This window comes from Microtus oregoni, unplaced genomic scaffold (assembly GCF_018167655.1).
Source record: "Microtus oregoni isolate MIOR12 unplaced genomic scaffold, Mior012 000011F_ref0000422, whole genome shotgun sequence".
Lineage (NCBI taxonomy): Eukaryota > Metazoa > Chordata > Mammalia > Rodentia > Cricetidae > Microtus > Microtus oregoni.
This window is the reverse complement of record NW_024543070.1, coordinates 12,155,304-12,289,867: the sequence shown is the minus strand read 5'-3', so window position 1 is coordinate 12,289,867 and position 134,564 is coordinate 12,155,304. Positions and strand designations below refer to the sequence as shown.

Sequence of the window (134,564 nt, the reverse complement as noted above, 5' to 3'; positions counted from 1 at the left end):
CACTATGTCTGGGTTAAATGTCTCCTATATATTCCCTGGAGTGTCTTGTTCTTTCTCTCCCTTTAAATACATACATGTATGTATGTATGTATGTATGTATGTATGTAATTGCCTGTTTATCACCAGACTTCAAGCTTCATGGTAATAGGACTTTGTCTAGCAGTATCTCTAGCACATGGTAGGTGTGAATAGGTAGCACATGAATAAGTGAGAGAATCTCATACTCCACAGCTTTTTAGAACTGGTTATGCTTTCCTGTAACAATTGTGACCTAACCTGAACTATTTGTCCTCCCAAATCGCATTGGTAACTGAAATCTTTCATGCAGCAAATACTTACTAAGCACTTGACATGACCCTGACATAGAACGAGAGTAGAGCAGAGAACCACAAAACACATAGATGCTGTCTTCTAGCACCTATCATTAATAAGCATGAGACATGAAAGCAGAAAGTAAACAAATGATTTAGTGAATGCAAACTGTGCAAAACCACCTACATGCCTCCACATTTATTTGTATTTCCTATTCAAATGCCTAAAAATCTATCTTTCTAAAGAGGAACTAGAGTTAAGTGCTTACCTAGCATGTGCGCAGTCCCAGTTTGACCCCTAGCTCCACCAAAGAGGACAACAGTCATTTGGATTCATTTCATTCCACTCCATTCATCTAGCATCCTTTATGTACATGATGCTCTCATGCTGGAGAGACACTTAAACAAGATAGAGATAGCTGTGTCTTTCATGGAGAGTAAAGACTAAAAGGAAAAGGCAGGCATCAAACCAGCAGGGGCAATGAGAGCCCACTCAGGTCTTAAGCAGGGAAGGTACATGGTCCTATTTGTGTGTTACAAAAGAGAAAAACAGAAAAGAAAATAGTGAAGCTGCTACTGTTGTCCAGAAGAGATGGTGTCTTTGACTATGGAAGCGTCTGTTAAGAAGAAGGAAGAAATTAAGAAATAAAGTGTGGAGAGTGGTAGAAGCCCTGAGTGGATGAAGTCCTGAAGTGAATGTGTGTTGTTAGCATGGACGTGATCACATCAAGGACTTCAACGTCTTAGCCCCACGGAAAAATGTCAGAGCCTCCCCTCCTCCAAACATGAGGCTTAAAGAGATGATAAAGCTTCCTGTGATGCCTGTGCAGAAAGCATCCATCGACACTTTCTGCCATAGGTATTTACGATCTGAAGACAGCTTCCCTGCAGAACCTGTACCTACCAAGATTAGCTAAATCTGCCTCCTTGTTCAGCTGTGTATAATGATTCTGCCTCCTTGTTCGTCTATATGTAGTGAACATGGTGGGCTACCAGCGTGCTTCAGTCTTTCTAACACAGGAGTCCAGTCCACTCAATCCCCGCGTTTCCATAAATGTGTGTCTATGTGTTTATTTTTATTTCTTCTTTCCCTGGGTACCCCCAGTCAAGCCAAGTCCCCAGGAGCCAAGCAAGGACTTCAAGAGAGGGGGGGGGCTCAATGATTAAGAATATTTGCTACTCTTTATTTATTTTTGTTTTTGTTTATTTGTTTTCTTAAGACAGGGTTCCTCTGTGTAGCCTTGGCTGTCCTGGAACTTTTTCTGTCTACAGACCAGGCTGGTCTCAATCTCATAGAGCTCCTCCTACCTCTACCTTTTGAGCACTGGGATTAAAAGGATGTGCCACCACCACCTGACTTAATTTTTGAGTTTTTTGAGACCTGTTCTTGCTAGTTAGACCTGGCTGTCCTGGAGCTCAGTATACAGACCAGGTTGGCCTCAAACGTAGAGATCATCCTGTCTATGACTCTGGAGTGCTTGGATTAAAGTATTTACTACAACACTGAGGCTTTGGGGGGGCTCACAGAACACCAGGAGTCAGTTCCTAGCACTCATATGATTGCTCACAACTCTCTGTGACTCCAATTCCAGGGGATCTAACACCCTTTTCTGGTGTCTGAGGGCACCAGGCATGCACATGGTACATAGGCTTACATACAGGCAAACATCTATGCACATCAAATTTAAGAAAAACAAAACAAAGAAAGTTAAAATGTTAGTGAGTAGTAACATGACTTTTTGATTGGGAATTATTGATTCCATGCTAGACCATGTGGTCTACCCTCTATCAGTTAATGCAGTTAGAAAGGTAGAACCGTGGATAAGAGCTACAGCTACAAATCAAACAGATCAACGTCATCATTTCCTGAATGACCTCAGGAAATTCAACTAACTACTCTTTAAAGATAATAATAGCATGTATCTCATCAGATTGCTAAGAAGATGAAAGGAGTGATGTTTGTATGGACCCTGTTTCTGTATGCACATGTGTCTGTAAGCATTTTTAAATGCTAGCTATTTATGGCATTAAGAACACGAGTCTAAAAACATTAGTCCTATTTAATAGGGAAAAGCTTTACCTGTGCTCCTAAGAATCTTTCCCCCAGCTTAATTGAGCTGGTTATGATCATATAATTGCGTGGTATACTTTTTTCTGATTGGCAAACCATATACTGCTCATACTTCAAAACTCTGAATAGAACTCAGTTTCTCCCTGTCTTTCCCTCCTAAACTTACCCCGCTGGTTATTTCATTCAATTTAGTCCACTTTCTAAATTTAGATCCGTAAGGCTATAATTAATTTTGGCTTGTCTTTGAGTCCTTCTGTGTTGTTTTTTAATGTCTATTTTACCTAACTTCTCTATCTTGAAATGACAAGGGATTGTGAGGGAAAGATTGCATGCAGTTCTCTCAGGATAGCTGCCCAGGTACATGGTACTCAGTGAGTATTTCACAATTAGACAGCTTTAGTTTTTAAATGGTTTTCTTCTCTTAGATTCATGTTCTACCTTTATCTTTCGACTTCTCCAGTTATTGTACACTGGCCTCACAAGGCAACCCAGGCTGGCCTCCGGATCACTTTGTAGCCAAGGCTTGCAAAGAAGACATGGTTCTCTTGCTTTGACCATCCAGGGACTAGGATCACAAGTGTGAATCATCACACACAGCTGAACATTTTTTTTTTCATGATCCAGGCAATAAGAAGAAAAATAGAAGGAAGAATAATCCTTTTAGGACTCACAAGTTTAGTTGATGACAGCATTATTTTGTGTGCAACTTCCAACACAGCTCATGAGTCAGCTGAGTTTTGGGGGTGTGTACAGTGGTTACATTTATGGGCTTTGGAATCGGGTGCCAAGGTCTGAATTGAGGCTTGTCTATCTCTGTGACTTTAGGCAAGTTCCTTCAACCCAGGACCTCTGAGTCCTCAATGTAAATTGGAGATAATGATCATACTTACTTCCTCAGACTGCTGAAAAAATACGAGCTCATACCACACGAGTAATATTTACCAATGCCTGGTACGTAGTTAAGTGCTCAAGAAATATGGAGGAGGCAAGCCAGCAAGAACAATAAGTACTACGGAAAGCCGGTTTCATCAGTTATGGAAAACTCTAGACCTGATTGCCACAAGCTGGGGACAGTCATTAGGTTAATGGAGAGTGCTTTCTATTTAGACAAATGCAGCTAAGTTAGGGAAATGATCATTCCCAGGCAGAAAAGCTTGTCTACATTTCTTTTGACGTCTAGGAACTAGGAACTAGTCACTTACGCAGTGATTGCAGACTCAGCATCTGCAAGGTGCGGCTGCCATCTTCAGCATTCTACAGAGCACCGAGAGCTGTGCCACGGGCTCCTCTGGGCCATGTGACACCTGAGTCATTAAACATTGCTTTCCCATCAGATGCAGTGGTCCAGTGTGGCTGTCATCTAGCAAGAAGACTGGAGGAGGAAATGGAGAGTCCTAGGCCAGTCACGGCTACAATGCTAAGTAAGACTCAGTGTTAAGATAAAGATAAATCAGTGCATGGTGACACAGGTTTAAAAGTTCAACTACTCAGGAGGACAAGGAAGGAGAATCGCAAACCCAAGGCCTGCCTGGGCTACACAGCAAGTTCAGGACAGTCTTGGCAACTTAGTAAGAACTTGACTTAATATCTAAACGTTTAAAATGGGTTCAGATATATCTCGTAAGTAGCGAGTCCCTAGTTCTGTCTCCAAGACTGGGAAGAAAGGGAAAAAAATCACCTTTTGCCACCTAACAAATTACTCTAAACCTTAATGGTAACAAACCATTTATTATCTCCCAGAGTTCCTGTGGGTCGGGAATTTGGAGCACCTTGTTAGTGTAGGTGCTGTCATGAGTGCACTGTCAGACGGTGATGAGAAATACAGCTGGGGCAGGAAAGCAGTGGGTTTGCTGTTGTTTGGTTTATGTTTTTAGACAAAATCTTTGTATATAGCTCAGGTTAGCCCAGAGCTTTCATTCCTCCTCCATCAACCTCCAGAATTCCGGAACGGGCATTTGCCACCACGCCAGCCCTACAAACCACTCCTTAAACTCATTTTTCCCCATCCCAGGCTGGGTGTGTAGGCCAACACTTTGGTGTCAATCTTGACTTACATATGTCTTCTTCTTTTTTCCCCCTTTTTTTTTTTTTGAGACAAGGTTTCTCTCTGTCTCTTTGGAGCCTGTCCTGCTCTGTAGACCTAGCTGACCTTGAACTCACAGAGATCTGCCTACCTCTGGCTCCCGAGAGCTGGGATTAAAGGCATGCACCACCACTGCCTGGCTCATAGGTGTCTTTTATACCCAAATGAATCTGTCTTTGAAACAAATTGACTTGATCTTCAAAATACATCCATAGTCCAACTGCTCACCGTTCACCTAGTACAAACTTCCATTCTCTTTTCTTGCTGACTTCCCTACCCCCACTTCTGCCTTCTCTAGTCTGACAGACATGAAGCAGTCATAGCGGCCCTATTATTTTTATTGATTTCTATTGAGCTCTACATTTTTCTTTGCTCCCCTCCCTGCCTCTCCCCTCCCCTTCCACCCTCCCCCAAGGTCCCTATGCTCCCAATTTACTCAGGAGATCTTGTCTTTTTCTACTTCCCATGTAGATTAGATCTATGTAAGTCTCTCTTAGGGTCCTCATTGTTGTCTAGGTTCTCTGGGATTGTGATTTGTGGGGTGGTTTTCTTTGATTTATGTTTAAAAACCACCTATGAGTGAGTACATGTGATAACTGTCTTTCTGTGTCTGGGTTACCTCACTCAAAATAATGTTTTCTAGCTCCATCCATTTTCCTGCAAAATTTAAGATGTTGATATTTTTCTCTGCTGTGTAGTGCTCCATTGTGTAAATGTACCACATTTTTCTTATCCATTCTTCAGTCAAGGGACATTTAGGTTGTTTACAGGTTCTGGCTATGACAAACAAAGCTGCTATGAACATAGTTGAGCACATGTCCTTGTGGCACGATTGAGCATCCTTTGGATATATACCCAAAAGTGGTATTGCTGGGTCTTAAAGAAGGTTGTTTCCTAATTTTCTGAGAAATCATCACACTGACATCCAGAGGGGCTGTACCAGCTTGCACTCCCACCAGCAATGCAGAAGTTTTCCCCACAACCTCTCCAGCATAAGTTGTCATCAGTGTTTTTGATCTTGGCCATTCCTATAGGTGTAAGATGGAATCTCAGAGTTGATTTGATTTGCATTTCTCTGATGACTAAGGATGTTGAACATTTCCTTAAGTGTCTTTCAGCCATTTTAGAGTCCTCTGTTGTGTTGAGAGTTATCTGTTTAGGTCTATAGTCCAGATTATGTGATCTTTTGGTGTCCAGTTTCTTGAGTTCTTTGTATATTTTGGAGATCAGACCTCTGTCTGATGTGGGGTTAGTGAAGATCTTTTCCTATTCTGTAGGCTGTTGTTTTGTCTTGTTGACCATGTCCTTTGCTTTACAGAAGCTTTTTAGTTTCAGGAGGTCCCATTTATTAATTGTTTCTCACAGTATCTGTGCTGCTGGGGTTATATTTATATTTAGGAAGTGGTCGCCTGTGCCAATTCATTCAAGTGTACTTCCCACTTTCTCTTCTATAAGGTTCAGTGTGGCTGGTTTTCTGTTGAGGTCTTTGATCCATTTGGACTTGAGTTTTGTGCACGGTGATAGATATGGGTCTATTTTTATCTACATGTTAATATCCAGTTATGCCACCATTTGTTAAATATGCTTTCTTTTTTCCATTTGATGTTTTTTGCTTCTTTGTCAAAGATCAGGTGTTCGAAGATATGTGGATTGATATCCGGGTCTTCAATTCAGTGACCCTATTTTTTTTTAATATTTATTTATTTATTTATGTATACAATAGTCTGTCTGTGTGTATGTCTGCAGACCAGAAGAGGGCAGCAGCTCTCGTTACAGATGGTTGTGAGCCACCATGTGGTTGCCGGGAATTGAACTCATGACCTTTGGAAGAGCAGGCAATGCTCTTAACCACTGAGCCATCTCTCCAGCCCCCAGTGACCCTATTTTTTAAAAAGATTTCATTCATATATTTTGATTGTGATATGTGTGTATATAAGAGTCTTTACTGGCTGAAACATCTGAACAGCCCATGATTCCTTTTCAGTTTGGTTGTTTGTTCACTTGTTTAAGATTAAATAGTGTTAGCCGGGCAGTGGTGGCTCATGCCTTTAATCCCAGCACTCGGGAGGCAGAGGCAGGCAGATCTCTGTGAGTTCGAGGCCAGCCTGGTCTAGTTCCAGCTAGTTCCAGGACAAGAACCAAAAGCTATAGAGAAACCCTGTCTCGAAAATAAGAAAAAAAAAAGATTAAATAGTGTTTATTTATTTGTGTGTGTGTGTAAGTCTGTGTTCTCGTGTGTGTGTGTGTGTGTGTGTGTGTGTGTGTGTGTGTATCCATGGAGGCCAGAAGAGGCAAGTCTGGTCCCCTGATGCCAGCTTTATAAACAGCTATGAGCTGCTCACTGTAGGTGCTGGGTACAGAGCCTGGGTCCTCTGGAAGAGCAGCAAAAGCATTTAGCTACTGAGTCACCTCGCCAATCCATCTTTCTATTCTTATCTACCACCCCGGGGAGTCAAGCTTCAAGAAGGTTGCACTGCCTAATGGTTGCACCTCCGAGCTTGGTCTCCACTTTTAAAACCGTGTTCTTTTCGAATATTACACAAATAGAAACAGAAAGTATGTAAATTTTGGAGACCAAGTTTCTCTCCACAACAGGCCTGGCTGTCCTGGAACTGTTGTGTAGACCAGGCTGGTCTTAGACTCACAGAGCTCTGACTGCCTCTGCCTCCTGAGTGCTGGGATCAAAGTCGTTTGCCAGCATTGCCTGGCGATAGTTTTTAAGAAAGCATCACACTGCTTTTCAGAAATGCTGTGCCACTTCACATCACCATCAGCAAGGTGTGAATGGTCCGATTCCTTGCTGTATTTAGTATATCATTAGTATTATACACACACACACACACACACACACACACACATACACACACATAGATGTATATATATAAACATTTTTTTAAAAAAAAATTGAACCCCTTAATCCAGAGTTCTTTCCGAGGAACAAATCTATGTTTTCAGAATAAAGACACTATTCGAGTTGACTCATAATCTGTCTACCAAGTGACCTTGTGTTTACACAACTAAGATTCTAGCTATTCTTAACAAAATGGCTTTTTTTTCTAAGTCACATGAGTTGATCCATGTGACCCATATTTAGGATAAACTGATACTTTTTAGATTTTTTAGAGAATTTCATAGATGAGCTCTGTATTTATATCATTTTTCCTTTCCTTTCCTGCCTTCAACACCCCCCCCATGCTTCCCCTCGCTCAAATTCATGGCCTCTTTTTTCTTTCTTTTGTTTTTGTTTTGTTTTGTTTTTGAGACAAGGTTTCTCTGTGTAGGTCTGGCTGTCCTGCAACTCTTTCTATAGACCGGGCTGGCCTTGAACTCACAGAGATCCGCTTGCCTCCTGATGCTGGCATTAAAGACGTGCACCACCACACCAGCTCCAATCTTACTGTCTTTACTCAGAATAGTGGCTCATGGAAGGTAGTGTGTGCAATTCAAAATGTTGACTGAATTTTGAACTAAGCAGGGAGCTCATATTTTAATGTTTTAATTAAACATTAAATTTGTTATCAGGATAATTTAGTGACAGCTAAAGGCATGAGCGCTGGAGTAAAGGGACATAGTCGAGGATGGATCCTTACTATTCGTTATTTTGTCGACTTTCTGGGTTGCAGTTTTCTTGTCTGTGACGAATGCCTATATATTTAGGGGTAGTGTGAGAATGAGCGAATATAACGGTGTGCTGAAGCAATGTGCTTATCACAGGGAAGGGGTAGCCTCTGGGACTTGCCTCTAAAAGTCTCCCTCTGGTTTTTTTTTTTTTTTTTTTTTTCGAGACAGGGTTTCTCTGTGGCTTTGGAGCCTGTCCTGGAAAAAGTCTCCCTCTGTCACTGTCTCTTCCTCTCAGGTTCTGGGGATTGAACCCATGGCCTTATGGATGCGCAAGTGTTCTACTACTGAGCTACACTGCCTACCCACAAATACAAAACTGAATGTAACTTCAAAAATATTTTTTTTTGTCTCTGGCATGTGGTAAGCATCACTAATTATGTATCCACATGTTGCATGAACACATGAATATACCACAGTCAGGGTAGCCCAGTAACTCGTGCCTGGAGTAAGTGCACATTCATTCATGGATTGCAGGTGAGTCAGTTCTTTATACGCAATGCAAGCTACCAAATAAAATCAATGGAGAAGTTCTGGCTCGTAGCTCCTGAATTTATCTGAACCATCTGGCAAATTCAGTGAGCCAAGCATGGAGGTGGAATTGACTACATTGGACAGACTTACTTCTGGGAAAGCAACTGTTCTTTTTTTAAAAAACAAAAAACAACCCCCCCCACACACACCATTTATTTATCTACTTACGTGTGTGTGTGTGTGTGTGTGTGTGTGTGTGTGTGTGTGTGCATGAACATGCTCTGTGAAATGCAATGGGGGATCAGAAGACAACATGCAGGAGTTGGTTTTCTTCTCGTGGATCCCAGGGATTGAACTCAGGTTGTCGGGCTTAGCAGCAAGCACCTTTACCCGCTGAGTCATCTGCCTGACCAAACCAATTTTGTTATACATGGTGCTTATTCAAGAGACAGTTTGGAATGCTATGTTCAAGAAGTGGTACTAAGGTTTATAAATCTACACACACACACCAAATATATATATACATGTATCAAATGCCTAAATCACCAAAGTAATTATGATAATACACACACACCAAATATATATACATGTATCAAATGCCTAAATCACCAAAGTAATTATGATAACACTGAAGTAGAGAAAGGGGGGGAAGTTACTAAGGGGGTCTCCTACCATGATAATCATGACTGTTCTTGTAGTTATCTTACTCAAGTGAAGACATTGATCACCATGAAGTTAGTAACTCAATACTTACCTTGGAATTAGGCCTGCAACAGAGGCAAGTGGATCTCGGTGAGTTCGAGGCCAGCCTAATCTAAATAAATAAATGGCTTGAAGGTTTTGTTTTTTTTTTTTAAAAAAAAAAAAGATGTTAAACCGGGCAGTGGTGGCACACGCCTTTAATCCCAGCACTCGGGAGGCAGAGGCAGGCGGATCTCTGTGAGTTCGAGACCAGCCTGGTCTACAGAGCTAGTTCCAGGACAGGCTCCAAAGCCACAGAGAAACCCTGTCTCAAAAAAAGAAAAAAACAAAAAAAAATCCCCAAAAAAAGACGTTAGCTTGTATATTTGTTAAATAAATACATTAAACATTTTGTTGTTGTTGTTGTTTTTCAAAACAGGGTTTCCCTATGCAGCTCTGGCTGTCCTAGAACTCACTCTGTAGACCAGGCTGGCCTCGAGTTCACAGAGATCTTCTTGCCTCTTTCTCTCAAGTGCTGGGATTAAAGACATCTGCCACCACATCCAGCTTTTGTGTTTGGCTTTAAAAAAGAGACTGGTTTATCCTCATTTTATGTGTATGTATACATGTCTGAATCTCTGTATGTACATCAGAAAGCGATGTCAGATCACCTGGAACTGGAGTTACAGGCTGCTGTGAGCCACCAGTATGGGTGCTAGGAGCTGTCCCTTGGTCCTGCGGAAGAGCAGCGAGTTCCCTTGCATGCTTAGCTTAACTGCTGTACACTGCTAACTCCCTATGTATACTAGGCTGGCTTCAAACTAACAGAGATCCGCCTGCTTCTGCTTCCCAAGTGCTGGGGTTAAAAGTATGTGTCACACAGCTTGCTTGGTTCTGAGACACAGTGTTGTTATGTAGCCCAAGGTTGGAACTGGGCTGAAATTCATCCCTATTCCGCTTCTCCCTCCAAGTGGTGGGATTACAGACGTGAACCGTCATATCTCACTTATACTGTTAAGTCAGAATTAGGCCTGACCAAATCACTATTTAAATATTATTTATTGGCTTATTTATTTTCTTTCTTTCCTTTTTTTTTTTTTTTTGTTTGTTTTTGTTTTTCGAGACAGGGTTTCTCTGTAGCTTTTTTTTTTTTTTTTTTTTTTTTTTGGTTTTTTCGAGACAGGGTTTCTCTGTGGTTTTGGAGCCTGTCCTGGAACTAGCTCTTGTAGACCAGGCTGGTCTCGAACTCACAGAGATCTGCCTGCCTCTGCCTCCCGAGTGCTGGGATTAAAGGCGTGCGCCACCACCGCCCAGCATGGCTTATTTATTTTTTTGGGGGGGGGGGCATTGAGGCAAGGTTTCAGGTAGCCCATATTGGTCACCAATTCACTATTGTACTGACACTGGCCTTGAACTTCTAATCCCTCCTCCTCTACCCCACAAGTGAGACTGTAAGTGTGAGTGACTACCTTAGGATTTCTTTTTTATTTTTATTTTATTTTATTTTATTTTGGCTCCCCATCGGGGAATCGAACCCCGGTCTCCCGCGTGACAGGTGGGGATACTCACCTCTATACAAACAAGGAGGGGTTTCTTTTTTAGAACTTGTATAATTTCTGAGGGTAACACTGTAATCACTGAAGTGAAAGAAAGACATAGAAACTGTTAAAGGGGAGGAAGAGAGAGGGAAGAGGAAGCAGTGGATGCGGGAGAACTCTGGGCTGCAGTCAGACTGGGGCTAGCTCCAGCTCCACCTAGAGGGGTGTGACACCAGACAACCAATGTACCTCTCCAGGCTTGCCCTCTCCTTTGTAAATTTTGCCTCCCGTTTTGTTTCTTATAGAAGGGGTATGCAAACCCAGGCCAGGGAGCCAAGCTCTGCTAAGCTCCGCTGGCACCTGCCCTCTGCACCTGTGAGATTACAGTGCCAGTTACAGTTTTTCAAGTGATTGAAACAAATGAAGAGTAATATTTTACGAAAGGAAATAACCTAGAAGTCCACAAACAGGCGAATGGATAATGAAAATGTGCTCACAATGGGAGTTTTATCAGCTGTAAAGACAAATCAAATTGTGAAATTTGCAGCAAAGTGGATGGGTCTGTGCATTGTCATATTAAGTGAGGCAAGCAAGTTCTGAAAAAATAAATACTGCATATTTTCTCTCATATTCAGATCCCAGCTTTTAGAGTTCACATACATGGATCTGTCTGGGTGTGAGTGAGGTCCTGACACCAGAAAGGAGGGCGGCGGTCACGACATGGAGGAAAGGGGCGAGGGTAACAGAACCCTGGTGAAACGCCTGTGACATGCGGCTTACTAGGGATAGAAGGTAGAAGGGTAAAGGGACAGGCTGGGGAATGGGAGACAAGAGGCAGCAAAGTGGAGTAACAAAACCAAATTGTGTTTCAAAATGACATAATGATACCTAATAACATTAGGTACAATTTATTTATTTATTTATTTATTTAGGCAGAGCCTGGAGATGAGTCTTAGGCCAGTTCCATGTTGGGCTACATAACAAGACCCCGTCTCAAAAGTCAAGAAAAATAATACGTATGATGCAAAAATTTACATGGTATTGGCATTTTTATTCAATAAAACTTTCCTGCTCCTGGAGCACAGCCATGATCACTTGTTTACATGCGCTCATCTACGGCCTGGCTCAGGCCATGTAGAGTATTTGCCACAATGACCTCAAAGTTCACATACCCAGAAATGTTGACTATCATCTGGCCCCCTTACAGAGAACAGGCTAGCCAGTACCTGTTCTATATACGGTCTATTTAGTGCAATGGAATATTTTGTGTTGATCCACCTCTTTTCGGTGAAATATGTGCTCGTTAGGTATTTTCCAAAATGTTATTGTACTGCACAACTCTACAAACTGTTCAGGTATCTAGAAGAGGGATTTCCCCTTCATTGGACGCTAATGGTTTACTGTAAGTACATAACAGGGTCTCCATGTTTGTTACTGAATAAACTATCTATCTATCTATCTATCTATCTATCTATCTATCTATCTATCTATCTATCAAGTATACAGTGGTTTGCCTGCCTGTGGGCCAGAAGAGGGCACCAGATCTCATTACAGATGGTTGTGAGCCACCATGTGGTTGCTGGTAATTGAACTCTGGACCTTAGGAAGAGCAAACAGTGCTCTTAACCTCTGAGCCATCTCTCCAGCCCTGAATAGGGCCTTTTAATACCAGTGACAAGCTACTAACTTAAGAACACCAACAGGAATTTCCCATTTAATAAAAACTCAAAAAGTAGCCTACTCTTGGCAATTTCAACTTTCCTTCGCAATTATTTGTTTGCTGAAGACAGTTTCTCAAATCCCTGCTCTGCCATTATTGTTATTATTATTATTATTTGATTTTTCGAGTCAGGGTTTCTCTGTAGCTTTTTGGTTCCTGTCCTGGAACTAGCTGGAACTAGACCAGGCTGGCCTCGAACTCACAGAGATTCGCCTGCCTCTGCCTCCCGAGTACTGGGATTAAAGACGTGCGCCACCACCGCCCGGCTTGCCATTATTTTTTTAAACTTTGTTTGTTAACCAAAATTCTCCCTGAAAAAACAGAGAGGGAGAGGGAGAGAGAAGGAGAGTTTTTTTTTTTTTTTTGGTTTTTTTTAGCGCTGGTGTAGTAGTGCATGCTTTTAGCCCCATTACTCAGGAGGCAGAGGCAGGCAGGTATCTTAGTTAGTGGCCAGCCTGCTTTACAGAAAGAGTTCCAGGACAGCCAGAGCTATACAGAAAAATCCCGTCTCAAAACAAACAACAGAGGGGGGGAGAGGGAGAAAGACGGGGAGAGGGAGGAAAAGAGAGAGAGAGAGAGAGAGAGAGAGAGAGAGAGAGATTCTGTGTAACTGAAACTTAGCAGAAAAAAAAAACCCACAAACCAAAAAAACAAAACAAAAACCAAAACACACAACAACAACAACAAAAACAGAAGCATGAGCACCGGTTATCAAAATGAGTGTGAAAGGGAGAAAAAAATTAGCAAGATCTTGCTTCTTTGCAATGTGTCCAACGTGAAAGCATTGCACATTGTGCTGCAGATTTACTACAGCTGAGTCATTTCGGGACACCGGAGTGAGTTTCCAGGAAAAAAAAAAAAAACGAGCGGAAGGAAGCTGGAAAAGGGGCTCTCCGGGTTCCCCCAGGCACTGCTAGCAGCATACACCGGTATTCCGGGCGTGGATGGCGGCATGGTTAAAAAAGGCGTCGCGGACCCTTTAAGAGGCACAGCACCTTCTCCAAGATACCATCTTGCACCGGGAGTTCACTGAACTCTCCACCTACCTTGCTAGGTCCCTCCGCCCTCACTGGATACGGCCGGCGGGCGGGGCGGGAGAGTCTTACGATTGGCCTGCCGCGCGCGGCCCTCTCTCGCCTATTGGTGCGTGCGCCCGTCACTTCACATTATCTCCCGCCCACTGGAGCCTCTGGGCTAGGTTGACTGGGGCTCTTGGGTTAGTTCCTGTTAGGCCCCGGCCCAGGGAGTAGGTGAAGTCTCTAAGATGCCCGGTGGGTCAGGGCACCCGGAGCTGTGAGGGAACGTGAGGCGGCGGCGAGCGGAGACCCGCGGCGGGCCTTAGGAGGAGCGGCGGCCCGAGCCCGCCTTCCCTGCACCATGCTCATAGAGGATGTGGATGCCCTCAAGTCCTGGCTGGCCAAGTTACTGGAGCCGATGTGAGTGCGCCGGGCCGCGCCGGACCGGCGGCATGGGCGTTGGGGACCCGCGGGGGCGTGGGGGAGGGGAGGCGGGAGTCGGGGCCGCCCGCCTGGTACTCGTCCACGGTGTAGTGAGGTGAGGAGGGAAGGGGCCGGGCACGGGCGGCGGGGGTTCCCCGAGTACCCGGGGAGCCGGCCCGGGCTGCAGGCCGGCGGGAGACTGAAGGACGCCGACCTGGGAGCAGGGGCGGGTGGCGCGGCTGTCGAGGGATTTTTAAATGTGTGAGCTGAGGTGCGGGACGGCGGAGCGGGTTGCAGGACTTTGCAAACAGTCCCCGGGAGCCCGGTGTCGACGGCCTTCTCGGGGTGCCGGGGGTCCTGAAGCTTAGCCGTCGTTGGGGGTGAGCGCCTAGGGGTGAGAACAGGGAAGAGGGCTGAAGTGAATGTGCGGGCATGGAAGGGTTTTGTTAAATTACGGGGAAGCTCGTGAGGATAAGAGCAAGGATACTGAGGGATTTTAAGGTGTTCCTGAGGAGTTGATGGCAGAATTGATTATTTTTTAGATACCGCAGGATGTTGGGGGAAGAGTCGAGATTTTTATGTCTGATTGAGGGTTGAAGGACTGATTAGTTAATAGTATGGATGATGAAGTTGAAGTGGGTAAAGTTGAAGCTTCTTTTTCTTCTTTTTTTTTTTCCCCCAGGTATTAGGAAAATAAAAGGGGCCCAAGAATAAATAAGGATCTTGTAAACATTTCGGAAAGATGACAGGGCAGCTGTAATTGGGGCGTAGGGTGACTGCTGAGGGACCAGGGGAACGAGAGACCTGTCCTCTCAAGACGTTTTGGGGAGTGTCAGTTGTGGACATACCACTGAGAGGCTTGACAGGGACAGCAGGGGCATCATCAACTTCTCGTTTTTAACTTTTAAGAAAGTAAAGGTTGTGTGGAGAGTTTGGGGATCCTCGGGGGTAGCTAGTCTCTGCCTGTGGGGAGGAAAGGATGGAAGGCAGGAGAGAGTCTTTGAAGAGAGCATGGGAAACCGAATGGGAGGGAACAAGAGCATTTCCTGCTCTCTCTCTCTCTCTCTCTCTCTCTCTCTCTCTCCCTCCCTCCTCTCCCCCATTACTGTTTTTGCCTACTCCTCCCCCTCCCCCCATGGTTCGAGGAGGAAAAAGGCGGGCCTTGAATCATGAAATCAGATTACCCTAGTAAGAAAGAAAGAAAGAGAGGAAGAGAGGAAGGAAGAAAAAAGGTTTTCAGGGGCTGGAACTGGGAAGTAGCCCCACAGGTATGGAGGAACTGTAAAGTTGAGGCTGTTGGGGGACATTGTCAGCTTGTTCTCATCATCTGTTATTTCCTCACCATCACCCTCTTCCCCCCCAAGAAACTTGGTTAACTAACTTTTTGTTTTTGTTTTGCTACTTTGTTTTTGGGGGCGGGGTGGGGGTGGGAAGGTACCTCAGGAGGAGGGTCATCCGTGGAGGATGGTAAAGGAGGCTGCGGACGGGGTGTTTGGATGTCTAGTTTGTTATTTGCCTTCTGGGAGTGAATGAATAGAGCATAGGGACAAATGAATGAGTAAATAATCGTGCAGTAAGGGCTTCTCAGGTTTAGATGAGTGGTCGTCCAGTTAGAATGAAAATGACTTCTGGGCATACTCGAAAGTTTGGTGGAATGTTTGCATCCCTTTTCTACAGTGGAAAGTTTTAGGGCACTAAGATGGAAATGGATTGTGATGTGCAATTTGGGAATAAGATAGAACTAGTCAGTTTTACTGTTGTGAAAAGAACTAAAAAAGGCGGGAAAGTCTATATGTTTTTAAAAATTAGTTATATTTTTCTTTTTTGGTTTTTCAAGACAGTATTTCTCCGTGGAGCCTGTCCTGAAACTAGCTCCGGAGATCAGGCTGGCCTTGAACTCACAGAGATCCACCTGCCTCTGCCCCTGAGTGCTGAGTAAAGGCTTGTGGTGCTACCACCTGTTTATTTTTCTTACCAACTCTTGAAAGGTCTGTTTTGAATGTCTGTTGTGTAGTAGCATTTCATTTGTGGGTTTTTTTTTTTTTTTTGGGTTTTTTTCAAGACAGGGTTTCTCTGTAGCTTTTTGGTGCCTGTCCCGGAACTAGCTCTTGTAGACCAGGCTGGCCTCGAACTCCCAGAGATCCGCCTGCCTCTGCCTCCTGAGTGCTGGTATTAAAGGCGTGCGCCACCACCGCCCGGCTCATTTGTATTTTAATAAATAAAGCTTTCTTGAAGATCAGAAAAGTAAGCCACACTGACCAGCCTTACTGACCAGGCAGCAATGACACACACCTTTAATCCCAACAGCCACACTAGTTTGCCATAGAAACCAGGTGGTAGTGCTGCATGCCCTTAATCCCAGAACTGGAGAGGATTATAAAGCAGGAGAGACAGCTCTCAGTCTCATTCTGAGATTCCTGGAGGCAGCATTTCCATTTCAGATTGAGGTAGAGCTAGTGACTGGCTGTTTTGCTTTTCTGACCTTCAGGTTGAACCCCAATTTCTGTCACTTGAGTTTTTATTAATTGTGCTTCAATGTTGTCTTTTCTTGCATTGTAGAACATTGAACCCAGGGCCAGACCAGCCCATCTTTTATTTTCTCCTCAATTTTCCCTGATAAGCTCTCATTCTCTTTGTTAGTAGAGATCTTGTGTACTGTCTTTTTAAAATTTGAAAGTATTAAATGTATGTTTTATGTCTCAGGTAGATAGTAACAACATTTAGCATTATAGCTTCTTTTTAGTTTTTTTTTTGTTGTTGTTTGTTTGTTTTTGTTTTTCGAGGCGGTTTTGCTGTAGCTCTCAAGCTCTTGTAGACCAGACTGGCCTTGAACTCACAAAGATCCACCTGTCTCTACCTCTGGTGTGCAGGGATTAAAGGCATACACCACCACAGCCAGGCTTAATTTAGTTTTTCTTTTTTTAAGTACCCTAAAAATGTATTACTGGGTAGTAATAGCACTAGCTAGTACTTTTTTTTTTTTCTTCTTCAAGATAGGGTTTCTCTTCACAGCCCGTGCTGTCTTTGAACTCTGTAGACCAGGCTGGTCTCCAATTTACAGGGATCTGCCTGCTTCTGCCTCTTGAGTGCTTGGATTAAAGACTTGCACAATCACTGACCAGTTCTTTTTTTTTTTTAAATATTTATTTATTTATTTATTTATTTATTATGTATACAATATTCTGTCTATGTGTATGCCTGAAGGCCAGAAGAGGGCACCAGACTTCATTGCAGATGGTTGTGAGCCACCATGTGGTTGCTGGGAATTGAACTCAGGACCTTTGGAAGAGCAGGCAATGCTCTTAACCACTGAGCCATCTCTCCAGCCCCTGACCAGTTCTTTTCTTTTTATTAAGGTAAACTTTAGTGTAAGAATGTCATCTTTCTTGCTAGTGATGTTTTTGTTAGGGTGTTTTTTTTCTTTTATCAACTGACAATTTTAATTATTCTGTGATCTTGATCGAAAATTATACTTTAAAATGAATGAGAGCTTGAGAGATGGCTCAGTGCTTAAGAGTATTTACTGCTCTTCCAAAGGACCTGAGTTTGTTTTCCAGAACCCTTGTAAAGTAGTTCAGTCTGTAACTTGGGCTCCAGAGGATTTAACATCTCTGGCATCTGAAGGTATCTGCGCTCAGATGTACATAACAAAATACAGACATACCCTACAAATAATTAAAAATATAATAAGGATAAATCTTCAAAAAACAAACGAATACTTGAAAGCTGGGCATGGCATTGTGCACTTGTAAGAGGCTGAGGCAAGAGATTGCCATGATTTCCAGGCTAGCTAGGACTGTGTAACAGAGACCTTGTTTCAAAAGAAGAACACCAACCAAACAAAAGATTACTTGAACTTAGTGTTAAAACTTGTTTTGTGTTGTTTTTTTCTTTTTCTTTTTTTTATTTATTTGTTATGTATACAATATTCTGTCTGTGTGTATGTCTGCAGGTCAGAAGAGGGCACCAGACCTCATTACAGAGCCACCATGTGGTTGCCGGGAATTGAACTCAGGACCTTTGGAAGAGCAGGCAATGCTCTTAACCTCTGAGCCATCTCTCCAGCCCTTGTGTTGTTTTTTTCAAGTCAAATTGAAACACACATCATTCTTTTTTTTTTTTTTTTTTTTTTTTTGGTTTTTCGAGACAGGGTTTCTCTGTGGTTTTGGAGCCTGTCCTGGAACTAGCTCTGTAGACCAGGCTGGTCTCGAACTCACAGAGATCCACCTGCCTCTGCCTCCCGAGTGCTGGGATTAAAGGCGTGCGCCACCACTGCCCGGCTACATCATTCTTTTTTTAAGATTTGTTTATTTATTAAGTATACAACATTCTGCCTCCCTGTATGCCTGCACACCAGAGGAGGGTGCCAGATCTCATTACAGATGGTTGTGAGCCACCATGTGGTTGCTGGGAATTGAACTCAGGACCTCTAGAAGAGCAGCCAGTGTTCTTAACTACTGAGCCAGCTTTCCAGCCTCTGTTTTGTGTTTTGAGATAGTATTTTTCTGTGTAGCTTGTAGCTCTGACTGGCCTGGCTTTTGTAGCCCACACTGGCCTCAAACTCCTGAAAATCCTATTGCCTTGGCCTCCTTGGTATTGGGATTAAAGTTACTCATTGAAGATTAGAAAAGAAAGACTTAGGCTGGTATTATATGTTAAACTTTGCAGCATATACTTTTTATTTATTTATTTATTTATTTATTTATTTTGGTGTTCTCTTCCCATATTTTTTTTTTAATTTATTTATTTATTAAGGATTTCTGCCTCGTCCCCACAACCGCTTCCCATTTCCCTCCCCCTCCCCCGATCAAGTCCCCCCCCCTCATCTGCTCGAAGAGCAATCAGGGTTCCCTGACCTGTGGGAAGCCCAAGGACTGCCCACCTCTATCCAGGTCTCGTAAGGTGAGCATTCAAACTGCCTAGGCTCCCACAAAGCCAGTACGTGCAGTAGGATCAAAAACCCACTGCAATTGTTCTTGAATTCTCAGTATTCCTCATTGTCCGCTATGTTCAGCTAGTCCGGATTTATCCCATGCTTTTTCAGACCTAGGCCAGCTGGCCTTGGTGAGATCCCAATAGAACATCCCCATTGTCTTAGTGTGTGGGTGCACCCCTCGTGGTCCTGAGTTCCTTGCTCGTGCTCCGTCTCCTTCTGCTCCTTATTTGGACCTTGAGATTTCTGTCCGGTGCTCCCGTGTGGGTCTCTGTCTCTGTCTCCTTTCATCGCCTGATGAAGGTTAATATTCCTGAGGATGCCTATGTGTTTGTCTTTGGATTCACCTTATCTAGCTTCTCTAGGAACATGAATTATAGGCTCAATGTCCTTTATTTATGGCTAGAAACCAAATATGAGTGAGTACATCCCATGTTCCTCTTTTTGGGTCTGGCTTACCTCACTCAGGATAGTGTTTTCTATTTCCATCCATTTGTATGCAAAATTCAAGAAGTCCTTGTTTTTTACTGCTGAGTAATACTCTAATATGTATATATTCCATACTTTCTTCATCCATTCTTCTGTTGAAGGGCATCTAGGTTGTTTCCAGGTTCTGGCTATTACAAACAATGCTGCCATGAACATAGTTGAGCATATACTTTTGTTGTATGATAGGGCCTCTCTTGGGTATATTCCCAAGAGTGGTATTGCTGGATCCAGGGGTAGGTTGATCCCGAATTTCCTGAGAAACCGAAACACTGCTTTCCAGAGTGGTTGCACAAGTTTGCATTCCCACCAGCAATGGGTGAGTGTACCCCTTTCTCCACAACCTCTCCAGCAAAGGCTATCATTGGTGTTTTTTATTTTAGCCATTCTGACAGGTGTAAGGTGGTATCTTAAAGTTGTCTTGATTTGCATTTCCCTGATCGCTAAGGAAGTTGAGCATGACCTTAAGTGTCTTTTGGCCATTTGAGCATATACTTTTTAATGTATGTTAAGCCCTGAGTTTGGTCTCCATCATATAAACATAAGCTAAATAAGAAAAAAAGACTAGCATCACTAATTAGACTTTAAGAATGTATCTCTCCTATGAAAGTTTTATTTTTAACTTATAGTATTGTTTTTAGAAAGAGCTGTTGATTAAAAAATAGTAAGTGCAAATGCCATATAGATTTTCATTCTTGGTACACTGTCATGGCTGACTACTTTTTGTCTAGAAAGTCTAAAAACATAATAAGTGATATGCTAATGTGGGTTGTGTTTGTAAATTTACTTATTTCACATTCTAGATTCAAGAGCACTTTTCATAGCAGATTGACATGTTATTACAACATAGCATTTCAGAGCAGTTAGTTGTCAGGCTTTGAGATAATGTACTTGCAGGTTGGAATCAGGCTATGGCTGAGTACATGAATTCTGTTGTACTTTTTTTTAAAAAGATTTTTATTTTATTTTATTTTATGGGTGTTTTGCCTACATGCATATCTGTGCACTCTGTGTCTTGTGCAGAGTGTGTTTGTCAGAGAGGTATTAGGTATTTTGGAATTGGAGTAGAGATGCTTGTGAGCCATCTAGGGTCCAGGAGAAGAGCAGCCAGTGTTCTTACCTGCTGAGCTATCTTTCCCACCCTGGAAGGAATAACCCTTTACCTCCCTTAGCTTGCTGGAGAAAGACCATTGCCACCATTTTTGATGGCAGTACACTAAAAGGGGAGGAAATCAGGTCAAAAAGTCACAGACAGACTATACTAACCGATCTTATATGGGATCCTTATTTTTCTTCACTTACAAAGAATTGTAGGGTCTGGAGAGATGGCTCAGCAGTTAAGAGCACTGGCTGCTTTTCCAGAGGTCCTGAGTTCAATTCCCAGCAACCACATGGTGGCTCACAACAATTTGTAATGAGGTCTGGTGCCCTTTTCTGGCCTGCAGGTATACATGCAGCCAGACACTGTATACATAGTAAATCTTAAAAAAAATCGCAGACATCCTTGTCAGACATATCATGTAGGCATTATGCATAAATTGTGATATTGTGCATCATTTGATCAGAAATTACTACTCATTTTAAGAAATTAATTTGTGTGTGTATGCATGTGTGTTTCTACATGTAGAATCCGAGTACAACTTGTAGGAGTCCATTTTCTTCCTCCTTGTCAGTTCCAGGGATCCAGTTCAGGTTATCATGTCTTGTTTGATGGGTGTCTTTCCCTGTTGACCCAAGTCTCTGGGGCCAAGTATTTTTATTATAGTGACAGACCTGCATTTCTACCTAAATAAATAAGATTTTGTCTTTCTTTTATAATACTGAGATTTGAAATCAGTTCCTTGTTCATTCAAGGTAAGCCCTCTATCACAGAGTTCTCAAATGGGAATTTTTAAGTATGTGTTGTTTCTTGTTTGGCTTATTGTAAAAATTTGACTTGATGTGTTTTTCTTTTTTCTTACCCCCCCCCCCCACCACCACTTCTTTTTCTTTTTGACAAATCTTACTATATAGCACATGCTGGCCTGTTTTTCACTGTTGCCCAGAGTGGCCTTCAATTTACTCACAATCCTGTCTTAGAATAAGTGCTTTGATTACAGGTTGTATGACATTGGTGTATGGTTTTGTTTGTTTGTTTGTTTGTTTTGGTTTTGCTTTGATTTTTTTGAGACTGGGTTTCTCTGAATAGCTTTAGAGCCTGTCCTAGAACTCACGTTGTAGACCAGGCTGGCCTCCAACTCACAGAGATTGACCTGCCTCTGTCTCCCAAGTGCTAGAATTAAAAGGCGTGTACCACTACATCCAGCGACTGGTGGGGTTTGTAAACTTCTTGGATATGTCTGTGTATTATAATAGAACATTGTTGTGTGAATCAGGGCAGTTAGCTTCTACTTACGTATATCTGTCTAATTTTGATTTTTCAGATATTATCTTTCTTCTCTTAAATATTAGCCTTTTCCCCTACTTTGCAAACATAGTATGGTAATAGTGCAGACTGTCAAAAGTGCTTTGTGTTCTTCAGGCACTCTGTACCATACAGTTTGTGTTTTTGAAATATGAAGCTACACTAAGCTTTGCAGATATTTTGCTTATTAATGTTGGGTGCCACTGCCATCTTTAATAAATATTCATTTGTCATGTGTATAACATAGTCTTTGCCTCATTGCGATCTTATAAGTAAGAATAGGAGTTGTGGGGCTGGAGAGATGGCTCAGAGGTTAAGAGCACTGGCTTTTCCAGAGGTCCTGAGTTCAATTCCCAGCAATCACATGGTGGCTCACAACCATCTATAATGAGATCTGGTGCCTTCTTCTGGTGTGCAGGCGTACATGCAGGCAGAACACTGTATGCATAATAAATAAATAAATCCTTAAAAGTAAAGAATAGGAGTTGCTAGTGAAAGTCATGGACTTGGCGTGTAGTTCCTGTGAGTTTGGGCAATTTCAGAGTCTTCAAACTATAATAGGAAATATGTTATTTTAGTGTATGATGGAAAGGGTAGCAAAAGCTGCAAGAGTAGGATTATTTCATTAGTTCCTATTTATTGATTCAGTAGTCATGGCAGGCATGGTTTACATCCTGGAGTAGACTGGCAATTCTTAGGACATTAAACTCTGACTAGTTATCACTGTAGTTCCTCAAGTGGGAAGAAACATGAGCTATTGGTCACTAGGCCTGATCTTCTGGTAAATAAACTAGTAGGGTGTAATGAGTATTTGGGACACTATTCTTGGGATGGAGAAGTATTCCTAATTTTTTAAGGTACTCTAGTGGCTTCACAGAATTCTTGTGCCTATAGCATGGCATGAGACTTGTTTAAGGTGATGTTCACCGGCTTAGAGAACGGGTTATTTTCCAGAGGACTTGTTGACATATTTTGGTGTACCAAGTAAGAGCATACTTGATCTTATATTCTTGTTCTGCTTCCTGAATATCTCGGACTTCATTCTTCCCGGCTTAATAACTACAGGCTAGAAGCCAGAAGTTGCCTTTATAGCCCTGAGTTTCCTCTCACTGTGTTCTCTCATTCTTTTGCAGTGTTGTTGCTTTCATAGTTATTGCATGTCTTTTTGTACCATATGTGATTCTGTTCTGTAATTCTTTTTCATAGTCATGTGACTTGAAGAGCAAGGTCTGTTTTACTCAGAGTAATCAAAGTCATCAAACAAGAGACTTGGGTGGTACTAAGTGGTGATGGTGTATGCCTTTAATCCCAACATTTGGGAGGCAGAGGCAGGCAAATCTCTGATTTCGAGGCCAGTTTGGTCAGCAGAGCAAGATCCAGGACAGCCAGGGTTACACAGAGAAACCCTGTCTTAAAAAATCAAAAAATAGTTGATATTTAATTAATAGTAAATGTTGAAGCGAATGAACAGCCTTATGTGTATATTTCGATTGCTTAACAATTAGAAAATTAAGTTTGGACTGGGAGTGCAGCTTAGTGATAAAGTAATGCAGAGGGCCTTGGGTTTGAGTCCCAGCATTAAAAAGATTTGTTTTTTGCTAATTTAACTTTGTGGATATATTTAACTAGTGGTACCTAGGATCTACGTTTCAGATATCAAAATTGCATTTGGAACTGACGGATGTGTATGGTCATGCATATTATCACAAACATAAACAAAACAAATCTGGAGGGTATCTCTTCCATATATACTTTCGTGAAAACTCCTAATTAAGAGTAAGATAAGAAAGAAAGAAAGGGTAAGTTGAAGCCAGGCATAGTGGTGCCTTTAGTCCCACCATTTAGGAGACGCAGGCAGGGTCATCTCTTGTAAGTTCCAGGACAGTCTGTTCTTCATAGTGAGTTCCAGGACAGTCAGGGTTACATAGTGAAACCTGTCTCAAAAACAAAAACAAAAAACAACCAACAAAGACTAGGATGAGTGAGGTGTTGTGCACTCTTTTAATCCCAGCACTTGGGAGTTCAAGGCCAGCATGATGGCTGTGTGGCGAAACCCTGTCTCAAAAAAGGGGTGTGGGTAAAGTGAGAGGAAAGTATTACAGTCTTGATGTTTTAATGCCACCCAGAGTTCATGTGTTGAAACTTAATCCCCAATGTGAGGGTAGTAAGAGCTGAAACCTTTATTAGTGCGCTATAGAAAATAAAATTATCAGTGTTTATTTTCAGTTTCTCCTTTATGAAGGAACTTTGTAGCTGTAAGCACTCACTGTGAAATTTTCTAGCTTAATTTCTAATTGACATTACATCGGGAAAGCATTTTCATATTTGTGCATTACTTTTATAGCCATCACTGTGCATGCCTAATATTTCCTATATCTGATAGTCAGAGTGGTTTCCCTGACTGTTATTACTATTTGGTTAGAAATAATGTTGTCTCTATAATAAACAGATTTTTTTTTAGTGTTTAAGTCTTTTCAGTGTTTACCTTTGTTTCTTCTGTCTAGTTTTTAGTAAATATGATTATTGGTGACTGTTAATACACATTAGGAGTAAGCGGCCTTTTCCCTATGATTCATTAACACTTTATTTATTAGTGGTCTTATCTCTGAAACAGAGATCACACTAAGAAGCTAAAATCAGGCCCATGTTAACAAAAATGTAGATTTTGTCCAAGTGGAAGGAGGTTACTAGACTTTGTCTTCTTCCTGAAGCAAAAAATGTAATGACTTTTTAGTAGTATCAAAGGTAGGACCTTTACTTTTTCATCTGGGATTAGCATATGTCTGAAATCTGAAGCTGGTGCCTTAGCTGTACAGATAGTAATGTCTACAAATAGAGAATTCATCAAAAGAGAAAAGAATTGAAATTTGAGGGCTTTGTAGATGTTTGTAGGTCAGTATTTTTGTTAGCCTTTTCTAGTGAAAATTCTGATTTATTTTTTTCTCTCTTTTCTTTTATAATACTGGGGATTTGAACTTAGGTAATCACCACTGAGCTATAGCCCCAACTTTTTAGTTTTATTTTGAGATAGGGGTTCACTAAGTTGCCTAGGCTGTTAGTTCACTCTGTATTCCAGGAAGGCCTTGAAATTATAATCCCTATGCCTCAGCATCTCAGATAGCTGGGACTTCAGGACTGAATCAACAGGTCTGTTGTGTAACTGATCTTGTTTTCTAAGATGACTTAAAGTTTATTAAAAATGTCTTATATTGTATAGGATATGAATTTTAATGAGTCCTCATATTGGTAACACAGTTTTTGAAATTTTCTTTTGTTGATTGTTATTGCAGTTAAAGGTTGAGACTTGTAACATTAATTTGTCTTGCAGATATATGTTAGAAAAGTATATGTGATATGAAATATATTTTACTTGCATGGAGTTACAGCCTAGTTTTACTTCCCAAGGAGGGTTCTCTGCCTAATCTTTTAAAACGTTTTAAAAATTAATCTTATTCGTGTGTGTACATTGTATGTATGTGTGTTATATGGGCATTGAACTCAGCTCATCAAACTTGGCAGCAAAGGCTGTCACCCACTGAGCCATCTCACTTAGCCCTTCTCTTGAGTGGAACATTTAGTTGCCTTGCAGATTTACAATTTCAGTGTTAGTTTTTTTTTTTAAATCAATTTATTTGTTTGTTGTTTTTAGGCAAGTTCTTCTGTGTAACCTTAATTGGCCTGGAACTCACTATGTAGACTAGGCTGGCCTGTAACTCAGCGATCCACCTGTTTCTGCCTCTAGGCCCCTCTTATTTCTTTCTGCCTCTCCTCTGCTTCTCCATCTCTCCCTCTCTTCTCTGCCTCTCCCTCTCTCCCCACTTCTCTTTCTCCTCTGCCCCACCTCACTTTCCATTGCCTTTCCCTTTTTCCTCTGCTTCTCCTCTCCTCTGCCTCTTCATCTTTCTGTCTCTTCTGCTTCTGGAATGATGGTTGTTTGTTTTTTGAAACAATGTTTCTTATAGCTAAACTGAATTTGACCTCTGATCTTGTACTCCTGTCCTGCCTCCACCTACAGAGCCCTGGAGCATGTGCCACCATTTCCAGTCCAATGTAATAATCTAAGATATATATTAGTAACTTTTGTAACCTTTTTAACAGAAACCCATCTTTTTCTGGGAAATATACATGTTTAATATAGTTATAGATGCAAAAAAATTTAAAATTTCTTTCTAAGCTGTGCTGTATCAGTGGTCAAGCAGAATATATGAACTTGGTTCTGTAAAAGTGCTAAAGGCTTTGTGTACTGTTGTTGCATACTACTCATGGATCAGGAAGGGAAAATCATTTTAGTAGGAAAAGGATGACTTAGGGTAGGAAAAAGGGTCTTAGGTTGTTTCTGTGATACAGTTCTGGAAATTCTCTTGGGCTACTACTAGCTTAAGTATCGTACCATGCTATTGTGTTATTGTGAATCTTTGAAAATTATGTAGTAGGAGTTGCTGTGTTGAAGGGATGAGTAAGACTTCAGAAAGGTCTGAATAGTTTCAGCACAAGACCCCCAAATGTCTTTGTTTCTTTCATCTTTCACATAGTGTGACTTAGTGTTTCAGACTGATGATTTCCTTGATAGCCCACTTTATTGGCACATATTGGGAGATAATAGATTTGAATGCTCTTCTTATCCCTTTGAATGTAGTATGTATTTGTATTCAGTGTATGAGTCTACCCTACACTGTTATTTATTTATATTAAACAATTATTTAAACTGTGATTACCTTTCCTAGAGTATTCTACTTTTTAAACTATTCACCCTAATTTTTAGCATTATTACATTGAAATGTGTTTTCTGAGATCTAGAAGGAAGTATGTGGTACATGCCTATAAATCTAGTAGTGAAACAGGAGGACAGATACAAGTTTGAGGCCAGCTTGGGCTGCATTGTGAGATCCAGGCTAGCATGGGCTAGATATTGATAACTTGTTTTAATCTCCCTAAAATGTGTTTCATCAAAAACTGCTCAATTCTGTATTTGTCTTTTAGTCTGAATACTAAATTATGTCAAAGGTACTTGGGTTTGTTTAACCCAGTAACTGGATGTTTTACCTGTTTCTGACTATAAACTTCATATTCTTTTTTGATTTGTTTTGTCTTTTGAGCAGGGTCTCTAAATAGCCCTGGCTGTCCTAGAACTCACTCTGTAGACCAGGCTGGTGTTGAACTCACAGACATCTGCTGGCCCCTAAATTAAAGGTGTAAGCCACCAAACTGGGCTTCGTAGTCTCTTACTCAGAATTATGCTTGTCAAGTATTGAGACTAAAGATGTTTTGATAATACCAGAAAAAAAATAACGTTGCCATTTTCTGCCACATTTATTTGTTTACTTAAATATTTTATGCTTATGAGTTTTGCGTGTACGTGTGTGTGTGTGTATGTGTGTGCACATCTTGTGGTACCTGCAGAGACCAGAAATAGGAGTTGAATACCCTGGAACTAGAGTTGCAGTGGTGACTACCATGTGGGTGTTGGGAATCAGACCCAGGTCTTCTAAAAGAGAAGTACATATTCTTTTGTTTTGTTTTGTCTTTCTTTTTTGAGACACGGTTTCTCTGTGCAACAGCCCTAGCTGTCCTGGAACTAGCTCTGTAGAACAGGCTGACCTCAAACTCACAGAGATCTGCCTGCCTCTGCTGGGGTTAAAGGGTGTACCATCACCACCCAGCTTGAGAAATACATATTCTTAACCACTTAACCATTTCTTCAATCCCTTATTTATGTTTTTGTATCCTTTTTATCTGTGTTAGAGACGATCCTTATCCATGACTGGTAAGATGGCTTAGCAGGTAAAGATGCTGGCCACCAAACACCAAGCCTCTTAACCTGAGTTCATTGAGTCCCTAGAGCCTATGTGTTGGGAGGGGCGTGTTGGGAGGGAGAGAACCGATTTCCACATGTTGTCCTCTGATCCCCACAGGTATGTATGTACACACACACGCGCGCGCACACACACACACACACACACGTAAATATTTAAACAAGAAGAGTATCTGTGTTGGCTGATTTGTGTCAACTTGTTACAAACTGGAATCATCAGAGGGGAAGAAGCCTCTGTTGAGAAATCCTCCATGATTTCCAGCAGTAAGGCATTTTCTCAATTAGTGATCAATGGTGGAGGGCCCAGCCCATGGTCGGTGGTCCCATCTCTGGGCTGGTGGTCCTACTAGGTTCTATAAGAAAACAGGCTGAGCAAGCCACAGGGAACAAGCCAGTAAGAGCTGCTCCTCATGACTTCTGCATCATCTGCTTCCAGGGTCTTGTCCTGTTTGAGTTCCTGTTCTGACTTTATTCAATAATGAACAGAGCAATATGGAAGTGTAAACCAAATAAACCCTTCTCCACAACTTGCTTTTTGGATATGGTGTTTCATCACAGCAATAGAAACCCTGAGTTTACCTTCCTTCCTTTCATTTTTTTTTGAGACAGGGTTTCTCTGTGTACCCCTGGCTGTCCTGGAACTAGCTCTGTAGACCAGGTTGACCTCTGCTTTTGAAGTACTGGGATTAAAGCTTTGCACCACCACTGCCCAGCTGACTTTCTTTTTAAATTTTGTATTATTGTAATATGCAAATAATAATACATATTCATTCTTAGTACACTTTGACCTTTGCTTCTGATTTTGTAAATAGCTCTGTGTTTTATAAAATTGATATTGACTATATTTTTTCTTTTTTAGAGTTAGGTGCATAGTCTGTTGTCTCTGTCTCTCTCTAGAATTAGGTACATGGTCTCTCTCTCTCTGAATATGTGTATGTGGAAGCCAGAGGTCAACATCAGGTGTTCTTCCTCTTTCCTGCTCTACCTCATCTCTTACTGAAATTTGCTGATTGGCATGCTCGGATTACAGACACACTGTTACCTCCAACTTAGGTGTGTGCTAGGGATCCGAAGTCAGGTCCTCGTTCTGTGCTGTAAGGACTTTCCCAGTCTCTAGGTGTGTGGCTTTAAAGAATCACCCTTCCTTAAGACAATGTTGGCAATGAAGAAAAGTTTTGCTCTTTTACTAATATGTAGGCTTTTGTTTAGTTGCTTATTTGTTTTAAGATAGTTTGCTTGGCCCAGTGTGTCCCTGAATTCAATGTGATCTTTCTGCCCTGGTCTCCCAAATTCTGGAATTATAGGTTTGAACCATCATTTCTGAAGTAGAGGTACTAGTTTTTCTTTTGTTGGGAAATGTGATTGACAGTCATAAGTTGAAATGTCTTAAGCTTTCTGTTTGACAAAGGAAGCCTAAGAATTGTCAAACAAGATTATATTGAATAGCATTTATACAAATTGGATCACTTTGCTTACACAATGACTACTATCCTCCTGAATGTTCATTTTACTTTAGTAAGAACAAGGCATGGTAGCACACACCTTCATTTCTAGCAGGCAGAAGCAGGAGGAGTTGAGGCCATACATAACATCCAGATGAGTGAAATCCAGTCTCAGAAATAAAACAAACAAAAAACGCTTTGAGGCCACATTAGGTATGTGTTACTTAAATATGCATGTATTAGGAGATCTAGTCTATTTTTAAAATACATACATATGTAATTGATTTTATGTACATATATATATCAACATGTAAACTTCTAGTTTGATATGACATAGATCAAATATTATGTCTGACAGATTGGTGAGGAATCAGCAAGCCAGAATCATGTGATCTCTGGCATAGGAGGTGTTTTGAGTATCAAAACAAATGAAGGTTCTTTCTACCACCTTTCAAGCACTTGTATACATGTTTTTAGCTCTTGGAGCTTTCTTTTGCTTGCAGCTGTGAAGTAAACTAACCAGTAATGACTAAAGAACAGGCTGTGAGGTTAATAGTAGGTTGAAAAGCTGATTTGGGATGTTGGTCCCTGTGGCTCTAGGGTAAGATACTCTGAGAAGAGGAATAATCTGTCCATCACTTTCCCTTCCTTGTTTTTTTTTTTCCCACTGGTCACATGAAACTGGGGGTGTTATTGGTGCCAGCAGTTTAGGGGTTACCCTTTCCCTGTTGCTTCCGAGAAAGCAAATAAAAATGTCCTGATTCAATGTTCTTATTCTTACTAGAACCTTGGAAACAGTAGGCAAAGTAATTATTAAGTAAACAGAAAAGGAAAATCTCACTTGGAGAACATAAATGCTGCTTGTTACAATAGCTGCCTGTGTTTGAAGTCACTTTAAATCTTTGATTTTCTAAAATGGGTAATTTCATTAATAACATCACTGTTTACAACCAGTGTTTTACAATTTTAATTTTCTCTTTGTCTAACTAGATGTGATGCTGACCCTTCAGCCCTAGCCAACTATGTTGTAGCACTGGTCAAGAAGGACAAACCTGAGAAGGAATTGAAAGCCTTTTGTGCTGATCAACTTGACGTCTTTTTACAAAAAGGTAATTTTTGTGGGCCTATAAGTATTTTAGGCAAATATTTCTAATTTAAAACTTCCTAAAAGCAGCCAGGACTGCTGACACATGGCTGTAATCCCAACAGTTGGGAGACTGAGGCAGGAGAATTGTGGGTTTGAGGCCAACCTGGGCTTATCTACAGAATTTCAGGTCACTTGTACAGAGCAAGACCCTGTCTTAACAAAACAGAAGCAACACAACCAAACTTCATGAAGGCATGAGCTTAGGGGGGAAAACATTTGGGAATTTGTGTGTAGTCCTTCCTTGCATACTGCCATGTTAATCTCTGTATCATTCTAATTTTACTGTATGTGTCTATGAAGTGAGACACTTTTCAGTAAAGTAGTAAGGGTCCTTTCAGTACTTTAATATGCCCATTCAGAATGCTTACTTATTTGTTATGTGTTTAGGAAGGACAGGTTCTTCCCGTCCTTCTTTGTTTCTTTCCTATATTGAGACAGTGGCTCTAATACTTGTTAGATTCCTTGCAGCTTTTGGTAATATTTAGTTGATGATTGAGGGCTATTTAATGCTACTTGAAGTTGCTTTCTAGTGCTTTTGTATGTGTGTGTGCACACGCCCATGTATATATATATATAATATATATATATATATTATATTTATAATCACACATGTGCAGTGGGTACACATAAGTACTTTTGGTGAAAAAGAGGTCAACTCTGGTGTCATTTCTCAGGAACCTTCCATCTTGTTTTTTTGAGTTTGTATCATTGGTCTAAAACTTGCAAAGTAGGCTAGGTTGGCTGACCAGCAAGCCCCCAGAAATCTTCCTTCTCCAGTACTGTGGCTGCAAATAAGTGTCACTATGGCATGGATTCTGGGTTCAAATTCAGGTTTTTACACTTGTATAAGAACTATCTCCCCCAGGGCTGGAGAGATGGCTCAGAGGTTAAGAGTACTGGCTGCTCTTTCAGAGGTCCTGAGTTGAATTCCCAGCAATCACATGGTGGCTTACAACCATCCATAATGAGATCTGGTGCCCTCTTCTGGCCTGAAGGCATGCCGGCAGAACACTGTATACATAATAAATAAATAAAAAAAAAATCTTTTTTTTTTTTGAGACATTTCTCTTTTTAATATTTACTCACATAAATCTATAAATCTCCATCTTAGAATTTGCTAAGATGTGTTCACAATTTTGGCATGTTATTTTTTTTTTTTTTTATTGAGAAAAGGAAAAAGAAAGTATCCGCCTCCTCCCAGCCTCCCATTTCCCTCCCCCTCCTCCCACCCTTCTCCCCTCCCCCAAACTCCTCTCCCCCTCCCTCTCCAGTCCAAAGAGCAGTCAGGGTTCCCTGCCCTGTGGAAAGTCCAAGGTCCAACCCCCTCCGTCCATGTCTAGGAAGGTGAACATCCAAACTGGCTAGGCTCCCACAAAGCCAGAACATGAAGTAGGGTCAAAACCCCGTGCCATTGTCCTTGGCGTCTCATCAGCCCTCATTGTTCGCCATGTTCAGAGAGTCCAGTTTTATCCCATGCTTTTTCAGTCACAATCCAGCTGGCCTGGGTGAGCTCCCAATAGATCAGCCCCATTGTCTCAGTGGGTGGGTGCACCCCTCGTGGTCCTGACTTCCTTGCTCATGTTCTCCCTCCTTCCGCTCCTCATTGGGACCTTGGGAACTCAGTCCAGTGCTCCAGTGTGGGTCTCTGTCTCTATCTCCATCCATCACCAGATGAAGGTTCTATGGTGATATGCAAGATATTCGTCAGTATTGCTATAGGATAGGGTCATTTCAGGTTCCCTATCCTCCGCTGCCCAAGAGACTAACTGGGGACATCACCATGGGCTCCTGGGAGCCACTCTAGGTTCAAGTCTCTTGCCAACCCTAAGGTGGATCCCTTAACTAAGAATTCTGCTTCTGTGCTCCCCTGTCCAACCTTCCTTTATCCCAATCCTCCTGTTTCCCCAAGTTCCCCCCATCCTTCCCTTCTCACTTTTCTCTCCCCATCTCCCCTTACCCCCATCCCACCCCACCCCCAAGATCCCAATTTTCTCCCAGGCAATTTTGTCTACTTCCCTTAGCCAAGAGGATAACTATATGTTTTTCCTTGGGTTCACCTTCTTATTTAGCTTCTTTAGGTTCACCAATTGTAGTCTCCGTGACCCTTATTTATGGCTAGAAACCAATTATGAGTGAGTACATCCCATGTTCATCTTTTTGGGTCTGGGATTCCTCACTCAGGATAGTGTTTTCTATTTCCATCCATTTGCATGCAAAATTCGAGAAGTCATTGTTTTTTACCGCAGCGTAGTACTCTGGTGTGTATATATTCCATACTTTCTTCATCCATTCTTCCATTGAAGGGCATCTAGGTTGTTTCCAGGTTCTGGCTATTGCAAATAATGCTGCTATGAACATAGTTGAACAAATGCTCTTGTCATATGATAGGGCATCTCTTCGCTATATTCCCAAGAGTGGTATTGCTGGGTCCAGGGGTAGGTTGATCCCGAATTTCCTGAGAGACCGAAACACTGATTTCCACAGTGGCTGCACAAGATAGCATTCCCACCAGCAATGGATGAGGGTACCCCTTCCTCCACAGCCTCTCCAGCAAAGGCTATCCTTGGTGTTTTTGACTTTAGCCATTCTGATAGGTGTAAGATGATATCTCAAAGTTGTTTTGATTTGCATTTCCCTGATTGCTAAGGAGGTTGAGCATGACCTTAAGTGTCTTTTGGCCATTTGAACTTCTTCTGTTGAGAATTCTCTGTTCAGTTCAGTGCCCCATTTTTTAATTGGGTTACTTAGCATTTTAAAGTCTAGTTTCTTGAGTTCTCTATATATTTTGGAGATCAGACCTTTGTCTGTTGCGGGGTTGGTGAAGATCTTCTCCCAGTCAGTAGGTTGCCTTTGTGTCTTAGTGACAGTGTCCTTTGCTTTACAGAAGCTTCTCAGTTTTAGTAGGTCCCATTTATTCAATGTTGCCCTTAATGTCTGTGCTGCTGGGGTTACACCTAGGAAGCGATCTCCTGTGCCCATCTGTTGTAGGGTACTTCCCACTTTCTCTTCTATCAGGTTCAGTGTGTTCGGGCTGATATTGAGGTCTTTAATCCATTTGGACTTGAGTTTTGTGCATGGTGATAGATATAGGTCTATTTTAATTCTTTTACAGGTTGACATCCAGTTGTGCCAGCACCATTTGTTGAAGATGCTTTCTTTCTTCCATTGTATACTTTTAGCTCCTTTATCGAAAATGAGGTGTTCATAGGTTTGTGGGTTAAAATCCGGGTCTTCTATACGATTCCATTGGTCGACTTCTCTGTTTTTATGCCAGTACCACACTGTTTTCATTACTGTAGCTCTGTAATAGAGTTTGAAGTCAGGGATGGTAATGCCTCCAGAAGATCCTTTATTGTATAGGATTGTTTTGGCTATCCTGGGTTTTTTGTTTTTCCATATAAAGTTGATTATTGTCCTCTCCAGATCTGTGAAGAATTTTGATGGGATCTTGATGGGGATTGCATTGAATCTATAAATTGCCTTTGGTAGAATTGCCATTTTTACTATGTTGATCCTCCCAATCCAAGAGCAAGGGAGGTCCTTCCATTTTCTGGTATCCTCTTCAATTTCTTTCTTCAATGTCTTATAGTTCTTGTCAAATAGATCTTTCACTTCCTTGGTTAGATTTACCCCAAGATATTTTATGCTGTTTGTGGCTATCATGAAAGGTGATGCTTCTCTGATTTCCCTCTCTGCTTCCATATCCTTTGTGTATAAGAGGGCGACTGATATTTTGGAGTTGATCTTGCATCCTGCCACATTACTAAAGGTGTTTATCAGATGTAGGAGTTCTTTGGTGGAGTTTTGGGGGTCGCTTATGTGCACTATCATATCATCTGCAAATAACGAAAGCTTAACTTCTTCCTTTCCAATTCGAATCCCCTTGATCCCATTATGTTGTCTTATTGCTATTGCTAGAACTTCAAGGACTATATTGAAGAGGTATGGCGAGAGTGGACAGCCTTGTCGTGTTCCTGAGTTTAGCGGGATGGCTTTGAGTTTCTCTCCGTTTAATTTGATGTTAGCTGTCGGTTTGCTGTATATAGCTTTTATTATATTTAGGTATGACCCTTGTATCCCTAATCGCTCCAATACTTTTATCATATACAGAACACTGTATACATAATAAATAAATAAATAAAATCTTAAAAAAAAAAGAACTATCTCCCCATCCCGGAAACTATGTACTCTTGCTGTTAATATAATACAGAGAACCTAATGTTCTTGCTCTCTTGGCTGCGGTATCTTGAGGTCCAAGAAGAATGAGTATGATTCTCTTCTTTTTGTACCTTTAACTTCCCATTTTCAGTTGGACATGAGGTGCTTGCCTATGACTCAACACTTGGGAGTTGGAAGCAGGAGGATCAGAAGATCAGTTGCCCTTTACTTCATAGCCTGGGCTGTCTTTTTACCAACATCCTCCAACCAAACAGAAATTGCAGGAAGTTTTTCTTGCTGTTTCCTTGATAGTTCCTGCCCTATCCCACCCTTACCCAGTCTTCCTCTACACCACACTGCCCACCTCTCTGTCTTTGAACGTCAGTGAGCGTGTCCTTACTCAGAGCCCTTGGCTGTGTTTTTTGTTTGCCTGGAAGATTCTTTCTCATGTCCTTTTGATTTCTTCAAATGTCGTCTTGACAGCTTTCCCCAGTGTAGTTTGTATAATGTGGTTGTCCCATATTCCAGTTACCCTTTCCTCCTCTCAGTGATGCTCTATTCCCTTTTTTTTTTTTAGCTTTTATTTATTATATATAGTATTCTGTCTGCATGTACACCTGCATGCCAAAAGAGAGTAGCAGATCTCATAATGGTTATGAGCCACTGTGTGGTTGCTGGAAATTGAACTCAGGACCTCTGGAAGAGCAGCCAGTGTTCTTAACATCTGAGCCATCTGTCCATCTCCAGCCTGCTTTATTCCCCTTTTAAGAAAGACTCTCACTATATATCCCTGGCTGACTTTAAACTCATAACATCTGCTTGCCTTGTGTCTCCCGAGTACTGGGATTAAAGGCAGGTACCACCATGCCCAAGTGCCTTATTTTTTTCATGGCACTTGTTACACCCTATATATTTGCCAGTTTATCTGCTTTTTCTTTGTTTGCTTTTCCTTTTCTTGAAACCAACAGCATTTGTTATATAGATTTTGAAAAATTGCATTCATTTATTTATTTTGTATGTGTATATGTGCCATAGCATGCATTTGGAGGTCAGAGGACAACTTTCAGGAGTGGTTTCTTTCCTACAATGTGGGTCATGGAGATTGGAGTTAGGTCAGCAGCTTTGTGGTAATGGCCTTTACTCATTAAACCCACTCATTAGCCCTATTTTTTGTTTTCATCCATCCATCCATCCATCCATCTATCCATCCATCCATCCGTATTGAACTGTCTTTCAAATTACAAAAGAGGTATGTGTGAAAATACAAGAGTATGAAGAAAGTTGTTTATAAAATGTTTTGAAGAGTCTTAATTTATTACCTTAAAGTTATATGTTACAGTCAACAAGTTAACAGTTTTATTTTTTTCTTATGTGTTTCATTGTTGATAGGGACTCATATAGCACAGGGTATTCTTGAACTTGTCATGTATTAGAAGATGACCTTAGACTTTTGTGAACTCCTGTTCTTGCCTCTACCTCTGTAATACTGGGATTGCAGGCATGACTCACTAAGCTTGGCTTACTGTTGATTAAACCCGGGATTTTCTACATAGTGAACACTCAACTACATCTCCAACTATATTTTTAGTTTTTTAAAAGTTATTTTATACAAATGAGTGTTTTGCTTGCACATATGTCAGTGTGTTGTGTGCCTGCCTGGTGCCTGTAGAGGCCACTACAGGTTTCCAGCTCCCTTGGAACTCAGTTATGGGTGGTTATGAGCAGCTATGGGGTTTCTGGAACCAAACCTGACTCTTCTGTAAGAGCAGCAAACAAGCTCCCTTAATTGCTGAACCATCTGTCTAGCCCCTGGGTTGTGTTATTTATTTTTTTATTTTATTTATTTATTTATCCTTTTGTGGGGATATCACTCTAGTACAGGCTGCCCTGGAACTCATTAAGTAGTCTAGGCAGGTGATTCTTCCACCCACCCTCCTGATTATAGTATTAAAAGTATGAACCATGTTCTACTTCAGCTAAAAGTTTTGCCATTTTGAAAAAAAAGTTTAGTTATAAAGTTAGTATTGTAAAGGAGTTTGTCTGAAGATGCTTTTCTGAGATAAAAGTAGTTGGCATTTTAGAAATGTAAAATACATCATAATTGTGGTATCAGCAGATCCCACGTGATGCCTTCGAAATACCCAACACTCCCTTGAGTTGGGAATTGAACCATCAGGGCAAGCCCTCTGCCACTGAGCAATACCCCTTTAGGTGTTCCTTAGGGGAACCTAAGGGGAACCAATGAAAGTTACATTTAATTAGAGTAAAGCTAGAAATATTTTTACATTTGTGTTTTCAGCAAAACTACCTGTTTCTCTTATTTTGTTTGTCAGAGGAAGTTTCAAATAGTCCAAAACATGGAGTTGAGTCAAATACAGATACTGATTTCAACCCATTCAAACCTACCTAATTCGGTCTTTGCAGTCTATCCAACACATAAGGTTATACTATGAGATTACTTCTTCCTATTCTACATAGGCTTCTTTTTCACCTACAGTACACAGTTTGTCATTTTGGTTTCTTTGAACAGATAAACACACTAAGTATTAGTTTATATCTTTAGATCTGATATTCTTAATAGGTCAAGAGAAATTTTGTAATCTCTTATTTGATAATTTGTTAATCTCTTGCTTATAGAAACTTTGTTTCTAATCTTTGTTCTTAAGCAACAAAATCTTACACTTATTTCATTTGAACACATGCAATTATGTTTGAAGGATTTAAAAAGAAACAAAACCTCTTCAAGTGGGGATGTCTGTTCCTTTAAGGTAAGTCTTGGTTTTAAAAGCCTGACAGCAGCTTTGAAGATACCTTGTTCATCTAAAAGCATTGGCAACAATGTTTAAACTTTGCATTTTTGTTTGTATAACATTTAAATATTTTTTTTTTTCTCTTTAGAGACTTCAGGTTTTGTGGACAAGCTATTTGAAAGTCTTTATACTAAAAACTACCTTCCACCATTGGAACCAGTTAAACCTGAGCCAAAACCACTAGTCCAAGAAAAAGAAGAAATTAAAGAAGAGGTAATACACACACTTCTTAGATTTTGTTACCAGGATTCTCAAGTTTAAATTATTTTTATTTTTGTTTCTTTGTGTTGTGGTTTTTTGTTTGTTTTGTTTTTTTTTAGACAGGGTCTGGTCTTACTGTGTAGCCTGGCTGACCTTGAACTTATCGACCGTGCCCATCCAGAAATTTTTTTTTCAGGCATGGTTTCTCCCTACACCTAGAGGTGGATTTTCTTAGCTAGGCTACAAACCAGCAAGCCCTAATAATTTGCTTTTCAGTGTTGGGTTTCAGATGTGAACAGGATGCCACATTCATGTGGGTGCCGGCATCTGATCTCAGGTCCTTGTGATCAAACAGCAAGTAACTGTAGAGCTATTTCTTCAGCCTTCAGAGAAACCCAGTGGTTTCTAAAAGAGGAAAATTTGGTTACATACAGAGGCTTAAATGAAAGTATTCATGAAACTTCCAAGATAAATCATTAGATAATATACTGACACATATACAGAGAAATGATTTACTCTTTTAACTACACTGTCAACATTAGAAAAATAAACAGAAATATTGTTAAAGTATACAAACATGATTAAAGATACCGAGCTAATGGGCTAGAAAGATGGCTCAGTAGTTAAGAAGTTGACAGAGCATATTGCTCTTGCAGAGGTCGTGAGTTTGGTTCCAAGCACGTTCATCTGGTGGTGGCTTATAACCATGTAACTCCAGCCCCAGGGCACGTAATGCCTTTGGCCTCTGTGGGCACCTGCACGCATATGCACGTACCCACTCCCACAACATAATTTTAAAAAGATACCAACCTAATTGCTTGCTTGAACCAATAAAGAAACATCATAGCTTTCATTTATAGTTCCTTTTCTATATAAAGCAAACAATATTTGATAAGAATGTGGAAAAGAGGTTTGTTAGTTTAATTTTTGAGACAGGGTTTTTCTGTGTAGTTCTGTTTATCCTGGAACTTGCTATGGAGACCAGACTGGCCTCGACCTCAGAGATCCAGTGTTGGGACTAAGGGTGTGTGCCACTACCACCTGGTTGTAGGATAAGTTTAAAAAAATATTTTATTTTATTTTTTGAGATAGGGTCTCATATATCCCAGGCCTAGGATAACTTTGAGCTTTGCTCTTTCTGCATCCACCTCCAGAGTGGTATCATTACATATGTTACCATACCCTGTGCTGGGAACTGAACTAGGGCCTTAGATATGCCAGGAAAACGCACTCTGAACTACACTCCCAGCACATACATCTTTATTTAAACTAAAATTTTAGTCGTCTGTGTTGAAGGTGACCTCAGAGATCCTCTTGCCTTTTACCTCTAGAGTGCTGGGATTAAAAGCATGCATTACTACCACCCAACTGGAAAAGAGATTTTTATGTACAAATATAGGTAGTCTTTAGTCCTGTACCAGGAACAGAAATATCTTCCAACTTATTAAAGAAATATTTTTTATTTTTATCAGCTATAAAGTTGGCTTAGTGGTTAAAAGCACTTTCTTGTAGAGAACCTGGATTTGATTCCCACCACAAACAGCAGTTCACAATCATCTAGAACTCCAGTTTCAGGACATACATGATACACAGATATATATGCAATCAAAACATTCGTACATATAAAATAAATCTAAAAAATGATTTATTTTTATTTTATGTATCTGTCTGCACCGTGTGCATGATTGGTGACTACAAAAGCTAACAGGGGATGTTGGATTCTGAGCTAGCTAGTTTATTGTCAGCCTTACACAGGCTAGAGTCCCTGGTGAAATGGGAACCTCAATTGAAAAATGGCTCTATGCTAGTTCCAGGACAGGCACCAAAAACCACAGAGAACCCCTGCCTTGAAAATCAAAAACAAACAAATAAACATAAAACAAAATAAAAAATAAATAAAAGAAATAAGGCTCTATAAAATTTAGTTGTAGATGCACCACTGAGTGGGATTTGGTGGTACACACCTCTAATCCTAGCATTTGGCAGATAGATCTCTGTGAGTCTGAGGCCAGACTGGTCTACAGAGCAAGTGCCAGAACAGGCTCCAAAGCTGCACAGAGAGAACCCCTGTCTTGAAAAAAAAAATAATAATCCAGCTGTAGACAAGCCTGTAGGACATTTTCATAATTAGCGATGGTTGGGGAGGACCCAGCCCATTGTGGGTTGGTACCACCCCTGGGATGGTGGTCCTAAGTTCTATAAGAAAGCAGACTGAGCAATCCATGTTGAACAAGATAGTAAACAGCACTCCACCATAGCCTCTGCATCCATTTTTATCTCTAGGTTCCTACCCTGTCTTTCTTCATTGATATATTATGATGTAGAAGTGTAAGCCAAGTAAACCTTTTCCTTCCCCAAATTGCTTTTGGTCATGGTGTTTCATTACAGCATAGTAACCCTAACTAAGATGGATCTCCTGGAACTAGAATTATAGTAGTTATAAGCTGCCATATGAGTTCGGGGAACTGAACCTGGGTCCTATGCAAGAGTAGCTCTTAATTGCTGTCTATCTCTCTCTGACTCCTGTTTTTCAACTTTTAAATTTTACTTTATTCTACAAACGGAATGACTTAAAAATCTTTTATTTATAAATAATTGTAAATTTACATCAGAATTATCCAGGTAGCACCCACAGCATTCATGATGCCTGCCTAAATGTGTTATTGAGGATTTGCCCCATATACTTTCATTATATGCTCACACCACATTTTTTTTTTTAAAGTCATTGCTCTCATAAACCATAGCCCTTTATCTCTTTGCAATTTCTAGGAATAAGAATTTTTTTAAGGAGCTGGAGATTAAGCTTAGTTTATAGAGTGCTGGTCAAACACCTGTAAACAGAGACTATTCATTTGTTTCCTGGTTGCCCAGACCCGAATAATCACACAAAAACTTTATTAATTACAACACTAGGCATGTTCCTAGCTAACTCTTATATCTTGAATTAACCCATTTCTATTCATTTGTGTATCGCCACAAGGTGGCCTACTGGTAACATTCTAGTGTCTGTCTCAGCAAGCTACGGGAGCATCTCCTTGACTTTGCCTACTCTATATATCTGTTTGGATTTCCCGCCTGGCTTTACTCTGCTAAGCTATTGGCTGAAACAGCTTCTTACCTGCCTCAAATAACTACAAAGATTTGTGTCTGAACACTAGTAACATATTAAATCATATTTGATGGTGTACATGCTTGTAATCCCAGCATTTGCGTGGCAGGGTTAGAGGAATCAGAAGTTTATTTGTCATCCTTGGCTATATAGTGAATTCAAGGACAATAAATAGGATGAAACAAGGGATACATGACATCTTGTCTCAATAAAAAGCTGGAGAGATTGTTCAGTTGGTAAAGTGCTTGCTCTGTAAACATGGGGGCCATTTAGATTCTGTCCCCCCCCCCCCCCCGAACCCTTATACAAAACCCTAGCTGCTATGCCTATAACACTAGTAACCTGGAGGATGCCTGGAGCTTGCTGGATACCAGTCTGGTGGTACCAGTGAGCTCCAGGTTTAGAGAGAGCCTGTATCAAAGAATAAGGTGGGGAGTCATAGAGGAATATACCAGACATAGACTTTTAGCCTCTACATTTATACACTCATGTGGTATCCCCACCTGTGTACACACACACATACACACACATGCTTTAGGATAACTATAGCACCATTATCAGTTTCAATATATTTAATTTTGATGTCATGTACTATTTCAGTTTTATTAGTTTACCCAGCAGTGTTCCTTATTTATAGTCTGTTCTTTTCCTTTTGTATGGAATCATTCTGGGATTTGTGTGTTGTTTAGTTGTCATTTCTGATTCACTTTAAATATTTTTTGAGATTTATTTTTGTTTTGCGTATGGGTGTTTTGCCTCCATGTATGTCTGTACCATGTGTATGTGGTGCCTGAAGAGAGTATTGGAGCCCTTGAAACTTGAGTTAAAGACAGTTAGCCATCATGTGGGTACTGAGAATCAAACTCAGGTCCTCTGGAAGAGCAGCCAGTGCTATTAATCAAATACTATATAACTGAACTGATCTGACAAAATGTGACTTTTAAATTAAGATCAGCTTAGACTATATCACTTACTTTGTTCTTACATGGTGCTCCATAATTTTTTTATGTATACTTTTTAAAATTATTATTTTATGTGTTTGGGTATTCTGCCTACATGTGTGTCTGTACACCATGTGAATATAGTGAATATATTCCCTCAGAGGCAAGAAGAGGGTGTTGGGTCCTCTGGGACTGGAGTTACAGGCGGTTTGAGTTGCCTTGTGGGTGCTCTGAATTGAACCCAAGTTCTCTGGAAGAATAACCAGTGCTTTTAACCACTGAGCAATCTCTCCAGTCCCCAACGTACATTTTTTTGAGGCAGGGTTTCATGCAGGCCTTGAACTCCTGATTTGTCTGCCTCCACTTTCCAAATGCTAGGCTTCAAGGTGTATACTGCTGAGCCTGGCTCAAAAAGTCTTTAAAAAGTAGGCTAGTGAGGTTTTTGGTGTCTTTTCAAGCAGGAAAAATGGAGATCTTCCTTGCATATAGTACAAAAATTTTTCTTTCGTGCTTTATGGTATATAATTTATGATATTTGGTATAGGTTAAATGTTTTATAACATTTTTTTAATGACAGCCTTTTTCTATAATCAGAGCAGGTATTCACTGACTTAGGAGAATCTGTTTCAATGACAATTGATTTGAATATTAACAAAAGTGATACTCACTTGGAGTTGAAGAGATGAGGGCTCAGTTGATAGAGCATTGCCATTCTTCGTAAGCTTCCCAACTCCCACATTAGATGGTACACCTGCAACTCCAGCTCTAGGGAACCTTCTAGCCTCTCCAGGTACCATCCACTCATATGGGACATATTCATATATGCAGGAACTCACACAAAAATAAATCTTCTTTAAAAATTCTATTTTGTCTTAAAAGAAGAGTTAAAAAAATCATTACTAAGTTCCATTTGGAGTATCTTTGTAATAAATCCTAATTTTGAAAACTGAAAAGTGGCTAATATGATTGGCAGTTGTCTGGTACTTCTTGTCCCTAAGATTTGTGATTACTGGTATAAACACTAGCTCATACAGCTACACGTAAATGTAAAGGTTGAATTCCTCATCCGCTCAGTTGCTGCTTTTACAGTGAATGACTTGGTCAGAAACAAATCTCAGGATTAGTCATCTTAACTTCTTGAGCCTCAGCTGCATTGTACTGCCAGTTGTATTTATAATTAGATTATTGGCCACAGGGGAAACAGGCAAGAGAATTTGGACCATTGACACAGCTCATCCTGGTGCTGAAAAACAATAGAAGATGTGTGCTGTAGTTTATGCTGCATACAGCATTTGTTCCTTTTTACCAAACTTCCCAAGATTTTAATTTGTGAAGAAACCCTATTTGTTCTTTGGGGTTTTTATTATCTAGATTCAGCTTGTTGCTTCTTGGTGGATTAATGTATCATTATGTTCCTTGTAAATTGCTAGAGGAAATGGACTTTTGGATCCAGCTGGATGAGTGTGTATAGTCTCTGCTGTCATATTGTGGCTGCCATTACTATGCTGTCTGCATTTTCTTAAATTGTTTCCTTCTGGTCCATTCACTCATTTTCTGATTTTGATATTAATAAGTAAGAAGCTTATGCATTATCTGGAAATTAGTTTAGTTCTTAAAAATTTGATTCATTTGTATGTGGTGCTGAGAATCACAAACCCAAAGCCTTGTGCTTGCTATGCAGGCATTCTGCTACTGAGCTAGGCCCCGGGCTCCCCCCCCCCCTTTTTTTGTTTTGTTTGTTTGTTTTAATTTTGAGGGTCTTATGATATCCAAGGTTGCCTTGAATTCATGATTCTTCTGTCTTAGTCTCCAAAGTGCTCAATAGGATTGCTTTTGCATGTTTACCATACCTGGCCCAAACTAACTTACTTATTCTGATTTGAGACAGGCTCTTGCTAAATAGACTGGGCTGGGTTTCAGGCTTGCACAGCCACCACAGCCCAAACTTTATTAATTAAGTTTTGTTTATTTTATATTTTTGGTTTTTTGAGGCAGGGTCTCTTTTATTCCTGGCTGTTCTGAATCTTGATATGTAAACCAGGCCAGCCTCAAATCACAGAGATCCGCCTGCCTTTCTCTCTCCAGTGCTGGGATTAAAGGGTGTGCAACACAATTCCCAGTTTTATTGTTGTTTGAAATTAAGAAGATATAAACTATTGTATTGTATTGTCCTTAATGATTGCTAGTTATCCTGTCTTGGTTTAGAGAATGACATGCTTATTTTCTTCTTATAATACAGTTATCTATTCTAAGTCAACATCAAAGTTGGCATGCTGCTTTTAAAAAAATACATATTACTATTTTTTTTAAAAAAATTAAAATATAAAAGCCTTGTTGTTTAGCTCTGGGGGGCAGGAACTCATTATATTGATAGGCTAGCTTTAACATTATTGGCAGTCCTTCTGCCTCAGCCCTTTCAAATGTAGAGGTGACAAGTATGAGCTACCAGACCTGACTTTTTTTTTTTTTTTTAAAGACAGGGCTTTAAACATAATAATAAAGACAGGTTGGCCTTAAACATAATAATCTTTTTGTCTCAATCATGTGATTGTACCACCAAAGCCAGGCAACATACCCTGTTTTGAATTAATGTGAGCCTGCTTTTTATTTTTTTTTTTTTTGTTTTGGAAATGGCTTAAAACAGAATGTTAAGTACATATCTAATGATCTGTCAATAAATGATATAACTTGAGTGTTTATCTTTGTTTTTGAGGGGAGGGGTGGGTTTTCTTTTGTTTGTTTTGAGACAGGGTCTTGGGATGCCCCACCTTTACCTCTTAGTTGTTGGAATTACAAGTGTGTGGGGCCAGAGTCAGGCCACAGCATTCAGTATATTTATGCCCTCTCTTATACTAGAAAGAGTTATCGTTTATCTGAGTTTTATAATTTATAGAGAAACTGGTCTCTTTTGGGATGGGGTTTTTGACACAAGGTTTCTCTGTCTCTCTCTGGCTGTCCTGGAACTCACTCTGTATAACAGGCTGGCTTAGAACTCACAAGTATCTGCCTGCCTCTGCCTTCTGATTAAAGGTGTATGCAACCATTGCCCAGCAAGGAGCTGATCTTATTTTTAACAAATCTCACAGGTATTTCAAGAGCCAGCAGAAGAAGAACGAGATGGTAGAAAGAAGAAATATCCTAGTCCCCAGAAGAGTCGTTCAGAATCCAGTGAGCGAAGGTTTGTATTTGTCTCTGAATAGTAAGATATGAAAGTCGTTTCAGTGTGCAAAGTTAGTTGCATAGCATTTATGGTTTTTGTCCCAATGTCCTCTAAAGCAACAAGGGTAAGAGTGTTGCCTTCTTTCCATTCTGTCTTTTGCTGTTGTCTTAGCTTCTGTGTCTGAAAAACAGTCATTATTTGCTTTCCCCAAGAGCACAGGGGTGGGAGCAGTCTCCTCCGAGAATTATAATGAAATGTTCCATTTGTTTAGGGGTGCTCCGTGTTAAAATTGTTCATGCTAGCATATGCCAAAAGAGGTATCGTTTGGCAGAAATGTTCACCTTTGCTCACAAGGTGGTCTTTGTTTAGGAAGACTTGTTTTGAGCCTTCTACTCTTTGTCTTTCTGATTTCTGTCTTCTCCCCCACTTTTCCTCATACCTTGGTTTACCTCTTCTTTTTCTTTTCTCCCTACCCTGTGTTCTTGAAGTGGAAAGCCCTTCCCCCTTTTAATAATGGTTAGAAGAATTAGTGGTAGTTTTGAGGCATTCTAAAATAGACATTATGAATTGTGGTGACTTAAAGAGAGTATTTTATTCTCTGGACTTGCGTACAGATCTCATTTCTAGAGTCTACGTATGGCTTTTATATCTGTGTATTATAGGACTCGTGAGAAGAAAAGAGAAGATGGCAAGTGGAGAGACTATGAGCGGTACTACGAGCGGAATGAGCTGTATCGTGAGAAGTATGACTGGAGAAGGGGCAGGAGCAAGAGCCGGAGTAAGAGCCGAGGCTTGAGTCGGAGTAGGAGCCGCAGCAGGGGCCGCAGCAAAGACCGAGATCCAAACAGGAGTGTTGGTGAGTAGGCGACAGCCCCAAAAGCTTACTTGACAGAGGTGGGAGAAATGGGAAAACTGGAATTGTCTCCAAAAGCTGGATATTGATCTCTTACAAAGACAGTGCTAATCTTGTATACCCTTGGAATTAAGGCCATTTTTAAAAGTTATTCCTAAATTATTATAATATATATATATATATATATATATATATATATATAAAGATTTAAATCATTTTTATAATTGATACAAATGTCTTTTTAATTAGTGACAACAGCACTTGAGTATAAAAAGGTTGTCTTTTGTTTTGTTGGTTTTCCCTGAAAGTAATTGAATTGACTTGCTATGAGGTTGCCCAGTGTTTATAAAAAGAAAAATACTAAAATGCCAGTGGGAAAACTGACCTATCTCTGTCAGTGCCCTTGTTGGTGATAGTGTAAAACCTGTTTTCACAAGTCTGTTGAGATATGCCGAGGTGGCAATGTTCCTGCTTTTAGAATATGCTACTAGTGAATGTGCTTAGGGTGTGGATCTTTCAGTAAGTGTAGGCTGATGTTTTCAGCATTGTTGATCTGAGAGAAGTGTAGTTTAAATATGTAAATATGTGACCTCTCTTGTTTTCTTTCTCTCTCTAAAACAGAACACAGGGAAAGATCAAAGTTTAAGAGTGAAAGAAATGACCTGGAGAGCTCCTATGTGCCTGTGTCTGCTCCTCCTGCAAACTCTTCTGAGCAGTACTCCTCTGGGGCACAGTCTATTCCCAGCACTGTCACTGTGATCGCACCTGCTCACCATTCTGAAAACACAACCGAGAGCTGGTCTAATTACTATAACAATCATAGCTCTTCCAATTCTTTTGGTCGAAACCCACCACCAAAGAGGCGCTGCAGAGATTATGATGGTAAAGATTGCCTTCTCTTTTGTATGTGCTGTTCCCATCTAGGAAAGCAAGTGTTGCAGATATGGCATGGGTGCTCCTCAGCAATTTGCCTTACTTTATTTATGTGAATACTGGTGTTTTCTTAATACACCATGTGTTTTCACTTACAGTTTCTTGAAAATAACTCCATACTGACATGTAAAGAACTTCCTTCGTTGTTTTTGAGGCTCTTCTGTAGTATTCTATATGTATGAAAATATGTTTAACCCATTTATCATAAATATGCACTTAGGTCCTTTCTAGCATTTTCAGTTATAAGCAGTTCTACAATAAATAGCCTTGTTTACCTTGCCTTATAGAAATTTAATGTTAAAATCTTGTTTAAATTGATGAATACTATACATAGTTATAGCATACAACAAGATTTCAGCACATGTATACTGTATATAGTAATCAAATCAGGGTAACTAGCATGTTTATAACCTCAAACTTATTTCTTGATGTTGGGAATGCTCATGATCTTCTCTATCAACTATTTGAAAACAATTGCCAACTATAATTATTTTGTTGTATCTAGAACATTATGATTCATTTCTTCTATCTACTTGAGTATTTTTAATTTAAGCCATATATATATCAAGAATGGTCACTTTAAAATAATACTGTGAAATAGATCATTGAAATAAATGATTAGTTTAAGACTTTTATTCCTTTCTATCAAACCTTTGGTAAATGGACATTTGGTAAACTATCTAGTTTTTTTATTATTTAAAAAACCCTAAAACCTTTTTTTTTTGAAATGAGTATCTTGTTATGTAGCCAAGACTTCCCTCACATGTGCATGTAACTCAGGCTGGCCTCAAACTTGCAATCCTCCTGCCTCAGCCTCTAGAGTGCTAGGACTACAGGAGTCACTACCACACTTATTTTTTTATAAAAATTTAACAATTTGGTTAATCTATAGTAGCCACTTAGTAGCCTGTGTGTTGTAAAATTTCAATACGTCATAATCTCAGAGAGCACAGACTGTGCTTGCCTCTACCTCAAGGTTGTATGGTCACTAACAGGCGAGCCCTAAGGAGATTGTTCCACGTCTTAGAAAAAAACTACAATGTAAATTAGGATGTTGAGTTTTCTGGAATTTGTTTTATTCTTTGAACTCTAAGTAGATCGTAATAAGGTTTTTGTTTTTGTTTCTTTAATTTTAATTCTTACAGAAAGAGGATTTTGTGTACTTGGTGACCTTTGTCAGTTTGATCATGGAAATGATCCTCTAGTTGTTGATGAAGTTGCTCTGCCAAGTATGATTCCTTTCCCACCCCCTCCTCCTGGGCTTCCTCCTCCACCACCTCCCGGAATGTTAATGCCTCCAATGCCAGGTCCAGGCCCAGGCCCTGGTCCTGGCCCTGGTCCTGGTCCCGGCCCAGGCCCAGGCCCTGGCCATAGTATGAGACTTCCTGTTCCTCAAGGACATGGTCAGCCTCCACCTTCTGTTGTGCTTCCCATACCAAGTAAGTATGTGTTGGTTGAATCTTGTTTTTTTTTTTTTTTTGATGAGTTGTATTTAGAAGACCCTCATCCCTTTTGCTAACTATTAAAATGCTTGAAAAACAGTAATGGAATGTGAAATATACTTCCATAGTTAAGATGTTCTTACTTTCTGCCATTTTTTTTTTTTTTGTACCTGCAGTGTGCCCATTGTCTGTAGTAGCCTACCTTGTGTTGACCTGGAGACAAAACCTTGTTAGTATATTAAGATGTTAGCAAAGAAACATGCTGGGAGGTTTATGGATTTTTCTTAGTATTTAAAGAAAAGCTCTTCAAGAATATTAAAATAATGAGATTTTTTTAAAATTATAGACTCTTTAGAGGATGAATATTAATTTAGGCAATATTTGTCTAATTGCCCTCAGTGATTACCTATTCAGTCAACTTTGATTAATTCTCATTATAGTGTTTTGGGTTGATTTGGGTTTTTTGTTTGTTTCGTTTTTTTTTTGAGACAGGGTTCTCTGTGTAACAGTCCTGGCTGTCCTGGAACTCACTTTGTGGACCAGGATGGCCTTGAACTCACTTGAGATCCACCTGTCTCTGTCTCCCAAGTGCTGGGATTACAGGCATGCACCACCATCACTAGATTTGAGTTGGTTTGTTTTTGTGGGAGTAAATTCTAAATGCCATGCCATCTTAACTGTGTATTTCCATGTGGATTTCTTTACTGAAAAAGACTTTGTGTTTTGTTTTTTTTAAATAGGCATTTATTGTAGCCACCCAAATCAAGAGTAAGAAATGTTTAAAAATGGCCATTTAAGTGCCTGGGAAGATGGCTTAATCAGTAAGAGTACTTGTTGTATAAGCATGAGGATCTGAGTTCAAAATCCCCTTTTAATGTGTTGACATTAAAAGCTAGACGTGGCTCTGTACCTGTAACTCATCTTTGAGGGTGTACAGTAGAGACAGGAGGATTGCTGGGGTTGTTGTCTGCCGGCCTAGCTGTGGGTTTAGTGAGAGAATCTAGAGGGAATAAGGTAGTTTGATACCATTCTCTGACCTCTGTATACATGCATGGTTGTGTGTATACCTAAATGCCTCCCACACAAACATAAGAAGTATTAGTGGTTGCTGTGGGTGTGTTTACCCAGCACTCGGGAATCTGAGCAGATAATCAAGGTAAGGTTATGACTATAGCAAGAATAGGGATAAGACTAAATTTTTAAATTCAATTGGAAAAACTTACAGAATGAATTATTTATGTACATGTAAAGGTCTAAGAAAATATCTACTTACAGATATTTATCATTCCATTATTAAAGAGTAGCAAATTATTACTTTAAAAATTATTATCATTTAATTTAAGGAGTATTTCTCTGTTCCTGGTACTAGGAATAGAACTTAGGGCTTCACTTATGCCTAGGCCAGCACTCCCCACTCAGGTTTAGCCTCAGCCCCTTTCAATTTACTTTCATCAGGGTCTCACTAAGTTGTCCAGACTGGCTTTGAAGTAGTTGTAGTCCAGGCAGGCTTTGAACTTGAGATCTTCTTGTTGTATATAACCTTCTATGTAACCGAGATTCCAGGCCTGCATCATCTGGTTCTCTCTTTTTCTTCTCCCAGTTCTTGGGATTGAACCCACAACTTCATGCATTCTGGGCAAATTGTCAGCCTCTGAACTTTATCCCCAGCACCTATTTTCTTTTCTTTTTGTTTTTAAAGCACTTTATTTTAGGGCTGTGGTATAGCTCAGTACTATAGTGCTTGACTATGTGAGGACCTGATTTTTGTCCCCAGCATCAAAGCTATAACCAAAACAGTTAGGAAAAATAATTTAGCACAATCCTAACATATGCCCATCACTAAGCTTCCCTGTAGTAAAGTATGCAACACATTAAAGTTGGTACAAAGGATTGGCAGGATGACTCAGCAGGTAAGGTACTTGCTGTGTAAACCTGGATATCCAAGTTCAATCCTTAGAACACACACAAAAATAGGAAGAACTGAATACATAGATTTGTCTTCTGACCACCTCATGCGTGCTATGGCTAACCTACCCTTCATTAATAATAATAATAATAATAAATAACAACAACGGTAATAATAACAACAACAGTAATCATAAAATGTGCCATGAAGTGGCTCAGCAAATCAAGGAGCTTGCCACCTTCATGACTTGAATTTCATCTATGGTATCTATGTGGTCAAAGGAGAACCAACTCCCTTAGTTTGTCCTCTGACCTCCACATGTATTCTGTGAGCTTACATACGTGGGTATACACACACACACACACACACACACACACACACACACACAATAAAAATTTAAAAGTTGCTAATAATATAAAAGGATTTAATAGAGTTTTTTTTTTTTCAAGGTTTGCTTTTTGGGAATGGTGGTGCTGGGGATTACACCTCACAGGGCTCTACTTGTGCTTTGTGTCCTAGTTTTCTTTTTGTTGTTTTAATAAAATAGTGACTGAAACTGGGGTTTGGGAGTAAAAAGGGTTTGTTTCAGTATAGAGCTTACAATCAGTCCATCAGTGAGGAGAGCCAAGGCAGAACTGTAGCAGAGACAAAGATGGAAAGCTCCATACTGGCCTGTTTCGCTACATTTCTTATACATCCCAAGACCAACAGTGGGTGGGGCCCTCCTACTCAATGAACAATCAGGAAACTTTCCATAGACATGCCCACAGACAAGTCTAGTGGAGGCAGTTCTCCGTTTAAGGGTCTCTCTTCCTAGGTCATTAGCTCGTTGTGAAGTTGAAAGAACTAACCACTACACTAGGCAAACACTTTACCATTGATCTCCAACCCGTAACTTAGCAACTGTGAATACTAAATATTGATTGAAGGGGATCAAGAGATAGCTTAGCAGTTAAGAGTAGTTGTTGCTCTTCCTGAGGACCTGGGTTCCATTTCCAGCACTCACATGGTAGCTCACAACCATTCATAACTAGTTCCAGGGGATCTGATGCCCTCTCCTACCTCTACAAGCACCTGGTACAATTTTATATGATGTACATACATGGACAAAAAATTGATACATGTAAGCTAATTAAGTCAATGTTAAAAAAAAGCTTAGAAAGAAAACACATTACTTCTACGATATGTGTTGAAGTGATTTTATTCTCTTCTTAAGCTTTTCTCTTTATTTACCTATTAAATTTAATTTGTTATTGGGATACTGGCAGTTGACCTCAGGATCTTGCAAATGCCAGGCAAACACCAGACATGGCTGTTGACTGAGCTTTCTGTTGTGCGGATCCCGCAGTCGTTAAGTCCCAAAGAAATCACACAGAGGTCTACATTAATTATAAACTGATTGGCCTAGTATCGCAGGCCTATTAACTCTTATAACTTATATTAGCCCATAATTCTTGTCTGTGTTAGCAACATGGCTTGGTACCTTATTCGGCGAGGTAGTCACATCTTGCTTCTTCTGCATCTGGATCAAGACTGCAGACTGCACTCCCTCTTCTCAGCATTCTCGTTGCCCTGTCTCTACTTCCTGTCTGGCTACTGGCCAATCAAAATTGAGAGGATAAAAGTCCATTGTCCCATAGCACACGGCCACTGAGCTACATACATCCTTACAATCCTTAATCCCCTATTTTAGAAATGGGGATCTTAAACTTCTGATCTGCCTCCACTTGCAATTACAGACAATTACATGTCATTATGCTGGGCTTCAAATCAAAGTTTTGTTCCTGTTAAGCAAGCACTCCATCATCTGAACTATATCTCCAACCTAACCCTTCACTTTAAAAAAAAATTTTTTTTTTAATTTTTATTTCTTTTGGTGACAGAATCTCTGTATAATTCTGGCTGGCCTGGAACTCCTATGTAGGCCAGACTGGCCTTGAACTCACAGAGGTCTGCTTGTCTCTGCCTCTCAAGTGCTGGAATTAAAGGCGCAAGCAACCATGGCCCAGCCTCACTGTATCTTTTTCCATTGTATTCACAACTGCAAATTCATAAGTATGTTTATTGCTCACTTAATGCTTAAGCCATCTACTGTTCCTTACGTCCTTTCTGCCATCCTCATGTCTGCCTGCAGTGACACCTACTCCTGCTTTCCTTCATTTGTGATAAGCCTTGCCTGTTGGAGAACTAAGACTGTCATCAGGATTGGTTTTTTTTTGTTTTTTTAAATATTTATTTGTTTGTTTATTTATTTATTATGTATACAATATTCTGTCTGTATGCCTGAAGGCCAGAAGAGGGCGCCAGACCTCTTTACAGATGGTTGTGAGCCACCATGTGGTTGCTGGGAATTGAACTCAGGACCTTTGGAAGAGCAGGCAATGCTCTTAACCACTGAGCCATCTCTCCAGCCCTGTCATCAGGATTGTTAAGTTTGAATAAATTAGTATTAGTATCATGCTCTTACTAGTAATTATTTATCATGTACTTGTTATTTTTCTTGGTATTCTATAGGACCTCCCATTTCACAGTCAAGCTTAATAAACAGCCGTGACCAGCCTGGGACAAGTGCAGTGCCCAATCTTGCACCAGTGGGAGCAAGACTACCTCCTCCTTTACCCCAGAACCTCCTTTATACAGTATCAGAAAGTAAGTAAATGTCACTTCAAGAAATTCTTAGTTTTTTTTTTTTAATTAAACACATCAGTTTTTCATACACATGAAGATGATGGACAGTAAGTGGAGTGTCACCTGCAGTTATGGCTTTTGGGCCTAGTAGGACAGGGGCAGGGTATTTTTCTGTGTTCTGATGAAGACTCTTGTGTGTAGCTTCTAGGAATGCAGCCTGTAAAGGATGGCAGTCCAGACTGGGCCATGTACAATTCCAGTACCTTACCGTGAGCTGCTGAGTGTAGCTTTCCATCCAGTCATACAATTCTGGTTTAAGGCTGGGGTCTTGTGGTTTTGGCTGCAACTCTGTGGTGTCATTTCTACCTGACCTGGTGTTCGCATGATGTCTAGGGCAGTCTGGGGACTTGGAGGGAGATAAACTGAACCAAAATGTGTTTTTGATGGGTTGTCAAGATGGTGGATAAAAGGCAGTTGCCATCAAACCTCAGAACCTGAGTTTGATCCCTGGGTCCTACATGGTGGAAGGAGAAAAGGGACTCTTTTCAAGTTGTCCTCTGATCTCCACACATGCATTGTGGCACTGTGTGATACACCAAAATTGCTATTCTTGCTGGGCAGTGGTGGCACACATCTTTAATCCCAGCACTTGGGAGGCAGATGCAGGTGGATCTCTGAGTTCACGGCCAGTCCAGTCTGTGTAGGAGTTCTAAGACAGTCAGAGCTGTTACACAGAGAAACCCTGTCTCAAGGTGGTGGGGGAGAAGAAAGCTTATTATTGTGGGATGCATAGCAAGCACAAAGCAACTATGTCATGGCTGTATTTTAATTTTGTGTGCTGGGTGGGGAGAAGCAAGGAGCCCTCTGCTGCTGTACATTGGCAGTATAGAGTCTCTTCATAATGACTGCTTCAGTCACAGCATTGTACTTTTGCTAATGTCTAAAACATGTCGCCTGTCTTCTAAGAAGTGTACAAGAATCAGGTAAAATATGTCTAATAGTTGAAGTGAAGATAGAAAACATAAATTAGTGTTTTAGCACATTTAAATATTTGTGTTTAATTTTAAATTGTTTCCTTTGATTTATACCTTTTAAAAAATCAAGTGCCTGGTTGATTTTGTTTATTTTTTCAAGACAAGATTTCTCTGTGTAGTCTTGGCTGTCTTAGAACTGGTCCTCTAGACCAGACTGCCTCGAACTCAGAGATCCGCCTGCCCTTGTCTCCTGAGTGCTGGGATTACCCAACCTGGCTTGATATATATACACACATACATATGTACATAAATATATGTAATTTTTAAAGGTGTCTTTTAGAAATATATTTTAAAAGTTAATTAAGCCAGGCATGATGGAGTACTCCTATAAATCCCAGCACTTGGGAGGTAGAGGCAGGAGGATCAAGAGTTCATGGCCAATCTCAGCCACATAGCAAGTATGAGGCTGCCATGGGCGACTCGAGCCACTGTCTCAAAAAACCAAAAGCAATCAAAAAAGTGGTTGTTTTACATTGTCAGAATATGAGCTTTCCTTTACAGAAGTGATGGTATGTTTGTTTTTTGGTATATCCATGCTTATAAATTTGCTTTACCTTGGAAATGTTTCCTCATTTCTTCCATGTTGCAGAGGCAAGCACGTAAAGTAGTTGGGCCTAGTTTAAGATCCTGGTGCTTTTCTCCTTTTCTCTCATCTTCTCTCTTCTTCATGTAGGCCAAGTTAATTCACTTTTGTACTTAAGTGAAACTAATGTTATTTCATTTCTTCTTCTGAAGAAAAATGAATTTATATTCCTGTAAGGCATCTAACATGTCTTTGGCATCTAGTAACCTGTAAAGGATTAATTATATTCTATGTAGTTACTATTTTCTTGTCAGATTTCAACCTCTCAGAATAAAGCCTACACTTAAATCTCGGCCTTTACTCTTGTCTTTGTTGTTGGGTACAATATCCAAGCACTCATGTTGACATTGTCGTATGACTGACACATTGCTACCCCACCCCTCATAAATGATAGTAGGCTTGCATGGGTCTCTAGCATGCAAGGAAGCCCCAACCTTGCTTTGCTTTTTAAAAAACCTCATTCATCAAGATCCTTTGAAGTTTTTCCTTCACTATATTTCCACCAGAACCTCTCCTTTTATTCACATTTGGCTTGCTGCGCATTTGGATCCTTGGACACCATTATGCTTCTTTAGGCCCCTTCGCCAAGGTATAGCACATAATGTTGAGTGAATACCCCTCAGGCTTTGTCATGAGAACTCTTCATTGGTTAGCTAATGAATCGTCAGAGACTCCTGATTTACTTCTTCTTCCCTAATCTTTTTCCAGCTTGAATAGTGACCATGCTCCTGCTGTGACTCAACTTGCCCTTTCTTCTTTCCTGATGCATATGTGCTTTCTCTTCTGCTTCAAGGTTCAAGTCTAAGTAGTTGAGAAATACTCATCTCCTGTTTCGCATTCTTACTTAACATGTAAGCATTTGTTTCATAGTAGTGCGTACTTAAATATAGGTCTGTTTGATTTTCCATTTATGAATATAAATCAGAAATTTATCTGACATTTTCTCCTGGTCTTCTGATTTTTCTCATAGTCTCCTGATTTTTAACTTCTTAACAGTACAGCTTTGTTTTGTTGTTGCTATCAGTGTTTTAACTTATGGGAAATAACAATAGACATAAAAATGAAGAAATATTAGAACAACCTCAGGTATGTGCAGTATAGCAAAGGGCCCTGTACCTTTTATCCAGCTTCAGTAGTGACCAGTGTGCCGGTTAACTCTTTAGCATTTCTGTTAGTCAGCTCTTAACAGTTAAAAGTGACTTTTGTTCTTAAAACCTAAATTTATTGCAGTCTATGGCATACTTTTATATTGTTAAATTTAGTGTTGAGTCACAGTAAAAATTCTGCTTTAAAAAAACTCTGGCAGTTATTCATTTGTTGTTATACCAAATTGTACATTATGACATACGCAGTAAATACTCTGTTTGGTGTTACTGAGACAGGGTTTTTCTACATATACCTGGCTCTTCTGGAACTCACTATGTAGACCAAACTGTCCTTGAACTCAGAGATCTACTTGCTCCTGCCTCCTAAGTTCTGGAATTAAAACACCATATTCAGGTGCCATTAATTTTTAAAAATTTAGCAGTTGCCAGTAATCCCAGTGACCTATCTTAATTAATATTCACAAATTCATAAATTATTTGTTCAGTGCTTACATGTGCCAGGCATCGTGGTAGATGCTAGGGAGTGAAGACGTGTAAGGTAACAGATTTCAGATGACTTAGCTCATGTCTTTAAAAGAAAGAGTATAATATTTTAGAACAAAATTCCAAACATTTTTTCCAGTCCTAAGACTATTAGGACAAATACAATTGTCAGATTCTTTGTCAGAATAGAGGACTGCATAGGAAAATATCTAGTATCATTATAATCTTAAAAATACACTTTAAGCCAGGTGGTGATTTTGCACTTCTTTTTTAATCCCAGCACTCAGGAGACAGAGGTAGGTGGTTCTCTGAGTTTCACGCCAGCCTGGTCTACAGAGTGTGTTTCAAGACAGCCAGGAGAAACCGTGTCTCAAACAAAACAAAACACAACCCCCAAAATTTAATACACAAAAGATAAAAATCTAAGAATAAAAGCAATCCTTTTAATAATTACCATTTTTGTTACTAAACTAGTAAATGCGATAATTTCGCATTGATATTTCTGGTTTACTACTTTATAGTCTTAGATGCTGTATCAGTGTTTATAAAGAGAATTGATTTGTTGACAAATAAAATGTTAATATTGAGCTGGGCAGTGGTGGCACACGCCTTTAATCCCAGGACTTGGGAGGTGGAGGCAGAGGCAGGCAGATCTCTGTGAGTTTGAGGCTAGCCTGGTTTCAAGAGCTAGTTCCAGGACAGGCACCAAAGCTACACAGAGAAACTCTGTCTTGAAAAAACAATATATATATATATATATATATATATATATATATATATATATATATATATGTTAAGTCACAACTGTGTCATTAAAGCAACTTTGTAAAATTTCTTCCTTTCTTAAAAGCCTATAATTTGATTCTTAAATATATAGGGAGGAACAGGGGAGACAGTTTAGTGAAGTAAGTATTGTGCAAGCCTGAGGATTTGGGTCCCTGATATCATGTATGAGTCAGCATAGCAGTGAGTGCCTGGAGCTCTAGTGCTGCAGGGGAGGAGATAGATGGCCATATTCCTGGAATTCATTACAGGTTCGGTGAAAGACCCTGTCTCAAAAATAAGAGGAAGGATGGGGATGTAGCTCAGTTAGTAGAATGCTTATCTACAGTGCATGAAGCCCTGATCTGCAGGCTCAGTACCACATAAAACCAGGAATGGTGGCACATGCCTGTAATCTGTGCACTTGTGAAGTAAAGGCATGAGCATCAGAAAATCAAGGCCATCCTCGTTTATATAGTACATTGGCAGCCAACTAGACACACATGAGAACCCATCTCATTTTTCAAAAGGAAAAAAGTAGAAAGCAAAGTAATATAGAAAGACGTTGGTGTCCTTGACTTCATATGCATATGCCCACATGAACATATACTACACATACAGTTTATAGAAAAAAAGTAAAACTCTCAAGATATGGTGTCTGATAAGCATCTAAGCATTTAAAACAGAATTTTTGGAACCAGATGAGATGGCTCAATGGGTAAAGGTGAAATGCCTGTCTACAAGCCTGGTGACTTAAGTTTGATTCTCAAGATCCATACATTGAATAGGAAGAGAAAGCCAATGTACGTTAACCAATACACATTTGCACATACACACATACAAACACACAAATAAATAGCTGTGATAAATTTTGTGATCAAATCATTATTAGTACATTGGTTTACAGTGGGAATCACCTGTAAAAAAGCTGAAAATTGGAGTTGCTTGGGGAGGTGCTCAAATGAATAAAGTATTCAATGTACAACTGTGAAAACTGGCAGACTACCTGAACAGGTAAAGCCAGATGTGGTAGCACAGTTCAAGCAGTGTATGCTCCTGCAGTAAGAAGAGAGGTAATTCACTAGACTCTTGAGAACAGTGGGAGCATAGCATAAGACCCTGTACTAATAAACAAGGTGAAAAAGTAAGGACTGACACCCAAGGTTGTTGTCTGGATCCTCCCACAACACACACAATGCACACATGAACATTCACAGGAATGAGTAAATATAAAACATATATAAAAATTGGAGAATATAATAATTTTTAGTAATAGATTTTCAATTTCTATTTAGTTGATTTTAATGTTTGTGTATTGGAAAATTTGAGGGGCTGGAGAGATGGCTTCTTGATTAAGAACATTGATATTCTTTGAGCACCCACATGGCAGCTCACAACTGTCCGTGACTCCAGAGTATGCACACCTTTTTCTGGCTTCCATAGACACCAGACATGTATCTAACCAACTCACAGCCTCCTTTCGTAATGTTTGAATTGCATGTTTTCTGTGATTTTAACAGTAGAGATTGTGCAAGCTTGCCCTTTAGTCTAGTTACTAGTTATATATAGTAGGCCAATTTGTGCTGAATCACACATTTAAAGCCATCATACAGATTGGCATTACATTTCTTTTGTTTTCTCTTGAGCATTGTGCCTCTTGATTATTTGTCACAGAGAATTCTGCTGTAGGACATGATTAGGACTATTTTCAGATGATTGAGGATATATTGAATTGCTGTTGCAATGTAGTGATTCATTCTTTTAAAACAAATCTTGAAAGGTCTGGTGTTCAGTATGTAGTTCAATCATTGGCTTTACAGTGAGGTTTGTCATCTCCTTTTCTCCATGCCTGTGGACAGAGAAGATGGAAGATGTTAGCATCTTTCTACTATGAAATCAAGTGATTGCGTTGGGGTCTGTCTTACCTGCATGTGTTAAAAATCTAAAGGAACTGTACAACTTATAAAGACTTTAATCACATATTAAAAATTTTCTAACCTTGCTTCATTATGTCTTATGTTACAGTGAATGTCTGACTTTGTGGTATAAAGTATTAACTAAATTCTACAAATTTATGTTTCATATGTTGCTGTCAGGGAATGATACTAAATAGAAACCAAAGGAAGGTTTTACTCTGTGATACTTTGGATTTTTCCAATCCCGTTGTGTAGAATTTATGTCTATATATGTATATACATGTGTGTGCATGCATGTGTGTCTGTGTCCCTCCGTGTACTTTATTTTGAAACATGGCGCCTAAAAGCCAAAGTCATTTACTATATCTATATTTGGTCTGTTTGCATTTTTCTTCATGTTTTTTTTTTCTTATCATCCACTCTGGTGATTAACAAATTTTCACTACCTTTTGAATTTTCTTCTAGTGAATACTTACTCTTTTTGAGGCTATGGGTATGGTAGTTTGTTTTGTATTTCTTATTATTCTTTTCCTGCTTTCAGATATGGGAGTAGTATATTTTGTGCAGAGTTGCCATTTTTGTGATTAGAGGGGCATGTGCATGACAACCTTTATATCTGCACAGCTCATTAATATCACATTCTTTGCGAACTATAGCTCAAGGTGCCTTTCTGTAACTTGATGGTTCATTGTTCATCTTTAGATAAAATAGCGTACATTTACTCCATTTATGATTCAAAATAATAGAAAGCCAGGTATGGTGTTGTATACCTGCATTTCCAGAAGTTGGGCTATGGAGGCAATAGGATCAGGAGTTCAATGTTAGCCTCAGCTATATAGTAACTTTGAGGCAAGCAAACCTCTTTCAAGAGAGAAGGAGGAGAAAGAGAATATTCTGAAAGGCAGATTGCACAATGCTAGCTTCTTTGTACCTTGAGGCATCTGAGCCAGTTGCATGTCTGTGCTTTCTTGAGTTAGAATCTCAATAATGTCTTTCTCACTACTGTTCTTGTTGTTGTAATTTCTCTGTTCTTGGCTCACAGTGTCAGGAAGTACATCACTGCCTCAGAAAAGCAAGCTTGTGACTTTCAATCCCAGCTGCCCTCCTATTCTTTCCTCTGTAGGACAGCCCATGTATTCTCGTGAACATGGTGCTGCTGCATCTGAGCGACTTCAGTTGGGGACACCGCCTCCTCTGTTGGCAGCTCGTTTGGTGCCACCTCGAAACCTCATGGGATCCTCCATTGGGTATCATACCTCAGTCTCCAGCCCCACCCCTCTGGTCCCAGGTAAGCTTTGCTTCAGATGGCCATCCACCTCACTGATCTTTCATACCTGAAACTGGTCAGCCTAACATATCAGATGACCTGGGAATCTGACCTGTCTAAAGTTCCCTTTAAGGTCTTGGGTAGAGTGTTCTTTGTTTCTCTGCTTCTGTGGTTTGTCCCTAGTGGTTGTTGATGATTAGGCCCTCTGTGTGTGTCCGTCATCTCTGTTGTCCTGTATATTTACATTCAGTGCCTTGGTAACAGTCACATCTTCCTTAAGGTAGATAGGAAGATGGTATCTGCTTGTGTATTTTCTACTTAATTACTTACATATTACAAGAAAAACTAGGGTAATTATTCTTTGAAATAAAACAAAAGTTCAGGTTTCTTGCTGCTCGTGGATAAACATAGTTTTTTCCCTTCTACTCCATTTGGATAGATTGATCATGATGACTAATAATTTTGAAAATTATTTCGCCCTATTGATATGTGTTTTGAAGATCTGTGCTATACTTTGTTGGTATCTTGTTAGTCTCTCTATTTAAATTCGATTTCCTCACTTTGCCTTTAGATTCTCACTTTTCCTTTAGTTAGTTCAGAACTAACTAAAGGGTTTTTAAAAACAAAAGAGGGTTACTATATAGCCCAAGTTAGCCTTGAACATGGAATCAGCTGTTATAGGTTTGCAGTTGTGTGCTACCATGCCTGATCTGACTGTAGAACCATTGCATGTATTGGGGTTCTGTGTACACAGTGGTCATAGAACTAGGTAGGTCATTTGATTGTGTAAATTTCAAACATTTATATAGCCTCAACTGTGGGAGAGTTTCTGTTCATGCTAGACAATGATTGAAAACTTTGAACCGTACTTTGTTGATTTGCTTAAATGTTGAAGTAGTGTTTATTTTGTTAATTTTTAAAGTTGGCATGTGTCTTAGGAGGGTTACCATTGCTGTGATGAAACACCACGACCCAAGAAACTTGGGGAGGAAAGGGTTTATTTTATTTGGCTTATGCTTCCACATCACAGTTTATCGTCAAAGGAACAGGGCAGGAACCTGGAGGCAGGAGTTGATGTAGAGGCAATGGAGGATACTGGTTTGCTCCTCATGGCTTGCTCAACCTTGCTTATAGAAGCCAGGACCACCAGCCCAAGGATAGTACTACCACCCACAATGGTCTGGGCCCTACCCATCAATCACTGATTTAAAAAAATGCCTTACAGCTGGAACTTAAGGAGGCATTTTCCCAATTGAAGTTCTCTCCTTTCAGATAACTCTAGCTTGTTGACATAAAACTAGCCAGGACAGCATAACTGTGGAATCTGTGGAATTTGTTATTTTACATATCGTCCTCAAACTATTACTCAGATATTTAACATACTTAAATTAAAAAAATAGATAGACCTGCTTTTAAGCTATACTCCATTAAAGAACTCGTTTCTCTTGATAAGTAATAATTCTGTCTAGTTGACAAATGAACAAAAAAATTAAGGGCATGGATCATTCAGCATAATCCTTGCCCCTAAATTGTGAAGAACTAAATTTGAATCTCCAGCACCCACATAAAAATCTGGGCATGATGACATATGTCTATCATTCTGGCATCAGAGGCTGAGTTGAGAGAACTTCCTGGGGTTTGCTGGCCAGCCACTGTAGTTAAATATCAATGAGAGACTTTATCTCAGGAAATAAGATGGTGAGGGATTGAGGAAAACACCATGCATTGACCTCTGTCTTCACATTCATGTGTGTACATGGGAAAAAAAAGGGAAGGACTCAGAGCAGGAGCTGACAAAATCAGTATGACGTCCAAGAATGCTCTGACAGAGAGTTTGGTTCTATTAGGTCATCATTAGGAAACTGTAGGCTGAATAGAAGCATTGAGAATGAGTGTAAATCCTATAATAGGAACATCATTATTACAATAATTTATTAACTTTCCTTAGCCATTCTATTCTGAGGAGGGACTATAGACCTCAGTGGTGACTAATTTTCAAAATCATCATTTTGTTACAGAGAATCAATATTTAATCTGTTGACGTTCTATACCACGCCATGAACTGTCTTAAAAAGTGGAAGAAAAGAAAGTGAGGGAATATGTGGATGTGAAGAAGTATTGACCAGCAGTTTTAGTTTTGGTGGCCTATGTCTCAGTTGGTTGTTCCTCAGTGTCATTTAATTGTTCTAAACTTGAAGTTGGTGTTTTGTGCAGAGAGAATATGCTCATGGAACTGAAAATTGGGGGAAATACAGTACTCAGGGCAAGCTTTGCTCTAAGAGGGTGAGAGAGATTTAACTTATTTAGACAGTGGCTAAAGATTTATACTTTTAGAAATCTGGAAATTCCTAAGGGGGATTGTTTGTTTTAAGAATTTATTTTATTTTATTTGAGACAGTCTCACTATATCAGTCTTGCTGGCTTGGAACTTAGCCATGTCAATCAGGCTAGCTTCAAACTCACAAAGATCCACTTGTGCCTGCCTCCCAAGTGCAGATATTAAAGGTGTTGCTTCCACACCTCACTTATTTTACTACTTTTAACTGTGTGTGTAAGTCTGGGTGTGGGTGTATGTATGTGAGTACAGGTGCCCACCCCATCCAGAAGAGGGTGTTGGATCCTGTGGATATGGGGTTGTTCACTGGTGGTTGTGAACCAAATGTGGGTGCTGAGAACCCAGTTTGGGTCTTCTGCAAAAGTAGCATGTTCTCTTAACCACTGAGCTATCTCTCCAGCAAGTAGATCATTTGTGAGCCTACATTTTGTACCATATAAGTGGCAACCATTAGTAAAGATCTGAATGAGATTGATCTTGTAGCTTGAACTTTATATGAATCATTAAATATATTTTCCATTATGAAAAAAAGGGAAGAAACACAAGAGCTTCTGAATCATAACCATGAAAAACAGTGTCTTCAGTCTGTTTTACTCTGATTTGATGTAGAATATGAATAGGTTATGTGCCATTTGGGGTTTCTGTCATTCTTTTCAGAATTGCTTTTAATACTAATAAAATAGTTACTTGGAGTTAGAATTTTCAAAGTGATTTTTTTGTTTCAGAAAAAGTATGAGAAATATAAAGAAAATACATTGGTGAATAATAGGGTGGTATTAAGATAATTATAAATACCTAGCCTTTTTATTTGAAATACGCTTTGGATAGGAAACAAGTTATTATTTCTTTATCTAAAAAAATTATTTTTTGTTGATTACAGAAATATCTAGAAATTGAGACACAACAATCTGAATAATGTGTTAATGTATGTAAAAATTGGTGATGAAAATATGTATTGTTATTAGATTAAGTGATAGTATACAGGATAGACATTGCTGAATGGATTGAGAGTAAACACTGTTTGCATTTGAATGTCTGTATGCTTGTAGTAGTAGTACTGTTTACTTTTACTCCTAAAAGGAATGTCCGATAGAACTCAAAGAGAAGCGTATGCAGATGATAGAATTATATATATATTTAATATTTATTTATTATGTATACAATATTCTGTCTGTGTGTATGTCTGCAGGCCAGACCTCATTACAGATGATTGTGAGCCACCATGTGGTTGCCGGGAATTGAACTCAGGACCTTTGGAAGAGCACGCAATGCTCTTAACCACTGAGCCATCTCTCCAGCCCTAGAATTATATTTTTTGAAGAACACATAACTTGAATAACTATTTTTAGTAACAAGGGAATAATTCAAGCACTCTCTGATTATCTAAGTGGGTTTTTTTGTTTTTTTTTTTTCAGATACATATGAACCTGATGGTTATAACCCTGAAGCTCCTAGTATCACCAGTTCTGGCAGATCACAGTATAGACAATTCTTTTCAAGAGCACAGACACAGCGTCCCAACCTGATTGGCCTTACATCTGGAGATATGGATACAAATCCAAGAGGTAAGAATGCCTTTTTCTGGTGATACACATTATGCATCAGTTTATCAATGTAGCTAATAATTTGTGTTTCTGGTCTCACTTGAGGAAATCAGACTCCTTATACTTTTTAAAGATGCTTTGTAATCATTTCAATAGTTTTATAACAATTTCACTTCTAAATTTTAGTGGTATAGTTAGAACATATATATGTATATGTATGGTGTGGGACAGTTCTGTATTCTGTCAATTATGTTTTAAATAAATGCTGATTGCTGATTGGCCAGTAGCTAGGCAGGAAGTATAGATGGGGCAACCAGACAGGAAATAGAGGTGGGGCAATGAGAACAGGAGAATTCTGGGAAGGAGGAAGCCCTTTCCTCCTCAGTCCTGTCCAGACACTGAAGAAGGAAGATGTGACCTGCCCTGCCATGTGGCTAGCATATACTAGAATAATGGGCTAAATAAGTTATAAGAGTTAATAAGAAGCCTGAGCTAATGGGTCAATCAGTTTTATAACTTATGTAGACCTTCTGTGTGATTCTTTGAGACCTAACAACTGTGGGACCAGGCAGGACAGAAACCCCAACAAGCAGGCCCTCATGTTTTATATATATATTGCAGTGTTCTGTCAGCATGTATGCCTGCAGGGCAGAAGAGAGCACCAGGTCTCATTACAGATGATTGTGAACCATCATGTAGTTATTGGGAATTGAACTGAGGACCTCTGGAAGAGCAGTCAGTGCTCTTAACCACTGAGCCATTTCTTTTTAGACACAGAAAATAGTAATACTTTTTAGTTGCTTTTTTAGATAGGACTTCAGACCATTTTAACTGTGTGCTAGGCACAGTGCTAGAGTTTACATGCAAGAAGGTGAGATGACTGGTCCCTTTCCCTCAAAGAACTGATCAAAGGTTTATTTTCTATTTTGAGTGGTGTAGCTTCAAACCATTAATGTTATAAGTCTAAACACTGTAAGTAAATTAGCATTTTATCAATTAACTTCTTAAGATTATAGCTATATACTCAGGCCCAGTGGCACATATTTTTTATCTGTGTGGAGGCAGGAGGACCAGGGCTGAAGATTATCTTTACCTACATAGCAGGTTCAATGCCAACCTGGGCCACATAGACCCTGTCTAAAAACAAAACCCCTAAAATTAAATCTATCAGGACCTGCTTCAAAGTTTTTAAGATATAAACCTTTAAAAAATCAAGCTATGGCAGTTGTGGTGGTACACACTTTTAATCCCAACACTCAGGAGGCAGAGACAGATAGATCTCTGTGAGTTGTAGGCCAGCCTAGTTACGTAGTAAATTATGTGCCAAACAGGGCTACAAAGTCAGACCCTGTCTCAAGGTGCTGCACAAATCAAGCTAAGATTAAATAAAAGCATATACTTATAATGTGGGTTCTTTCCCTTCCTCGCTAAAATGTTAACTTATATCTAAGATAAAATAGGGTCCTATATAAACACAGAGCTGGGCATGGTGTCTATAATCCTAGTGAGTGCCGAGCAGGCTGAGGCAGAGAATTACTTGAATTCCAGGCCAGCCTGTGCTATGGAATAAGACCTAATCTCAAAACAACAAAAATGGGTTGTAGAGATGGCTCAAAGGTTAAGAACACTGGCTGCTCTTCCAGAGGACCTGGATTCAATTCCTAGCACCCACATGGCAGCCCACAACTCTCTAGGGGATCCAGCCCCCTCACACAGACGTACATGTTGGCAAAACACCAGCACACATAAAATAAAAATAAATCATTAAACAAAAAAGAAAACAAAATAATATGGTAATATTTCATATAAGAAAATCATACCGGGTGGTGGTGGCACATGCCTTTAATTCCACCACTCAGGAGGCAGAGGCAGGTGGATCTCTGTGAGTCTGAGGCCAGCTTGGTCTACAAAGCAAGTTCCAGGACTGGCTCCATAGCTACTGAGAAACCCTGTCTCGAAAAACCAAGAAAGAAAGAAAGAAAATCATGATTCTTTATGATGTCAACATCTTGTTGGATAATGACAGGAGGTATATAACATCTCTAGTACTATTTGATCCCTTGTCAAAGACAGTGATTATTATATATTTATATTATAAAAAAGTAAGTAAAATTATGGTAACATATATAAAATAAATGTCTTGCTTTTTCCAATAACTTTTTTCATTCTTTGATGATCTATGCTTGAGTTAATCATCACACTGGATTGCCTTTGAGGTTTTAAGCTTGCATTTTAACTTTTTGAATGTAAAGAGTAATTTGTAGGTTTTTTTGCTGATAGATATTTCTAAGAAGAAAGTGGTAAACTAGACACAGTTGTGCATGCTCCTAAAACCAGCCTTTGGAAAACTGACGTAGGAGATCAGTGATCTTTTTCTTCAAACAAAACAAAAATAGAAAATGGTAGTAAATGAATGCTGTCCACAGGGCCTTTTAGCTTTAGACTAAATAACCCAGTCATTTGATGTTTCCCTAAAATATAGTAATGGAAATTTTTGTTTTCAACAGCTGCTAATATTGTCATCCAGACTGAACCACCAGTTCCTGTTTCAATTAATAGCAACATCACCAGAGTAGTCCTGGAACCAGAGAGTCGAAAGAGAGCTATTAGTGGTTTGGAAGGACCACTTACAAAGAAGCCTTGGCTGGGAAAGTAAGATGGTTTGGCTTATTTGAAATATGTAATTGATGCTTGTATTGTTTCATTTGTTAATAAAGTAGTTAAAATTATCATTAACCTTTGTTGGGAATGGTGGTACTTATCTTTAGTCCTAGCACTTGAAAGGCAGAAACAGGCAAATCTCAGGGTTCAGGGCCAGCCTGGTGTACATAGCGAGTTCTAGGATGGCCAGAGCTATACAGAGAAACCCTGTATCAAAAAAGCTGAGGACGGGGGGTGGGAGGGAGAAGAGGGTGGGAGAATTAACCAAGATTTATCAATGCTTGTTTCAGGCAAGGGAACAACAATCAAAGTAAACCAGGGTTCTTGCGGAAGAATCAGTATACAAACACAAAATTAGAAGTGAAAAAAATCCCCCAGGAATTGAACAACATTACCAAGCTCAACGAACACTTCAGCAAATTTGGAACCATAGTTAATATCCAGGTAAATTGGCTTTATCAATTACAGAATGCATGTGTGCTGTGAGTCTTAGAAAGTATTACCTGCAGTTCTTCATTAGAGTCAGTGGTAATTTTGACATCTTTGCAAAGTGATGTGTTTTTTTATATATCAGTGTATTCTATTCTATATTCAGTGTATGTGTATATAATGGAATTATTTAGTTGGATTTGTTCTTGAGGATTCATTTGATTCTTTTCCGTAGCTCCTTCCTGAAAACTGAACTAGTTGCTGTTGTTTTTATTGTTGTTGTTGTTGTCCAGAGGTCTTGGTCTGAACAAATGAACCACTCCCTCCCATTATTATCTAAGAAGCTGTGATTTTTGACATATTATCCAAGATCAGATCAATTGTAGTGACAGTATAATTTTTTGGAAGTTTGACTTTATAAATTTGTGATTAGAAGTGATGATTTAATTGAGTATACTTACCTGTTAGTTTAAAATTTCATGTCCTTAAATTTGTGTCCTTTTTCTCTTAAAAGTTCTCTGTCATTATTCTTTATGGCATTTAGAAAAAGAACTGGGTGGCTATGTAAAACAGTTTTCTCAGACACTATGTTGACTACCACAGCCTTAATAAACAAACAATAGAAATTTGTTCTAATGTAGGAGAGACAGTTTGCAATTAAAGAGCGTGAACTGCTCTTCCAGGGGACCTGAGTTTGGTTTCCAGCATCCTGATTGGGTGGCTCACAACTGCCTATAACTCTGGGGATTTAATGCTACTTGTACTCATTTGCTTCAGAGGGATGCCTTCTTAGCTTGTAGACACCTGGTTTCTCACTGTCTTCATATAGCATAGAAGGAGAGGAGGAGGAAAGAAAGGAGCCATGGAGACCCCTTCCTCTTCTCAGAAGGCTACCTTAACTAAAATAGTTATGATCACAAATGCAATACTCCATGTAATCTGAATCTGTCCCTAATCCTGTTCTCTGTTGAGGGCTAGGGTTTCTTCATAAGGATTTGGAGGCACATAATTTAGTTCATAGTACTGGACCACGCGTATTTAACGACTATCCAAGTTTAAGTTGTTCCCATTATTTTCTTTAAAGGTTGCTTTTAAGGGTGATCCAGAAGCAGCACTTATCCAATACCTTACCAATGAGGAGGCCAGAAAAGCCATTTCAAGTACAGAAGCAGTGCTGAACAATCGGTTCATTCGAGTCCTGTGGCATAGAGAGAACAATGAGCAACCAGCACTCCAGTCCCCAGCACAGCTCCTCCTGCAACAGCAGCACACCCTGAGTCACCTTTCACAGCAGCACCATAGCCTGCCACAGCATCTTCATCCGCAGCAGGTGATGGTAACCCAGTCTTCCCCCGCGTCAGTCCATGGAGGTATCCAGAAGGTAATCATATTTACTAATTAACACTCTAGTCTCACTTCCCAGACAGTATTTTCCAACTCACAGCCCTGACACCTTTCACATTAGAGTTGTTCATGGTTTAATATATAAACTACCATCATCTGGTTTTCTGAGACCTCATTATTATAGAAGTGCAGATTCTTAGATCTCACCCATCCTTACTTTTATTAACTAAGTAATTATTTGGTGTGGGCATGGGTAGGTGCGTGATGTGGGTGGGCGTAGGCCCAAACTTGACACCATGTGTCTTTGTCAATCCTCTCCGCTTTATTACTGAGGCAGGGACTCACTGGATCATGAGCTTGCCAATTTTGACCATTTTCCTGGGGATCCTCTGTTTCTTCCTAAGTACTGGGATTATAGGTGGCTTTTATGTGGCTGTGGGGATCTAAACTCTAATTGAGCTTTTACCCAGCCGTCTCATCTCCTGAATCAATTCCTCTAGGAAATGCCCAGGAATCTGCTTCAGAGGACTTTGCAGTGTTCTAAAGCTAAGAGAGCTGCTCTGTAATAGAGCAGCATGACTCGCCTAGGTCTAACTTGTTTAGCTTTGCCTGTAGAACAGAATTGGTCTCTAGATAGGAGCCTTTGAAATCTGATGCTTAAGAAGTATCTACAGCGAGGCATATGTGACATCTACCACTAAATTCTGAATCTAGAGCTGTTTTGTGCATTAGAGCCATTCAGATATTGATAGTAATAATTTTCATCTAGGTTACTATCATTAGGGTAAATGCATTTGATGAAAAAACAAAAGCAAGCAGGCATCTGAGGCAGAAGGCTGCTGAGTTTGAGGCCAGCCTATGCTACACAGCAAATTCCTATTTCATAACATTGAAAAATATATACATGTATATTCCTTACAGTATATAGTCTCAACCTGCTCCTTAGCATCTAAACCGTATATTTTTCTTTGTGTTCTGTTTGGTATTCGGACCCAAATGTGAATACTTGTCCAAGATGTTGAATGAATGGTGAAAAATGTAGCCAAAGATTATCTTTTTATTTCCCTGTTTATACTGTTAAAAAACCTATCTTTGCCAGGCAGTAGTGGTGCACACCTTTTATCCCAGCACTTGGAGTCAGAGACAGGCAGTTCTCTGTGAGTTCAAGGTCAGCCTGGTCTACAAGAGCTAGTTCCAGGACACACTCCAAAGCCACAGAGAAACCCTGTCTGGAAAAATAAAAACAAAACAAAAACCTGTTTTTGAAACATTGTATACTTAAGAGAAGATTTTTTTTTAAAGTTACCAACAGTTTGTGTGTGTGTGTGTGTGTTACTGTGAAATACGTATTTTAGGAGTTAAGGATTGAATCAAGGGACTTGTGCACACTCAATACATGCTGTACTATTGAGCTCCTCACAGTTAGGACCTGTGTTAGATATCCAAAACAATATGGATAATAAGACCATCTGTATATTCATAATTCCCAAAAATGTACAATCTTACAGATAATCGAAGTATTCCCTTATTTCAACTTTAACTTTTATCTTAAATTTGAATCATTCTTGGGTGTGTTTTTAAACTTATATCACGTAGATGTTTATTTTGTACTTGCAGATGATGGGCAAACCACAGACCTCTGGTGCCTATGTTCTTAACAAAGTTCCTGTTAAACACCGTCTTGGACATGCAAGTACTAACCAGAGTGATACACCTCACTTGCTAAATCAGTCTGGTGGTTCTGGAGATGATTGCCCGGTATGCATTCCTGTGATTTCCATGTCTATTTAGTCTTTCATTCAATGGCATAAAAATTCATTACCATTAAGGGGTATAGTCTCTTTCTCAACAGGAGAAGCATGACATTGGAAGTGTACTTCCAATTTCCATAGCTCAGTTAGGAATTAGCTGGTTAATTTTCTTTTATTTAGAGCTATCTAAAAATTAGAGAATTTTAACTTTTAGGTGCTTATTGTTAGGTAGTTATCCTTATTAGTCTCCTCCCACCCCCATTACCACCACCCATTTTTTGAGATCTGTACCCAGGCTGACTTCTAGAAGTTCATGGTCCTGCTGCTTCAGGCTCCCAAATGCTAACATTAAAGACATGTACTACCACATGTGACTCTCATTTTTCCTTTTAGATATAATTAAGAACCTAGTGAGGACTAGGGAAATGACTCTTAAAGGTGACTTGAGTTGGGCTGGAGAGATGGTTCAGTGGTTAAGAGCACTGCCTGCTCTTCCAAAGGTCCTGAGTTCAATTCCCTCAACCACATGGTGGCTCACAACCATCTGTGATGAGGTCTGGTGCCTTCTTCTGGCCTGCAGACATACAGACAGAATATTGAGAATATTGTATACATAATAAATAAATACCTTTTGTTTTTTTTTTTTTAAAAAAAAAAGGTGACTTGAGGTTGGTTCCTAGCAGCTGATAGTTGCTCCCGGGAACTGACACCCTGTTCTGGCTCTGTGGGCACTGCATGCATATGCACAGGCTCACACACAGAAACATGCAACACATTAAATTAAAAATAAATAATTAAAATCAAAATCTTAAATCAGTGAAGGTAATTCTGTGAAAATCTGTTGAATGTCCTACTTTTACTTTTGGAATATATCTGTTCAATAACTCTAGTATAATGGTTATTATAGACAGCCAGAGGAACTCTGAAAAAGGAAAGTGATAGAGAATAGTTAAAAAAAATATTATAAGGTTTGTTACTAACAGATTGATGGTGGCACAGGAATTAACAGACCAGTGAAACAGAACAGAAAGCCTAAAATAGACTTCATTTATTATATTAAATAGCTAGTATCAGATCAGTGAAGAAAATAATGGGTGTTCTGATAAATCCTATTAGTATAAGTGGATAGCCATATGGAAAAGATAAAATTATGTTCCGCTTTTAAAAATTACATAATTAGATTCTAAGTAGACTTGAGACTTAAATGCTAATGGAAATACTAGATAATTCAACTCTCATGAAATGAAATTTGGCAATGTTAGGCAAAAATTATATATGTAATATAATCTTTTTAAGAATGTAAGTACACTTGTATATACTACTACTAATTGTATGCTTTTTATAATTCTGAAAATCCCCAAATGTCTATCAACAAGGCACTGGTTTCATAAAATGTCATATATCTATACAGTAAAATGCATTTAACTTTACAAAGAAATGAGGATTACTTTTTTTTTTTTTAATGTACCATGAAGTGTACACCATGAAATGTATTTTAGGGCATAGTGAACTGAGCAAAATGAATTTTAAGACTATATAGAAGGCTGGAGAGATGGCTCTTCCAAAGGTCCTGAGTTCAGTTCCCAACAACCACATGGTGGCTCACAACCATCTGTAATGAGATCTGGTGCCCTTTTCTGGCCTGCAGGTGTACATGTGCATAATAAATAATAAAGAAAACATCCTTTCCTTTTTTTTTTTTAAAGGTATTTTCTACTCCAGGCCATACAAAACCAATTTACAGCTCCTCAAACTTAAAGACACCTTCAAAACTTTGTTCAGGATCTAAATCTCATGATGTTCAAGAAGTTCTTAAGAAGAAACAGGTAAGGGCCTCCATTCTTGTGCCTGTGCATTACAATACCTTTACATTTGTGTTACTGTAGAGCGATAGCTATGACATGCTGTACTTTCTCTTCATTTAATACACTTAAAAATGATGAACAAACTGAAAAAGGCTCGACAGTTGCCTTTAGTAGCCACATTAAATCCAAGGAATAGATTGTTCTTTTGGATATGAATATTAAAACAAGAGCCTTAAGTACACCGAGCTATAACCATTAATATTTTTTATATGTTACATTTCTTTTTTTGTGGGGGTAGGGGGTAGGGTCAAATCAGGATTTCTTGTGTGGTCCATGTTATTCTGGAACTTGTTTTGTAGGTCAGGCTGGCCTCGAACTCAGGTCCTCCTGCCTCTGCCTCCTGAGTGCTGGGATTAAAGGTGTGCACCACCATTCCTGGCTAACATTTTGTTTTTTTGGTTTTTTTTTTTCATTCATTCCATGAAGAAAAGTAGGCAGTTTTCTTTCTGTTTTGGGGGTGGGTGGGATGAGGCTGGGAATGGAAACCCCAGGGCCTGGCACATGCTGTATAAGTATTTTTCCACTTGGCTAGACCTGGGTTTTCCAGTTCCCTTTAAAAATAAATAAAAAAATAAATAAATAATTTATCATTATGTGTGCAATATTCTACCTGCATGTCAGAAGAGGGCATCAGATCGTATTATAGATGGTTGTGAGCCACCATCTGGTTGTTCGGAATTGAATTCAGGACCTCTGGAAGCCAGTGCTCTTAGCCTCTGAGCCATCTCTCCAGCCCTCCAATTCCCTTCTTAAAGTCAGATAATGTTACTCATAAGTATAACATGCTTATGGTTCATCATATGACTCAGCTTGGAGTAACTGTTGTTTTAGGTGTAAGCTGTTTACATAGAAAATAAATGTATTTATTAGTTTATATAGCCCTGGTTGTCCTGGAACTCATTATGTAGACCAGGCTGGCCTCAAATGCACAGAGATCGCCTGCCTCTGCCAGTGCTGGAGGAAATTAAAGACGTGTGCCACCGCCACCCCAACCCCCTGGCAGAAACAAATGTTTATATGTATTGTCTCCATAGAAAGATTCAATTCTCAGGAATGTAGAAACAACATTTTCCAAGTTAAAAAAAAATTGAAGCCAGGTAGTGGTGGTGCACACCTTAATTCCAGCACTCGGGGGCAGAGGCAGGTGGATCTCTCTAAGTTCAAAGCCAGCCTGGTCTATAAGAGTAAGTTCCAGGACAGGCTCCAAGGCTACCCAGAGAAACCCTGTCTTGAAAAATTAAAAAAAAAAAAAAAAAATCCTGATTATTCACAATTTATAGTCGTATCTCATAATTTAAAACTTTAAACTTCAGAAATAAAGATTTGGCCTATTATACTGGAAAGTGAAAATAATTTGCTTTTTTTTAAAGATACAAAGTATAGATGTAAATTTTATAGTTGTACTGGAATTATTGGGAAAGTTATTCAAAGGCTTCCTTTTAGGTTTTTTGGTTTTTAGACGGGCTCTCCTTGGGTTTTCCCTTCAGTCTGGAGATTTTAGCCGTGTACTAGCCATGTCCCACCCCAGCTGCTGCGCTCATCGGATTTTGATGGAGGAGGGAACGTCCATTTCAGAGAAGAAGAAGCTGATTCTTTTTTTTTTTTAAATCCATTACTAACTTCCTTCTTTCCTTTATTCAGGAAGCAATGAAGTTACAGCAAGACATGAGGAAAAAGAAGCAAGAAATGTTGGAAAAGCAAATAGAATGCCAGAAGGTAGAGTAAGAACTCATCCTTTGCATTCTGAAATGTCACATAGAAATGATTTACAAAGTTATAGTAGTAAAGCTTTAGGGCTTAAATTTGCTTAGTTTAGACTTATTTTTTTCTGATTATTTTATAGATGCTAATTTCTAAGCTAGAAAAAAACAAAAACATGAAACCAGAAGAAAGAGCAAATATAATGAAGACGTTGAAAGAACTGGGAGAGAAGATCTCACAATTGAAAGATGAATTAAAAACGTCTTCTGCCGTCTCCACACCATCCAAAGTAAAGACAAAGACGGAGGTATCCAGTTGCATTCCTCCTCTAGCAAACTTACAGAACATCTGTGATGTGCTTGGCACTTTGAAAGTGGAGTGCGACCCATAGGCAGCCCCTGAACCAGCTGGTGAAGTTACTACTGGACTAGTAGGAGAGAATCAGGCCATTAGAGAATAATTTGTTTTCACTGATGCTATAAGTTTAAAGTCCTGTTTGGACAGATGCTGGTGCTCGAGTAGACCTCAGCCCAAGTGCATTTTAAACAGGTGTTGTACCAGTGAGTATACGTATACATATACACCAGCCCTAATGAACTGCCGGATTTTAAACAGGTGTTGTACCAATGAGTATACGTATACATATACACCAGCCCTAATGAACTGCCGGATTTGCCTTTTATATGTTTAAAGACCTAAAACTTTGTTTAATTTTCAGGGAAGATGTGGTTGTTTTTTGTTCTGGGAGGTGTCTTTGTTTATATGTGTGGTTTATTTGAAACGGGGGTCTCTCTATAGCCTAGGCTGGCCTGTGCCTTTTGCAAATTACATGAGGCTAGAGAAAAAGAGCTCAGTAGTTAAGAACGAATACTATTTTCCAGGGGACCCAAGTTTGGTTCCCAGCAGCCACATGAAGTGGCTTCCAGCTACCTCTTCCAGGGAATCTGACACTCTCTTCTGGACTCCTTGAGCACTATGCAAACCCCCATATAGATATGCACACAAATACATATAATAAAAAATAAAGAGCATGTGAAGGCAAATCTTCATAGCTACCTGAAGACCAGTGATTTATCTGTTACAAAAAGGAGTGGCAATACTTAGAGAGTTCAGTCTGAAAGTAATTCTGTACTGTTCTTTATACGATTTTATATTTTATTTAATTAACTAATCATTTTAAAACTGGGTTTCATTCTGTAACCTAAGATGGCTCTGATTTGAGGCCTGGGATTATAGGTGTGAGCCACAGTTGTGTAAAATTGATAAATATTGTAATTGTGCTGGCTGTGTATGCAGTATTATGTCTGTGAAGGTTTACTTCCTCAGAGCACCCATGTCTTTTCTGTCCTGTATTTTTCAGAAGCCTGGCATTGTGTAGCTGTAATGCTCTGAATAAGATCTTAGTGTTTAAAAAAAAAAAAAAAAAAAAAAAAAGATCTTAGTGTTTACTTGAAGTCTCCCTTTTCACTGTTAACTTTTCTCAGGCGCAGAAGGAGCTACTAGACACTGAACTGGATCTCCACAAGAGGCTCTCTTCAGGAGAAGACACAACAGAATTACGAAAAAAGCTCAGTCAGTTACAAGTTGAGGTGAGATTTAACTTATATAACATCTCAAAAAATAGATTTTTCTCTTTATTTAATGAAGGATTAATAATATAGCAATGTGCTTGTTGTGATTTAGGCTGCAAGATTAGGTATTTTACCTGTGGGCCGAGGAAAAACCATGTCCTCTCAAGGTCGAGGAAGAGGCCGAGGTCGAGGAAGAGGGAGGGGCTCACTAAATCACATGGTAGTGGACCACCGCCCCAAAGCACTCACAGTTGGAGGATTCATTGAGGAGGAAAAGGATGAACTGCTTCAGCATTTCTCAGTAAGTTTTTCATATAACTCTTGTTAACTCTAAAAACAATGCACTCAGCACTTTGTTTGTTATAATCTATAAATATCAAATGATTTCTAGGTTAGTAATGTTAGATGTTAAAACTTGGACTTTACCAATTTTTTATTAATGTATTTTTCAAGGTCAGGAAGTAGGTTTTTCTCTGAAATTCCTTAATAATCTTTGTAAACATATTTGTAGTGGAACAGCATTCCAAAGACAGACTTGATTTTAGGATAATTTCAGTTTACCAGGTATTTCTAGGCAACAGATTAATCTGGAATAGAGACAAAACTCAAATTATTAGGGCAGTAAGCATATTTATTCTATATGCAGTGTTGACATTCACTACAGACAAGTAGGATTGACTACAGACAAACTTGTACAGTATATTCTCTTTCCAGCTATTTATTCATTAATTCATTTGTTAGACATTTCTGAATTAGAGTTTCATAAATGAGTTTTTGTAATGTTAAATGACTTTAAGTATGAAAAATATGTGAAATTTTATACAGTAAAGTCTCTTAAAGTTTTAGACAGGGTCTCAAGTACCCCAGGTTATCCTCAAACTTCCGTGTGTAGGCAAGGATAACCTTGAATTTCTGATCCTCTTGCTTCCATCTTAGTGATGCTTGGATTACAGGCATGTATACACCAACGTGCCTGGTTTTTGGTAGTGTTGGGGATTTAACTAAGGAGAATGTGCTTCCTAGGCAATCACTGTATAAGTTGAGTCTTATCTCCAGTCTCCAGTGATCATCTTTTCTTCAGATTCAACATCAAATCTTAAACTGCCCACTATGATTATACAGATGACAAGTACCAGAGCCAAGATAATCAGGTTTCCAGTCCTAGGCAACTTTTTACAAATTACATTATTTATTTGGGAGTAAGGGTGATTATACCATGACATGCATGTGGAAATCAGAGAACAAATTTTGGGAATTTCTCTCTTCTATCTTATGGGTGCCAGGGTTCAAACTCAGGTCATCAGGCCTGGTAGCAAGCACCTTTATCTACTGAGCCATTTCACTGAACCTCCTCCCCCATCTTCTCCACCCCCTTACTCCAGATATCTTACTTGAGAAAAATATTTCTAACCCCATTCTGTGTTAAAAGACGGTGATGCAGATCATGATAAGGAAGGCCTCACTTACATGAAAATGTATGTGAGTGGTACTGGGGAGATAATTTAGTTGGTGGAAATCATAAAGAACTGAGTCTAGATCCCTATCAGATGTAAATATAGGCCAGCAGAGTACACCTATAATCTCATTGCTGGGCTAACAGACAAACCCTGAGGCTTGCTGACTAGTCAGACTAGCCTGTTGTTGAATTCAGGGCTCAGTGAGAGCTTCTGTCTCAAAAAAGTAGGAAAATGTACTGGGAAAGACACCAGTGTCAGCCTTAGACTTTCACAAGCAAATTCACACCTGAACACATACAGAGCCACAGAAACTAAACATAATATATGCAGTCCAGGTTATCTATAACAACATAGGAACATAGTTTTTTTAGATAGAAAGAATGGATTTTATTATTTCTTATTCTATATACATGGTCATCAAAATGTCACCAGTTTTAAAAAAATTGCTACTAAGTGGAGATACCTTTCCTTGTTTTCATGAACACTACACACTTCTTTATGACTGGTATGTGTGACTTGCTTTATTGAACAAATGTGTAGCAACAGTGACGGATGTGACCACATCATTATATTACCAAATATATGTAAAATTTTTAATATATCCCCTGACCAGACTGTTGATTTTTAGCTCTGGTGAACAATCTTACATGGCAAGGAGTTGTGGCTGACCTCAAGAAGCTGATAGACTGACTATAGGACCTGATGGTGGCCTATACTCCAAAGCTAGTAAGAACAGAGAACCCTCAATTCTCTAGCTCCACAGAATTAACTTCTCAGAACTGGAATGTGCTTGGATATAGACTTTCAGTCAGTGAGGCCTCCAGATGATAACACAGCCCCAATGACATCTTGAACACTACCTGATGCTGTGAGCACGGGACTCTGCTAAGCAGAGCCTGGATCCCCACCATGAAATTTAGTCTGGCATGCTTTCAGTATTTGTTAGGGAACATAGATCTTTATAGTGTATACCAATAATTGGCAGACTTTGGACCTAGAGAGATGACTCAGCAATTAAGAACATTTCCTACCTCACCCCTGGGATAGTGGTTAAGACAGGTTTCCTCTACCTAGCTCTGGTTATCCTAGACTCACTGTGTAGACCAGGCTGACCTTGAACACAGAGACCCACCTTCCTCTGCCTCCCAAGTGCTGGAATTAAAGCGTGTGACACACTCCTGGCTTCAGGGCATGTTCTTGAAAAGGACTCAGTTGCCAGCACCCGTGTTGGGTAGCTTACAACCGCCTATAAGTCTAGTGCCAAAGAATTTTCTTCTCTTTCCTCAGGGACCTGTAGACACAAGGCATACACTCACAGATCACACACACATAAATATGAATAAAGACATTTTTTTTTTAAAGTTGGTAGACTTATTCTTGTAAAGAGTCAAGTTGTAAAATATAGGCTTTTGTGGCCTACAAATGGTCTCTCTCATGTTGGATGTTCCTTTCCTCTGGTTCTCTCCTGCTCCCCTCCCCTCCCTTTTGTTCATTCTGCTTTTCCTGTTTATTTACATGCTTTCTTGAAGTTTATTGGAATCATCTCATGTGGTCCAGGCTCGCGTCTCAAGCTTTCTGTGTAGCCAAGACATAATTAGATCTCCTGTTTATCCTGTCCACCACCAAACTGGCTTTGTTTGATTTCGGAGCTGAGGCAGGGCCGGGCTTCAGAAGCAGGGTGCTGAGTGAGATACAGTGGTGTGTCCTATAGTCCTCACATTTAGGAGCTGAGGCCTTTAATCCCAACACTTAGGAGGCAGAGGCAGGTGGATCTCTGTGAGTTGAGTCCAGCCTGGTCTCTAAGAGCTAGTTCCAGGACAGCCAGGACTGTTACACAGAGAAACCCTGTCTTGGGGTGTGGGTAGGGGGATGATCAAAATCAATGAGTCCAGGAAAAGCTTTTTAAAAAGAATATGTTCTTTATGTCACAGGGATCTGAGGACAGTAAAGATCTATTTTTGTTGGTGCTGTGTTTTTTTAAAGAGATTTATGTGTGTACTTGTATACGTGTGTGTGTGTGTGTGTGTATGTGTGTACACATGAATGTACATGTATGCAGGTGCCCAACAAGACCAGAAGGGGGCATCATATCCCCTGGAACTGTAGTTACAAGTAGTTGTGAGGGTGCTGGGAACTGAAAGTACATCTTCTGGATGTGCAGCAACTGCTTTTAACCTTTGAGCAGTCTCTCTTGCTCTTGAGTTTTTTTGTTTGGTTGTTTGTTTTGTTTTGAGGTGGAGTCCTATGTAATTCAGGCTGGCTTCAAACTCACCATATCACCAAGGCTTGCCTTGATTTACTGATCCTCTTGTCTCTATTGTCCAAGTGCTGCGATTCCAGAATGTGCCACCATGCCTGGCTAATGCTAAAGAGGTTTATGAAGAATTCTCATTAAGGATTAATAGTTTAATTCTGAAGCTGATAATTTTAAGTCATAGAGTCTAGTTTAAAAGACACAAACAGGACAGGCACTTTGGCACTTTCCTTCACCCCTTCTTGAAGAGATTTGACTGAATGCAGTATGGAAAACTGTTCTCTTAAATGTTGAGACTGTTTGGGCCGGGCAGTGGTGGCGCATGCTTTTACTCCCAGCACTCAGGAGGCAGAGGCAGAGGCAGGTAAATCTCTGAGTTCGAGGCCAGCCTGGTCTAGAAGAGCTAGTTCCAGGACAGGCACCAAAACTACAGAGAAACCCTGTCTTGAAAAAAATCAACAAAAAAAAATTTAAAAAAATGTTGAGACTGTTTGGAGTACACAGAGGAATTTTTTAACTAGAGGGCATTAAGTTGTCTGTTGTTGTTTTGGAGAAGGCTCTCACTATGTCACCCCGATTGGCCTGGCATTCCCTATGTAGACTAGGCTGGCCTCAAACTCAGACGTCTGTCTGCCTCTGTCTTCCAAGAGCTGGGATCACAGGTGTGCACCACCATGCCTGGCTCTAACCACACAATCTTTTTTTTTTTTTTTTATTATGTATACAATATTCTGTCTGTGTGTATGTCTGCAGGCCAGAAGAGGGCACCAGACCTCATTACAGATGGTTGTGAGCCACCATGTGGTTGCTGGGAATTGAACTCAGGACCTTTGGAAGAACAGGCAATGCTCTTAACCACTGAGCCATCTCTCCAGCCCCATAACCACACAATCTTTATTGTCAGTGTGCTTCATTTGTTCTCCTCAGTGGGGTAGGGCATGGGTACTTGAATTTTTTCTCTTCTTTCTTAATTACAAAATAACATATACTTGCCTCAAGATGCATCTGGCTACATGTAACATAATTTGAAAATGTAAGCTATCCTTTTTTGAGTATGAGGTGTATATGTATGTGTGCATTCCTGTATTTGTATTTGTACGTGCCTGTGGAAGCCAGAGGTTTGTTGACATTAACTGTGTTTTCCTCTGTCACTTTCCATTTTACTTTTTGAGACATGGTCTCTCAATTGAAATTTGGAGCTTATTGTTGCAGCTTAGACTGACTGGCCAGCATGCTCCAGGGACCTGCTTCTGTCTGCCCTTGCTTTCCTTCCCAGCATTGGGGGGTCACAGATGCTCTCTGCTACTCCTAGTTTTTATGTAGCTGTTAGGGATCTGAACTTAGGTCACCAGAATTGTTGACACAGCAAGTGCTTTAACTACCAAGCCTTGGCTCCTGTTTTCTTCTCTTGTCTTTCCTTATAGTTTACATTTATTTGTCCTGTGTATGTGATGTGTATGGGCACACATGCTACTGTGTACTGAACTCAGCTTTTGGGAGTTAGTTCTCCTTTTACCATGTGTACCAAACTGTCACACTTGGCAGCGAGCACCTTACCTGCGGAGCCATCTCACTCACCTTCTATTTTCTTTCCATTTAAGAATTTTTAGGGGAGATTTTAGCATTACTTAAACACACAAGCTCCTACTATGTTTCTCTTCTGCTTTTCTGCTATGTTGACAGATAGCCATTTTTTTCCTCATGCTACCAGAATGTCTGCAGCAACCACATACACCACAACTTCCAACAAGAATATCCAAAGGCTAAAAAAAAGGAGGCTGTGTTTCTTATGCCAGTTTTTAAGATACAATAGTCTTCCTAACAAACGTTTTTAACTCCCTCATCTGACTCACAGCCAGTGATGTGTTTTCATGTCAGCCATAAGTGTCTCTCTCTCTCTCTCTCTCTCACACACACACACACACACACACACACACACACACACACACACATCTGCATTGATCCTTTCTGAGGGAAACTTACTGTGATTAACTTAAACTACTCTTGAGTTGCCCTCTAAGCAAAATTGTCCTCAGATTCTGTTGAAATGGAGAAAAGTTGAAGTTGTTGATTGTGGAGCAGTGTCTTTCATGGTGTTCATTGAAGAAAACTTAGAAATCTGAAATATAAAAGGAAGTAAACAATACCAACCTCAGATATGTTAGAATTTTGTATGTAGGGTGGGGGGCTGCTGCTTATGACATGGCACCCATATACTAGGAGGTCAGCAGACAAAATTCAGGGGCTGGTTCTTGGGAATCAAAGAGGTCATCAAACTTGTGGGGGTGAGTGCTTTAACTTGCTGAGCCATTTCACTGGTCCACCTTAGACTTTTTGTTACTAATTTAACTGTTTTCATAAAACATATATATATATACGTACATCATTTAAGTCTAGAAATATAGTTTAGTGGTACAATGCTTGCACACAGTTGTATATAACATTCACAAGACCATGGGTTCCTTCCTTTATATAAAGAAATAAGTTAATAAGTAGAATGTCATCATTGACATTTGCTGAGAAGTAGTTAGAAGGTTGCACTGAGGAAAACACTGAGGGGTTAGGATATAACTCTTAGAACATTGCCTAGTGTGTGCAAGACCCTGAGTTCAGTCCACATTGCTACCGAAAAGAAAAGAAAAGGAAGGAAAGAAGGAAGGGAACAATGAACAAATCAAGTTGGGTTGGGACAATGTGACTTTTAGATTGGATCTCATTCTGTAGTCCAGACCCTTTCTGGCACTCACAATATAGCCAGGCTGGTCTCAGCCTCCAGGGTGCTATAGGTGTGAGACACCAAGCCCAGCTCTAATTACCATTTGTTGAATGGATAGCTATGGAATTCTGAGCATTTGAGAAAAGAGAGTGAGCATTATGTCTCACATCTGTAACCCTAGTGCTTGGGAAAGTGAAGCAGGAGGGTTGAGAGTTCATCTCTGGAAAAGAAGTTATGGGGAGGGGCTAGGAAGAGCTTTATCAGACAGAACTGAAAAAATGCAGTGCTGTGACTGACAGGAGATGATCATCTTTAAGGTTTGGTATGTAAAATCAAAGTCGGAGGTTGGTCATTGAATGAAGAAAGTATTTGTTATCCTCCATCCTTCCTTGCACAGTAGAGTGACTGTAACACAGCAGTGGTAAGGCACCAAACATAGCAGTTGCCTTAACTGAAAGGCCCACCTTACATCATTTTTAAATAGCACAGTGTTTGAAGAAATCCTTAGTAAATACAAGTGCATACTTATGTATTCTTTTAAAATACACTTTAGGCTGCAAACCAAGCATCAAAATTCAAAGACCGTCGGCTACAGATATCATGGCACAAGCCCAAGGTACCATCTATATCTACTGAGACTGAGGAAGAAGAAGTCAAAGAAGAGGTAAGTTCAAACATTAAAATAAAATTTGAATTACAGTACTTCCTCTCTATTTTTTTATATTAAATACTATACATTTGAAAATAGGTACTTTTCTTTCATTCAGTAAGTTAAAACCACTCTAAAAGTGATAGTTAGCCACTTAAAATATGAGAAGTAATTTTGTATTTTTGTATTCTAATTGGTTTATTTAAGAGAACATTGAGCCCACAATGTAAATTACTTCTGATTCTGTTAATTTTGCTTTTAAAAGAATCAAGTTTTTCTAGTTAATGAAATATGTTCTGACTATATGGACAAGTTTATATAACAAAAACAGGATCGTTCCCAGTTTAGGAAGAAAGTAGGTTTTTCATGTTGGTGATGTTTGTAGATACTTCTACTTTGTGTCAGATTTTAGATTTTTATAAAAGATGTGGAATGTCATGTCATGCAGAAAGTTAGCATATCCGCTGCTCACAAATCAATGATAGATATCCCAAGAAAAATTGGGACAGTTGCTGATTTTCCTTGCTTTTGTTAATGAGATAAAATCAGTTTTAATTATTTTTTAATTGACACTGTACAGCCAGGCGATGATGGCGCACGCCTTTAATCCCAGCACTCGGGAGGCAGAGGCAGGCGGATCTCTGTGAGTTCGAGACCAGCCTGGTCTACAGAGCTAGTTCCAGGACAGGCTCCAAAGCCACAGAGAAACCCCGTCTCCAAAAAAAAAAAAAAAATTGACACTGTACATATATTATGTATATATGTACACAAATATATATATGTATATACAACACATAAATTGATTAACACTTTCTAAACATCCACTAATACTTAGTTTTGTTCTTTTGCTTTTTGAGACAGGGTTTTGCTCTGTAGTCCAGGCTACCTTCAAACTCACAAACTGCCTCCTCCGTCTTCCAGGTGCTAAGATTATAGGCGTGGACTGAGATGACTGACTTCCACATAGTGTTTTATTTTCTTAGTGTTATTGGAATGGGAATCTCCTATTAATGTTTTCAGTATAAACAGGATAAATAGTAGTATCCATTTTTAAGGTGTGTTTTGGAATATGGGGAGGAAAATGGGCTAGAAGGTACAAAATTAAAGTCAGATAGAAAACAAATTCTAGTATCCTGTTAGAGAATTAACCACATTTTATGACAGATTGTAGTATTGTGTTGCATAATTCAAGATCTCTATTAAGAATGCTAAGTGTTACCATTACAAAGAAACAAACATCTCTGTTGTGTCTGAGTTGATCAATACATTGTGTTAACTGTGGCAAGGAAGCACATGTTCTCCATATTAAAAGATGGGGTTGTTGACTGGTTGGTAGTTTTTGTTTTGCCCTGAAAATAAACTACTTGTCTATTTTTGTAAACCAATAAACTAGTCTGCTTATCACGTGGCTGGTTGACCTTGAGTTTGTGCACAGCTAAACATGTACCTTCTCCTTTCTTTAGGAAACAGAAACCTCGGATTTGTTTTTGCATGATGATGATGATGAAGATGAAGATGAATATGAGTCTCGTTCATGGCGAAGATGAAATTTGATATGCGAGCTGTGTAATTTTTAGAAATATTGTTTAGAAGAACAACTTTTTAAAATTATTTAAAGAAGTCGATGAGCCAAAAAATTTTTTTTTATTTTTGTCTTCAACACAGTAGGTTTAAGGACAGCAAGTTGCTATTCAAACACATCTTGTAATTGTCTGTGATATCAAATCACCAAAGGCCATGACTTTATGCAGTTGTGAAGATCTGCAGGAGTGACTGGATTCTCTAGAACCTTACCTTCCACACCATTTGTTTCTGCTCTTGGTGCTGGATTACAATGTAAAGACAGGGTGTTCAGAAATTTTATTTTGGATTATAAATCTGCTGATAAAAATTTCATTAAATGTCAAAATCGCCTGGAATCTCTTAACTCTTAGGTGTTATGGATGGGTCGTCAGACAGTAGGAGATATTCATAATTTAAATACCCTTTTCTTTCAAGGATAGTCTTGGAAGAAAAGTTCATTTTTTCCCCTATGGAAGAGCCCGCTTTATAGTCAGTCTTTTTCAGAGTTTAATGTGCAGCAGTACCTCAGCAAAACCACCATCTCTGTTCCCAGATTCTGCAGAGCTCGGGAGCTGGCTCTGTGATACTCAGCCTCTCCTCACACTGGCTCTGGGGCTTCTGCCATCGCCCTTCCTTGTTTTGATATGTGGTGAGCATTGCTTCAGTTGATCCTCCCTTTTTTTTAATAATTCTCATTTTGCCTTTTGCCCCTCATTCATTCCCTGTTATCTTCCTCATCCCTTTTGATGATAGGCCTAACTTTTTAAATAAGTGTTCAGTTGGGCAATCAAGAATCAGTCATCAATAAAAGGTTTAAACCAGCACCGTTATAAATAAGTGATGTTTTGATAAAATAAAGGCAGAGTTTCGGGGGAAAGAGTTACTGGCTTCCTCCCTCTTAAAAGCTTCAGCATAGTTATAGTTACATAAAAGGGTTAAGGATATCTGAAGTTCTTTTCCTAAACTGTAACCATGATGGTGAGGTGCTGAGGTAGGGGTTAGGAGTCTGCATATCCTAGTAATAAATGAGATTCTAACTTGACATTGATCAGATGACCTTATATTTTCATAATTTTATACATTTCTGCTGTCCATGAACATATGCATACTTTAGTAGGCAGTTTCCTTTACCGTGTGCATTTTTACTGTACACTGTACAGAGTATCTGTTAGGTAAAATATACGTGTAAATTTATGTCCTTGTGTTCTGAATGTTAGATGGAAAAGCAGAGGAGCAACACTACACTGTACTGACCACTGGGGAAATGAAATGATTATTGTACATAGGATGTCACTTTTACATGTGTGGTGTGAAATTTGAAACTTCCTGTTGGCTGCAGAAGGTTCTTGGTGATCACTAACCATGCCAGGGTTTTTGTTCCCAGAAATAAAGATTGTTTCTTAAAATAGAAACAGTTCACTCTGAAACCCAAAACCATCAGGACTCTAGAGTTACATAGAGACAAGGCGTTAGATCCCACCTTCTGATCATCCTTTCTTCTTCATATTGTCTTGGAATGATGTGTCAAACACCAGGATCCTTTTTAAGTTCACGTAGTTTTCCCTTAGTAGTGGGACTTCTCCAGGTCACTGTGTTTCTGTGAACACCGAGCTGAAGTGAGCCCACTGAGAACGAACACATAGAACAGGTACCCTACACTAAGCATCTGCTCCTTACTTCTCCATCATCTCTAATGAATTTCCTTGATGTCTGTGGCTCAGTCAGTATATATTTGGAAAGATTCATTGTGGTGAATATTTTGAGTCCTGACCATTTAAACGTGATAGAGGGAACAAAGGATTTATATATTTTTTGTACAAAGTTTTTTCTTAAACTGTATAATTTTGTAAATAATTTGTTTGGGTTTTTTTTTCTTTTGTGTACTAAAACTACCAGCGTATAGATTTCAATAAGAATTGTTGTATTTTTGTATTTGGAAACTGAAAATTACAGTAAATTAGTGAAGCTGTAAGAAAGTCTCCGTAGACTGACATTCGACTGAATGAGATTCCTTTTCATATGATTTTTTTAACCTTAAAATTGACATCTTTATACACTCACTGTAGAGAGAGGTGAGAATTCGTTTGACTTTTTTGTTACTGGGGCAGAGGTTGGGAAAGAAAGGTGCTAATATGAAGACCAGATCATTTTTCACTAAGATTTTGGGTCCCTAGTACAAAACTTGGGGTTTTAGTATTCCTTAAAATTAACTAAAATTCTTTTCCAATGTGTTTCACTCAAAAATGAATTATAAAATAGAGATTAAATGCACTCAAGGTTAGCACAAAATAGCTGAATATGAATATGTGTATGTGTATCTATCTCTCCCCTTTGCCCCCTCCCACCTATCCCCAACTGTTAGAATCCACACCAGGACTGGTTTCTTGGCATCTTTGTGTATAGAGAAAAGATTTAGCATTTGAGGCAGATTCTGCTGCTCCTAATGTGTAGGTGCCCATGTAGCAGAGCAGCAGTTGACAGCTGCCAGATTTACTACCAGATTTCTGCCCAAACCTGAAAAGATAACACCAAGGAATGTGAATTTTTTCTCAGTTTCTTCTTGGAGCATTGGGAAAATGTCGCCACCCACTGAGACGCTGGAAAACAGTTTTTTACAGCAAGAAAGATCCCGCTGATGGATGACTATTTCAAAAGAAAAAAAAATCATGTGAAAAGGAATAGTGTTTCCTCTCGATGTATAGTATGCCTGTATTATAGTTTTTACAAGATTGTGAACTTGTGTAATAGTATATAGGAGATATTGTTGGATTTCTAACTGTTTATACATTTAAATTCATATATGTAATGTTTGTTTTATCGATTACAATCTGAATTTCTAAAAAGCATGTTGACTTTTGCAATAAAGATGCAATATGGAATGGTTCACAATTGGGGGGAAAAGAAGAAAAAAAAGATGAAAATATTACAAATTTAAAAGAATCTGGAAAATTTATGAACCATTCCAAAAATTATAACAATCACTAAAAGAGCTGTAATTCTGGCTTGTTCTGGAAAGAAAGAAATATGAGTGTGAGCTTGTTTGTGAGCCTGAGTGAGTAGTGGATGCTTGTGAATGCTCTATGTGCCTGAGAGACTGCCGCTCTGTATGAAGTTGATTCAGTTCCACTGGTTTCAATGTTGACAAGACTTCTTCAGCAGGGTAGTCTGGACAGCAGAGGAACATGACAGCATATGCCTGTACTCTCTGCACCTGGGAGGTTGGAACAGTAGCTTGCAAGTTGAGTCCTACCAAAGTGAGGGACACTGGGAGAAAAACATGCAAGTTCAGCTAGTAAGTAACCTTAAAAGAAGGAAAAGATTGACTTATTTTATGTGTATGGGTGCTCTACCTGTAAACATGTCTGTGTACCACATGTGTCTACAGAGGTCAGAAGAGGGTATCAGAGCCCCTGGAACTGGAGGATGATGGTCTGCTGCCATGTGGCTGCTGAGGGTCCTCTGGAAGAGGGGCCAGTGCTCATAAATACCGAGCCATCTCTCCAGCTCCCTGGTTAACCTTTTATAACTGTGTTTTTGGGTCGTGAATAAGTTTGTATCTCTGCCACAAAGCACAAGCAGTTTAATTAACAAAAACGTTTATTTTGGTGCTAAAGATACTCATTATGCCTCCCAACAGAAGGAAAAAGACAAGGGCCCTTCAGGAAAGATTGACTGCAGACACATCAGACACATCAGTGCTCAATGTGAAGGTTCGCAAGGATGCACAGGAAAAGGGAGCACCAGGATTCCATCGTGAGAAAGAGGACAGGAAGTATGTTACTCAAACACCTGTCAGTTTTTAAACTGATACTATAAAATACCCCTCCAAGTGGCTATAACTTCGCTAAGAATGGCCTTTTTTTTTTTAACTTCCTCAAGAAAATACTGAAATATGGTCAGTTCTATTCTTTTCAGAAAATTAGAGGAGTGTCTGTGTAATGTGACTGGCGTTGCCTGTCAACATTGGTTTTATAGAGCACAGGTGATGCCATGTATATTGATGGCTTCTGGACCTTGGTGGGGTAGGCATTCTGAACATCGCTGTACGTGTCTAAGAGTGACACCATTTTTTGCTAAATTGGAGTTCTGGTTAGCAGAAATTATTGATTTTATTGAAGTTTTTTTCCTGATTTTGATGTAAATCATACTAAGGCAAAAAGAGAGAGAGAGAGAGAAATTTTAGGTCATGCACCCCAGATATGGCCTAGGCAGAGTTTAGTTATCGTAGACATGAACCTGGTGTGTGTGGTTTAGAGTAGAGCACATTGGACCACATTAATCTGAGGGTAGGCCTACATGTTTTATATTTTCTAACTTTTGGAGCTAACCATCATTGGCTCTGACTAACACTGCTATGATGTGTGTTAGAAATGACTTTAACCTCTGCTAGATTGATATAACCAAGAGTTTGTGTTTCAAAGGCTCATCTGCCATGTGACCTCTCCAGGCGGCCTTGAGAACCAAAACATGCCAGCATTTTGAGACAGGTGGCTTGATAAAGGCGCAGTTAACTTCAGAATAATTGTGATTTTTTTTTTAAGATTTTTATTTTTCTTTTTTTGCCTTGGAAGTTGTTTGGTAGTCTAAGATAAAAATATAAAACATTTTTATGTTTTTTTTTTTTTTTTTTTTTTTAAATATTTATTTATTTATTTATTATGTATACAATATTCTGTCTGTATGCCTGAAGGCCAGAAGAGGGCGCCAGACCTCTTTACAGATGGTTGTGAGCCACCATGTGGTTGCTGGGAATTGAACTCAGGACCTTTGGAAGAGCAGGCAATGCTCTTAACCACTGAGCCATCTCTCCAGCCCCCAACATTTTTATGTTTATGTCAGGTCCTATTTAGGTGTTTTTTACTCAATTTTTAAAGTCAGTTTTAGCTTTGCTTGTATCTCATAAAGCATATTGCCACTTCTTCACTCACCCCAGACCACCACTGGGAGATGCCGACACTTTTCGGTTTTTTTTTTTTAATTTTTTTTAAAATTTATTTATTTATTAAAGATTTCTGTCTCTTCCCTGCCACCGCCTCCCATTTCCCCCCCCTCCCCCAATCAAGTCCCCCTCCCTCGTCAGCCCAAAGAGCAATCAAAGTTCCCTTCTGTAGTGGGAGCTGCGGGCCTCTTCCCACAGCCCGGCTCCTGGCCGCTTGGCTAGCTTATGCCCCAAAATAACAACACACAAATTGTATTCTTTTAAACACTGCTTGGCCCACTAGCTCTAGCCTCTTACGGGCTAATTCTCATATTTTGCCTAACCCATTTCTAATAATCTGAGTAGCACCACTAGGTGCGCTTACCAGGAAAGATTCAGCATGTCTGAGCTGGTGGCTGGCTGCATTGTGTCTGCCCGGGAGAGGGGAGCATGGCCTCTGAGCTCACTTCCTCTTCCTCCCAGCATTCTGTTCTGTTTACTCCTCCCACCTATGTTTTAACCTATGAGGGCCAAGCAGTTTCTTTATTATAATTAACCAATGACCTTCCTCCATCATTTCCCCTTTTTCTGTTTAAACAAAAAAGGAAGGCTTTAACTTAACATAGCAAAATTACATATAACAAAACAGTTATCAAGTAAAAATTACAATAATCTTTATCATAACTAAGGAAAACTATAACTATAGCAAGGCCTAATCTGGACCTTGCCGTGTTAGTTTGTTCCTCAAGGAGGAACGAGTCTGCCTGTATGCCGTTTGAGTTCCTAGACCAGATGCTGTCCGTCTGTAAACATGTATTTCTAAGTTAAATTCCAGTCCCTGAACTACCTACCTACCCTCCAGCTAGAGTTACTTGCCATGGTATTCATATGTTAACGGTTAGGGCCTGCAGGGGGCTCCAAAGGGCAAATCATAGGCTTGAAACAGTGGCAACCTTCACAAAAACCCAGACCCACGTTCTCTACTATGAGCTACTCATAGTACACATAAAACAAAAGTTTGCAAGTCAGTACTTGCTGTGCAGAGCACACTCACTTTTATATTAGACAAGATTTTGTGTCTGAACTCCAGTTGGGCTCTCCAATTATAGTTTGAAAAACTGGCTTCTTGGGGTACAGGAAGAACTGCATTTCTAAATACTTTCTCACTGTGACATCATCAAAAACATCTTAGCTACCGAATGATGTCTTTATTTTGCTTGGAAAAATTTCTGGGGCCCAAAACTGACCTTCAGCCTAAAGGTAAACGGGGTCGCAGAAGCTTCTTGGTGCTCTCACCTGAAGGGTGCTTTTACTCTTAGGATTTAAAAGCAGGCTTTTGTGTAATCCAAAGCAAATTTGCCCACCCCCCTTTTTAAAGCACCTTGTAAGGAACTCTGGGAGATTGCAATCCTTTTGTTTGCACCCTTTCTCCTGAGTGGCATACAGTGCCGCTGTACTTGCACTGCAATTTAGGTAGTTGAAGTCACTGCAAAGATTATTTACATATATAACATGTATATGTATGTACATAACATGAGAGCTGCTTGACATATGTTTAAATCTGATAATAAAATAATTTTTTGCTGAATTTAATTTTGTACTTAATTTAGAGTTTATCTTAGCCATCAACGACTTTTTATATCTGTGATAAAATTTATAAACATTTTGTCATTGTGCAATGGAATTTTACTTCAAACAGATGCTTTTAAGTCTAAGAATTACAATAGATAAACTGATATATTAAAAATAATCACTTTCTTGGGTTTTTTTTCCTCATTTTTAACATCTAAGTATTTCTACTCTTTTTGTCTCTTTGCCTATCAAAGCTTAATTTTTTCCTTTAATTATCAGGTCATACTGTTCAAGATCATGAGAGAGTTGACATTTCAGTTTATGCAGAGCATACTCGGTGAATAGAGCCCATTGGATCTGTGTGATAGAATACTCAGCACTAATGGTATTTGTACAACTCTTGTTTCTAAAGCTCTTGTCCATTTGACAGTCAGACCACACTTCTTGTGCTGCATGGTACCATGCCAATATTTTTGGCTACTTTCAAACTTTCTGGATGACTTGTTTTGAATGCAGATTATGGCAAAGGGCAGAGTAGTTGTCTGCTTTCTGTGCTCACAGCTATTGGGGAAGATGTGGAACACTTATGGCTTTGTTTAGTCTTAAAAATTCAATTTGGGGAAGGGATAAGATGCTACCTCGAGGTCACACAGCCAGAGTGCAGGGATGAGGATTTGAATACAGGCCTGTCACCAGAGCTCGTGGCCTCACCTTTGCACTCTGCTGCTTCCAACACAGTGGGATGTCATTGATCTTTATTACTGTCTGTCAAATATTGTCATCTTGGCTCCTGTCTCATGCCTCAGACTGGAACCAACATTCCCCAGGGAACACCACCACACTTTTAGATGGCGTACTTGAAACCAGGGAAAGCAGTGTTTATTCATGCTAATTCATGGAGAAACAGTTTAAAGTAATCACTTTCTGTGACCTTTGCAATGTACAGCCAGCCAATTTGATAGATTTTACAATAATTTGTCTATATCGTAACCTGTTTATTTTATTTCCAATCTTATCTTAATATTTTTCCTGTGGCAAACTGAGTTATGATAATCTCGCAGTATTTCTCTGTTGCTTCTTTATGTTTTTCAATATTTCTGGTGCCTTCTTTTAACCTTGGCATTTAGAAAATCATGTTGTACATAAATAAGTTGACATGTTTTATTATTGTTTTCATATAGTATACTGAATTTTCTGGACAGAAAGTGCTGAGAATAGCAGTGTTCATTTATAGTTATGTTTATACCCTTTTTTGAAAGAACAAACTTACTGAATGAAACCATCATTGTTCTGTTTATAATTTTTTGCCTTTTATATACTTCTTTATTTTAGAAGTACTATTTTAAATCTTTGAGGATTTCTACTTTTCACTATTCTGGCCACTAAACAATGTTTACTGGGAGGTAATTTTTATGATATAATTGTCCACTGAAAGAAAAAAAGGTAAAATCAGCTTTGAGGAAGAGAATATTTTTAGCCTTTGACAGCACTTAAGAAAACTAGGCATGACCTAATTGGTCCAATGAAAAGTATTTTTCTTCAGAAGTGATTGTATTGTTTCTGTGTGTACATGTTTGTTTGTGCGCGTGTATTGGTGAATGCATGCATGTGTGTATGTGCGTGTGGCTGCCAGAATAGATGGCAGGCATTGTTTTGTGTTCCATCCCTTTTCATTTTTGATGTCAGGTGTCTTCCTGTATTGCATCTCATCCCATTTTTTCATGACACGATCTTTCATCGAAGCTGGAGCTCATTGATTTGGCAAGACCGGCTTCCAGCAAGCCCCAGGGATTCTCCTTCCTTCTCCTCCCTAGTGCTGGGATTATAGGTAGGGCTTTTAAGGGATGTACCAGGGATTCAAACTCAGGTTCTTATGCTCAAGTACATTACTGATTGAGCCCCTATTCTTAATAATTTTTATGGGCACAAGGAATGTTTCCAGGATGACACTGTTAAAGAAATTGCTGAGGCAAAGGAGACTTGACTGTAACATCCTTACTGCTAATATAGACCTTGCTTTCTCAATGGGAATTCTTCCTAAAAGTACTATCAGTTCTGTTTTAGAAACCGTTTCTGTTGATGCTGACAACGCAAGCCTGTTGTTACAGAGCTGTCGACAGTTAGAACTTCACACGCACACTGATTTTCTTAGTTGTAATATTTTGTCTGAAAAGTTTTTCTACCAATGACTTTAAAACACTTCCCACTCTGCGATTTACTTAAGTCCTAATAAGTTATGTATTTCTATAGTTTAGCCATTCATGTAAAAGTTACTTGGAGTCACTCAGAATGGTGTGTGGTCTCTTAAGGTCCTATGTGTCAAAAAAGTTTAATTCACTCTGTTTTACACTTTCAAGTGAATACTACTGTTGCATCAGCTAAGAACTGAAGAAAACATCTTCCAACACTGAAGTAAGTTATTAAATTTACTTAAGACTTAGATAATGGCATTTTTATGGAAAACTTCTGTTTCTGGTATTTTTGGAAGGTTTTCTGGGAGTTGTAAACTCTCAAGTGGCTGCATCTACAGAGACAAAGGAGTCTGGGCTATTCAGATCTGCGCATGGAAAACTGCGCAGGGTAGAAACCACTGCACAGCCCTTGTGTGTTCTGTGTCCAAGAGGAATGTCCTTGCCACGGATGGTTTGCTGTCGTCACTGGCATCAGGTTCAGGATTTCCAGACTCAGGTCGCAGGAATGGTCACAGTGGGTTCTGAGAATCCAAAGGAAAGCCGTGTGTGTGAGGAGAAAGCATGAGGAGCGTTGAGTGAGTTGTAGGGTTACCCTGCATCATTCATGCCCAGCAGCATGAAAAGAAGCGGGAGAAGGAGAGAGCGTGGGTGTGGGTCATAAACAAAATTAGAACAGATGGGAGAATGGAGCATTTTCAACCCTCCCTTTGGAAATTGTTCAGTAAGTGACTCAATGAAGACCCAAGAGCTAATAAAAAGCGACCCATCCATCTCTCCCTTTTATTCAGCTCATTCCAGTCTCATTTTGACAGTCAATGTTAATGACCCAAAGAGTAAATTACTGTAAAAGCTATATTATTTTACCATGAAATTTTATTGTTTTGTTTTATTGTGTTGTTTTGTTTCTTTTTTATGCGGCACTTTTAATATCAGTATTGTCTCTCTGAGTGGAGTGGCAAGCTGTATTCTGAGAGCCCAAGACCAGGGCCAAGCAGATCATCCATACAGCTTAGGGCACTTCCTGACTGTAGTTTTGTTGAAAATCTCCCCAAACTGATGGGCAAAGTATTATTTATCATTACATAACTCATGTGACACACTCTGCTGAACACTTCCCAAATATTTCATGTTCAGCAACTCCTTGAGATGTACTATTCTGTTCTTTAGGTCTCATGTTTTTGTACGAGGGAAAACTAAGGCATAGAGGTTGTATAGCTCACAGTGTCACAGCAAAGCCAAGGGTAGAAACCACTTAGCTCTGCTTAATGTCAAAATAGGACTTGGGCTATTGCCTCTGTTTACTTCGGCAAGATGAGTAGATTTTTTTCTTTTGTTTTGTTTTGTTTTTTTGTTTTTTTTGTTTTTTTATTGAGAAAAGGAGAAAAAAAAACAAGTTTCCACCTCCTCCCAGCCTCCCATTTCCCTCCCCAACCTCCCACCCTTCTCCCCCTCCTCGCACCCTTCTCCCCCTCTCCCCACTCCTTTCCCCCTCCCTCTCCAGCCCAAAGAGCAGTCAGGGTTTTCCGCCCTGTGGTAAGTCCTAGGTCCAACCCCCTCCGTCCATATCTAGGAAGGTGAACATCCAAACTGGCTAGGCTCCCACCAAGCCAACACATTAAGCAGGATCAAAACCCCGTGCCATTGTCCTTTGCGTCTCATCAGCCCTCATTGTTCGCCATGTTCAGAGAGTCCAGTTTTATCCCATGCTTTTTCAGTCACAGTCCAGCTGGCCTTAGTGAGCTCCCAATAGATCAGCTCCACTGTCTCAGTGGGTAGGTGCACCCCTCGTGGTCCTGACTTCTTTGCTCATGTTCTCCCTCCTTCTGCTCCTCATTGGGACCTTGGGAGCTCAGTCCAGTGCTCCAGTGTGGGTCTCTGTCTCTATCTCCATCCATCACCAGATGAAGGTTCTATGGTGATATGCAAGATATTTGTCAGTATTAATATAGGATAGGGTCATTTCAGGTTCCCTATCCTCAGCTGCCCAAGAAACTAACTGGGGACATTGCCTTGGGCTCCTGGGAGCCACTCTAGGTTCAAGTCTCTTGCCAACCCTACAGTGGCTCCCTTAACTAAGAATTGTGCTTCTGTGCTCCCCTGTCCAACCTTCCTTTATCCCAATCCTCCTGTTTCCCCAAGGCCCCCCCCCCCCCTCCTTCCCTTCTAACTTTTCTCTCCCCATCTCCCCTTACCCACATCCCACCCCACCCCCAAGATCCCAATTTTCTCCCCGGTAATTTTGTCTACTTCCCTTAGCCAAGAGGATAACTATATGTTTTTCCTTGGGTTCACCTTCTTACTTAGCTTCTTTAGATTCATCTATTGTAGACTCCATGACCCTTATTTATGGCTAGAAAACAACTATGAGTGAGTACATCCCATGTTCATCTTTTTGGGTCTGGGATTCCTCACTCAGGATAGTGTTTTCTATTTCCATCCATTTGCATGCAAAATTCGAGAAGTCATTGTTTTTTACCGCAGCGTAGTACTCTAATGTGTATATATTCCATACTTTCTTCATCCATTCTTCCATTGAAGGGCATCTAGGTTGTTTCCAGGTTCTGGCTATTACAAATAATACTGCTATGAACATAGTTGAACAAATGCTTTTGTCATATGATAGGGCATCTCTTCGGTATATTCCCAAGAGTGGTATTGCTGGGTCCAGGGGTAGGTTGATCCCGAATTTCCTGAGAGACCGAAACACTGACTTCCACAGTGGTTGCACAAGATTGCATTCCCACCAGCAATGGATGAGTGTACCCCTTCCTCCACAGCCTCTCCAGCAAAGGCTATCCTTGGTGTTTTTGACTTTAGCCATTCTGACAGGTGTAAGATGATATCTCAAAGTTGTTTTGATTTGCATTTCCCTGATTGCTAAGGAAGTTGAGCACGACCTTAAGTGTCTTTTGGCCATTTGAACTTCTTCTGTTGAGAATTCTCTGTTCAGTTCAGTGCCCCATTTTTTAATTGGGTTACTTAACATTTTAAAGTCTAGTTTCTTGAGTTCTCTATATTTTGGAGATCAGTCCTTTGTCTGTTGCGGGGTTGGTGAAGATTTTCTCCCAGTCAGTAGGTTGCCTTTGTGTCTTAGTGACAGTGTCCTTTGCTTTACAGAAGCTTCTCAGTTTTAGTAGGTCCCATTTATTCAATGTTGCCCTTAATGTCTGTGCTTCTGGGATTATACATAGGAAGCGATCTCCTGTGCCCATCTGTTGTAGGGTATTTCCCACTTTCTCTTCTATCAGGTTCAGTGTGTTCGGGCTGATATTGAGGTCTTTAATCCATTTGGACTTGAGTTTTGTGCATGGTGACAGATATGGGTCTATTTTCATTCTTCTACAGGTTGACATCCAGTTGTGCCAGCACCATTTGTTGAAGATGCTTTCTTTCTTCCATTGTATACTTTTAGCTCCTTTATCAAAAATGAGGTGTTCATAGGTTTGTGGGTTAAAATCCGGGTCTTCTATACGATTCCATTGGTCGACTTCTCTGTTTTTATGCCAGTACCACACTGTTTTCATTACTGTAGCTCTGTAATAGAGTTTGAAGTCAGGGATGGTAATGCCTCCAGAAGATCCTTTATTGTATAGGATTGTTTTGGCTATCCTGGGTTTTTTGTTTTTCCATATAAAGTTGATTATTGTCTTCTCCAGATCTGTGAAGAATTTTGATGGGAACTTGATGGGGATTGCATTGAATCTATAAATTGCCTTTGGTAGAATTGCCATTTTTACTATGTTGATCCTGCCAATCCAAGAGCAAGGGAGGTCCATCCATTTTTTGGTATCCTCTTCAATTTCTTTCTTCAATGTCTTATAGTTCTTGTCAAATAGATCTTTCACTTCCTTGGTTAGATTTACCCCAAGGTATTTTATGCTGTTTGTGGCTATCGTGAATGGTGAAGCTTCTCTGATTTCCCTCTCTGCTTCCATATCCTTTGTGTATAAGAGGGCGACTGATTTTTTGGAGTTGATCTTGTATCCTGCCACATTACCAAAGCTGTTTATCAGCTGTAAAAGTTCTTTGGTGGAGTTTTGGGGTCGCTTAAGTACACTATCATATCATCTGAGAATAACGAAAGTTTAACTTCTTCCTTTCCAATTCGAATCCCCTTGATCCCATTATGTTGTCTTATTGCTATTGCTAGAACTTTAAGCACTATATTGAAGAGGTATGGTGAGAGTGGACAGCCTTGTCGTGTTCCTGAGTTAAGCGGGATGGCTTTGAGTTTCTCTCCGTTTAATTTGATGTTAGCTGTCGGTTTGCTGTATATAGCTTTTATTATATTTAGGTATGACCCTTGTATCCCTAATCTCTCCAAGACTTTTAACATAAATGGATGTTGAATTTTGTCGAATGCTTTTTCAGCATCTAATGAGATGATCATATGGTTTTTTCTTTCAGTTTATTTATATGCTGGATTACATTGATAGATTTTCGTATGTTGAACCAGCCCTGCATCTCAGGAATGAAGCCTACTTGATCATAATGGATAATTTTTCGGATGTGTTCTTGGATTCGGTTTGCCAGTATTTTGTTGAGGATTTTTGCGTTGATGTTCATGAGTGAGATTGGCCTGTAATTCTCTTTTCTGGTTGAGTCTTTGTGTGGTTTTGGTATCAGAGTAACTGTAGCTTCATAAAAGGAATTATGTTTCTATATTGTGGAATACATTAAGGAGTATAGGTATTAGCTCTTCTTGGAAGTTCTGGTAGAATTCCGCATTGAAACCATCTGGTCCTGGGCTTTTTTTGGTAGGGAGGTTTTTGATAACAGCTTCTAATTCTTCGCGACCAACAGGTCTGTTTAGATTGTTCACCTGGTCCTGGTGTAACTTTGGTATATGGTATTTATCTAAAAAAGTGTCCATTTCTTTTACATTTTCCAGTTTTGTGGCATACAGGCTTTTGTAGTAAGATCTAATGATTCTCTGAATTTCCTCTGTGTCTGTGGTTATGTCCCCCTTTTCATTTCTGATCTTATTAATTTGCGTATTCTCTCTCTGCCGTTTGATTAGTTTGGATAGGGGTTTATCAATCTTGTTGATTTTCTCCAGGAACCAGCTTTTTGTTTCATTGATTCTTTGGATTGCTTTCTGTGTTTCTATTTTGTTGATTTCCGCCCTCAGTTTGATTATTTCCAGTCTTCTACTCCTCCTAGGTGAGTCTGCTTCTTTTTTTTCTAGAGCTTTCAGGTGGGCTGTTAAGTCTCCAATATGTGCTTTCTCTGTTTTCTTTAAGTGGGCACTTAGTGCGATGAACTTTCCTCTTAGCACTGCTTTCATAGTGTCCCATAAGTTCGAGTATGTTGTTTCTTTATTTTCATTGAATTCAAGGAAGACTTTAATTTCTTTCTTTATTTCTTCCTTAATCCAGGTATGGTTCAGTAGTTGACTGTTCAGTTTCCATGAGTTTGTAGGCTTTCTGGGGGTAGCATTGTTGTTGAATTCTAACTTTAATCCATGGTGATCTGATAAGACGCAGGTGGTTACTAATATTTTTTTGTAACTGTGTAAGTTAGCTTTGCTACCGAGTATGTGGTCAATTTTCGAGAAGGTTCCATGAGCTGCAGAGAAGAAGGTATATTCTCTCCTATTTGGGTGGAATAATCTATAGATGTCTGTTAAGTCCATTTGCTTCATTACCTCCATTAATTCTCTAATTTCTCTGTTAGGTTTCTGTTTGATTGACCTGTCCATGGTGAGAGAGGAGTGTTGAAGTCTCCTACTATTAGTGTATGTGGTTTGATGGCTGCCTTGAGTTTTAGGTTTCTTTTACGTACGTGGGCGCTTTTATATTAGGGGCGTAGATATTCAGGATTGAGACTTCATCCTGATGAATTGTTCCTGTTATGAGTATAAAATGTCCCTCTCCATCTCTTCTGATTGATTTAAGTTTGAAGTCAACTTTGTTAGAAATTAGTATGGCCACACCTGCTTGTTTCTTAGGTCCATTTGCTTGATAAGCCTTTTCCCAGCCCTTTACTCTGAGTAGGTGCCTGTATTTGTGGTTGAGGTGTGTTTCTTGTAAACAGCAGAATGTTGGATCCTGTTTTCGTATCCAATCTCTTAGCCTGTGCCTTTTTATAGGTGAGTTGAGTCCATTAACATTAAGTGACATTAATGACCAGTGGTTGTTAACTCCGGTCGCTTTTTTAGTAGTAGGGTTTGTGTGTTTCCCTTCTTTGAGTTGCGCTGGTGAAAGGTCTCTAGATGACTGAGTTATTGTGGGCATTGTTGGACTCCTTGGTTAGTGATTTTCCTTCTATTATTTTCTGTAAGGCTGGATTTGTGGCTACGTATTGTTTAAATTTGTATTTATCCTGGAAAATTTTGTTTTCTCCATTTATAGTGAACGAAAGCTTTGCTGGATATAGTAGTCTGGGCTTGCATCCATGATCTCTTAGTTTTTGCAGTACATCTATCCAGGACCTTCTGGCTTTCATGGTTTCCATAGAGAAGTCAGGTGTAAGTCTGATAGGTTTACCTTTATAAGTAACTTGGCCTTTTTCCTTTGCGGCTCTTAATAATCTTTCTTTATTCTGTATATTTTGTGTTTTGATTATTATATGGCGAGGGGATTTTTTTTTGATCCAGCCTATTTGGTGTTCTGTATGCTTCTTGAACCTTCATAGATATATCTTTCTTCAGGTTGGGAAAGTTTTCTTCTATAATTTTATTAAGTATATTTTCTGGACCGTTGAGCTGCCCTTCTTCTCCTTCTTCTACTCCAATTATTCTTAGGTTTGGTCTTTTTATTGTGTCCCAGATTTCCTGAATGTTTTGTGATGAGAATTTGTTGGTTTTGCTGTTTTCTTTGATCAGTGTGTTTATTTTCTCTATGGTATCTTCAGTGTCTGACATTCTTTCTTCTATCTCTTGTAATCTGTTGTTAGTACTTGTCTCTGTAGTTCCTGTTCGTTTACCCAGATTTTCCATCTCCATTCTTCCCTCGGTTTGTGCTTTCTTCATTGCTTCCATTTCATTCTTCAAGTCTTGAATCGCTTCCCTAACCTGTTTGATTGCTTTTTCTTGTTTCTCTTGGTTTTCTTGCGTGTCTTTGAGTGATTTATTCATTTCCTCTACCTTTTTGTTTGTAATCTCTAATTGTTTATGGCAGTTTTTCACCTCCTGTTTAAGGTCCTCTATTATTTTCATATAGTTCACTTTTGAGTCGATATCTTCTATTTCTTCTGGAGTAGGGTGTACAATTCTTCTTATTTTGGGATCCCTGGATTCTGGTGGTGTCATGTTGCCTTTCAGGTTGTTGGAGGAATTCTTGCATTGGCGCCTTCCCATCTCTTCCTTCAAATGGAGCCAGGAGAGGTCTGGTGTCTTGGTCCAGTCTTTGCTGTGATTGACTCTCTGGGTATATCTCTTCAGTGTAGAAGCATGGACCGTTCCCGTCCAGATGGGATTCCTCAGCAACTAAACAGGGCCGCCGGTAGCCCAGTGCTCCAGTGCCAAAAGGATGAATGGAGCAAGGGGGGGGGGGGGGGGAGGCGGTATCCAGAAGAGCACAGGAAGCCTGGCGCAGGAGGTGAAGGTGCCCAGGCTCCCTAACAGGGGAACCTGAGGCCTGCCCGGGTAGGCAGGCACTCACCACTCTGGGTGGGTAGCCTTAGTGTAGGAGCTTAAAACTGTTCTTGAGCACTGGTCCTAGCATACAGCAGGGCAGGGTTGGGGAGGGGTGCTGGGGGGCTGGGTCGTGCAAAAGAAAGACAGCCCTGCAGAAGGAGCTGGGGGAGGGGGGTTTGTGCTCTCTTCCGGGACAGTCCGCCCCTGGGTAGCACACACTCACCCGTCCAGATGGGATTCCTCAGCAACTAAACAGGGCCTCCGGTAGCCCAATGATCCAGGGTCAAAAGGATGAATGGAGCAAGGGGGGGGGGGGGCGGTATCCAGGAGTGCACAGGAAGCCTGGCACTGGAGCTGAAGGTGCTCAGGCTCCCTTACAGGGGACCCTGAGGCCTGCCCGGTAGGCAGGCCCTCACCGCTCTGGGTGGGTAGCCTTAGTGTAGGAGCTTAAAACTGTTCTTGAGCACTGGTCCTAGCATACAGCAGGGCAGGGTTGGGGAGGGGTGCTGGGGAGGCTGGGTTGTGCAAAAAAAAAAAAAAAAAAAAAGCAAGATGAGTAGTTTTTAAATTATTTTTGTTTTTTGGGGCTGGAGAGATGGCTCAAAGGTTAAGAGCATTGCCTGCTCTTCCAAAGGTCCTGAGTTCAATTCCCAGCAACCACATGGTGGCTCACAACCATCTGTAATGAGGTCTGGTGCCCTTTTCTGGTCTGCTGGCATACACACATTGTATCAATATAAAAAAAATTTTTTGTTTTTTAATTAAATTTTTAGATTATTTTTATTTTTAAAAAAATATTTATGTGTTTTATATATATGGGTAGTTTGACAGCATGTACATATTCACACCAGAAGAGGTTATCAAACAGTTGTGAGCCACCATGTGAGTGTTAGGAATTGAACTCAGGACCTTTGGAAGAGAAGTGAGTGCTCTTAGCCACTGAGCCATCTCTCCAGCCTGATTTTTTTCTTTTAAAAAAATTGAAGTAGAATTATATCAGTCCCTGCTCCCTTTCCTCCCTCCATCCCCTTCCTTCCTCAAATCCCTATGATGTCTCGCTTTCTCAAGCTGATAGCCGCTTTTTGATTATTTTTCACACCTACATATATCTACATATATGCGCAAATATGCATAAATACAAGCTGCTGAGTCTGTTTTTGTTGCATTGGGGACAACCATATAAATAAGTGGGCTTGTCCCTGGGAGAGGATAGTTCTCCCAGCAGGCATTAGTTGCCTGTAGTTCTTCATCTAGGGATGGAAGCCTGTGAATTATCCCCTTCCTTGGTAGTATGTCTGTTGATATTGCCGTTGTCCCATTCCTGTTCAAGCGGCCATCGCTGGGGAGGCTGTCTCACAGCAGACTTCCTGCTGCTCTGGTTCTTTCAGTCTTTCTGCCTCCCCTTCCTTGATGTTCCCTGAGCCTCAGATGTCAGAGCTGAGATGTAGAGGTAGCCATTGAGGCTGGACTCCCCATGTTGATCTTGGCTTCATACTCCATTGTGGTTTCCTGAGATTGTTCTCCATTTGCTATAAAGAGGCTTCTCGGATGAGGGGTGGTAGCTACACTTACTATGGGTATAAGGATGAGGTTTAGAATAGAATAGGGAATTTTGCTGATCTAGCGAAGTGATGATAGATTTTTTTTCTAAGGTCCATGACTATTATACTACCCTCCCCCCCGCCAGGAAGCTGGCTAGGTTTCCAGTTCAGAGCATGACTTTCTTCCTGTTGAGTGGCCCTTAAGTTCAATCAGACAGCTGTTGGTTGCCCCCGACATGTGAGTGCCACTTACTGCACTTTTATGCATATCTTGCATGCTGGTGATCGCCATGGTTCATAAGTGTTGCTCCTGGGTAGGGCTGTTCAATTACTCCCCTCTCTTGGCAGCTGGCATAGTGCTTGCTGGAGCCTTAGAAGCAAGACCACAAGAAAGAGGCTTTCAGGCCAGATCTAGCTTGAACCATCCATGCACCATACCCTGTGTTTTGTGACAAGTATTTTAATATTAGTGGCCATTAAGTGTTCACAGAATTTCAGTGATCATTGACTAAGTTGATAGCACTGAAAACACTTGTGAAATTACATGGCTCTTAGCAGATCCGAGTCTCTTCATGTTGTCCAAATGGAGCTATTTTCAACTATAATTGAATTTCCTACCTCAGTTGTTAAACCATGTGACATTAGCTGGTGAATGTTAGTGACCTTGGAGAAAGACAAGACTTCACTTCTGAGTGTACAACTCTGTAAGACATCAGGGGAGTTAACAGTCCTCCAGGGATGAGGTCCCTTATTGGTTGTCTAATTTTCAGTTAGACTTCAACCATTGGAAGTGTACATTACCTATAGCCACAAAGTAAGGCAAATCCAGTGGGTTTTGACAGAGGGGGCTTCCTCTCCTCACTACAGTCCCCTTTCCTGCTTTCCTTATGCTTCCTAGCAGCATCTATCTCCCACCCCAGCCCTGTTCAGAGACTTGTGCAGGCTTCTCTCCTGTTATCCCCAGGACCTGCTGCTGGTAACTCCTTCAATCACTTATGTAGAATACTTTTTCCTTTGCCTCTTTGTTTTGGTGCCCAGGACTGAATCTAGGCTAGGGCTCTACCCCTCAACTATATTGCTAGGCTCTTGCCTGAGCCATCCTCTGATATGTGTATGTTTCCATGTAAGAAGAAGCCAGTGAGTCTGGTAGTGGTGGCAGAACTTGGGAGGCTGAGGCAGTTCAAGGCCAGTCTGGTTTACAGAGAGTTCCAGGACAGCCACAGCTACACAGAGAAACCCTGTCTTGGAAACCAAATAAATAAATAAATAGATAGATAGATAAATAGATAATATAAAAAAATTAAAAATAAAAGAGTGAATCGTGCTTTTGTGTGTGACCAGAAGACAACTGAAATTGAAAAGTTTATTAAGCTATTTTCATAGAAAGTAGATCTGTTTGATAAAGCAAAGAAATCCAGCCTACAAACCACAATCCCAGAGAACTTAGACAACAATGAGGACACTAAGAGAGACTTACATAGATCTAATCCTCATGGGAAGTAGAAAATAGAAAAAGACAACATCTCCTGAGTAAATTGGGAGCATGGGGACCTTGGGGGAGGGTTGAAGCAGGGAGGGGAGAGGCAGAAAGGGGAGCAGAGAAAAATGTAGAGCTCAATAAAAATCAATAAAAAAATAAAAAAGTATATTGTTTGGGGGACAATAGATAAACTACTGAACAGATAGTACAAAGTCTATGAAATAGTTGCAACTCCACAACTGTCTATGACTCCAATGGCAGAATCCAGCACTTCATCCGTGCCCCACTCCGGGTGCACCAGGTACACATGTGCTGCACACGCACACATTCAGGCAGGGCACACATAAAAAGAAATGGATAACATTTAAAAAGTAAATTGGGGGCTGGAGAGGTGGCTCAGAGGTTAAGAGCACTGACTGCCTTTCCAGAGGCCCTGAGTTCAGTTCCCACCACCCACATGGTGGCTCACAACCATCTATAATGAGATCTTCTGGCATGCATGCATACAGACAGACAGAACACTATAATGCACCTGATATCCACACATAATTTATACATATGTGCACTGCACATTCAATATGCACACATGCAACTTATGTTAATAAAACAAGCACTTACATTGGGTTTAAGCGAATGATTTATTGAACATTCTATAATATGAACATGCTTTAAATGCGCCAGTGGAAGATAAACTACATGTTCTAGCTTCAAAATGACAGGTGCTTCTCTCTCTCCCTTTCTCATCATTACCCACAATTACAGGGACTAAAGACAGGTGTTTGCTCCTGTGATATTGATGGTTTTATTGCTGTTTGTTCTTAGGACATTACCTCTGTGTTCTACTGTAAGCCTTTTTTTGGTTTTGTTTTGTTTTATTTTTGTTTTTAACTCATTTCCTATAGCAAAGGATTTCCTTTAGAAGAAAAGGAGGTTGTGACAACGTGCTTCCCTCAGGGTACCATGCCTAATTCACTGGGAGATCTTCTGTTTTCCATTTTATCTTTCTCTCTGCTGGGGTGATTAACTTAATGGACTGACTACCCAGGAGCCCGGGGCAGAAGCTGTGTTTCGAATTTAAAATCAAAATAGAATAGCAGGTGTGAAATTTGGGATAACTACCAGGACTAGATCTGGAATACAAGAAAGGCCTCATCCCACCAGTAATGAGCAGCCACCTGTGGCCTCCACCAAACACTACATGCAGCTCAAAGGGCTCACACCTGTAGAAAAGGGCGAGCTGCTCCTGTAACTGGTGAGTGTTTTCATGAGCTCCAAGCCTCAAACGACTGTGAAGTTGTCACAGTATTTTCTGTTGTAGGGTCACGGACTGCATGGGAGTTTGGAGCTCTCTTCATGTAGGAAAAGATCATTTGGCGTCACCACGTGATGCATCGCAGTGCCATCATGAAAGGGTTGCACGGCTTATGAAGATCTTAGCTCTGCTGCGCTGTGTCCGCAACAAGTGGCACCTTCCCATTTGTTTCAGGACTGTATTAACTCCCATGACAAGCTGAGAGGGCGACACACCCTTGCCGTCTCCCCTCCCCCTCCTGTACATGTTGATTTGAAATAAGCCGCTCACTTTGTTATGCGAATCATGTCCTTTGGAACAATTAGAAGTTGGCAAGGCTGAGAAACGAAGAATTCTGGAATAGCTGTTTAATTTTCTCCCTTTCTCCCACTATATGCTTTAATATTTTAAGACTGCAGATATTTCAGTAATGGATCTAATTCTAGATGTTGCTTTTTAGAGGTGATAATAATCTGTCTCAAAGTAAAAATACCAGAGCAGAAATGTATGAGGATCAGTGATCGGAGAAGGAGTCCGGAAATTGTGATTTTGAACATGTCGCATCATCATCTCTGGTGGTAATCGGAACATCTCTTTATCGTTATCACTGTTTTTAATGGCTTAGAAAAGGAGAAAGCGTGTGTTTCTACAGGTGGTGTGGGTACTAAGCATTTTCTGGAAATAGAAATGTAACCCACATGGGAGAAAGGAACTGGACATGGTGTTGCCCTGTAGCCAACGTCTCCAAAGTTAGTCGGTCCGTGCACAGGAAATTGTACCATTGCATGGCCTTCCTGGCTAAGGGGTCTAACAGGACAGCAGCGACACAAAGTTCTGCTCCCCGGCTGACTGCTCCCCGCTGGCTGCTGCTTTGCCAGCACAGCTACTACTGGTGGTTTTGCTTTCCCAGTCCTTGGGTGTTTTCTCCAGATTTCGGACACCTGAACTAATGGGCTACCTGGTTTTAGGTAACAGATTTTCTTTTCTTCATGACATTCCTATTTTAATGTCACTGCCGAGCAGTTGTTTCAGGGCTCATTTCTGCCAAAGGGTTTGTACGCACGGTAGACAGAAAGCAGAGGGTGGCTGGACACTGATGGAATCTATTGTGCTTGCTCTGTTTTGTTTATCACCTCTAAGAGGGCCTTTGAGTCCTCAGCTCGAAGCTGATTGTGGAGAGAGGGAGGGTGGAAAGACAGTACTGGAGAACTTGCTGGAAGCCTGTAGGAGACAGTCAGGTTGTGCCTGCCCTACTCAGTGTGGCTGGCAGAGTCATACGAGCTGCCCACTGTCGTGACCACTTTCTGAGACTGACACCTCCCCTTTTTTTCGGGTAAGCAGAGGCCTATTTCAAGACCTCTGTTAACCAGCCCATGGATGGCTCTCACTCCAGAATCCTGAGCCAGCACACAGGTTAATGCAGTAGCAGCGTGCCTTCCTCTCTTTCCTTGAGAGAGCATTAGAAAGTACAAGCAGAGGATGACTTCTCTAGAGGGGATAACCTCAGATCTACCCTCACGTGTGGCAGCGGGTTGTTCATTAACGACATTCCTTAGATCAAATGTGCTGTGACGAGGGATGCAGAGATGTATCGCCTTTGATCGGAAACTCCGGGAGCTAACGACAACAAAGAGACCAAGTGAGCGTCTGAAGGCTCTAGCTGTCACCCCAGCACTGAAGAGTCAGGCAGTCATCCTGGGTGAGATCGTGTTCTCTCTCTCTCTCTCTCTCTCTTTCTCTCTCTTTCTCTCCATCCCTCCCTCCCTCCTTCCCTCCCTCCCTCTCTCTCTCTATCTCTCCGCCATGTATTGATGACACGTCATTCTGCAGGCAGGACACACGTGGTATTCCCATCAAAAGATAAGCATACATTTATTGTGACATTTTTGTATCTAAGTTCTAACTGCCTACAGATGTACCACCCTGAACACACATAGTCTAAGCAGCTTGCACAGAGTCAGACCTGATCAGTACTTTGGTGGGGGAATCTTAAGATCTTGATGCTTAAAGGTGCCAATCGAGGGATCTGATTCCCAGTCTCCAAGGAGGGTGGGAGCAAAAACCTGGGAAAAGGAAAAGGTCAGAACCCAGAAGGCTTTGCTACTTCCATCAGGTTGAGGCATTGTGTCCTTGACATGGTTGTACCTCTGCCAGCAACACACATTCACTCGGAGTTTCACCCACTCCCTTCAATAATAAGTCAAAAAAAAAAAAAAACAAAAAAAAAACTGAGCCCATAATCGGGATACTCTGAGAACTCATTTTGTAATGCTTTGAGGTGTATATGCCTGTGAGCCTGCATTGCCAATGAAATTGAGGAGTGGTAACATCGCAGAGTTAGCAAGTGCAAGGAGACAAATCCAGGGAGCCTTCAAGAAGTGGCAGCTTCTACTCTTGTATGAACACGACACAGAACTACAGGGACTGACTTGTGCCAGCTTCAAAACTCAAAGCTAAAAAACAAGGAAGGAAGGAAGGAAGGAAGGAAGGAAGAAAAAGAAAGAAAGGAAAGAAGGAAGAAAGAAAAGAAAGAGAAAGGAAAAGGCCAACTAAATTTATGAGGGCAAAAGCGAAGGTTTAGATCATTTTGGATTCATATGAAATTATTTTAAAACCTTCAAACTTAATACGTTTAACACCATGAAGGAGGCGCTTTTCAGATGCTTATCAAAATTTATGCTTTCTTTCAGCCGGGCGGTGGTGGCGCATGCCTTTAATCCCAGCACTTGGGAGGCAGAGGCAGGCAGATCTCTATGAGTTCGAGGCCAGCCTGGTCTACAAGAGCTAGTTCCAGGACAGGAACCAAAAGCTACAGAGAAACCCTTTCTCAAAAATCCACAAAAAAAAAAAAAAAATATGCTTTCTAAATGTTGTCAAAAAGAGAAGTCTAATTCTTCTCACCTCTTACCATTAGTTTTAGTCCCCATAAATTCTATTCCTGATTTTATTGATTTATACATATACAGAGACTTTATTTGTTTTGTTAACTTTGTGTATGTGTTTGGGTACACATGTGAAGGTCAGAAGATAGCTCAAAGGAGTCGATTTTCCTCCACCTTGTGGGTCTGAAGGGTCAGACTCAGGTCAGCAGGCTCAGCCACAGCACCCGCAGCTGATAAACCAGCTTGCCAGCCTTTGAGATTGTGTGTGTGTGTGTGTGTGTGTGTGTGTGTGTGTGTGTGTGTGTGTGCCTGCCAGGTAGCTCGGGTGGGCCCTGAACCTGAAATCTTCCTACCTCAGCCTCCTAAGTGCTGGTATTATAGGAGCGTGTTGCCAGTCCTGCCTTAATGTAGTATTTGCAATACTGAAAAGCCTGAGAACTATGTGTGCCTTATAGTTTAGAGAAAGCTGTCCCGCGTGCAGAGACGCACTCGCTGGCATTTCCCGGCACTGCTGTGTAGACACACGATTTTCCTGTTTGCGCCTCTTCTATCCCCATTCTATTCTTCACGAAGCCACATCTGCTTAGCTTTGGTGATTAGTGGAAACATTAGCAGACCTACTGTTTTAGAGCGTAAATAATTAATGGCTGCTCCTGATTAATTTCTTCGGGAGCTGGCTCTTGTTCGACTAGGGTTAGATATATTTCTTGAATTAAGAGGAGATATAAAGATAGGGACTCTGCTTACTTTGAAAATAAGGCATTTACTTTTGAGGAACAGTTGTGGCATCTGAGTCCATTAGTGACAAGAAGCACAAACCCACGCCACTGAGCAGCAGCATGACCGGTTTCCTAAGGCCCTTGTACCACAGGCATCTCTTTGACTCTGTTTCTCAGAGATTTTTAAAGTTTAATTTATTTCCCCCACCCCCACTTTTTTTGAGACAGGGTTTCTTTATGTGGCCTGGGCCATCCTGGAATCCATCCTATAAACCAGGTTGACCTGCAACTCAGAGAACCTTCTGCCTCTGCCTGGAGTCCTGAGATTAATGGCATGTGCCCCCACTACCTGGCTATTTTTTATTTTACTTTTGAGACAGGGTCTTGTTGGGTAGCCCAGATGATCCTCCTGTCCTAGATTTCCGAGCACTAGAGTTACAGACACCACAGTCCGCTTGCAAGCTTTCCTGCTAATCAAATATCCAAGATCCCTCGTAGCCCAGTGCCTGTCCTCTTTGCTTAGTAAGCCACCCTTTGTCATCACCTGCTAAGGGCCCACGGATATGACCTTCGAAGAGACAGCCTAGCCCTTCTGCTGTTTACTTTTGAGTCCTCCCATCTGTTAATATACGTCTCGTATAAATAAACTATTCCATTTAGTGAGTGGGCAATAAAAATGCAGGTTCTGCATTTTTACATGCATCGGTGTTGGAAGAATTGCCATTCCAGGCTACTATTTTTACATGTTTTTGACTTAAAATTCAATAGTGTTTTTGTGACTGTTTCGCTCATACAGTTTGTACTATTTTGTATCCTCCATGTCTTCAGAACTCTCTAGAAAGTTCTTCCTCAAACAACTTTAAGAAGCTAGTTCAAATTTTTGTTTTCTGTCTCAATTTGATAGATGTAACAAGCTGGATGAAGCCATTGGATTCTAGTGAAGTTGATTCGTTTCATAGTGACTGTCCTGAAGCAGGACAAGGCAAATTCACTTGAGTTTTATATTGACAGCTACATTGTCCTCAGAATCTTAAACAGAAGGATGTAATTATAGTGTGTTCATTTATGTTTCGATTACACATGTCACATATGAGCCAGAGGCAAAGCGTTCATTCTGCTCTCCAGCTTAGAGTGTACGCCGTCTATATTACCGTGATCGTGAAGGGGACACTCTGCATTCTGTAACTTTAGACTGTTTTTATGAAATTGCCATTGTTTTATTAGCAAGTGTGTTTCTATTTTGCTTTTCTCCTGGTATCGGCCCATATGTGCTGAACTTCCAAGGGAATTTGGAGTAAAATGAAAGACGCTGGGCTCTTTGCCTGTAGTGAGAAGAATCTGAGATGGGGTAGTGTGCAGTGTCTGGGTATCAGGTGCAAATTGTTTTTAATTTGATGTCTGGCAAGCTTTGTAGTAAAACTTTAGTTGAATATATATATATATATATATATATATATATATTCATACATATATACACACACACACAAACATATACAGGTTCTGGGGCAAATAGCCCAGTAAGATACTTGCTTCCCGAGGCATTAGCCTGATCCTGATGAATAGACTTCTTCCTGGGATAAGAAATGTACATCAGCATTTATTTTCTTCTGATACCCTCAGCAGACAAATCACACACACACACACACACACACACACACACACACACACACACACACCACACACCATGGTATCCATGGTCTTTCAAGGGCCCTGGGAAACTTCAGCCTCTCTCTAAGCTGGGTTGCACTTTACCGACTGTAAGTAAACTGTGGCAGGTTTAAAAACAAACCCCCATCTCCTTCTGCTCCTGATTTGGAGATGGGGGTTTGTTTTTAAACCTGCCACAGTTTACTTAGTTTGAATGCTCACCTTACGAGACCTGGATAGAGGTGGGCAGTCCTTGGGCTTCCCACAGGTCAGGGAACCCTGATTGCTCTTCGAGCAGATGAGGGGGGGGGACTTAATCGGGGGAGCGGGAGGGAAATGGGAAGCGGTTGTGGGGACGAGGCAGAAATCCTTAATAAATAAATAAATTTAAAAAATAAATAAATAAATAAAAAAAAAACAAAAAAACAAACAAACCCCCAGCCGGGCGGTGGTGGCGCACGCCTTTAATCCCAGCACTCGGGAGGCAGAGGCAGGAGGATCTCTGTGAGTTCGAGGCCAGCCTGGTCTACAAGAGCTAGTTCCAGGACAGGAACCAAAAGCTACAGAGAAACCCTGTCTCGAAAAATAAAAAATAAAAATAAAAAAATAAAAAAAATGAAAACAAACCCCCAGGCTGGTAAGTTTATTCTGCAGAAATTGGTCCTTCAGTGTCGCCTAGTGTATGAGTCCCGGGGGTGGGGGTGGGGTGCCAAAATGCTGACTAATGAGATTTTACAGCAGAGAAAGGCTACCTGTCATGGGTGAGATGGGGTTCACGCTATCATTCCAGCTTCTAGAGTTTTCTCCCAAGCCAATAATGCCAAATATTATTGAGAAATATTAGCGTCAACCAGAAAGCCCAGGTCAGCCATAGCAGATCAAGTTAACAGATTCTAGAACGGGTTGGGGATGTACCTTGGTGTGGGAGCACTTGCTCAGCATTGCAAAGCTATTCAATCTTTTTTTAAAAAATATATTTATTTATTATGTATACAGTGTTCTGCCTACATGTATGTGTGCATGGCAGAAAAAGGCACCAGGTTTCATTACAGATGGTTGTGAGCCATCATGTGGTTGCTGAAGTTGAACTCAGGACCTCTGGAAGAACGGCCAATGCTCTTAACCTCTGAGCCATCTCGCCAGCCCTCACATTCAATCTTTTAAACACCCACACAAAGTATAGGATGGCACACAACCGAATAGACCCCACTTGTCATAACCAATTCTTTTATCACCCAGACAGCTGTTTAAAACATGTTAAACATGGTGCTAGTGTTAAGTAATGGCTTTAAAAAATGCTTTTAAGAAAAATTTGCCATTTAGTTTTACAATATAATCCTTAAGGTACTACCATACAGATAACCAATCCTAATGAAAAGCACAGAGATTAAATAACTCAGGGAAGAAACAGCTAACCAATTGTTACTCCATTTTCTTTAGATAGATGTATGCATACGTGCACACACGCGAGAGCACGTGCCGTTGTGTGTGTCACAGCAGTGTATGGAGATGACAACTTCTAGTCAGTTTCACCTCCTATCCCCTGAGTCCCAGGAATCAAACCCAGATCCTCATGCCTGAAAGCAAGCAATGCTGTCCACTGAGCCATCTCACTGCACAAGTGGACTTTTAAAGAAGAAAATGACTGTATAGAATTCATTTCCAGGAAACTCTGATTTTAATTTAAAAATATATATTCATATTTTTGTGCCTAGCCAAAGATAATCTCCCTCTTTTTTACCTATGATCATATATCAATAGTATCTTTGTATTTTTGTGACTAGGAAAAAAACCCCACTTTAGTATTTGAAATAAAAGTGTGTTTGTTATGTTTAAAATAAAATGTCAGCAGAAGTAGAGAGATGGCTCAACAGTTAAGAGCACTGGCTGTTCTTCCAGAGGACCAGGGTTCAATTCTCAGCACCCACATGGCAGCTCAAAATTGTCTGCAACTCCTTTTCCAGGGGGCCTGACACCCTCACACAGACATACATGCAGGCAAAATACCAATGCACATAAAATACAAATAAATAAATGATAAATAAAACATATTAGCTATCTATAGAACTATGCCCCTGCAATGTCTATTCACGGTCTACTTTGTGATGTCCTGTTGATGTTCCTTTGACATTGCTGCCTAAGTTCGAGGCAGCAGCCACTCGTGGAGAAGCTATTTTTAATGAGAACAACGCTCCACTTTTCTGTTAAGTTTCTTTCCACTATGATTTAGAATTGATGTATGAAGAAAACTAGGCTATAAGTTATGTGTCTAACCAACTGCAATGTACCCTTCGGGCTGTGGCTGGGCGTCTGCACACCAGGAGCTAGGCGAAGTATAGGGCAGAGAACAGAGAACACTCACAACTCAGTCTTAATATTGGCCCCTTTAATAAATGGAGCCATAAAGCTGTATTGAAGTGAGTATACATTATGAGTATCGCTTACCATGTTTATGATCAGCTCCACATCAAAGTGACATGAAAAGCAGAGCTAGTACCAATTAATACCCAATTGCTCATCAAACTTTAATCTGTGTTTGCTTTCCCCGATTGATACATCTTTTATAACTGAAAGGCTCCATCTCTTTAGAACATAAGCTATCACTCAGGGCCACTTGTTTTAATCACTCTGCAAACCAGCATGAAATTGTCTAATAACTCACCCAGGTTTTGTCACAAGGGCTCGAAGTTATAGCAGCGATCCTTGAAAGGACTGGAATTATTAAACTAGCATATCAGAGTCCCGGCTGGGAAGCAGTCCCGTCTGATAGATGACTGAAATGGTGAGTCTTCGGAGGCATAAAGTTTTATTTCCATTCTCACCCCAGGCGAGGGTTTCGGTAGTGCAGCCACGGAAGAGGAGTAATGGGTGGACCGCTGTTGGCCTGGGCTCAGGCCGGTAAAGTGGCACCTGTGTACATGGTTTTCTGCAAGAGCCGTTGGTCATTATTGGTTCAATTTGGGCATATTACAGAATGACAAAAACCACATCCTTTATGTGGCATCTATCAGTTCTTCTGCAGATACGAAATTGTGGAGCACCCAGGAGTATTCATTTTGTTTGGCTGTTGTGTTCTACAAGGTATCAGAGGGATTCATAGTATTTAGGGAAGGTTTCAGGACCCTAGGAAGGAAGGACACACACACCACACAAAGACACAGTCAAGTTCACACAAGGCTTCTTACAGGTTCAGGCTACTCCTAAAATATTATAAAATAAAACATCAAAATGCCACTAGGAAACTGTCATATTCTAATCCTTATACTGACTCGCACAAATGCTTCACAGGTTTTTTTTTTTTATTGAGAAAAGGGAAAAAAAACAAGTTTCCGCCTCCTCCCAGCCTCCCATTTCCCTCCCCCTCCTCCCATCCCCTCCTTCTCCCCCTACTCCTCTCCCCGTCCCTCTCCAGTCCAAAGAGCAGTCAGGGTTCCCTGCCCTGTGGAAAGTCCAAGGTCCTCCCCCCTCCGTCCATATCTAGGAAGGTGAACATCCAAACTGGCTAGGCTCCCACAAAGCCAGAACATTAAGTAGGATCAAAACCCCGTGCCATTGTCCCTGGCTTCTCATCAGCCCTCATTGTTCGCCATGTTCAGAGAGTCCGGTTTTATCCCATGCTTTTTCAGTCACAGTCCAGCTGGCCTTGGTGAGCTCCCAATAGATCAGCCCCACTGTCTCAGTGGGTGGGTGCACCCCTCGTGGTCCTGACTTCCTTGCTCATGTTCTCCCTCCTTAAGATCATGCTCTACCTCCTTAGCTATCAGGGAAATGCAAATCAAAACAACTTTGAGATATCATCTTACACCTGTCAGAATGGTTAAAATCAAAAACACCAATGATAGCCTTTGCTGGAGAGGTTGTGGAGGAAGGGGTACCCTCATCCATTGCTGGTGGGAATGCAATCTTGTGCAATCACTTTGGAAATCAGTGTGGCGGTTTCTCAGGAAATTCAGGATCAACCTACCCCTGGACCCAGCAATACCACTCTTGGGAATATACCGAAGAGATACCCTATCATATGACAAAAGCATTTGTTCAACTATGCTCATAGCAGCATTATTTGTTATAGCCAGAACCTGGAAACAACCTAGATGTCCTTCAGTAGAAGAATGGATGAAGAAAGTGTGGAATATATACACATTAGAGTACTACGCTGCGGTAAAAAACAATGACTTCTCGAATTTCGCATGCAAATGGATGGAAATAGAAAACACTATCCTGAGTGAAGTAACCCAGACCCAAAAAGATGAACATGGGTTGTACTCACTCATAATTGGTTTCTAGCCATAAATAAGGGTCACGGAGTCTACAATTGGTGAACCTAAAGAAGCTTAGTAAGAATGTGAACCCAAGGAAAAACATATAGTTATCCTCTTGGCTAAGGGAAGTAGACAAAATTACCGGGGAGAAAATTGGGATCTTGGGGGTGGGGTGGGATGGGGGTAAGGGGAGATGGGGAGAGAAAAGGGAGAAGGGGAGGATGGGGGGAACTTGGGGAAAAAGGATGATTGAGATAAAGGAAGGTTGGACAGGGGAGCATGGAAGCACAATTCTTAGTTAAGGGATCCACCTTAGGGTTGGCAAGAGACTTGAACCTAGAGTGGCTCCCAGGAGCCCAAGGCGATGTCCCCAGTTAGTTCCTTGGGCAGCTGAGGATAGGGAACCTGAAATGACCCTATCCTATAGCAATACTGACGAATATCTTGCATATCATCATGCTTCTCAGTTTTTAAAACAGAAAGAACTCTGAAGAGATGGCTCAGTGGTAAAGAGCACTGGCTGCTTCTCCAGAGGACCCCAGGGTTCAATTCCTAACACTGGTAACAAAACGCACAGTTAATTTCAGGGGATATGAACCCTCTTTTGGCTTCCATGGGCACTGCATCTACGTGGTGCACAGACAGATGTACTGGCAAAACTTCCATACACATACAATAAAAATAAGTATTTTTAACAAAAAGAAGAGAAATAAAAGGGGAAGGGGTAAAAAGAAGAATGGCAATGATTTTAGACATCACCTCATTTGGAGAGAGAAAATCTTGACTTAAAAGCCCTGCTCTAAAGAACTTGGGTCAAACTCTGATGGAGGTGGTGAACCCTGGCCAGCCTTCCTCAATAGGATACTATTGTAGAATATTTTACTCTTTTGTCTTTTTGGGGGCCCGCCACCCATCTCCCAAATAAATCACACACAAAGGCTTATTTTTAGTCATGAATGTCCAGCCTTAGCTCGGCTTGTTTCTAGCCAGCTTTTCTTAACTTATATTATCCCGACTACCTTTTGCCTCTGGGCTTTTATCTTTCTCCATTTCTGTATACCTTTCTTTACTCCTAACTCCATGACTGGCTGGGTGATTGGGTAACAGAGTCCTGATGTCTTCCTCTCCTTGTTCTGTTGTTGCTCTTCTTTCTCCTCCCAGATTTCTCCTTCTATTTATACTCTCTGCCTGTTAGCCCCACTTCTCTTGCTCCTGCCTCGCTATTGGGGGTTTATCGCTTTATTAGACCATCCGATGTTTTAGACTGGCAGAGTCACAGTTTCACAGTTAATCAAATGCAGTATAAATAAAAGTCACACACCTGAAAATAATATTCCCCAACCAGATACAGTGGCATGGGAAGTCCTTCTGTATATGTGCTGCGTTTATTGGTTAATACATAAAGAAACTGCTTTTGGCCAATGGCTTAGCAAAGTAGAGCTAAGCAGGAAAACTAAACTGAATGCTGGGAGAAAGAAGGCAGAGTCAGAGAAGCCATGTAGCCACATCAGGAGACAGAGCCTCCATCAGAGGCCGCCAAAATGTTGCCTGCAGACCACAACCTCGTGGTGATGCACAGATAACGGAGACGGGTTAGTTTAGAATATAAGAGCTAGCTAGCAATATGCTTAAACTATTGGTCAAACAGTATTGCAAATAATACAGTTTCTGTGTGATTATTTCGGGAGTCTGGGTGGCCGGAAAATGAACAAATGGTCTCCCCTAACAATACAGTCTGTATATACTTCCTTCAGTGGAGTGAAGGTAGATATGGGATGTGTTTGGTCCTCTGAATTATTTCAATCAGACAAAATTACCTTAAAGTATTTCCTTCACTCAGGCAGTACTGGAAATTAGGATCCCAGTGGTCCCAGTATTGTCGGCTGAGTGAGGCAAACTGGATGCCCACAGCAAGCTGGAGGCAGCATCCCTGCTCCCAAGGATGAAGCAATGGCAGGTGTCAAGAACACACATCCTGGAGGCATACTTGCCAATTCTAGCTCTGCGTTTTCTAGTCATGGGATGCTGGCCACATCGTCCAGTTGCTGAGTCTGTTTGCTAACTATAAATGCAGGATAATAATGGTGCTCTCTTCCTCCAGGACTGTTATGAGGATTAAATGAGACTCTCAGGCTCTGGGCACAGTGCCTGGCATAGTATAAGGTTCAATAAATACAAGTAGCTATTATTATAAAACTATTGCCTGCTATGCTTCAGAGCCAAGAGGCCAGGAAGGTGCAGACATAGGGTGCACTGCTCCACTCTCTCCCAGGACAGTAAATGTGGCTGCAAGAAACATCGTGATATTCAGGGAAGCACAAAGGACAGCATCTGTTTTATTTTTTTAAAACTATAGATTATTTTAGACTTCCCATAGAGTTCATAAAAGAACACGGCAGCCACCGGGATACTCATAATTCAGCTTAAGAAATATGGCACTGTGAACAGCATAGTGCTACACAGCCATTAAAGACAATGAATCAAGTAGGGTCCTGTGTGGACACATCTCACTAACAAATAATCAAGTGGCTACTGGATGGGAACAATATGAAGCAATTCATATCAAATTCATGAACTTCCAGGAGGATGGCCCGCGTGAACTCCTGAGGGATGGAAGTGTCGTAGTAAAGGTTTCAAGATAGGCAGGGGAGCATGCGCAATGCTTTGAAGGATGGGCCCCTTTAATTCTCAGGTGTTCCGTCTTTGTTCTTAGCAGGGCCCGGGTCAAGGGTTCCTCTCTCACTTGTCTTTACACAGATGTTAGCCTCTGCAGAGCCAGAACTCTGGGCAAGCAGTGTTAAATACACTGAAAGCAAAATTCTCCCTTTGAATGTGGCCAGCTCCCATTAAAGTCCAGGGGCGCTCTCTCTGCAGGCCTCCGTCTCTTGTCGGACTCTCTGATGCCTCCTACTCATCACGACATGACATATCCAGCCTGAATCCTGAAGGCTGGATATAACATAAAAGCACCCAGCATAAATGTATATGAAATGAAATCAATAGCAAGTGTGTTTTCCTCTCTATTGAAGGTAGTCCTGGGAGGGATCATCACAGGAGGTAGGACAGTGCCCAGGGGACAGGAACAAGAAGACTGGAGGGGGGAGAGGGAGGGCGTGAGCAGGAGTTGGCAAGAAGGGAGTGGGGGGCGGGCAGTGAGAGGTAACATTCTCTGTGTGAGACAGGGTTTAGTGCTGAAAAACAAAAAAACAAAAAAAAGAAAAGAAAAAATCAGTTATTGATGCTTATGTGATAGAATAGGAACTCTGTTTTTTTTTTTTTTTTTTTTTTTTTTTACATTACACTTTATCCTAAGAGGTCATTGTAATAAAGAATGTTTCCTGAGAGCACATGAATTTTTGTGATAAAAGGTTGGTATAAGATTCTATTCTGGGGCTGAGATGATGGCTCTTCCAGAGGACCCAAATTTGGTTCTCAGGGCCCATGTTGGACAGCTAACAGTGGCCTGTGGCTCCAGCTCCAAGAGATTTATCCCGGCACCCTCCTGGGGCTTCTGCAGGCACCTGCACACATGTGGCACACATATACATTAGTACAAATACATATACCAGGACATGGATAAATAATGATAGCAAGAGTGAATCTTAAAAAATAAGATTGTGGTTTATGATAGCATTAAAAACTGGGGCTGGGCATGGAACTCAGGAGGAAGGAGGTGTATTTCTGAGTTCCAGGCCAGTCGGAGCTACATAGTGAGGATTTGTTTTTAAGAAATTAAAAAACAAGAGATTAAAAACTGAAATCAGGTAGAGAGAGAGAGAGAGAGAGAGAGAGAGAGAGAGAAATAGATTTGTTAATACATTCCCCCCTGCCGAAACCATGGAGGAAAGGGCTGTCATATCCCAACGGTGGGGCAGGACTTCTCGATGAATGCTTCCAGTTAGTGCTTTTACCCAGTGGGACTGTGGGGTGTGTGAGAGCAAACATACTCTCTTAGCCAAGGCAGAACTCAGGGAGGCTGACACCGGACCTACCTAGACCTGTCCTCTGAACATGTCCACCACATGGCATGCTGAGGATAAATGCTATGTTCACAACCAGGTTATCCCCAGACTTAAACTTTGTACCATATTCTGTTGCTAACAAGGCTTTGGGAACTATTCTGTCCCTCTCTGTCCCAAAGACTACACAATACAGTCTAATAGGGGAGCTTTAGCCTAAAACTGGGGCCTCTTCTCTAACCTCACCCTCATACCTTGCTACAGTATCTATCTGTTTGACTGTTCTCTTGTCACTGTCCCCCCACTTTCCCCCAGTCAGGCCCTTTTTTATTGCATGTCTGTCTGCAGCTTTAGGTGACTGACCCATGGGGAACGTCTGACTTTGAGAAATTATCCAAACATGGTGTGTTCCCCAGAAGTTCAGCATTTGTCTGTTTGTCTGATATTAGTTTTGTTTTAGACAGAGGTTCCTGTAGTGCAGGCTGGCCTGGAACTCTCTGTGGCGGACAGTGACCTTGAACTCCAGACCTTCCTGCCTCACCCTACTGGTGCAGTAGTTATCAATTATTTGAATTCTTCAGAATGCCTTTCGCTTGCCGCAGGTGGTAGACTTCCCTCACAGCGGGGCACAAGGCACATATGTTCGTCTGCTCTCATTTTCAGGGAACAATCGAGACTTTCATAGCTCTGGTCACCAGACTCCAGACACACATTTCCCAAGGAAGGGTAGTGATTGACGTCTTCTGATGTCAAAAGGTCGGAGGAGTGAATTGGGTCACTTGATGATTGGGGTGTTTGGTGCATTGGTTGTGAGCAATAAAGATCAATTTTGATCAACAAGAATGGGGGGGGGGGCTAGACAGATGGCTCAGCACTCATGAGCTCTGGTTGCTCTTCCGGAGGTCCTGAGCTCAATTCCCAGCACCCACATGGTGGCTCACAGCCATCTGTAACGAGATCTGGTGCTCTCTTCTGGCTTGCAGGCATACATGCAGGTAGAACACTGTATACATAATAAATAAATAAATAAAAATATTTAAAAATAAAACAGAAGAATTTAGGAGCAATGTGGAAGTAGCTCACAGAATTGAGAGGCTGCGAAGCTCACGGAATAACAGGAAGCTGTAGTGATATTTCATTTGTATTTTAATAAATAAAGCTTGCCTGAAGTTCAGAGAGTAAAACAGTCACACTGATCAGTCTTACAGATCAGACAGTGGTGACATGCACTTTTAATCCACTAGTTCGCCATAGAAACCCAGCCCTAGAGAGGAATATAAAATGGGAGGAGACAGCTCTCAGACAGTCTCACTCTGAGATTCCTGGAGGTGGGATCGCCGTTTCAGACTGAGATAGAGGTAAGAGCCAGTGGCTGACTGTTTTGCTTTTCCAACCTTCAGGGTGAACCCCAATTTCCGTCTGTGGGTTTTTATTAATCGTGCTACAGGAAGCAGATTGGGGGGGGGGGTGTCTAGAAACAAAGCAACTTCACTGTCTTCATTTGCGGGGAATAAAGTCCTCAGCTCTGACAGGCTACTCAAGATTCTGTTCCATGTGGAGAACACAGTTCGGCCTTTGGCAGTCTGTCATCCAGAGAAACACAGAACTTCTGTGTGAGAGCCCCGCTGTGTTAGGTCCTTCTTTGCTGCAGCGATAAAATGCCACTGCCAAAAGTAACTGAAGGAAGGAGTGGTTTATTTCAACTTATGGTTCCTGAAGTGTAGAGAAACCATGGTGAGGGGCACACAGCAGCAGGAGGTAGGAACCGGAAGCTGGATAACATTTTTATGCACATACAGGAAGCAGAGCGAGAACAAGAGCAAGAACGAGAAGCAAGACAAAAAGCTCATCCCAGAAATGAACGTCCTCCAGCAAGGCTCCTCCTCTTTCCATAGCCTTTCCAAATAGGACCTACAACAGTGGTTCTCAACCCGTGGGTCTCAACCCCTTGGGGTCGAAGGACCTTTCACAGGGATCGCTAAGACTATCAGAAGATATAGGTACTTACATATGATTCATAACAGTAGCAAAATTGCTGTTATTAAGGAGCAACAAAAATAATTTTATGGTTGGGGCCAGCACAGCATGAGGAGCTGCATTAAAGGGTCTCAGTGTTAGGACGGGTGAGAGCCACTGACCTGTAAGAAAGGACATGAGCCATTGAGGGACATTTCTCACTGAAACCACCACACTGCCAACGTCATTTGTACTAACAAAGGGCTGGTTCTCCAGAGCACAGCTGGGGGGTGCACAGCAGCAGAAGAGGTCATGGGTGATGATCAGAGTAAATGTAATATCCATTCTTTTCTCTGAGGATTGCCTATGACTTCTCAGGAGTAATAAAAGAAAGGCCTTTCGGGGAAGAGCCCAACCAGGGGTGATGGCCAACACCGGTAATCCCAGCTTTCCGTTAGCGGAGGCAGCCGGGAGGATTCAGAGTTTGAGACTGACACAAGTAGATTCTGTCTAAACACACCCATCGCATGTAGGCTTGTCATTGCCCTACCCATTGATCAGGACGGGTTTGTCCTCGGTGTGCATAGGCAAGGGTGCTGCGGCCTGAGTCCCCTGGCTTCCAGAAGGCTCCAAGGTACTAGGTGTTGAGTTGCTGACTGCTTTTGAAAATGAGGACACAAACAGCCAGGTGGTGGTAGTGGCACAGGCCTTTAATCCCAGAGACTGAGGCACAGGAGGCAGAGGCAGGTGAATCTCTGAGTTCGAGGCCACCTTGGTCTACAGAGTGAGTTCTAGAACAACCAGGGATACACAGAGAAACCCTATTTCAAAAACCAAAAAAAAAAAAAAAAAAAAAAAAAAGGAAACTGTGTGTTCAGATAGATACCCTCCTTCTCTGTATTCAGCTCTCTGAGTGGAACTCAGTTCTATCCCTTCTTTAGGAAAAGAACCTGACCTATGACACAGTTAGAGACAGAGTTTCTAACTCTGAAAGTCGATAACCAGTCCCAGTCAAGTCCCCAACTATGTCTCCTGCTTGTCAGGAGCTGCCAGCTGCCTTTGATTTACCGCCTCCTTCCCAATGAAAACAGATACTTCGTATTACTCAATTTTGGATGCTGTCCATACCAATATAATAGCTTCCCGGTTGACTATTTAGATTCACAGAGATCATTGTCTTCTGAAATATTCATCACTTACTTTAAAATAATTTTTAGCACTCAAGTAATTTATGTTTATTGTAGAAAAATCAGAAAACAGTGATAGACTAGAAAGAAAGAAAAAAAAAGAAAGAGTAAGGGCTGGAGAGTTGGCTCACTGGTTAAGGGCACTTGTTGCTGCTGAAGACCTGGGTCAATTCCCAGCACCCACACGGAGGCTCACCACCGGCTCAGGGACCAAACACGCTTGTGGTACATAGAAGCACCACTCGTGCACATAAAATAATACAGATAAATCTAAAAAACAATTTTAAAAAACAGAATGAAAGAAGTAGAAAAGAAATCCATAGATGACTAACTTGTCATGTTGTTTGTGTGGACCCGTGCTTCTTTTCTATGTGTGAGGTGTTACATATATGTGCCTACAATTTCCAAAACCAACTCTCCCGTCTTGTTTTTCTACTTCCAATGAGCTTCAGGATTTTGCTTTGTTTTAGACAAAGTCTTCCTCTGTAGATCAGGCTGGAACTCACTCCAAGATGACCTTGAATTCATGGTGATTCTTCTGCCTAACCTTCCCAAATGCTAGGATTCCTGATATGAGTCACCACACCTTTCTGGGCATAAGATCTTAATATCGTTTTTGCTTCCTTGTTCATTCTGGAGATAAAGTAAAAAGCATGTACTGCTTTTTTCCCGTGGAGACTCCTTTTGATCATTGATTCACTGAATGATGATCAGAGTAAAACGAAATGTTCATTCTCTTCTCTGAGGATTGCATTTGACTTCTCAAGAGTAGCAAAAGAAAGGCCTTTTAAGAAGAGTCAAGCCAGGGGTATTTCTCTGTTTTGATTTTTTTGTTCAGTGTGCTTTTTTTAAGACAGGGTTTCTCTGTGTAGCCCTGGCTGTCCTGGAACTTGAACTGTAGACCAGGCTGGCCTTGAACTCACAGAGATCCACCTGCCTCTGCCTCCTGAGTGCTGGGATTAAAGGTGTGCACCAACTTCCCGTCCTCTTACCCCAGGCTGATTCATCTCTATGGAACCAGTAAATATAGATTTCTTTTGATGAAGTGACCTAGCAAAAGCACTGACACAATAGTGGTTTTCAAAATCTTAACTGATCAGGGCAACAAACTTTCCTCTATGAATATCTAGGATTGTTAAAGGTCCCCTGAATACTTAGGGGGTATTCTTTATAAGGAAGAGCTAACACTGTTGTCTGCATCTTACTGCTAAGAAGAGGAGACAGACAGTACCAAGGCCGTCAGAGAAGTCAGTGGTGGAGCCCAAAAGAGAAATTGAAGTTCTAATGGCCCAGTCCTCTGATGAAACCACAAAGCCACAAGGCTTCCCTTTCCGCCACTTCAGGGCTGGGCTCAGGAGGGAAAGCGCTGCCTCCCACCGCGGTCTGAATGGCGATGTGCCATTCACAATCCTGGTTGCTCAGTCAGGAGAGCTGACTCCCCAGCTCTCCATTGTGGGTGAAGCTTCTTATGTGCAGGACCCATTGATCGCTTTCAACAGCGACTCCTGAGTTATATGGCCCCTAACTGTTTGCAGCTAGAGAGATCTATACTGTGGATGCAGAGATGGGCACTTACTGGAACTCTCGGTTGATGTATGAGTTCTGCTGTTTTGTCTCAATGAAATATCCCTGTACACTTGGAGACTGCCTTCTTCCAACCTCGCTCCCTTGTCTCTGCTACGCCAGAAAACAGTGAAATCACGTGACTTTCTTATCACGCTCTTGAAAACACATACTGTGAGACTGCAGGATCTCTGCTCCCCCACACCTCCCCTCTGTTTTCTGAGACAGAATCTCACTATGCAGTCTGGAGTTCCCAGTGTAGCCTAGGCTACCCTCCAACTTTCATCAGTCCTCTCGCTCTGCCTCCCAAGCACTGTGAGTACGGATATGCACCTCCACACTGGGCCCAGCAGTAGCTTTCTGATAATGATTTTTTTTTTATTTATTTATTATGTATACAATATTTTGTGTGTATGCCTGAAGGCCAGAAGAGGGCGCCAGACCTCTTTACAGATGGTTGTGAGCCACCATGTGGTAGCTGGGAATTGAACTCAGGACCTTTGGAAGAGCAGGCGATGCTCTTAACCACTGAGCCATCTCTCCAGCCCCCTGATAATGATTTTTTAATTCATAAGAAAGAGCAGGCAAATTTCTAAAATGTTCATACCCATTGGCTGAAAAATTGTGAATGAGTAATTTATGGAAATCAAATGATGCTGAAGAGCTCAAGGACTGAATGACAAGCATTTTCTCCTTAGTATTTTTTTTTCTCAGTAATTTTGTTCTCTGTGTAACAGCCCTGGCTGTCCTGGAACTCACTCTGTAGACCAGGGTGGCCTTGAAGTTAGAGAGATCTGCGCGTCTCTGCCTCCTGGGTGCTGGGAGGTGTACATCACCACTGCCTTGCTTCCATTCAGTGTTTTTTGTTTTGTTTTATTTTTTACTATGATGAAGACACTCAGTGTGGGAAAGGAAGAGACTCCCTGAATGAGGTTTGCTGGGCTGTATCATGCTATTGTATGCATCCATTGAAACTTTGCTAGAGCCTGTGCCTCCAAGAAAAGTTAGTTATGTTAAAATGTTAAGCATTTGGAAGTCAACCACCATTTGCTTTTATGCTGCTTTGTGAAGATAGTGCACACTCAGAACCCCTGGTATCTTTTTCTGGGCGGGAGGTGGGGGGAGAGATTCGAGACAGGGTTCCTCTGTAGCTTTGGAGTCTGTCCTGGAACTTGTTCTGTAGACCAGGCTGGCCTTGAAATCACAGAGATCCGCCCTCCTCTGCCTCCCAAGTGCTGGGATTAGGGCATGCACCACCAGCCCCCAACCTTCCCTGGTATCCTAATCTCAGCTGTTCTCACCCTTAATTCTTACCATGCCCCCATCACTGGTCCATAAAGTGGTGGAAATCCTCTCTACCTGAACTATTTTCCTGACTCACCCTTTGGCTATCAGCCCCAGCATTCCTTCCTCAGAAAAGCTTTCCTTGATCCTTAAGTAGGCTTTGGATCCCTTTTCTGTTCTGATTCACCAATCTGAGACAGATTATTTTTATATACAGTGTTTTCAAAATCCCATGCACAACAAGATATGATGATGTCACAAAGTGTCACACTGGTAAACTATTGGCTTAGTTTTCAAGTTTTATGGACACCCTGATGCTTAAAAAATAACAGAAATTAAATAACAATACGAAATTATTGATGAATATTTTAACATGGTAAGTTTTGTGATTATTTGACGAGCCGTTATCTTTGGCGAGAGGAGCATTCTGACATAATTATGGAGGTTATCTAATGGATATTTGCTTTGAAATAATACAGGAGGCACGAAGAGATGGTGAACAGTGAAGACAACTCATTATTCTTGCAGAAGATCCAGGCTGGCTTCCTAGCCTTATAAGGGTGCTAACAACTGTCCTAACTCTAGTTCCTAACCCTAACCTAACCCTAACCTTCTTGTGGTCTCATCAGACACATTCAGGCAAAACACCCATGCACATAAAATAACAAACAAACAAGCAAGCAAGCAAGCAAAATAACACAAGAGACACGTTTTGGATCTTAGTGGCCAGAACTGCTACTGTGTTCTGCATATGATTGGAATGCCTAGTACTGGGTCTATGAGGTTCATTGTACTCTGTAGACTTCTGGATGTAATTGAAATGCTTTTTAATTCAAAAGCACAAAGTAGGATTTGGCAATGTCCAGCTTCCCCCTCCCTCCTTTCTTTTTCCAGTCCAGGAACACTACATACTCAGGAAGGGATGAGGACTCCGTAATTTGGGAGCCATCCCCACTTTCCAGTACTCTACAGAACCTCCCAAGCAAGGCAGAAGAGGCAAGGTGGGTTCTGTAACACAGACTCTGACACACAGTGAGTGGCTCAGGTCCTCAGGGCTCAGGGCTTTGCCACCCTTGAGTATCTGGAGGACGATTCCTGGACTGGGGCAGTTTGGTGTGTCTAGAAGCCATATCCAATCTTTCTTATTTTTGTGTTTAATGTCACTTGGCTGATACCTGCCTTAGGTCTTTTTTTTTTTTTTGCCTTCACAGGTACACATACATACATACCCCCCATACACCCAGAATTAAAGCAAAAATAAGCCTAAAGAAAAAGAAATATGTTTACAGCGGACTGTGTGAGGCCACTAAAAGAGTAAGGAAGAGCCTATGTACTGAGATGGCAAGAAGCCCAGGATGTCATCACTGCAGGGGTGGCAGCTATCACTAAAACTTTGCGGACACCCATCCACGTTCCCCCTAAGCAAAAAGCAGGGGGATTTGCTACTAAGCATTGTACCACAAATGCAGAGTTCTCTGGAACTCTGCTTGAGCCGAACTGGACACCGGACACCTGTGCTCTGCCCAGCTGTGCTGCTCACCTGTAAGTCCCCATAATCCCTTTGGAGGCAAGGTGGACAGTCCAAGAGAGGCAGTTACAAAACAGGGTACAGATGAACACTTCTGCTCAGGAAGTAGAAGCAGGGATATCAGAAGTTCAAGGTCACCCTTAGCTACACGAAGAATTCAAAGCCAGTCTGAACCACAAGAGGCCCGGTCCCTCTCGCAAAAGTCAAGTTACAAACGTGATATTTTGAAACCATGTAATGGGGCTGTCAATTCAACTTTTTTCCCCTCCGTGTTCTATGGCAGATCAGATCCTTTTGGTGGTCTAGACAAGCCCAAGCGTTCGCTCTATTTATAGACTTCAGCTGGTTCTTAAGAAGCATATGATGGGAACTTCTTTAAATTAATGTTATTTACCTGCTAGGATATAAACGCTGAAAGGATGTGGTCTGCGTTACGGACGAGGGCTCTGTAGAATGTGATCAAAGAAAATGGAAATTTTACGAGTTCTGGGAAGAGAAGTAGGTGACGAGAGTGAAATGGAAGAAAGTTCTTATTTTTTGCTGCTTCGTTGGAACTTTGTGATTCAAAAATATATGTATTTTTTTTTAATCGTGAATAGCAGAACAAGTAACTTGCTTAACATAACGGTCCTTCATGTTGGAACCGAGGAACTAGTCGTGGAATTCCAAGTCACGGAGGCACTGGAAGCTGTTACATCCTTTCGAGAAGGGGTGTGAGCCATTCTCTCTTGGGTCGATGGCTCGCCTCACTTGAGGACTTTGAGGAGCATGGTACAGAGTTCTTGAGACCTCACTGGATCTGGTTCCTGTGTAGTCCTGACTAGCACTGCCCCCGTGGCCTCTTCAGACTTGGTTCACTGGGCGGTGCTGGCACCCTCCTTTAATCCCAGCACTTGGAGGCAGAGACAGGTGGATCTCTGTGAGTTTGAGGTCTACAGAGCTAGTTCCAGGACAGCCAAGGCTACACAGAGAAACCCTGTCTTGAAAACAACAACAACAACAAAAAGGCTTAGTTCAATTTATCTCTAAAATAGTTCCTATTGGATTGCTGGAGGAAATAAAGGGACACTATCAGCAATGTCTGCGGTACTTTCATCATTGTTATCGTCATTAGCATTCAGATGAGTATAGCCATAAGAGAGATGGAATGATGGGAGGGACAAAAGAGGTTCTGTGCCAAAGAAGAGACAAGACTCACTCACTTCAAGACTGCATTTGGCCAAAAGGTACCCATCTTATCTTTTGCTTGCTTGTTTTCTTTTATGTTTTTGCTTTTAGACATGGTTTTTCTACTTCAGTTCTGATTTGCCTGGTATGTGGCACAGGCTGGTCCTGAATTTTGTAACTTCACAATGTAGCCCAGGCTGGTCCTGAACTCTCAGCAATCCTCATGTCTCAACCTCCTGAATGCTGTGATTACAGTCATGTTCCATCATGCCCAGCTTTGTTCTGTTATTTTGAACTGGAGTCTCGCGTGAATTCTGTTCCTCACTTCTGAGGAAGGCTTATGATAGCCTTCTATTTTGAATGTCCCCGACATTTTTAAAGAGTCCGCATTAGGCCATCAAGAAGACTGGGTAGGCACTTATTACCAATACTGATGATTTGAGCCCAATATCTGGGCCCACATTTGACAAAGTAAGAACCAGTTCCCACATGTTGTCTTCTAACATTTCTGCTTACTTTCTCTACCACAAACAAAATAAATAAAAATAAGTAGAACAGTTTTAATGCCTGTCGTATGTAAATGCTCTCATTAAGATGGACAAAATAAGGGGGGAAGGTCTAAATAAAGAAAGATAAACTGAGCTCACCATTCTTAGATTAGCTAGTCCAATGCTAACCTCCAATATAATGATAATTTTTTTTTTTTGAAACAAGGTTTCTCTGTAGCTTTGGAGCCTGTCCTAGAACTTGCTTTGTAGACCAGGCGGCCTCAAACTCACAGAGATATGCTTGCCTCTGCCTCCTGAGTGCTGGGATTAAAGGTGTGCGCCATACTGCCTGGCTGATAAAATTCTCTTTTAAGCAGTTTAATTCACAGTTTGCCAATACTGTCTTCTAAACTTTTATCTCACTGAACACTGGCAAAGTTGGGAGGAAAGCACTGTAGAGCATGCATTATTGTTTTTCTGTTGCGAGGGGAGCCAAGGGATATATATGTACACACACACACACACACACACACACACACACACACACACACAGCCAGGGGGTGGCAGTATATGCCTTCCTTTAATCCCAGCACTTGGGAGGCAGAAGCAGATGGAGCTCAGTGAGTTCAAGGCCAACCTGGTCTACAAAGCGAGTTCCAGGATAGCCAAAGCAGTTACACAGAAAAACCCTGTCTCAGAAGCAAAACAAAACAAACAAAAAACAACACACACACTTTTTTTTTTTAAAGCGTATTTATTTAAAAGGATAGGGTGTATTCATACCATACCCATGCGGAGGTCAGAAGACAGATCTCGGGGATCGGTTTTCCCCTTCTACCACGTGGGCTCCTGATCACAAAACAGATCATCCGGCTTGGTGGCAGACACCTTTGCCTGCAGCGCCGTCTTGCCAGCCCCCATAGTTACCTTTAACAGAAGCAAAGTCAGTGCGTCTGTGGATATGTTGTTGTTAGCCTGCCATCTTTTCACCACCCCAGAGAAAGCAAATACATAAAGCCACTCACTGCTTCTTTAACTATAATACACATCACTAATCAATTACATTTTTTGGTGCTACTTAAATGCATGCTCAGGAACAGTCCCTTTCACAACGCCCCAGATGGTCTTTACCAACTGGACACAAGTTACACAGGAATTACAGTAACTTACTGACCATTTGGGGACAAGACTGTCTAGCCTTCCATATGATCTTGTCAGCTAGTTAACTTGGCACATCAAAACTAGAGGGAGAATCTTTTCCTTTGAAAAATTATGCCCAGCCGGGCAGTGGTGGCGCACGCGTTTAATCCCAGCACTTGGGAGTCAGAGGCAGGCGGATCTCTGCGAGTTTGAGGCCAGACTGGTCTACAAGAGCTAGTTCCAGGACAGGCTCCAAAGCCAGAGAGAAATCCTGTTTCGAAAAACAAACAAACAAACAAACAAACAAACAAAAAACAAAAAAAAGAAAGAAGAAAAAAAGAAATATTATGCCCAAATACTATTTTCATTTGGCTACATGGTCAACATTAATTGTGTGCTTCTCCAGGGAAAATCCTGGTCATTTTCATATTCCACATCCTAGAATGGAACCCGACACAGACAGCTTCTGAGCCACGCTCTGATTGATGGATAGGCGGGTAGGAAGGTGGACAGAGTTAGCAACTGGGTAGGCCCATAGCAAAGGCCTCCACTTCAGCTGATGGCTTGACGCCTTTCTGTCTCTGAGGATGGGGCTGTCAATCTAGAAAGCACTGTCTGCCTCCCAAATACCATTTATCTCCATTTATCAGAGAATATTATTAGACATTGTGATGCTGAGGTAGCAAATTAGTTAGGGCTTTTAGTTCTGGGACTGTGATAAGGATTTAGGGAAATGAGTTCTGCTGTGGAGGGGGCTGCATGAGCTTTCTTGCTCTGAGCTGACGACAGTTGCTCGCCCTCTGTTGAGAGATCAATACCTGGCTGCCAGTCCAGTTATTCCGCGTTGGCTATTTTAACAATCTCCACAGAGACCTACTGGACTCAAGAGAAAAACTTCTAAAGCAATGGAACCCATTGCTTTTCCTCTGTCACAGGGCGTAGCTTTAGTTTTGCTTCTGAGCTTGGGTATATAGGAAACTCCAGAGTTCTCCTGGAGGGTATTATCAAGTCACTTTTGAGGGGCAAATATCATCCACCTCCCTGAACTTCACTGACACCCAGATGTTGATGTTGTTGGTGAGAATTTGAGGTTCCAGCTACTTCTGCCTTGCTCAGATTGCTTTGAGTTGTCTCTTTCCTAGAATAAAAAACCTACAGGACCAGGGGATGCTTTTAATGCACAATCTTTATGCACTTAGGGTTTGTTATGCCTGTGATAGGTTTGTATAGTCCCATTTCCTTACTCTTGAGGAGAGGTATCAGCATCCCCTTTATGGTAATAATGACTAATAAAAATAGTCACTACAGATTTCATGTTCTTTGAGATAGGGTCTCTACATAGCCCTGACTGGCCTAGAACTCACTAGGTAAACCAGGCTGTCCTCAGACTTACAGAGATCCACTTGCCTCTGCCTCCTGAGTGCTGAGAATAAAGGCATGTGCCACTGTGCCTGGCACTACAGAGTTTTAAAAAGTAAAATACAGCCGGGCGGTGGTAGCACATGCCTTTAATCCCAGCACTTGGGAGGCAGAGGCAGGCGGATCTCTGTGAGTTCAAGGCCAGCCTGGTCTACAAGAGCTAGTTCCAGGACAGGTTCCAAAGCCACAGAGAAACCCTGTCTCAGAAACAAACAAAACAAAAAAAGTAAAATACATTCAGTATAGAAAATACCAAGACTAATTTCATTTATCTATTTCCAGTTTAGAAATAAAAACAGGGCCAGGCATACTGGTGCATGACTTTAATCCCAGCATTCAGGAGGCAGAGACAGGCAGATGTCTGTAAGTTTATGGCCAGCCTGGTCTACAGTGTGAGTTCCAAGACAGCCATGGCTACACAGAGAAACCCTATCTTGGAAAAACAAAAACCAAAATAAATAAAACAGGATCTTTTCTGGCAATATTTTTTTTTATCCTACCTCTCCAACCAAGGGAGCTCTAGTACTTCCCAAGGTTCCCACCTTTCCTCTGCTTGTCCTTTTGTTTACACATACAATAGCATTTTGCAGGCTTTAAAATGTTACATAAATGTCAGCAAGCCTAATATGTTTTTCTTAGAAGGGACACTAAAGTCATCAGCATATATGTGAGATTTTTTTTCCTCTGTTGGTATTTGTGGTTTAAGGTAATATTCTACACTAGGGGATGAGATTTTCTAAGCTTAAGTTTGTGAGTGTAAGGTAAGATCTGGTCCATAAGGCCAGATCTGGTTAGGCCTCCCTGCTAGGGCCTCTCTCCATATCTTGCTCTTCTGTGGTGCTTAATCACAATGCCTTTGGTTACTTCTGTTTCATGGTTAACTACTACGTAACTGTGTATTTATTTCAGGTCTGCCCTCTAGGATAAAAAGCAAATAGACTCCCTGAAGGTAGAGATTTTTGTCTTGCTAGCGCTATGCATATCTTACACTTAGTCCATTCTTGGCCAAAGACAGGCTAGTAAATGGAGTATGCTTTCTTGACTACAGTACAGAATTCAGATCACTTAGGAATAAATACCAGGTATTTGTGATGTGATTCCTGATTCTGTCCTTTGCGCTGCCCCTTGCTCCTTGGTTCTGCCACCATTGCACTTGCTCTTGCATGGATGCACTCTGTCCCCTCAGTGTGAAACATCCCAGCCATGCTTGCCTCTCAAGGTCTCTCTCCTCCTCCTCTGCCTCCTCCTCCTTCTTCTGCATGTACTGAGACAACAACATGATTTTTTTCCTCTTTGGGTTTCCTTCTTTTAGTTTAACATTTATTCATTTATTTGGTTTATATGCATTGGTGTTTTGGCTGCATGTATATCTCTGTGAGGGTGTCAGATCCCCTGGAACTGGAGTTACAGACAGTTGTGATCTGCCATATGGGTGCTGGAAATTGAACCCAGGTCCTGGAAGAACAGCCAGTGTTCTTAACCGCTGAGCCATCTCTCCAGTCCCTCCCCTCCTTCTTTTTGTTTGTTTTTGTTTTTTCGAGACAGGGTTTCTCTATGTAACAGTGCTGGCTGTGCTGGTATTCGCTTTGTAGACGACACTGGCCTAGAACTCACAGAGATGTGCCTGAGTCTGCCTCCCAAATACTGGGATTAAAGGAGTGCACCACCACCGCCTGGCTCTCTCTTATCCCTTAAGGATCATCTGACATGGCATCTCCTCTAAAAAGAAACCTCCATTTGTAACCCTGTCACTCCGGATAAGGAGCTTGTCCCCTGTGCTCCCTGAGCATCACCAAGTATCTCTGGTATTTCACTCAGTAACTTCTTGAAGGAGACTTAGTGCACTGTTCCTACAAGCCATGCCTTGCTCTTCATCCCAGGTTTACAGAGATGAGCAAGATGAGGTTATGTCATTTGCAAACATGACAAGAGGACGGGGCCGATGGGGCCGTAACTAGTCAGTATTCCTTATGAAGGGAATTATGGAAGACCTATCTAAGGATCCATTTGTAAGGAGAACTAAAAGAATACGGATAAGCCGGTCCTGGGATGGGATGGTGGCCATATTTTCCACAATGCACATCCCATGCCCTCTTCCTCACCCTGGGAACTGTATGTAGTTGATCTGATTCTTGATGCCTGACAGAGTGCATAGCATCTAGTGTGTGCCCACTAAATGATCATCAACATGTTTCATGAGTAAATGAATGAATGAGCCACATTGTATCATCTCAGAACAGGCCTGAGCAATCAAACTTGCAACAGCCTTACCTCACACGCAACAGTCACATCACCCCAAATCAGGTTGGGGTGCCAATAGATAGGGAAAGAGGGGTTCCACTGACCATCAAGACTTTGATATTGAGTTGTGGAGGGAAGGGCGTTTACCCCATATTGGCGTGGCCTCATGCTGGAATTCATACGATTCCATTACAACTGTCCCCCTGCAGATGCTCAGCTCCTGGTTTGGAGCTATTTAGCCCTTCAGTCACGGACACTTACACACTGTTAGCATGTGGCACGCATGACCATGGTCTCACTGAAACTGTGTAACACTCTGTTACTTTCTCCATTTCACACATAGGAACTGGGAGACACCTGGAGGCCGGATAGCCAGGAGGGGTGAAGCTAGGGCTTAAACCTGGGTCTGTTTCCCAGGGAAGCCTGTGCTTCTCCAGACCCAGGGCCAGGGCCAGCGGAGCCCCTGGGACTGCCCAGGCTGTACATTTGTGTAGAAGGGTCCTGCCCTGATTTCACTACCTGGAGATTCTCACTGCATTTTGACATGTTAATGTGCTGTGTTAAATGCTGTGCACACCAATGCCCCAAACACAAACTTTCTTTTTCAAGACTTCATGTAAAAATCAAAATATACACACAGCTCGCCTCCCCCTTTGTCCCCCCCCTCCCCGCTGCTTCTGACAATAAAAGGAACACAGGCAGCAGAGTTCCCGGAGATTACAGACATATCTGTAATCCAAGCACTTGGAAGGCTGAGGTAAGTGATCATCCTGGTGACAGAGTGAGTTCTAGGCCAGCCTGGGCTACAGAGTGAGATCTTGTCTCAAAGCAATATAACACAAACACAGGAAAGCATCGAAGATGGTAGGTGAGAGGGCGATGCATAGTTTTCTAGACAGCAGAGTAAGTTTTTCGAGGAGAAATTAGGCTGGCCCACGAGGCACTGTATTCTCTGTATGAACCCCAGGGTCCTGTACACATTTCTTCTAGAGACATTTGTAGACTTAGTTTCAGATAGAAGCCCCCCCAAATAAAATCCACGAATCTGTATTTCCCAAGGAAATCTTGACATTTGTATTTGGCTTTCGTTCAATGACATGCTGCATAAGCATCTTTGACACTTATTTAAAATATTAATGTCTTGTTAAATAATGTTATACCTCTTGATAGACACCTACCTTGTTAAGACAGGGTGATTTGGTTGGGACTAGGGGTGTAGGTCAATGGCAGAACCCTTTCCTAGCCTATGAAAGGCTCTGGGCTTCATCCCCAATACTAGTGTGTTAGCTTCTATTTTGCTCATTCCTTCTGTACACCACAATCCATCCCACCCTACCCACTTCCTTTCCTCTGCCAAGGCTGAAAGGGTGCTGTTCACCACCTGATCTCCATGCTGGTGATCCCCAGGCCCTCTGCCGCCATGAAAGGACTCACATTGTGGAGGCCTGCAGTACTGAGCTGGTCAGGTAACTTCTGTTACTTAGCAACTTCCTCCAGCTTTGTTAAGTTGGGCTGTTCAATCTCCTTAATGAATATGAGCATCAAGACAGGTAATTGATGCCTGGACGTTTAGCTCATGAATAATTGACTGTCTGGGTAATCCTAGCTACATTTCCTCGATCAGATTGTACAATGGAACAGCCATGTCATAGCCAGTGTCGAGTTTTTACATTATTTTCCTGCTTTATCTTAATCAGTTTTATGATGTCAGAAATCTGCTTTCTTGACCCAGAGGCTCCGGTGCACAATGGGAGCGGCGATGTTCCCAAGCCCAGGCACGTTTCCTCTTTCCTCCACAAGAGCTCAGCATTTCCCCTCTGGTCTGGGCTTAGAAAACTGCAGCCCCTCTGTGTTATCTTTCCCCACATACATTGGGAAGGCAGCTTGGTCCTACAGGGGAGGAGAGGAGTGGGAATCGGGTTTCCCCGGGGAAGTACCAATCACTCACTCTGCAGTTCCAGCCAATCTAGTTTACCTCACTCATTTAGCCCTTTGTTTTTAAGTCAGTTTTAATCTATTTTTATTACTTTATATACGTACATAATATATCTGACAGGTGGGGGGGGGGGGCTACAGCACCCATGCAGAGGTCAGAGCACAACTTTGTGGACCCCGTTCTCTCTTTCCACACGTTGACTCAGACTCTACCTTGCTGTTTCTGCTGCAGCGCATGCCCCAGGCTACCTAGCCTTAGAGTTTTGTTTTGTTTTTTTTTGTCCCTGCCCATTTGTCTCATTGTAAGAGTTTGTGATTACAGATACGTGTCACCATAGCTATCTGTTTTTATATTTATTTATTGGGTTTGTTTCGAGACAGGGTTTCTCTGTGTAGTCCTGGCTGTTGTGGAACTTGCTCTGTAGAACAGGCTGGCCTCAAACTCAGAGATCCACCTGCCTGTTTCCCAAGTGCTGGGATAAAAGTGCGAGGCAACAAGTCTGGTCATTGCTGTTTTTTTGTTTGTTTGTTTGTCTTTGTTTTAACAAAACAATGAAAACAGCATAGGTTCCAGGAATTGAACTCAGGGCACGAGACTGTGCATTAGGTTCCTCCACCTGATGAATCATCCCCCTGACTCTATTCTCTTATTTGTTCCTTCACTCCACATATTGAGCACCTCTTATGGATCAGGCTAAAGATTCCAGAACATATCGTGTTGCCCTCATCTGTCTGCCTTTATGAAGTCTCTATGCTATTTAAAGCATCTAAGTAAACCAGGGAAGGAGTTAAGTAGCTTAAAACAAAGTAAGTTATTTTTCCTTTGGGTAATGAAAAATATTCACGGGGCTGTGGGGCACACATGACTGATGAGGAGATGTAAACAGAGACTGCTCATTGCTCCCGGCCACCCAGATCCAAATAATCACACAGAAAATAGATTAATTACAACATTGTTTGGCCTGTTAGCTCAGGCTTCTTATTAACTAACTCTTACATCTTAAATTAACCCATTTCTATTAATCTGCGTATCGCTACGAGGCTGTGGCCTACAGGTAAGATTCCAGCGTGTCCTTCTTCAGCAGCTACGAGGCGCCCCTTTAATTGTACATATTCTCTCTCTATATTCTCCCAACCTGGCTATATTCTGCCCTGCCAATAGGCCGAAGCAGCTTCTTTATTAACAGATGTTAATAAGCCATATTCGTAGCATACAGAGGGGAATCCCACATCAAAGAGATGCATTCACTATGGCTTCAGGCTGGTCTTGACCTTGTGATCATCCTGTCAGTGCCTTCCAAGTCCTGAGATGGTTCCTCCAAGCCT

The 134,564-nt window shown here is 40.8% G+C and overlaps 1 protein-coding gene across 2 annotated transcripts; it reads left to right on the top strand.

Moving 5' to 3' along the window:
- The first annotated feature begins 13,684 nt into the window (after window positions 1–13,684).
- LOC121453334 (RNA-binding protein 27) lies at window positions 13,685–86,524 on the top strand. 2 transcript variants are annotated; one of them, XM_041660026.1, is made up of 21 exons: window positions 13,685–13,932; window positions 30,003–30,121; window positions 37,216–37,340; window positions 44,465–44,556; window positions 45,201–45,394; window positions 46,013–46,273; window positions 47,470–47,763; window positions 52,187–52,321; window positions 59,308–59,472; window positions 63,202–63,351; window positions 65,838–65,982; window positions 66,282–66,435; window positions 67,505–67,801; window positions 69,382–69,522; window positions 71,222–71,341; window positions 73,022–73,096; window positions 73,224–73,388; window positions 74,566–74,670; window positions 74,765–74,953; window positions 81,633–81,743; window positions 83,192–86,524. In XM_041660026.1, the coding sequence occupies exons 1-21, from the start codon at window positions 13,874–13,876 to the stop codon at window positions 83,273–83,275; spliced, it is 3,180 nt and encodes a 1,059-aa protein (XP_041515960.1). In that variant the 5' UTR covers window positions 13,685–13,873; the 3' UTR covers window positions 83,276–86,524. The 2 variants fall into 2 exon arrangements, with proteins under 2 accessions (XP_041515960.1, XP_041515961.1); XM_041660027.1 differs by lacking the exon at window positions 59,308–59,472.
- Window positions 86,525–134,564: the final 48,040 nt, after the last annotated feature.

Coding starts and splice junctions, on each gene's coding strand:
- LOC121453334 (XM_041660026.1), top strand. CDS start 13,874: ATGCTCATAGAGGATGTGGATGCCCTCAAGTCCTGGCTGGCCAAGTTA. Junction 37,341..44,464: donor AAGAAGAAATTAAAGAAGAG/GTAATACACACA, acceptor CAAATCTCACAG/GTATTTCAAGAGCCAGCAGA. Junction 74,954..81,632: donor AACTGCTTCAGCATTTCTCA/GTAAGTTTTTCA, acceptor AATACACTTTAG/GCTGCAAACCAAGCATCAAA.